General features: G+C 51.3%; 5 protein-coding genes across 30 annotated transcripts; 1 reads left to right on the top strand and 4 right to left on the bottom strand.

Annotated features, from left to right (window-relative positions):
- Positions 1-23,208: 23,208 nt before the first annotated feature.
- Positions 23,209-30,948, bottom strand: LPAR5 (lysophosphatidic acid receptor 5). Of its 2 annotated transcripts, XM_087758083.1 has the most exons (3): positions 30,492-30,948; positions 25,316-25,401; positions 23,209-24,791 (listed from the first exon to the last, which is right to left on the bottom strand). In XM_087758083.1, the coding sequence occupies exon 3, from the start codon at positions 24,462-24,464 to the stop codon at positions 23,349-23,351; it is 1,116 nt and encodes a 371-aa protein (XP_087614209.1). In that variant the 5' UTR covers positions 24,465-24,791; positions 25,316-25,401; positions 30,492-30,948; the 3' UTR covers positions 23,209-23,348. The 2 variants fall into 2 exon arrangements, with proteins under 2 accessions (XP_087614209.1, XP_009459666.1); XM_009461391.2 differs by lacking the exon at positions 25,316-25,401.
- A 1,619-nt stretch (positions 30,949-32,567) lies between these two features.
- On the top strand, positions 32,568-36,637 carry LOC104009660 (protein Wnt-4). The gene is made up of 5 exons (XM_009461677.2): positions 32,568-33,610; positions 33,948-34,186; positions 35,059-35,190; positions 35,337-35,479; positions 36,161-36,637. Exons 1-5 carry the CDS (start codon positions 33,546-33,548, stop codon positions 36,626-36,628), a joined length of 1,047 nt encoding a protein of 348 aa, XP_009459952.1. The 5' UTR covers positions 32,568-33,545; the 3' UTR covers positions 36,629-36,637.
- A 24-nt stretch (positions 36,638-36,661) lies between these two features.
- ACRBP (acrosin binding protein) lies at positions 36,662-51,711 on the bottom strand. Its single transcript, XM_087757441.1, has 10 exons — positions 51,687-51,711; positions 51,112-51,324; positions 47,711-47,805; positions 47,484-47,592; positions 46,939-47,344; positions 39,055-39,187; positions 38,659-38,838; positions 38,400-38,552; positions 38,241-38,327; positions 36,662-37,689 (listed from the first exon to the last, which is right to left on the bottom strand). Exons 1-10 carry the CDS (start codon positions 51,709-51,711, stop codon positions 37,576-37,578), a joined length of 1,515 nt encoding a protein of 504 aa, XP_087613567.1. The 3' UTR covers positions 36,662-37,575.
- Positions 51,712-61,766: 10,055 nt separating this feature from the next.
- Positions 61,767-76,858, bottom strand: ING4 (inhibitor of growth family member 4). 3 transcript variants are annotated; one of them, XR_015705187.1, is made up of 9 exons: positions 76,773-76,858; positions 64,840-64,911; positions 64,470-64,636; positions 64,166-64,280; positions 63,735-63,843; positions 63,255-63,402; positions 62,849-62,910; positions 62,455-62,628; positions 61,767-62,361 (listed from the first exon to the last, which is right to left on the bottom strand). XR_015705187.1 is itself a non-coding variant. In XM_087759486.1 (8 exons), exons 1-8 carry the CDS (start codon positions 76,807-76,809, stop codon positions 62,589-62,591), a joined length of 750 nt encoding a protein of 249 aa, XP_087615612.1. In that variant the 5' UTR covers positions 76,810-76,858; the 3' UTR covers positions 61,767-62,588. The 3 variants fall into 3 exon arrangements, 2 of the variants coding, with proteins under 2 accessions (XP_087615612.1, XP_087615614.1); XM_087759486.1 differs by having other exon boundaries at positions 61,767-62,628; XM_087759488.1 differs by lacking the exon at positions 76,773-76,858 and adding an exon at positions 76,194-76,737 and having other exon boundaries at positions 61,767-62,628.
- A 6,551-nt stretch (positions 76,859-83,409) lies between these two features.
- ZNF384 (zinc finger protein 384) lies at positions 83,410-107,731 on the bottom strand. Of its 23 annotated transcripts, XM_087759466.1 has the most exons (13): positions 107,362-107,636; positions 106,730-106,778; positions 105,900-106,055; positions 105,625-105,814; positions 102,868-102,934; positions 102,482-102,722; positions 101,808-102,138; positions 96,848-96,928; positions 89,453-89,677; positions 88,619-88,801; positions 87,707-87,785; positions 86,675-86,833; positions 83,410-86,518 (listed from the first exon to the last, which is right to left on the bottom strand). In XM_087759466.1, the coding sequence occupies exons 5-13, from the start codon at positions 102,931-102,933 to the stop codon at positions 86,243-86,245; spliced, it is 1,641 nt and encodes a 546-aa protein (XP_087615592.1). In that variant the 5' UTR covers position 102,934; positions 105,625-105,814; positions 105,900-106,055; positions 106,730-106,778; positions 107,362-107,636; the 3' UTR covers positions 83,410-86,242. The 23 variants fall into 23 exon arrangements, with proteins under 23 accessions (XP_087615592.1, XP_087615589.1, XP_087615593.1 ...); XM_087759463.1 differs by lacking the exons at positions 105,625-105,814; positions 105,900-106,055 and having other exon boundaries at positions 102,868-102,938; positions 107,362-107,497; positions 107,613-107,731; XM_087759467.1 differs by lacking the exon at positions 105,900-106,055 and having other exon boundaries at positions 102,868-102,938; positions 107,362-107,637.
- Between the last annotated feature and the right edge of the window lie 18,842 nt (positions 107,732-126,573).

Here is a 126,573-nt window from a genome sequence, read left to right as displayed (position 1 = left end):
CATCCCATAATAGGCACGGCCCCCCCCGGTTACTGTAGTAACCCCCCCCGGAACATCCCATAATAGTCCCACCCCGGGCGCACATCCCATAATAGCCACACACCCCACACACCCCCGCCCAGGCAGGCATCCCATAATAGTCGCCGGGAGCCACCGGCCGGCCATCCCATAATACCCCCCGCCGCCGCCGCCGCCGCCGCCCCCACCTGCCCGGGGCCCTGAAGCCCCCGGGCCCGGGCGGCCCGCGGCGGGCACCACCCTCCCCGGGCCGGCGGCACCGGGCCCCGCCGCCGCCGGCGGCCTCGGGGCTCCCCTTCCCCGCGCCCCGGTTCCCATCCCGCTGGGCCCCTCCGGGGCTATCAGTCGCCTCCCGGCTGCACGGCGCGAGGCCTCCTCCTCCTCCTCCTCCTCCTCCTCCTCTCCCGGTTGCCGGTACCTACGGAACCCATCCGTACCCCGGGGATACGCGGCCTTTCCGCGTGCTCCGTCCCTCTCGCCCCGCGCCGCTGCCTGCTGCGGCCCTCCGCTGGGAAACCCGTCGTCGCTTCGTACGGACGCGAACAGCCCACGGCTGTAAATACACCCCGATTTCACACGTGCCGCTGTCGTTAATTTCCCATTAAACACTACCACCGCCTGTCCCGCGTTCAGCACCTTCGCAACGCTTCATCTCAACATGGAGGCGCAGTCCTGTCCGTCTGTCCCGGTACGCACCTGGGTGTCGACGACTGCACTTGTTCCTCCTCAAACCAACACCTCCGCTGTCCCGCGCCCGGTGGTGCACGTGCACAGTTCCTCCCGCCGCGGTGAAATGCCCCGGAACACGAGGGGAGGATTTACTGTTCCGGACTGCAACAGGTCGTTACTGACCCCGTAACGCGATCCGCGCCTCCTCTTCCAAACCACACCAAAAATACATCCGTGCATACGCCAGGCAGGCGGGTATTCGGTAACGCCATCCCATCGCCTCTGCTGCGTGCCGGCGTATCCCGGACTAGCGGCAAACTCTGCCGTACCCGCACGTGTGGCCCCGGACCGCCCGCCTCCTCGCACCTCTCTGCTGAGATACCGTCAAGCTCCGCCATCTCGCCCGCACGCCCGTCACCACCGTGTGCTCCAGCGCGGCCCCCGCAACGCGGAATACCCGTACGTCCCGTGCGTTATTCACCTCCTCGCACATACGGGAATCCCGCTAACCCTCCAGCCAGCCGCTGTACGCGCACGTGTGCGATCCCTTCGCCTGAATGACGGTGACGCTATCATTTATCTCAGCTCCACGGAGGAAAAGCGGGAGGGAAGAGCCACGCTGCTGTTCCGCAGACGCCGGCCATCCTCCGCACGGATCAAACCAAACGGGATATCCCGCGCTACAGAAACGTACGGCGGGTAACGGCACCGCCAAACGCAGACGGACCCCCGCAGGACTTTTCATTCCCTCTTTTGTGCGCTGACAGCCGTAATCCTCTCTAATCGGAGCCAGGCGGACGGCCACGCCAAATTCCCGTGCTGTGCAGCCCGGCCCCAACCAGTGACCGCCGGACGCTGCCTGCGCCGCTTTCTTCCGGCGGTTTGGTGGAGTGGCGAGAGGTACAACGCGGGCGAAGACCCTGCAGAGGGGGGCAGTTACTGGGGCCGTCTCTCCAGGTGCTCCCCGACGCTCTTGCCGGCGGGGCCGTAATCGGGAGAGGGCTGCTGGCTACCGGTTAGGCGACCTCTATCCCGGAGCCTCGGTCACTCAAGCGCCAAGCTTCCCAAGGAGCCACCGCTTCCCCGAAATCTTTCTCTGTACGACACCTGAACGCATTTTTCTCATGACTGCCCCCAAGGTTCCCCAGCTCACCTCCAACTCGTTTTTCTTTGTAACTTGAAGTTTCTCGGGCAGCAGAAGTCTTAATTTTCACTCAAAAAAAATCCATGCAGGCTAGAAGCGATGATGGTTAAGGTGTTTTCAGTGTTTGTGAGGGCTGCACAGATTAAATGGATTTTAAAAAATGAGACTTCTAAGTGTTTTCCTTTGATGATATCACCGTGAGAGAGATTTCCAGCTGTGTGGCTGCTTTAAACCTGGAAGTTGCCCGCCTGACTGTGGTTTGATTACTTACCCGGTTTAACTGAATCTTCTGAGTTTATAGCGCTTGGCTTGGAAACAATTCCAGCAGGATCTCTGTAATATAACCTTCCCTACCTGCCGACGGGTGTCAGTGCCCCGAACAACCCCGCGGCGCGCTTGCCTTGGGGAAAATGCCTGCGACATCCCCTCGCTTCGGTGGTGCGCCCGTGTTGGGGAAATCCAAATTAACCGGAGGAGTGTCTGCACACCCCTGCCCAGCTCTGCTTCCGAGGACGACTGGGTGACGCGGGCTCCGTACCCCCACAGCAACGTGCCGGCGCGGCCTCTAAATTATTTCTGTAGTTTTGCACGTGGTCTGAGTCAGTCGGGGTTCAGGCCCCAGCCCTGCCCCACCTTCCTCCATGCCGCGGGCAGCCTCCCCTGCCCAGGCTTTTATCAGGCCCACGGCCCTTTCTCGCTTTCGCTTTCAGCAGAGACACGTTCCTCCAGGGTAACAAGAAGAGCAAAGCGTGACATTATTTCACCGTGGTCCTCGTTCGGTGTTTTCACTCCGGCGTGAAACCTCCAGGAGTGGAGAGGCCAGAAACCTCCGTCCAGGGTATCCCGGTGCTGCCCGGTGTGGGAGGCAGGAGTGGCGGGAAGGGACTCCAGAGCATTTTGGAAAGAAGGGAGACTCTCCAGGCTAGCCCAAACCGTTCGTGTGTAGGACGCAGATAACAGACTACAAGCACGACCTGCTGGTGCTGCAGACAATGCGACCTTAGAGGTCAGTTTATGGTCTCGCAGGTTGTTTTTTGTCGGCTCCTTTCGTGTCCAGTAACAAAGCAGAGGTGTTAATGGGTTTAGATGCTGGACGTTGTGATGCTGACTCTGTATTGGGTTCTGGGATACAGACGTAGTTCCATTCCGCTCCTCTTCGTTTTTGCTGCTCCTCTGACAGAGGGTTGCTCTAGCCTGCCTGTAATATCCGTTTTGTCAGGTTACGTACAACTAGTAACATGAAAACCATCTTTCGGTATCTGTGTAAAAGTGGTATCATCCGCTGTACCCATAAGCGGGATGCTGTTCCTCAAAGGCTGCAGGGACGTTTCACCTCCTCCTTTAACCTAGTTTTGACCATTTGTAGCTAACGTGAACAGGCTCCCCCCTTGTGTTTTGTAGTCAGCTCTCCTGATCACATTGATGCCCTGACTCTGAGTTGAGCCCTTACAGCTTCTGCCAAGTAACCTTGAAGATCTCGGGCTTTCTGTGAAGTCTTGCCTTCTGTTTTTCTTTGGTGAGGCAGAGAATTTTGCCCCAGACCATTTCGAGAGGGGAGGGGCATCAAACTCCCAGATAAGTAACTTGTATTTGGAGATTAATAAGAAATGGGTCCACACTTTCACTCAATATTCGGTTATTGTCCCAGGGTCTGTCTCTCTTCAACCCCCCTCCCCTTCATTTTACACTGTCTTGTGAGCATCCTGTGTCCCCAACACTTGCCAAAACAACTGTCCCGAATTCTGCAAGTCTACCCAACACTACACAGCTCTTTCCTCTGCCTGAGATACTCTTCTCCACTTCCAGATTTCTGCAAAGTCTCCATGGCAAGCTAAAGAAATCCAAATGATACGTTTTCACTGTTGCTTTTTTCATCGTGCCCCCCTCCCCATTCTATTTTGTTGTTCTTTGGTTTTTTTCACAGAGAAGCATGACCTTATTTGATTAGCGCACTGGGAGTACCTTTCCTTTGGTGTCAGACATGGAAGAAAATGACACAAAGAAATAGTCTCCTCGTCTTGTGGAGAAGAGACAAGAGCCCCTCCTGTCATGTCCAAGAAGCTGCTCCCGCAGCAAACAAACGCCACTGGAACAAGAGGCAGAGAGAGACTCGCACACAGAGAATTTGGGAGGATATGACCAGAATACATGCGATCACGATCCACTGAACAGACAACGCGCGCTTCTTTTTTGAGAGCAACATGCTCATGTCAATGGAGGATCCGGTCTCTCTCACAGCCACCTAGGTGAGGGCTGCCCATATGCCAGCATGACTCTGCATCTACTTCCCGCTAGAAGAACGGCAGTTCAGACTTTGCTCTGCACTCGTCATGAGCCTCGGCTCCTGTTCTGCCAGGAGAAGGAGGGGGCAGGGTGAACGGCGCGGCCGCGCAGCCAGAGCCGCACCACGTCAGCCAGACGCGCAGGGTGCATGAGGCAGGGCTAGCAGCAGAGAACTGAGGCGGGGGGAGAGAGAGAGAGAGAGAGAGAAGACTGGGGATCGCTCAGCCCCTGTAAATCTGAACTGTTGATCTCTATCTCTGCACGCTTTGCTAGTTTGCTTGCTTTAAGAGACATCACAGACACACTTGGTACCGACACCTATAGCTAAGGTTACTTGATATTTTCCATCACAAGTCTGTTTTCAGTTACTCAGAACTTTGCCAGACATCAGACGTTCAGATTCGAATTTTCCATGTTTATCTTCACCTTTTTTTTTCTGAAGATGGAGGCACTTAGTAAGATGTAAGAAACAAATCTTATTTTGCGATTGTAAAAATCTGACTTATAACATAGAATTTTGTATATAATGAATAATGAAAGCTGGAAGCGCTACCCAAAAGTTAAGGATGCTTATTAGTTACCATTTTTAGGCCTCCATTTCCCTAAAGTGCCTTAGATAGATGCCCTGCTCCCCTCTCCATGAAACAAACAGTTGGATCCTGTCAGAGAAGAAGCAAGCGTGGTCTCAAAGGGACTGCAAGAACGGCCTACTGGTTTGAGCTGCCTTGATTGCAATTCCGCGATACCTGTTTTTGCATCCTGTATTAAAGCTGGTGCGTGCTGGCAAAAATCACTAACACTGAAAGGCATCTCCTCTTGAGCTCACTTAGCAGAAATACTGAAAAAACAGGCTGGGACAGAATTCTCCTTCATCTCCCACCTCCAGCTGCATCTGGGAGAGGCGTTTCCAGCACTGCAGCCAGCAGCAACCGTGCTACAGGGAACGGTGCAAATAAGCCTAGAGGTTGTGTGCCCCATTCGACTGGGTGCGAACCCCACTGCTGCTGAGCAGAGCTGATGACTTGGGTTTGCTTGAGAGGAGGACACGCAAGACTCAAATCTCAGTGGTGATACCTACTAAGCCACCTTCAGCTCAAAACCAGCCAGAGCCAGGACGTTTTCTCTTGTCCCATAACAGGCAACAACCAGCCAGGTAACTTTGGGGCTGTGCCCTCAGCGCAGAAACCCATGATCACGTACCAGGTCCTGCTCTGAGATGCTCAGGGACCTGACAGGAGGCTGGAGCCGGGGGGGGGGGGGTCGTTCTCTTCTCCCAAGTAACAAGCAATAGGATGAGAGGAAACGGCCTCAAGCTGCACCAGGGCAGGTTTACGTTGGATATTAGGAAGAATTCCTTCACCGAAAGGGCTGTCAGGCCCTGGCACAGGCTGCCCAGGGCAGGGGCTGAGTCCCCATCCCTGGAGGTATTTAAAAGCCGGGGAGATGTGGTGCTGAGGGACATGGGTTAGTGGTGGCCTTAGCAGCACTGGGTTAATGGTTGGACTTGCTGATCTTGAAGGTCTTTTCCAAGCTAGACGATTCCATGATTCTATGACGGGTCGTCTTTGTGCCATGCACGTTTCTGGAAGTTGCCAGCTTCTACCTTTGTGACTTACACAGCAAGTTTTTTTCTTAAAAGATACATCGGGAGCAATATTGAAGCGCCTTTCTTATTGCGAGTCATCGAGATGCTCTGGAGCCCCAGTCTGAAGGGCTGGTTTTGTTCTTTCCCCCTTCCTCAGCTGGGAAGGCGACAGAGTTTGCTTTGAGAGCCAGCAGAAGCCCGCAGGCTCCTGAGGGCGGGAGCGCCCAACGGCGGCCTTGCCACCCCGGGGACCCGGCCCAGGATTTCTGTAAAACTCACCTCAAGCCACGGCCCCCGCCACCTTGCCGCCCTTCCCGCCCTGAGGGGCCGCGGCCCCCCCCGCCCCGCCCCGCCGGGCCGCATCCCATAATAGTTCACAACGGCAAGTCCATCCCATAATAGCCACCCACGGGAAACGCTCCATAGCAACCACCCCCACCCCTCCCATCCAACCCATCCCCACACGGTGGAGCAGCCATCCCATAATACCCCGCCGGCTTTATCGCTTGGGACTGCTGAGGGGGGTGTGGGGGGGTGTGTGTGTGGCTGTCCCAGCAGGCACGGACATCCCATAATAACCCATCCCATAATATCTCCCGGGGAGGCGGCCCGCCGTAGGTACAGCGGCATCCCATAATAGCCGCCCGGTCACACGGCGCTGGGAACGGTGCCATCCCATAATACGCCCTCCCCCCGCCGGCTGCGGCGGGCCCCGCCATCCCATAATAGCCCTCCCCCCCCATCCATCCCATAATACTCCCCCGGCGGCAGGAGGGCCCTGCCATCCCATAATACTCCCTGCCACCCACCTGCCCCCCTCCGGTGGCGGGAGGCCTCGCCATCCCATAATAGTCGCGGCTCGCCATCCCATAATACCCGCCGCTTGCCCTATCCGCCCCCCCCCGCCCCGGGCCTCGCCATCCCATAATAAGACGCGGCGGAGGCCTGACCCCGTGGGCCGGAGCCCGCTGGGCCCGATCGCTTCTGCTGGGCCCCCGCCCGCCGCTGCCACCGCTGCCACCGCCACCAGGCCGCCTCACCCCGGCCTGGCCTTGCCACCGGGCCGCCTCGCCTCGCCTCACCCCGGCCTGGCCTCCCCCTCACCACTGGGCCACCTTGCCTCACCCTGGCCTGGCCTTGCCACCGGGCCACCTTGCCTCGCCTCACCCTGGCCTGGTCTTGCCACCGGGCCTCCTCGCCTCACCTCACCCCGGTCTGGCCTCCCCCTCGCCACTGGACCACCTTGCCTCACCCTGGCCTGGCCTTGCCACCGGGCCACCTTGCCTCGCCTCACCCTGGCCTGGTCTTGCCACCGGGCCTCCTCGCCTCACCTCACCCCGGTCTGGCCTCCCCCTCGCCACCGGACCACCTTGCCTCACCCTGGCCTGGCCTTGCCACCGGGCCACCTTGCCTCGCCTCACCCTGGCCTGGTCTTGCCACCGGGCCTCCTCGCCTCACTTCACCCCGGCCTGGCCTCCCCCTCGCCACCGGACCACCTTGCCTCACCCTGGCCTGGCCTTGCCACCGGGCCACCTTGCCTCGCCTCACCCTGGCCTGGCCTTGCCACTGGGCCGCCTCGCCTCACTTCACCCCGGCCTGGCCTCCCCCTCGCCACTGGACCACCTTGCCTCACCCCGGCCTGGCCTTGCCACCGGGCCACCTCGCCTCGCCTCACCCCGGCCTGGCCTTGCCACCGGGCTACCTCGCCTCGCCTCACCCCGGCCTGGCCTTGCCACTGGGCTGCCTCGCCTCACCCCAGCCTGGCCTCCCCCCCCGTCACTGGGCCACCTCGCCTCACTCCGGCCTGGCCATGCCAGAGGGCCACCTCGCCTCACCCCGGCCTGGCCTGGCCTCCCCACCACCACCAGGCCGCCTCGCCTCACCCCGGCCTGGCCTTGCCACCGGGCCGCCTCGCCTCACCCCAGCCTGGCTTGGTGTCCCCCCCGCCACCGGGCCACCTCGCCTCACCCCGGCCTGGCCTTGCCACCAGGCCACCTCACCTCACCTCACTCCAGCCTGGCCTTGCCACCAGGCCGCCTCGCCTCACCCCGGCCTGGCCTCCCCCCTGCCACCGGGCCGCCTTGCCTCACCTCACCCCGGCCTGGCCTTGCCACCGGGCCACTGTACCTCATCCTGGCTCGGGCCGCCCGGAGCCCCGCCCCGCCGCCTTCCCCACTCAGCCCTCGCCGGCCACAGAAAAGCACAAAGCTGGAGCAAGCGCCGCATCGTGCCGCCCGATGGCAAGGCAGCCGGTTGCCCGCGTCTGGTCTGGACGGAGCCCGCGGCGCCCACAACCTGCGCTTGGCTCGGCCTTCGTGACCGCCAAGCCCTGACCTAGTTTGCCGGCTGCCGTGCCGCCACCCGGAAGGCCTCCGGCTCCTCGCCCGTGGCCACCGCGCACTGCGTTTGCGTCGGCTCGCAGAAAGCTTTGCCATCCGCTCGCATCTGTGTTACCGCGCGTCTGCTGTGGAAGATAACTCCCCATCTTGCCCTCCGCTCCCATGAGTGTATTTTACTTCCGAACATGGTTTTTACCGTTCTCTTCGGGTTTTGCTTTCAGCCCCATCCCCGCTTTTGCGCGCCTGTTGTATTTCATGCTTATTATGGGCTCGTGGTAGCGTTTCTGAGCTTCTCAGTGGTTTTAGTGGACATATTCGCTCCCCATCCTTACACGAACAGCTCAGCATCTGCCACATCTTGTTAAAGCCAGCAAAAGCGTCCCGATATCGAAGGGAGGAACAGAAAGTGACAAGCTGAAACAACACGTGTAAAAGGTTTGCGTGCAGAAAACAACCCAAAAACCCATGTAATTTCCCACACCCCGAACGGAGGCTCCACAATGATTGACTTTGTGGATTAAAAAGGCAGGTGGGGAAACAGTACCGCGCGGTGGCAGCGAAGCAGGGTGTTTCCGTGGTGGTACGTAGGGTGCGATGCGGTGAAGGCGCCCGCGCCCGTTCGGTCCGATCCCTGCGGAACATGAGGTTTTAGAGCAGCAGCAGCCAGTTTGGACACGGCTGCGAGGAAAGGCGGGAAGGATTCTGTTTTCCCAGCGAGAAACCCGCTGCTCTCCACCTGGCTTCATCCAGTGAAACCGGAGAAGGGGTCTGCCGGGATCGCGCCTGAGGCCGCGCGCCCACCGGCCGCCCCGGTCGCCCTCGCTGGCGCTGCTGGTGAGGTGTGGTCCCTTTGTCTGGTGGCTTTCTGGTGGCGGTGGCAGGAGCCCCCTTCACCAACTCCGCGTTTTACAGGGAGTCCCCCTGTGGCAGATCTGTTAACAGGGGAAGCGTCCGCGGGGGAGCGCGAGGCGGCGGAGGATGCAGCCTGCGAAGCGCCACGCGTTTTCTTCTGCCTGTCGCGCATTTTGTTTGCAGATCATCTTTTGGTTAGAAACAAGCGAGTGAACACAGGCAGCGCTCCACGGTCTTGGAGGAACTCTGGACTCGGAGCCTGGAAGCACCGAGTCCTTTTGGACAATCCTTTCCGCTCGCTGCTTTTCACATTTCCCTGCGCTTGGGCACCCACTGAGTAGGTCTCTAATCTGCGTCCTCGGGAAGATAGCTGTCTTTTGCTTCTTTTACGCAGAAGGTAACTGAAGGGCCAAATGAGGTCGTGTCGGGCTGAGCTAATGCAGAGCTTTAGTTTGCAACGTATGGTCTGTACTATACCATCTGCACGTGACATGTTCAGATCAATGTTACATCTGTTTAGTAAAACACTGAGAAAGCCTAATGCAGAGGAGGAACTTAAACTGCTCCAAGCCTGGATAGATCTGTGCTTCGGGCACACGCTCGCTTACTGGAAATCCATCACAGTTTGGGTGCTGCTTTCCCCCGGGTGTCCACTACTGACCTGCTGCAGTAGAAGTTGCTCCTCCGGGCTCTGGCCGGAGCGGAAGGTGTGCATGCTCGCTACCTGCTCCAGCACGACAGCTGCCGGAGGAGCTCCGAGCTAAGGAAGCTGTTCCGACCTCAGCGGCCGTGCTTGGACCCCACCAGGGCATCTTGCTTTTCAGGGCCTGCCTGCCCTGCCAGCAGCCGCTTCCTCCTCTCCCCTGCACGCCCTCCTTCCTCTCCTCCCGTCCTCCTCAGCCCCTGCAGCAGGTCCTGTGCCGTGCTGCCTTCCCCCTCTCGCACCTTTCACAGAGAAAGAGGGAAACTGCTGCAGCGGGGCTGCTGCCCCAGGGAGCGGGAGCCGCGTTTCTGCAGGGGCAATAGCTGCTGCTCAGCACCTGCGTGCTGTGAGCAGACACAGGAGGGGCATGAGCGTCCCGGGCAGCGAGCCACGCCAGCCCGCAGGCTCTCAATTTGATTGCACTAAGTGAACAGGTGCCTCAGCCTTTAAGTGCTCACCAAATTTAATTATACCACTTCAAAATGTTCCATCTCAGGTGAGGCTTGAACACGTCCACATTAGCGGTTTTTAGAGGTGTAACAAGACTGTTTTTAAACGGATTGATTTACACCGGTGACACCGCTAACAGACAAACCGTCTTACGAAAAACTCCAGGTTTCAGGTTCGCCCTTCTCTCTTTCCAAAGAAATATTGCAGGCTTTGTGTGCAAAGTGGCTGTTTCCAGCCGTCAGCCCTCATTTCTCCATCTGCCTTGCCATTCGGACAAAGCTGCTGAGAAGGCATGATCCACGGCAAAGCACGCGCCGGGTTCCTGCCTTATTCTGAGGTTGCTAGGGACAGCGATGTGGCTGATCCCAGAGTGGTGAGTTCAAACTGCAGAGGAACCGAGCAGAATGTTACCAGCAGAGCTGGCATTTGGGCATTCCCGCTGTAAACCATTCAGTTGCTTATAACTTTTATGATTGGAGTTGAAATTTTCCATTCTGGCTGTCTGCCTATATCTGATTTTTTAAAATTTGTTTTTCTTTTTAAATATGGTTTCAGCTTGAACATTTAATCTACTCAGGGGAAAAAACACAAGCAGAGAAAAACATTTTGGTTTAGACTGTTAAAGCGTACGTTAAACAGAACAGCCCTTTACTATGAACAACTCCAGCCCAGCTGCTTTGGAGGAGGAAGCTGAAGCCTGTGAAGGAGAGTTATCCTCGCATCAGAGCTACGCTCCTCACTATCCTCCGAAAAATCCCTGTGAAGTTTTGATAAATGATAAGCCTTTCAAAAAAAAAAAATCTGGTTCATGCAGGACACACTAGACTTTCACCATGCAGTTCTTTCAAGACCTTCCTTCGCTGACCACGGCCTCGCAAAGGTGGGGTAAGCGTACGTGCGTCTTCTAGGGCTGTGGGGGAAAGCCACCCATCGACTGCAACCACTGCGCTGCCTGAGCTGCCAGAGCAAGCACCCGGTCGGTGCCGACCGCTCTGGGTCCAGATGGGGTGAAGGAGGAGCAGGTGAGTGCAAGGAGGACAGCAAGTCCCTTGGGGAAGGGAAGCACGGAGAACAGATGAGGGCAAGGAGCCCAAGGATACTCGAACTGGTGTGGGGGTGAAGACAGAAGGAGTTATTGGAAAACGAAGGGGTGGAAAAGGGAGAAAAAAACCTTTGACTGGCTGAATAACACGACTAGATTGAAAGTCGGGGTTAAAAAAAGTCAAGACTGAGAGCTGTAGTGGAAGCAGGGCCCAGAGAGAGGGGAGACTAGGACAAGTGGAACAAGCAAGCTAGTCTTGGGAGCTGTGGAGAAAGCAGGAGTAAGGAGCCAGTGAAACGAGGAAAAAAGGGGAGCTGAAAGTGGTGGGAAGAGTGTAACGATGCTGGACCTGGAGATAGGAAAGAAGAAGCTGTGATAGACTCATTAAGGAGCCAAAGAGCAGGAAGAGCACTCAGATAACCGAGCAAAAAGATTTGAGGCGGAAGGGTGGGCATGGAGCCGGCCAAGCAAGCACCAGTGTCTGTCCTGTTCGCGGGGCATAAGCAAACCCTCAGGTTCCTGCATCTCATCATTCCTGAGTCATGATTCAGGAATGCTGAGGCTGGCAGCACTGCTACCCTGCAGTGCTAACGGAGAGAAGGAAAAAAGAAGAAAGAGTAAGATGGAGGGGATTCTGCAACAGCTTCTGAGCTTCCATTCTCCACATGAAAAAACACAAATGAGTTACTCCTAAAGAAGATCTGCCTCCTTCACCAGCTGACAAATGACCTCCTGAGACCATCTTATGGGCCAAAGAGCATCCCTCCTGCTCCCCACATCCTCATCCACGCCCTTTCCAGGCTCCTTGGTAATGTCACAGAGACTGAACCAAATGAATGAAGACTCATCTGTTTTAAAGTCTTTGGTTAACAAATCCTACACTTTTTCTTTGTTTTTTTAGGGGGAAGTTAGTAGACCAGATAGAAAGCTCTTTATGTAAAAAAGGGTAAGGTGCTCCAAGGTCTGTGCTGCACCTCTTCCTAATTCCTACGTGCTCTGCCCACTTGCCCTTACAGTTACCATACCTGCCCCCCACACCGGCTTACTGCCCCGGCTGTAAGGGGTTTCCCCAAAATAGCGATGGGGCAGGTAACTGGGATGACGGAGCTGGATGGGATCCATCCAAAATCTGTTGAAGGCTGTGATTCTTCTCCTTTCCTTTACCCACCCTCTTCAAAAGCTGTGATGCCATGGAGGATAAAGTGGGAAAGACTGAGAGTGACTGAGCCCTGCGAGGTGTGCCATTCCCAGACACATTTCTCTCTCTACACCACCACTTGGTATGTTTGCTGCCAGATGCAGTCACCCAGACTTGAAGTAGAAACAAGGATGGCATTAAGAAACCTCTCAGAGCTGCACACAGGAACAAAGTCAGGTGTTAAAGTTGGTCTTCAAGTCTTTGCGGTACCATCTTTAAAACAATTCTTTCTTCAACAGCCAGATAAACTCCACCAGCCAGCCAAAACAAGGACGTTGCACCGTACCAACAAAGTTTCCAGTTTACCCTGCAGTAGTTGCACGTAGAGCCAAGTGGAAGCTCCCTTTCTGTAATTTGCCCACTTTTATGGATGCTCAGGCTTTTCTTTTTTTTTAATTTCTTCCCTGCCCTGCCCCCTGTCCCGAGCAGCTGTGGGAGCAACAAAATGTAAGAAAGAGATGCTGACTTTTCTTGACCAGCTGTCTCTTCAAAATTATAGCCTGGGAATTACTCCCTAAGATACTTGGGGAAGGAACTTGAGATGGATTTGATGCAGGTTTGGTGCAGGACAAATAGTATCAACTGGGGCTCATGAGCTACGCAAGATCAGGAAGCTGTGAGCTCCAAGCGGCTGCAGGTTTAGACAGAAGCAAAGCTCCATCTCAGATTCCAAAAGCATCCATCACTGTGGCATGAGTCCAAAGAGCCAAGACAAAAGGCCGTTCTGGACATTTTCCCTGGCATCCAAGCACAGAGACACAGTGCTACGAAGATCCTGTGTTCTTGGTAGGGTCACTATGCTGTCAGCGTCTCAAAATGTTCCTCTGGCGAGGAGCACAAGCATCTTCTCCAGTAGGTCTCGGAGCTTTTCCTCTTTCTTTCAGGCTCTGTCGCAGCGCAGTGTCTGATGTCTCACAGGCAACCCTGGCAATTGGAAACATAAGGCAGGACAACTACCCTCCACAGCACTCAGCTGCTAACAGAAACGCTGCACGGGGAAGAGCTGTCAGACCCCGAGATCCCCACCCACCACCCTGCACAGCAGGAAAAGCGGTCCAAAGCTCAGCTGGATCAAACCATCAGCGCTGAGGAGGTTATTTCTCAGGACCACTAACACCATCTCCGTGCTAAGCCCAAGTCAGTAGGAAAAACTTTTTTTTTAAATTATTTTTTTTTATTTTTTGAATTGGTGAAGGCTACCCCCTATAGAGGGCTATGGAAGTCAACCCAAGGATGGAAATAGAAGTGGTGAAAAAGGCAGGTGCAGTCAGCTTCATCCCACGTTTTGGTGCCCCTGGGAAGTTGCTCTCCCAGCTGAATGACGGTTTTGGTGCAAAGTGCCTCAGGTTTTTGGAAAAGAATAGTTTTTCTTAGTACTTTCAGACTGCATGTCTAGAAAACGAGATGAGGAAGGACAGCATGGAGGGAAGAGAGTAGCACAGGGTCAGGTTTGAAGAAAGCAAACCGGAGAGTTGTGCATATGACAGGGCCCTCCCAGGCTTCAAAAATAGCTCAAGTGATGAGCCTGACCAATTCCCTTTGAAGCATCGATGTCACCCTGCCTGTGGCAATGATCTACTTATCAGATTGACAATATATTGCTACTGGCAGTTACTCTGAAACAGTCAATAAATACCATTTCTAAATTAAGTACCCAGAGACTTTTCCTTGTTGCTTCTCCTATATTTAATTCTTCCTTGTCCGGTAAGTCACGGTGTCTCACCCACTGGCTTTCCTTTCCCTCACCATTAGAAAGTACAAAGTGCAGAATGACCCACGTCACCTTTTTGTCTTTCTTACCCTTTTACTTTCTAAATTTCTCATTCCTATTACCTCTGAACTAAGATGGCATTTTCCCGTTGATTACAGCCGTGGGCTCTTTGGCTCGGGAATAAACCAACCGCCAGATCTCACCGGTATTTTTCTGTCACCGTGTTTCTTCCCAATTCCCCACCTCACTTCCCTCCTCTGGAGGCAGGTCCTTCTGGAGCACCAACCGTGCCTGTTAGTGGTTCAGGTTACGCTCCCGATGCGCAAATAAGGCAATCAGGTCACAAAGACAACCTCCCATTCCCAGGCCGACAACCAATGCCTCGCTACCCATCGCAACGCACCCCAAAACCAAGCCGGCCCGTGGCAGCGCCGAGCCTTTCCCTGCTTACTAATTGTCGCCAATAATTTCGGCAAGCGCTAACGACGCACGCTTACTACGGCTGCAGGAGTCTCCCGCACTTCTCCCGGATTCGGGTCTCCCACAGCACCCAGGTTCAGGTCTCCCGTAGCATCCCCCAGCCCCTACTGCCCCCGGGCTCCGCAGCCCGCCGGGCATGCTGCAACACTTTCAGCGGCTGTGCAGCAGCGACTGCTGTCCCTGAGCCACAGCAGCATGTTTCCCCAACACTTCTTTTTTTTTTTAACCTTCCCATCCCCTCTGCATAGGCCATAACTGGGGACTCGAGCACTGCAATCATGCAAATCGTCCCACCGGGTTTTTTGTAATGCTAATTACATCAAATGCATGCTCATCAATGAGAATGTCTAATTCACCTTGCTCATTATCTAGATGTCGCACGCTGATATAGAAGCATCTCAGAAATTCATCTCCTCGCAAGACAGTGTTTGTAAACCTCTTGCCACCGCCGCCGCATCCCCTGCCCCTGCCCCAGAGCCCCCGGGTGACGCTGGACATCAGCACATACACCACGTTGTCCCCAGAAGCCACCCATCCTTCGCCCCTCCTTGCAAAGGCTTGGGACTTTGGCGTTTGGTTCACAGAATCGCTTAGGTCTTGTATTGGTGACTGCAATCAGTAGGAGTGACGCAGAATGTATACGTGCTATATAGCGCTCCGAAAAGTCACATCCCAAATAATTCAGAACGTACAGTTCAGCTACTAAGTTTCCTGCCTATGAAATAGTAATAATACCATTTCGGCTTATGGGCCTCCTGTGAAAGAAGTTAATTCAAATTTATGAAGCCGTTGGATGCAGTAATGATAAATACTACAGAAAAGCATGAGAAGATCAGTAGCCCTGTTTGCAGAACGGAGTTCAGATACGTGCAGTAAATAACTGATGGATTTGTATACTGCCTGTGGAAAAAAAAAAAAAAGAAGAAAAATAGCAAATAGCTACTTTTTTTTTTCTCTTTCTGCGAGCGGTGTTCATCCTACGCGGGGAACAAAGAAGGGACTTGGTGGAGAGAGCAATCTGTCATTGGGTAACCAAGGACAACCGTGACACCTATGCACAAGGAGAAAACCCAGCCGGGCGTTTCTGAACCCAAAGCGCGGGGCTTCCAAACCTTCCCTTGGGGGGCTGCTTTCATTTCCCGCGGCGCCCCCGAAACCTCCGATCGGCTAAAACCCTCACGGCAGACACCGACCGGCGAGATAGATTACTTCCAAATGCTTTTATCGTTGTTGCTCCATCTCCTATTGGGGTGTTGCTGTCCTGACAGCAAAATTAACTCCCCTTCTCCCCCCCCCGCTCCCGGGGGAGAAGCACTCACCTTGACTCCTTTCTGTTTTACAGCTTCTTCCCTTCGTTACCATCAGGGTTTTTTTTAAATTAATGGCTTTTTCCCACGGACACGGGGTCCCCCCGGGGGAGCGGAGACCCCCCCGGCCCCGGGGCATCCCGGAGGGGGCCCTGCACCGGGACCCCCCCCGCCGCTTCGGCCCCGAGGAGCCGCCGCCGCCGCCGCCGGGGGCCGCTGTTGGCCGCGGAGAGCGCGAAGGGGGCCGGGCCGGGAGCGGCGGCGGGCGGCGGCCTCCTCCGCCCGGCCCGGCCCGGCGGACGGCGGGGCCGGTTCCCCCCGGTGTCTCTCTGCCGTGTGGCTGCGGTCGTATAGATGTTGTAGACTCCTAGGATCGTTAAGGTTGGAAAAGACCTCTGAGGTCATCGAGTCCAACCGTTAACCCAACTGCCAGGTCCACCTCTAAACCATGGCCCTCAGCACCACGTCTCCCTGGCTTTTAAATCCCTCCAGGGATGGGGACTCAGCCCCTGCCCTGGGCAGCCTGGGCCAGGGCCTGACAGCCCTTTCGGTGAAGAAGTTTTCCCTGATATCCAACCCAAACCTCCCCTGGCGCAGCTTGAGGCCGTTCCCTCTCGTCCCATCGCTTGTTCCTGGGGAGAAGAGACCGACCCCCCCCGGCTCCAGCCTCCTGTCAGGCAGTTGCAGAGAGCGATGAGGGCTCCCCTCAGCCTCCTCTTCTCCAGGCTGAGCACCCCCAGCTCCCCCAGCCGCTCCTCCCCAGCCTTGTGCTCCAGCCCCTGCCCCAGCCTCGCTGCCCTGCTCTGGCCACGCTCCAGCCCCTCCATGGCCGCCTTGGGGTGAGGGGCCCAGCGCTGAGCACAGCACTCGAGGGGCGGCCTCACCAGTGCCCAGCACAGGGGCACCATCACCTCCCTGGTCCTGCTGGCCACACTATTCCTGATACAAGCCAGGATGCCATTGGCCCTCTTGGCCACCTGAGCACACTGCTGGCTCATGTTCAGGCAGCTGTCGACCAGCACCCCCAGGCCCTTTCCCGCCGGGCAGCTCCCAGCCGCTCCTCCCCACGCCTGCAGCGGTGCCTGGGGTTGTTGTGACCCAAGGGCAGGACCCGGCCCTGAGCCTTGCTGACCCTCACCCCGTGGCCTGGGCCCATCGCCCCAGCCTGGCCAGGGCCCTCTGCAGGGCCTTCCTACCTTCAGGCAGATTAAATTATTTGGGATTCGGAAATTCTTTTGTTGTTTCAGATAAAAAAAAAAAATGGTAATGCTGGTCAAAATGAATTTTTTTGTCGCAAAACACTCATTTTGGCGAAAGCCCCCCCATTTCAGCTGGCCTCGGCTACGTCTGGGTTGCTGTGTTTTACCCACCGAGGCTCCCAGGAGGGCAGAGGATCGGAGACGGAAAGCCTGGAGGTATCCCTCTGAAGCTGGGACAGGCTGTTCAGGTGTCACGCCGTGCTGAGGATTTGGTCCTGTCATCTGCGTCCGTTCCTGATGCGGCGACATGTTGCTTTATAGCTCAGTGATGTCAGTGCTGCCTTTCTCCTTTTTTTCCTCTCTCTTTTTTTTGTCTTTCTTCTTTTTTCTCCCCCCAAAGTCAGGAAAGGTCTTTCATCATCACTTTACAGTGAAAAGTTTGATCCTTCCCCTCCACCCCTTGCCCTCTTGGAGAAAAGCACTTTCTTGTTCCCTTCTATTTCAGGGACCGGAGTGGAGAGCAACTGCCTCCGCTTCGCAGCGGGCAGCGTTCGCAGGGCAGGGAGGTTTTACAGCTTGCATGGAAGACTAGATCACCGCTCCCTCGTCACTGAGCGAAATAGGTTAAAGCAGGGATAGCTATGTCTGGCTTTAGCACATCCAGACTCTCAAATATCCTCAAACAAAATGAGCAGCACAGCAGCGATATCACGCTATTTCTTCTCATTTTCTTTGGGAGCCCTCAGAGACGGCCGTACCCGCTCTGCAAGGTGCTACGCAAGCCAAACAAAAAACGATCCACGCCCAAAAATCGCTTCGAGGGTAAGAGCAGAGACAGCAGATGACATGGAAACGTGGGAAACCAGAAGGAAACCCTGAGATGGTTTTGGTCAGCAGGATGTACGGCGGCATCAGCGCAGCGGCAGCCTGGCCTCTGCCGAGGTTCCGTTAGCATTGCAGGATGCAGGAGTTTGACAGAAAGGCTTCAGAGGGAACACGTGAAACGCAACGCTTGGACCGACCGCTCGCAGCCGCAGGGGCGAGGGCTCCGGCTGCAGCTGGAAGGCAGGCAGGGTCTGCAAAGTGTAATCCAAGCGAGAACAACTCTAGGAGGGAATGATAATGAAGCAGCTGAAAAATGCTTGAGACACCAGATCAGCATCTAAAACACAAGGTCAGAGAATCAGACAATTATTTAGGTTGGAAGGACCTCTGGAGGACATCTGTTTTAACTCCCAGCTGCTGGAGGGGGAGATAACCTCCCGAGCTCAGAGCAGGCACAGCTTAAGTTGCTCAGGGCGTTTGTAATACAAAATGCATGTTTGGTTGGAGGGATACATCCAGTGGTGGGAGGCACGCAGCCAGTACGCGGTGGAAGGAATACAAGCAGTAATAAAAACAATTTGGAGATTAAGTCTGGCTTGTTCTGGGGCATGTGAAACATCTTTTCAAGCTGGTTTACAGAACCCAGAGCGGCAGTGGGTTTCTGAAAGTATAAAATACAATTAAGATCATGATTAATAGTCGTAAAAATAGGTTTCTGTATCATCTAAACAAGGCACCGTTTCCAGAAGTGACTGGCGTGTCTGTTCTGGAAGGCAAAAGACTTGAAATCTTCTGCTGGTTTTGGCTGGGATAGAGTTAATTTTCTTCATAGTAGCTAGCAGGGGGCTAGGTTTTGGATTTGTCTTCCCGAGTCACCGTTACGCATGACGGAGCCCTGCTTTCCTGGAGATGGCTGAGCACCTGCCCGCCGATGGGAAACAGTGAATGAATTCCTTGCTTTGCTTGCGTGCACGGCTTTTGCTTTCCCTATTAAACTGTCTTTATCTCCACCCACGAGTTTTCTCACTTTTACTCTTCCGATTCTCTCTCCCATCCCACCGGGGGGGGGGAGCGAGCGAGCGGCTGGGTGGGGCTTAGTTGCCGACTGGGGTTAAACCACGACAAATCCTAATGTATTTATGCATTTTTGCAGGGAGCCTGTCTGATCCATATAGAACAAGCATTCTGTGCTCCTTTGCCATCTCTCTGACCTTTCACTTGTTTAGTCTTACTTGATAAGAAGACATTTGTTTAACGTTCACATCTGCGAATGACACGAAGTGCAGGGGAGCGATGAAAGGCATCTTTTACCCCTGACATACTTAGCAAGAATACTAATTCAAGAATTATCACAGTTGGATGTAGAGGGTCAATTATACAGGTTGAAAAGGCTTGGCTGAGCTTATATTCCCATTTAATTTCCCTTTCTTGAGTACCATCGCTTCACGTTGTTTGTTCCTGTTGTTTTAAACACATCCTTTAAAGCGGTTCCGTTTTGTAGCGCTTGGTATTGTTGGACACCTCATACCCTCGAACCTTCCGATTTGTTTGTTTGGCTTTTTTATACATGCCCATTAAACAGAAGCTATAAAGCAAGATAGGGTGAGTGACTCATTTCACTGAGAGACAGCACATGCATGTTCTCTTCTTTATCACCACGTGACGGACTAAAAAAAATCAGGGTGACAAAAGCAAAAACGCAGAAGCAGAAGACCTAGCTAACACTCATTCTCTCTGGCAGACATGAAAAATAACCAAAATCCTCTCCAGAATCCAAAGCGATTAAATTGGACTAGAATCCTCAAAAATGAAACAAAACCAATGCAAGCTGAAAATTATTTAAAACCCCAAGGACAAAACCCAACAGCCCACAGGATGCCTCCATATAACAATTAAGGAAAGCCTTCAGAAATCCAAAGTGAGGAACTTTGCTGCAGCCTGTAGCACGACCAGCAGCCCCCTTTATTGTTAAACTGGTTGATGAGATCCATTAAGAGATCAGCTTTTCAGTTATTTATAATTTTGTCAAAATATTTGAGCTAAAATTTCCTCTGCTGGAGGTGGAATATTTATAAAATGTTCCAGGTAAAAATAGTCCTGCTATTTTCAGGAATGACTATAAGAAAAGATGATATTTTCTCATGTTCTTTTGGAGAAGTTCTGTGTTGTGTTTTGGGGGGGATACTGTATCTTTGGCAGAGGAGCAGCCGCTTCCAAAGGAGTGGCGTCTGCCACCATTTCATTCATACTTGGCAAGCTTGCGGGCCTTTGAAAGACCGCTGTTCGCCCCGGCTCGGGGGAGTCGGGTGCCTCTCTGAGGATGCCAACTGCAGAAGCCTGCCCTGGGGACACCGGGACAAGGATGAATGGTGCACATGGTGGCCAGAAGTCTCCTCTCTTACCGGGTACGAGCGTCCAGGGAGCACCACCCTTGGTGCTTTTGCTGATGCTTCCCATGTCCTGGGCAGCCGGCAGGTGGAAAGATGTGATTACTGCTCTTTATTCAGCACCTGGGCCACGTTTGTTCCACAGGAGAGACATCAACAAACCGTGGATAGTCCCACTGAGACGGCTGGGGTGCCTGCCCTGTGAGGAGAGGCTGAGGGAGCCGAGTCTGTTGAGCCTGGGGAAGAAGAGGTTGAGGAGGACCTAACTGCTGTCTGCCACTGCCTGAAGGGAGGGTATGGAGGAGATGGAGCCAGACTCTGCTCACAGGGGTGCTGAGAAAGCACAAAAGGCAACAGCCATGACTTGCAACAAGGGAGATTCCTGCTGAGCGTTAGGAAAAGCCTCTCCCCAGGGCATGTTTCAGCACTGGCGTGGGTGCCCCGAGAAGCTGAGGAATCTCCGTCCTTGGAGGTGCTCAGAAGGCACCTGGCCCAGGCCCTGAGCAACCTGAACTGGCTCAGGGTCCCGAGTGCATCCTCCCTGCTCCTGGGGTGTTGGCTGTGTGAGCTTGGGGCCAGGTCAGAGACAGTGTGGCTGAGGGCTGCCCCTTCCCTCCGGTGACTTTGGGGAGAGTTTCCAGAAAGCTCTGCTGAAGCCCCAGCCAGGGCTGACTCCCTGCCCCAGGAGCTGCTTTTAAGCTGGTGCTCTTGCCCTTGGGTCCTGCCTGAGCAGTCTTGCCTGTTCTTGACCATGCACTGTGTTGATCTAGACCTATTGATAGGCTTCCTGGCTTGACCTGAAACCTACCTCGTCACGATGGAGTTGTCTGGCAATCGCTGGGCTGTGGCTCACCCTGGTTACTGCCTCCAGACCTGATCCTGGTGCTGACTTGACTTCTTACTTTGACCTTGGACCTGCCTCGTCACCACAGGCTTGTCTGACGATCTGAATTCTCAGCTGAACCCAGTTATCATCACCGTACCTGCCTTGCCTGTCTTGCTCAGGTGCTGTGGGATGGGGCCCTTGCTGGGGAAGGCCCTTCCTCTGCCTCCCTTGTTACCACACCTGGCTCTTGGCTGCCTTTCCTTTGGGGAGCAACCAGTCCTTGCTGCCCCCAACAGCCTGCTGCAAGCGGGGAGTTGGGATAGAGACCTCCGCAGGTCCCTTCCCACCCAAATCTTTCTGTGAATCTATGACAGTGCTCTAGCCAAGCTAAAAGGAAAGAAAAAATCAACTTCTCTGGGCAGGGAAGAAAACATGGCAGTGAAGACATTGCGTTGATGCTCGGGTGCATGGCGTATTAGATCTGGGGAAGGGAGAAAGGAAGGAGGAAGGCGGAGGAAGATGTGGAAATGGACAGCAGTGCAGTTGCCGCAATAGCGATCCACTACCTCGTAAATCCCAGAACACAAGGGTAACATCGGACCCCAGCAGAAGGCACGCACACCGCTCTGATTCCTCTCCAGCTGCACTGCCACAAATGATTCACGTTCACATGGCAGTCCTGAATTTTCAAAATAGGAATACCTACTGCCCTGCAAGCCCTCCTCCACCTCTCTCGCCGCATCTCGCAGGCACCGTTAAATGTCCTTCATCTGCAGTCATATCTCAAGGCTGGTCTGGTGGTGATGCACGGGCTGAGGAAGGGGACAGAGCTGGCCTGCCTAGGGCGTACGTCTCCCACGGCAGCCTGTGACACAAGGATCTCTCTGTGGAGAGGCTCATCATCTTCTACAGGTCTTCTTGAAGACCTGCTTCTACAGTCAGCTGTAGTAAAAGAGGTGGTCTTCAAGGGAGACTGGAAAGATGGATTTAAAACCCTGTGTCTCCTAAACTGTGCTGTAACAAAACCCATGATGCATTGCAATACACTAATAAATTTATTCCCGCAGCAGTCATGAGGTAGGGACTTGAAAAAAGATTAATTGCTAATTTAGAAGTCTAAGAACCAGGACTTTGAACAGCGTTTCTTGTCACTTTTCCTTACCGTTCCTTTAACATTTTCCAAAAAAATTAAAATATACTGTAACGGACCCTCTCTGGGTGAGCCCGAGTCCCGCTGGAAGCCACAGAGAGACTGCTTTGCAGTGCAAGTGGAAAGGCAACACTTGGTCCCTAGCAGGAGTGAATAACTGGGGTTTCTGGCACTGTCTGTGTACGGCTGGGTCTCTCGCTTTTGGGGAGATTTATAGGGTTTTTGCATATAGCGCAGGCTGAAAAAGTGTGTACAAACAGCGCAAGCAAATATATCTCGCCGCAGCCTCATTCTGTGACATCATTTCTTTTTAACAGTGAAAATCACTCAGACCTGAAATCAATCACCCTATGGCCGAGCGACAAGAAAGTGCAAAGCGCTAATGTCAGCGTGAGCTTCAGAAATGACAGCAGTGTTGGTATCCTCTTTTTTTTCTGGGCCCATTATGAATGCCGGGTGTATTTTTAAGTCTGCTAGTGTTTCCCAAGCCGTTTTGCTTTAGGTAGATGTATAGCCATTGTGCTGCGCGTGTGTGTGTACAGCTGCACAAGCACATACCTCCTAAAGATTGTTTTGCTAGGGTCTGCGACTGACTGTACAATTAGGAACCTATTTTCTGCCAGAGTACTGAACACCCAGCTGTTCTCCTTGACCCCAACAAGGATTGCTAAATGCTTCAACTCTTTTGGAACATTAAGACACTTATTATGGTGTCCCAAGCTGGATTTAAGACTCAAATGGAAGCATCTAGTTAAAGAAACAACCCCAAAGTTTCCCTCAGTCTTTCCCAGCAAATTCACTCTGGCAGCAGCAAGTACCACATCTGTGCTCTGATTAACCCCAGAACTGCTTCACCCTACAGCGCAGCCAGGAGGTGCTCAGGCAGGATGGACTTGCTACGGGAGTCGGTGCTGCCCAGACCTAGACACGCGAGGTTTGTTTCAAGTCCTTGTTCCCCACTATGTTTCCTGGACCAAATGAGTCAGGTGGGACCATGTCACCGAGACATCTCTGTTTATTCAAAACAACCTTTCATTCTTCAGCTTTGTATCATCACGTTCACCCACATACAGTCTGCTCTGCTCCCTCAAACAGTTTGCTAAGTTACCCTGAGCTCTTTCCCACCGTCTTGCTGTAATTATTGAACGGGTGACTCTGCAATGGTATGACCTTTCTGTAATTATATTTCCGAGTCCTCAATAGGGCCATTCAAAAATACTGCAGTAGGAAGTGATGGCAAAGATTCACGGGGACGGATCAAGTTTTCAGCTGGGAACGGTTTTACTTTTGAGACAGTATGGTCTCGGGTTGACTTATTCCCCACAACCTGATTCTTAAGCGTCCCTGTATCTGAGTCCCAGGCTTGTCCCCGCCGCAGTTTCTTAAAGGTGTTATGGAAACCCTCAGTACTAAAGTAGTAGATCAGGGGGTCCAGCGTGCAGTTCATGCTGGCCAACAGCATTGTCGTAATTAACACTTTGCGCACAGAGTCCCGTGTTTCTTCCTCAACCTTCATCACCTGGGCCTTTATCATCCCATAAACTGCCAGGGTAGTGTTGTAAGGCACAAAGCAGATGATGAAGATGACCAGATTGGCCACGAGGAGACGGATGGTCTTCTGCTGTCGCAGGGTCTTCATCTGGCTGTCCTGGCAGAGCTCCTGAAAGATCCGAATTGAGCAGTACATCACAGAGCTGAGAGGCAGGAGAAACCCCAAGATTTCAGCCAGGATGACTAGAGGGAAGAGGTTATACTGCCACATGTTGTCACTAAAGCTTTCAAAGCACAGATAAATGGTCTGGTTCTGTTCCTCACAGTGGTTTTGCTTGTGGACTATGGCAGTGGGGATGGAGCCCATGAAGATCACAACCCAGACAATCAGGCAAAGGAGCTTGGCCACCTTGGGGCGCCGCAGATGCCGCCAGCGAAGTGGGTGGACAATGGCAACGTAGCGATCCAGGTTGATGCACGTGAGGAAGAGGCAGCTACCGTACATGTTGATCTGGAAGACGGAGCCAGAGACTTGGCACAGGGTATTACCAAAGGGCCAGTGGTGGTTGGAATAATAGTAGAGTCGCAGCGGCAGAGGGAGTGTGAAGGTGAGGTCGCTCACGGCCAGGTTGAACATGTAGATCATCACTACAGACTTCAGGCGCAGGTAGCGGATGAATATCCATAGGGCCATCACGTTCAGCATCAAACCTGTAATGAATATCAGGACGTAGCCAGGCAGGAGGAGGTGGTGGTTGAAGCTGTAATAGTTGCATGTCTGATGAGACGCATTGAAAGCTGACATGCCCAGCAGAGATCAGGGCAGGGTCTTGCTGAGATGGCCGAGCCTGCTGGTGGGCTAAGGAGGCACAAAGAAAAGCACTGAAAGAAGTCATTCCCCTCTAAGAAGCTATGGGCAGGTCATTCCCCTCATCTGCAGCTGGGAGGTAGATGGGCACATCTCTCTCTTGAGGTACTGCTTTGGATTGCTGGTCAGTGGTCATCTGGCAGGGAAAGCAACGTAGTCAGCTAGAGTCAGCTTCTGCCTCTCGTTCCGCAGTTCTTTCCAGTGGTTATGGGGATGCTGATGTGATGGAGGGTCACCGCCAGTTGTTGAATATCAGCACAATTCCTGGTCGGAGTGGAAGACCAAGACAGAAGAGTTTAAGTGAGAGGGGAAAATCTCTTGAAAGGTCAAAATCCCACCATGATGGCTTCTGCTGCAAGAACTCACAAAGAAACCAAAAGACTAAGAAAAATAGACAGTAGAAAAGTGAGTAATTACATGGCGGAAGAAGCCAGAGCGCAGAGAGGGTAATTGTTGTACAGAATCATTTATCGCTCAGCCCCAGAAAATGCACGTTGCTTTGATCACTGCTGAGAGTGCATGTATACAAGAAAGGGACAGCACAAGAGCACACAGGCAGTCTCGTCAAGGCAGCTCCAGAAAAAAAAGAGAGAGAGAGAGAGAGAGGAGAGCAAGCATTTTGAGGGAAAAATGCTGACTGGATGGAACTTAAAATAAAAACTGCATAGTATTATTTTATATCAGACAAACAGGACTTTGTACACCCATTGCAGATAAAAAGAACTATACTACGGTTAGACTTGACTCCACCCTAGCTCCTTTTCCTAGGTGAAACTACCCACACAAACCTGAGCCCCAGCTGATCGAAGTTCCTTACGTTGCTGACATTCATGCCGTTCCTTTGGTGTTCTCTCTTGCATGGGACCAGTGGTGCCTGTTTGGATTGGATGTCCTCAGATCATTTTCCTGCTTACACCACCATAAAGCATGAAGCAGCCCATGTCCCACGAACACAGAGCAGGTAAAGGAGCACAGAGTAAAGCAGGAAGAGCCATGGGATTCTTTTGGCCAAACATAGCTGGGACTCTGAAGTGGTTTGAGACTGGTAACCACTCTAGGTACTAATGGGAACACCGTCCTGCCAAACCAGAGTGAGTCCAGTGGAAGGCCACCAAAAAGGTCTGGGGGCTGAAGCACTTGCCCCATGAGGAGCTGCTGAGGCAACTGGGCTTGTTCAGCTGGAGAAGAGCAGGTTCCAGGGGATATAATAGCAGCCTCCCCATACCTGCAAGGTGCTTACTGGAAGAGGACAGAGTTAGCTGTTCGCAGTGAGGCGTGGCAGTGGGACAAGAGGCAATGGGCATAAATTGAAGCAATAGATATTCAGACCGGACATAAGGAAAAATGTTTTCCCTGTGAGGACAGTCAGGCATTGCAACGGGTTTCCCCCAGAGGTCGTGGAGCCTCCATCCTTGGACATTTTCAAGACCAGACTCTATAAAGTCCAGAGCAAACTTATCTGATCTGATAGCTGACCCGCTTTGAGTAGGAGGTTGGGCTAGAGACTGCCTTAATTATTCTATGATCCTAAAACTACACATCCACTCTCAAAGCTGCACAAAGACCTTGGTAAGTATGCCTGATTTCCCCATAGCTGTTTGCAGGGGTTAGACAGGGACTCCCTCACAGAGCCCACGTAGAGCGTGATTTACCTCAAAAGGAAAGTAGAATTTTCAGTCTAGAGGAAATTTCTACCTAAGGTTGATATTACTGTAAGAGAAAGCTACTCAGCAACTTGACAGGCGTGATGATAACCATGTCAGACCTTCTGGATGGCGTTGTGGGGCAATGCGCGGATCTAGAGGGAGGGTCTGTTCAAGGCAGAAGCGTGTGCTGACCTCATAGGTAGGAAAAGATTAATTCTGGCAACAATATGTTAGCCAATGAAAGTGGAAGTCTAATATGAGAGAATAGACAGTTATCTGTTTTGCACATCTTTTTGTGTTGTTGGGCGGGTCCACCACCGAGACAGTTTTCTTAGAGGAACTTCTACTGGTTTGTCAAGCTACATCTGAGTGGCTTTCACCCTTCTTTGGCAGTGGTGGATGAAAACGCTGTGTGAAGACTTGCATAAGTTTAAAGTATAAGATACTCCCGCAAGACAAGGCAAATGTGCAAGAATGCTGTTGGCTTCAAGTGAAATGATTAGATGCTTCAAAAAAATCTCAAGGAGGATACGCCAACTTTTGCTAGAGCCAAAACCTTGCAATGACTGCAGACTGAACAGACTGGTGAGACCTTCGTCTTGACCAAGACAAAGTGAGTGAGACTGAGACTCTGAGAGACCATGACCTGCTCTAACATGTGTACCCAGACCAGCCAGGTGTCAGGTGAAGGTGACTTGTCTCCACAGACAAGCTATTTTTATCAAGAGGTATTCAATAAACACCTCTAGAGAATCTAATATGTAAGCACGGTCCATACTGTGCGAGATCAGTGGTCTATCTACAACTAGTATTCCGTCTCAAATCGTGGATGGTGAAGGGATAACGTAAGAACAGTGCAATCATGTGGTTATGCTCCCTCGAGTTCTCTTCCTGCTTCCAGCATATTGTAGCCCAGGGATTTCCTGAGCCGGAGGTGACCTATTTGTAGGGAACAGGGAAATAGCCCTCAGGGAATTTTTTTCTTTCATGATTTTTTTCCAGTTGCTTTTTGAGTCCATATAAAATTTACCATCTACAACATCCAGTGCCAGGAGTGCCAAAGAGTTCCACAGCTTAATCACATCTCCGATGAAGAACCACTTCCTTGCACTCATTTTTGAACCACTACTTGCTGGATTCAGTTCCTAGTTTTAGTACCGGAAGAGACGGTGGGGAAAAAACATCCCTAGTCACCTTCACCTTATCGCTGATGATTTTATAAACATCTCCCATGTTCACCCTCAGTAATTTTTTTTTTTTCTGAGGCTGAAGGGTCATTGTCTTCATAGTTGTTCCTCGCAGAGGAGCCGTTCTGTCCTTGTTGCCCTTCTCAGAACCTTCCCACTTCTGCTACAGCCTTCGTGAGCCCTGTGGTGGGGTGCTCAAAACGTACGCAATGTTGATGACGTGGATGCGCTGAGCTGAGTAGGCGTAGAGCTCATTTGCAAGGGGTAATGGTCAGTTCAGACTGGTTTTTCTCATCACGTAGCTAGATGAAATTTCAGCTGTTATTTTAAGGCCAGTCACTCACATGTCCCTTAATCTCTGCAGTTCTTTGCAGCCAACCCTCATCTTTTCTAACTTGAATAATTTTATGTCTCTGACAGATTTGTTATTTCATTATTCATCCCTCATGAATAAGTCAAACAGCCCAAGCCCCAGCATCGGTGTCTTAGAACTCCACTGAGAAAACCAACCATCTACCCGCAGTCTCTGTCCTATCTTTTAGGCACTTTTTGTCCAGGTAGGAACCTTTTCTCTAAATTTCTTTAAGCACCATTGGTGAGAGCCCTGCTGAACGCCTTTTGGAAATCCACACGGGCCACTGTTCACGTGCTTGTTGACTCCTTCAAAGGACTGTGAGGCACAGCATCCCTTTATAAAAGCCATGATGACTCTTCCCCAGTAATTAGATGTGACTGCATGCCAATTGATTTTTTCCTTTATTATAGCTTCTACTAATTTGTTCAACACAGACATCAAGCTCCCTGATCTGAAATCCCCCAAGACCCTTTTCTCAAATTGTGTCTGCTAGTGAGCCTTTAAAAGCAGTTTTAAACAAATGTTTCTACACCACAGTCAGTCAGGTCTTTCACCCTTCAGTTGTTTTCAGACCTCTGGGGTAGGAGCCGTGTGGTTTCAGGCACCGCTTAGTTCATATTGCTGCTCTATAACCCTTCCTACCACCGTTTGATCAGAGACAGTCCTGTGATGAATTTCCCTGTGAGGAGAGTTGCTGCCGTGGAAATCTCCCAGGCTTTCCTGCAACACCAGTGCAAGAAACCTGTTTAGTTTTTTGCCCGTGATCACCTTTTCTTTTTTTCTGAGTGGTCTCTCCTTACATACTAGCCCTTCAGCCTTCGAGACACCAAATAGCAGAGTTCTAAATGGGCAGAAAAGATCAGTGAGATTGGGGTTTTTTGAGGGGATTTTTTTTTTTGGTGGGTAGATGGAAACACAGACCAAGAATCCACTAACGCTGGTGTTACTGACGCTAAGCTGATAGTCTCAAATTTGATGTAACGGATACGGTAGTCAAGACCTCAGAGACCTGAAACGTACACATCTCTGAAATGACGAGATGCGTACATGCATGGTCTTCGGAAAGACGAAGCTGTGGGAACGGAGCGTTTCTCCGCAGAGCTCTGGAGCTGCTGTTTTGACTGTCCCTCGCTGAAGAGGAAAGCTATGGGTAAAGCAGGCTGGTAGAACGGAGACATAGGAGCTGAAACTAGTTGGATTATCCTTGTTGGTTAATGTGTGAGAGCCACAGGCCACGTGCTTTGTAGCTGCCTCTAAAAGAACCTCAAGTGCTCATGGCTCTACATGAAAGCTGCTGAGAGGTCTCAAGTCATGAACTGTGTAAGGAGGCAATGGTACCACAGCTGAATCATCCTCCTCCTCACGATGAGATGCTGTCTTGAAGTCCTGAAGGACCTTTCTGTTTGGTGACTGACCTTATGTGGCTCAGAAAGTGGAGGAAGCATCTTTTTACCTCTCAGCGAAGATCAATATGAGCCCCTGAAGGCTGTCTGCCCAGACCATGGCCTTTTCCCCAGCAGGGACAGAGAAGAGCAAGTCAAACTACAGATGCTACCTAGGCAGACACTTCTTTCTGTTTGCAGGTGGAAAATGAATTTGATGCTAGTATTCTTGCTCTGGGAGAGGGGACGGGGGAATGACATAGACGTGACACATGTGCATGTGTGCGTGTGCACACACACACTATGAGCAGCTGCTGCAGGGGAGGAGGAGCTGCAGAAACCAGACATGCAAAACCCATGGGGATTTTGAGGTTTTTTTCTTTTGCGGGGGTGTGAAACCCTAGCTGTACTTGCATACAGGGGCTGGAACAGGCAGGCGTGCCCTGAGATGTGTGCCTGGCATCTCGCTGTCTGGTCCTGCACATCTTCTCTCCTGACACTATCTCACCAATAGCCACTGCCTTCCTAGCACTGCAAAAACGACGGAGGAGGACAGCGTGGTGGGACAGAGGGTTACGCATGGGGCTGAAGATGAAGCGGAAAAAGACAGCTAGAAGAATCGTGCTGAGCATGCCGCAGGGTCAGTGTTTCCGTGAGTGACTTGCCATTTAAACCCTGGAGCGCTTTGGGGCTGCCCGGGTTGGGGCAGGCAGAGGATGCAGCATCGGGGTGTAGAGCAGCGCAGCTGAAAATGCAAATTATGCAAGCTCGTTCAGTAAATCTGAAACCAAGCGGAAGTAACGAAGAGCACACCAAACCTCGAAACCCCCTCCCCCCCAACTTTGGTTTAGAAATTGAAGGTGTATTTTTTCATAAACGTAGGTGCTTTTTACTTGCTGTAGATGATACTTAAGTCCCGCTTTTCACCTTTTCTCTAACCAAGAATTTAGATGATTGTGATTATTAGAACCGTGAAGACATTCAAGACTTCGGATGGCTTGTTTTTAGTGAGAGATACACGACATCAAAGCTGAGACCTCCTTATTTAACTCACAAGGTCTGGTCACACTGCTACTGCCTAATCCCTAGCGGTGTCACCCCCCCTTCATCTCCTGAGGGCCCCGTGGAAGAGGACTTCCATTGTGGGCACCTTGGCAAGCAAGCTCCGCAGGCTGTCCGTGCTTTTAGTATCACAGGATCCCAAAGAAAGCCTCCGCTTGAATAAACAGCGAGATTTGCCTTGCACCTCTAGGTTCTCTCGGCAACTGAAGAGGCGTAGAGGCTTCCCCAGTGCCCTATGGTCGGGTCTGGCAGCGAACACGCGGCAGCTGGCAAGGACCGGTGCCCAGCGCACCCAGACCATCCAGCTCTCCAGATGTTTCCGTCTCGCTTACCTCTCTGCTGGTGAAGAGCCAAGGGTGCACGCAGGCTTGCTGTCTAGCAATCACTGTCACTGCAGAGGTCTTGATCCAGGCACCAAAACTGCAAGCAGCTTGAACCAAAACAGAGCCCCGTGGGCTCTTTGGCTACTTGCTCACCCAAATCACAGCCGTCCCCTACTGCGCCACAGCTGGTTCTACATCTGTCATGCCGTAGTTCATCCCCCCTCCTTTCTCACTTCCTGATGCACTTCTGGCTGGCCACAAAATGTGAACTTTGCTATCCAAAGCTGATAAGCTAAAACACATCCTATGAAAGCAAACGTAATCATGCAAGAAGCAACACCCAGGTGTCCTTGCAACTGAGGAGACCTGCCCTGGGTCGTAGTGCCAAATAATTGCTCATCTTTGCTCCCATGCTAACTCAGCCACCCCCAGGACTGACCAGTGAAAATTAAAATATCCCCCTCCCCAAAATATGGCCAAACAGGAGGTAGAAGTAAAATACGGGAAGTGAGAGCAAAGTTGATTTAATCACTAGCTAGCGCAAAGGCTCCGAGTCCTGTCAGTCGCACAGGCTTGGGTGCTCTGGGGACACGCTCCTGCCCGGGGGCCCAGCTCTGCGCCACCGGCACGTGTCAGGGACCCGAAGAGAACCGAGCTCTGAAGAGGTGTCAGTGCCTGTGGCAGGCAAAGGCATGTTTGCCACAGACGTCAGTCCCTGTCGTTCAAGGCTACAGGAGGCACAGTGCTAAGAAAGCGCAATGGCTGATTTAGCACGACATCTGCAACCCAGCACCGCCAGGCGTAGCTGGGAAGGGATCTGCCCTTCTGCAGAGCCCATCTGGCGCTCTGGTGCTTCAAGTCCTATTTCTGCTTTGCCAGTCGCAGCACACCTGGAAGAAGAGACAGGTCATGGGGACACTCCTAATCCTCCTGTCATCCTTCCCCAGGAGCAGCTGCCCTGAGAAGAAAGTGCCATTGCCTGCGGGCTCCCTCTTGCTCCGCAGCCCCTGCCCGGCTCCTCCGCCTGCGGGCTGTCGCTGCTGGTGTTTGACTTTCTCATCCCTGCCTCCCCATTCAGGGAGTGACAAGCCAAGGGATATATGTTCCTGCTGCTCATAAATCCTTGGAGGGTACAATAGCACCCGAACCACCGATCTCACCCTGCTCCTTTTTAGTGCCTCTCTTTTTTTAACCCGACCCCCTTTCTCACTTCCTAGCCACTGGGATCTTTGTTCTCATGGCTTTTTGTGTCTCTTCAGTTCCTGTCAAGGCTCTGGTACTGATAAAGGCCTGCAGATATACCGGGGGGGTGGTTTCCTTCTCCTTTTGCAAAAAGAGTCTCTGATGCCCTCGGTGGGAACTTTCCGCCCCGCCGCGGCCCTTGCCTCCCCCCCCCCCCGCCATGTGCGCACACCTGGCTGAGCCTGGCAGTCCTGGCTTTACCGTGTGTGGTGGAAGAGGAGGACACGGCGGTACTTAGCCCAGCCCACCCTGCCCCACAGCATCTCTCCCCCAGCCAGGTTCACTCACCTCACCGGGTCTCGGTGCATCGGTGCGCGGACTCCATCTCCCCTCGCCCAGGCGGGCTCACGCCTTTGCCCCTCGCTGTCTCTTGGAGGCTCAGCTCGTGGGGAAGAGCGGCGCAACCCCCGGCATTTCCTCACCGCTGAGTCGACAGCAGGTAAGACCAGATTACTGGGGTGTGTGTCGGAGGCTACACCCTGATGCTGCAGATCCCAACACGCCTGCCGCCCCAGAGCGCTGGCTCCAGAAACCAGGAGCAAGGACCCAACAGAATGAGGGATGCAGGGAGCTGGGAAGGCAAGGAGAGAGGTGGAAAGCGTGCTATACCGGAGGGGCTGCTCAGGTTTAAAAAGGATGACTGATCAGCCCCAGTGCTCTTCAGACCTCTTTGTGCAGGGAAGCATGGAAGAACACAGTGAGGGGGTTAACCCACATCTGGGGCCATGGTGGAAGAGCCACAGCAGACACAGAGGAGCCGCGTTTTACTTTCTGAATGATTCAGACAGGAAAAGCAGCAGCCTCTGGGCTGCATGAGGGGTTTCACCTTCCAGGGCATTCGGGACAGTCGGCACTTCCCAGGCCTGCTGGAGAAATGGCGGGCTTTTCTCCCAGGACGTTTCAGCTCCCCGGTCACACAACTCACGTTTTCCTGGACTCCCAGGGGCTCTTAGGAAAGGGCTACCCACTGAGAAGAGGGGCAGCCACTCCGTTATGCCTGCTTTGGAGAAGGGCAAGGACTGTCCCTCTGGCCATAGGGAAGAAAATGAGGGGGGGGTGACGGGAGAGCTGCCAGGGAAAGAGTTAAGAGAGCCGGGGAGCAGCCGGGCTGTGTCTGTTTGCCGTCGCTATGTGGGCTGCAGGGTAGAAAAGAAGAATCTCCAGCCTGGAGGAGGCAGATGAAGGAGGGTCCTCAAGGACGGTGGCTGGGGATGAGGGAGGCAGCAGGTCTTCCCCCCTCTGCTCCCCTCAGTTGTCACTGCGAGGAAACTCTCCGGCTCCCCAAAGGGCTTGGTGACAAAGCGATGACGAGCTGGAGGGTCTAGCGACAGCCGCTCCGTGCTGCCAGGTTTTTCTTGCGTGGAAGGCTCTGTCGGCTGCTGACTCTGGCCTGCTTCCTGCTGATGAAGTGACTTGACTGTGGAAGAAGACAACCAGATCGTCTGCTGACGGGATGGCAGAGACCCGGGGTCTGACACCGATGCTGTCCCCGGCCATGTGAGCTCCCTCCAATGGATGCCCACCCCAGAGCCTTAGTTCAGAGCTCTCCTGCGATGCTGCCCGAGCTGTAGGCAAGGAACAGCACCAGTGTGGAAGCCCTCACAGGGCCAACCTGCCAGGTTTCTGCGGGCCACTGGGTCTCCGATGCTGGCGGGCACACCGGGGCAGCCCACGGTCATCGCCCAGGGCAGGGGCTATCCGTGCTTTGCAGTGCTGGGCCGGAGCTGCTGTGAGAGCAACCGTCGGGCAGAGGGAGGTCACAGGAGGGGATCCAGGCAGCTGCTGCACCGTGGCTGAAGGTGGAGTTTTGCTGGGGACGGGATGGAGATGGTGTGGCTGTACATGGTGCTGATCCCCGCGCAGCACATCCTTGCCGTCACCTGGCTGTAAGTATGCTTTGCCCTTGTACTGTCTGGATTGGAAAGTCACCTGGGGAGGTGCTGTCTCCCAAGAAAACAGGCAGATCTGTGAGAAAAGGGTGGAAGAAAGAACCTGGGCAACCCAAAGGCAGCACGTTAGGAGGGGCATCTCTGGGAGCATGAAGGGAGAGGGACGGCGAAGCTGGAGAGCTGCAGGAATGTCCAATTCAACACAGACAAGAGGCGGCACGTCCCCTTCGCTGCCCCATTTCTGCTCTAAAATAAGGTTATAGAGGGCTAGTCCCCCGCAGACATGGCCCTGGCTCCAGCCCATCTGCGACTGAATCTCTCCCCTGCCCCACAGGTACCTGGCCAAGCAGCCTTCTCTGCGGGCGGTCCTCCGGGACCCCGGTGGCTGCGAGGGTCTGATGGGGCTGGTAGAAGAGCAGGTCCGCGTTTGCCGGCGGCAGGTGGAAGCCATGGATGCGGTGAAGCGAGGCGCAGAGCTGGCTGTCGAGGAGTGCCAGCACCAGTTTCACTCTCGCCGGTGGAACTGCTCTACCCTGCAGGGGCTGCAGGTCTTCGGCAAGGTCGCCATCCAAGGTCAGCGAGGGGGAGGCGGCGCAGGCAGAGCTGGCGTGTGGTCCCTTCAGTGTGCCCGCGGGGTCCCCTTGACACATCAGCCTTTCCTGAGCTGGGTTACAAGTGTCACCCTGGGCCCAGCCCCAGAGTGGCCAGCGCCTTCCTCCACACACTAACAAAGATGTCAACAGGGAGCAAACTGAACCAAATGCACGTGCTGTTACAAAGATTAATATTCTGGCTACACTTTTCCCCTGTTCAGCCAGGCTTGGCTTTTCAGTCCCATCTGGACCATTCTGGGTACCAGCTCTGCAGACTGGTGGGTCTTCTCCCCCACCCTGCCACCAGCCCAGCCCTTTGGAGTAGCAGCTCAAATCAAACCTGTTTCTTTGGAGCTGCAGTCCCTTTTTGTTGCAGGCCAGGGAAAAAGAATCTGCCTGTGCCCCCAAAACAGCACGGAACAGATTTTGCATGTGTTTGCACGGGAGGAGCCGTACAGGGAGCGATGAGCAGGGTCCCTCTGGCTCCTAAAGACAAGGTGGCAGGGTCCTCCCTGACAAACCCCTCTGCGTGGGAGGCTCAGTCCCTGGTGTCCCCCACCACGGCTCCCCTTTCACCTCCCCTGGGGGCTGCTGGCTTCTCTCCCTCCATGGGACACCCAGCCCAAGAACTGAGGGTGCCGAGCCGGCAGAACCCCACAGAGCCATCTCTCTTACTGGCTCCAGGCCTCAGGAACAGCAGCACTGGTTGAATGTCCTGACGGCAATTGCTCCCGAGCAGTCTCCATCCGAACGCATCCATCCCGCATGCAGCCACAGCCTCTTTCCCCACCCCCGCGTCCCATCAGCGCCTTCCCTCTCCGTACACCGGTGCCGTTTCTTGCCCTGCTGCAGGCACACGGGAGTCTGCTTTCATCCACGCCATCTCTGCCGCTGGCGTTGCCTTTGCTGTGACTCGCGCCTGCAGCCGTGGGGAGCTGAAGAAGTGTGGCTGTGACCGCAAGATCCGAGGAGTCAGCCCCGAAGGTGAAGGAGGAGGCTGGTGGCAGAGGAGAAGACCCATGGGGGAAACCCTCAACCAGGGGAGGAGACACCTGCCTTCTCCATGGCCCTCAGCCCTTTGGGAGCTCCTCCCAGGGCTTCTCCTTCTTCATCTCACTTTCCCTCCGCAGGTTTCCAATGGTCAGGCTGCTCTGATAACCTGTCTTATGGGATTGCCTTTTCTCAAGCCTTCGTAGACAACCCCGAGAGGAGCCGCGGCATCTCCTCCAGCCGAGCGCTCATGAACCTGCACAATAACGAGGCTGGGAGGAAGGTAAGGGCAGGAACGAGGGCAGGGAAGCAAGGCAGCTTTGGGGGCTTCTCCCTGGCAAGGCGGAGCTGGATGCAGCCCCCTTACCCCGAGGAGCAGCTCAGGGCAGCTATGAACTCCCAGAGGGGGTCTGCGTCCTGCTGCCTTGCCTCAGCCCAGCACTGCACCGCTTACACCTCGCCTGCACAGAGCAGGGTCCCTGCCTCCCCTACTCGCCTCTGTGCAGAGTCCTTTTCCTCGGGGACCCCAGCTGTGATTTACCTTCCTTGGCCTTTTCTGCAAAGGGAACGAGTTTCACTGCTCTGCTCTGAAAGGCTTCCCTGCCCCTCCAGTCCCTCCTGAGCAAAGACACCATCCTCTGTAGGGGCTGCTGTCAGATCTGGTCCCTTGAGCATCCTCTGGCTCTGGGTGGATCTGTTCCCCTTCCCACAGCCCTGGGGGTCAGAGCAGGTCCCTGTTTCTTCCCCTGCCTCAGGGCTTTCTCTTACAGACCCAAGCCAACCTGCTTCCCACTGAATTTTCCTTCTGTTTCATATTGGCTTAGCTTAAAAAGACTTTTACTCCCTTTCCTTCAGCCCCATGGGAGGTGTGCAGGGGAACAGTGGCTGCTGGGGGCCTCACAGGCACGGGAGGCGTAGGGCAGGGTGTCCCAGGTCTGGCTGGCAGCTGCCTCCCGCTCCCCAGGCTGTCCTGGCCCACATGAAGGTGGAGTGCAAGTGCCACGGTGTGTCGGGCTCCTGCGAGGTGCGCACGTGCTGGAAGGTCATGCCGCCCTTCCGCAAGGTGGGCGATGTCCTCAAGGAAAAGTTCGAGGGGGCGACAGAGGTTCACCCCAAGCGGGTCGGTTCCCGCAAGCTCCTGGTGCCCAAGAGCTCTCGCTTCAAGCCCTACACAGCTCACGATCTGGTCTACCTGTTGGCCAGCCCAGACTTCTGCGACCGGGACCCCCGGCGCGGGGTCTTCGGCACCTCCGGCCGCCAGTGCAACCGAACATCCCCGGCCATGGATGGCTGCGAGCTCCTGTGCTGCGGCAGAGGCTTCCACACGGCCCAGGCGGAGGTGGTGGAGCGATGCAGCTGCAAGTTTCACTGGTGCTGCTCCGTCAAGTGCAAGCAGTGCCGGCACCTGGTGGAGGTGCACAGCTGCCGCTGAGGGGGAGCGCACCAGGAGGCTGCCGAGGGACTGCAAGGCAGCCGGGGAGAGACACGGGGAAGCAGTGGGGGAGACACAGCCTGAGAGGGAGCAGAGGAGACATGGGGTTTTGCTGCCCAGCCAGAGAGCAGCCCCCAGTGCTGGGGGTGCCATCGGCTCCTGCATGTTCCCCACCCAGCACCCTCTCACCAGCCTCATTGGGCTTTTTGTGGTTTGAATTATTTTTCCAGGCGGAGGGTTGGAGTACACAGGCCCAATAAACCCTTAAACTTTAGAAATAAACCAGCTGCAATGGAAAGCAAAGTGCATACATCAGCTCCGTCCTCATGCGCTGCATTTGGGACGTGGAGGGTACTGGGCTCTGCTCCCTCCCATGGGTTGGGAGGGAATGAGGCCACGCTGGAGTCCTCAAGCTCAGCAGCCACCGGGGCTGCAGTGAGCGAGAAATACCAGGGAGCGGAGCAGGGACCCACCTCGGCCGTGCGAGGGTTTATCAAGGGGTGTAATAGAGCAGCAGCAGAGAGAAAGGGGAAAATTAGGTTTGTGGGTCAAGTGGGCTCTTTATACAATAAGACTCATCCTTGGGAGAACTACGGACTGGTATAGGGCTGCAGGGGGAGGGAGGCAAGAGATGGCTGGGGACTGCAGACAAGGACACTTGGGCCAGTGGATCTAAATCCAGGTTCCCAGGGCTGATGCCTTCTCTGATGCTCAGCTGCTCCTTTGGCTGGAGAAAGTGTTTTCAGGAGAGGTCCCAGCAGGAGTTCCACTGCCGACAGTGCAGAGCAGGTGCTCGGAGGGGGAAGATCTGGCCATGATGAGCTGGCTGGCCAGCAAGGGGTCTGGGAAGAGCTGTCCAAGTCTCTCCAGGCTCTCTGCCCCACCACAGCCCCAGAGAGCCTGCTCTGGAGCCCTGTGCTTCCCACGCATCCCTCTGCTACCGTGCGTCACCCCTTGGTGAGGCTGAGGAACCGCTGGTGCCACAGCCGCACCTCCTCCTCTCCCTCCTCCTCACTCAACACCCGGTACGTCTCGTTTCTGCGGCAGCCGCGGTGAGACACCTGCGAGGAGAGCCTGGGTTCATAAGACTGATACTACTGCCCATTTCTCCCCAGGGAAAGAGGACCCCCAGGATGGACAGCATCTGGAGGCTGGGATGATAGGGGCACCAGAGGGAAGAGGGGAGAACCAGCTGGGAAGCAGGAGGGAGGGGATGATAGTTCAACTGTGTGTTTCCTAAGATACGGGCTAGTCCTCTGTCCTGCTCCGGTGTTTCTGGGTTTTGTTATCGCCTGGGAAGCGCCCAGTAGATGGTGGACACCCTCCTCTGCAGGGATATACAGGGATACACCGATGGGTGGGAGGCTCCCCACAGCTCCTGTCTCAACATTAGCGACTGCCTCCACTGCCATCTCTTACAGCGTCTGTGCAAATCCCACCGCCTCAGTTACACGCCAGCTATGCTTGGGTCACTATTCGTCACCCCCCGCCAGTGCACCCACGTGTGTCCTACTGGAGGGCCAAGCAGTGGGCCAGTGAATCCTGCAGGGACTCGGGGATGGCTGTGGAGGGACCAGCCATGGAGGAGAAGGCTGTGCAGGCTGCTTCTCACCTTCTGGTTGTAGAGGCTCTGCTGCAGACACTGGTGGCTCTTGAACGCGCAGTAGCTGGGGTGCTGAATGCCATCCGAGTCACAGATCTGGGGAGATGGGAATGAAGGCCAGAGAAAGAAGAGGAGAAGGATGGGTGGGAGCACCCACTGGGCACCCACCTGGCTCGGGGCATCTCTGACTTGGAGGGCCGTGTACTCTGCCTTCAGCCAGAGGGTCACACGAGGGTCCTCACAGCCACGGGTGGCCATCCGGCTGCACCAGTACTCCACCCTCAGCCCTCTGAAAACCTCCATGCTGTAGTACTCCGAGGTCTGCAAAGGGGTGGGATAAAAAGAGCCGTGCTTCTTCCTCCCCTTCCCCACCACCCAGTCCAGGCTCCTCCTCAGAGGCCGGCTGGAGATGCAGCATGCTCAGTACCTTGTTGCCTGCAGCCTGGTACTGGGCTGAGATCTGAGGGTTGATGTAGGTGATGAAGCTGCCTGTCTCGCAGTGAACGCGGTTCAGGTTTTTGATGTTCTGACACTGCTCCTTCTTCAGCGAGCAGAAAGCGCAGTGAGGGCACAGGTCCATGTGACGCCGCCCGAGGTTGTCACACACCTGGGGTGGATGCAGCGAGGAGATCAGGGGAGAAAAAGGCGACTGAGGTGCTCCCTGGCTTGGAGCTTGCCTCCCTGGTCACCCAGGTCAGCTTCTCCCAGGAGGTGGCACCTGAAAGGACAGTGCTGAGGAGCTCTGGCCACAGGAGCATTGTGGTCAGCACTGCGGGGAGCCCTGCACACAGTGGGGATCAAAGGTGGACATCAGCGTCTTTACCAAATCTCCAAACCCAAGGACTCTTTCTTCCATCTCCTTCCAGGCCTCGGTGACCACCGACGAGAGACAGTTTCCCTCCAGCACTGCATAGCACAGGATCGTCACTGCCTCATCCTTCTTCAGGGCTAAAAGGCTGACAGAGAAAGGGATGGAGAAAGTCAAGTCTCGTCTCTTGTCACAAGCTGACGAGACAGACCTTCAGTTAAAAACTGAAAGAGGGGAAAACAACCCCAAAGCATAGCAAAAAACTTTTCCCAAAGAAAAACTTGGACTCTTGGCCAAACCGCATGGAGGAATGGGGGTGTCTGCAGAGTCCGTACGCGCCTGTGTAATGCGGAGGCTGCAGGGCAGGGTGTGCAGGCGTGCATTCGGGAGCACGCAGGAGGAACAAGCACAGCTTGAGGAACTTCCCCAGGGACCCTGCAGCAGCTGCTGCCTACTTTCGTCCATCCAAGCGCACAGCGAGGAGGTGTTGGTTAGAGGTCTGCTGAGTGTTGACCATGGGGCAGCCCCATTTAGTTCTAGGGTATAGAACTTATTAAGCCTCCCTCCTGCTTGAGCCAATGTATTTGACGGAAAGGGGAAAAAATTGGTAACGATGAATTAACTGTTTGTCCAAACCAACGTGGGAAGCTAGAGGCAGAAAATTTAAGGACAGTGGGACAAGGACAACGGGAATATTTTACATCCCTTAGGAACAGAAGAAATTGTACGCATGGTACAGAACTGTTATTAGACAGGGATGGTATGAATTATCAGCAATGACACAGAAGAGGTAAAAATGCTTATTAAATATTTGTCTTCTGTGTCTGGCAACAAAATCAATGACAAATAAACAAACTTTGATCAGGCAGAAAGTAAGAAAAGATTAAAGCAGCAATTGCTTATGTTAAAATGCTCTTAAAATCCATGCATGGGCTAACCTGGATGGAGAAGTTTTCCCAAGCACAGCTGAAACTTCTTGGAGACTGTCAGATTAGCCTTAAAAAATAAAAAAAGAGGCAGAGAACCTGGAGGAAGATCATGAAGATGAGATTTCCTAAGGCCTGGAAAACTTTCGCCTGGAGCAAAAAACTGAAGACCCTTTACTCAGCTGAGCAGAAACACTAATGGGTGGCCACTCACTCAATTTATACTTTTACCAAGATGGGGATCAGCTGGAAGGCTCTCTTCAGCAGCAGATGGCAGAGTAATGGCTTTTGGTGATTGGAATTTGGGGTGAGATCCATTCAAACCAGAAATGAGCCACATGTTCCTGATACGAAGGGTATTCAGCACAGGAGCAGCTGATGGGGCGGTTTCTCCACAGCTCGGAGACTTCAAAAAGATATCCCCAACTTTTCTTGAGAGAAGGGTCTGTAGCTCAGCCACACGACGCTGTTTTTCCTTCAGGGCTCGCTCGGCACGGCTCCACGTCCCGTACTGAGCAGAAAGGCCAGGGTGAGCGATCAGAGCCATGGCCAGGCCTGAAGGCTAAAAGAGATCGATCTCCCCGCCATTAAGCTCTTGCAATTACGCGGTGTGCGAAGAAATCAAGCTGTAAGGAGTGACCAGTGTTCACAGATCCGTGGATGTGTGAGAGGCATACACTGTATGCACAAAAACATGCGGATGCTTGGCATTCCCACTGGGTTTGCGTGTGCGCCCCCATAGGAGAAGGTGGGTGAGCGTTAGGGCTACTAATAGGAGGAAGTTTTGTGCACCTCCTTAGTAGATCCCCGGGCCCTGCTGCACACCACAGAGGAAGGAGCTTGCAGCACGAGCTCTGCACCTGCAGCGGGTCAGGAGCAAGTGATCCTGGACCCAAACAGTTCACACTAACAGCTGAAAATGAGCACGTCAGCATCTCCGAAGGCATCTCTCTCACTAAGATACTACAAGAGAACCTGGAAAATCTTAGTCACAGAAAACATAATGAGTGCTAGATTTTTTTTTTAAAGACATTACAGTCAAACTTGTTTTATCACAGTGCAGCAGATGGTGCTTTAGCCCGCATCGAGGCAAGCAAAGATGTTCCTTCAACACACTGCCCCGTACCGCGCTGTGGACAGGCTGCAAATGGTACTCTCTGGATACAGACGTGAACAAATTACTGTGGTGCCGACCCACAGCACATCAACCACATCCACTGAAAAACCGAGGGCAGCTGAAAACCTGGAAATCTCCGTATTGCAAGCCTGTGCATTTCTCTCTGCACTGCACCACAGCCCGGGCAGAGGTTTGTGGAAGGAAGGTCTGAGTTCAGAGAGGACAAAAGAATGGAAACTGGGGACAGCAGTGACAGATCCCAACCCTTTCCGGCAAAGCTGGAAAGAAGTAAAATGTGCCAGTAAAAAAGAGAACCAAAGCCCACCTATCCTGCAGAGAGCACTTCCAGAGCCTGTAAGATCCTTTATGTCCGCTCCTCCATCCCATGGCTCCACACGATCCTTTTTATTTTTGGGTTTTTGTTTCCTCTGTAAACGTTCAGACCATTTAGGAAGCCAAGAAGAACAGGAAATTTTAAATTTAGAGCTCATCCCATGTGCTCATCCCACTTGAAAATCTTGTCGGAGGTTGTTCAGTTCAACCCTCTCAGCATTTTGCTGTGACTGGGAGCTGGACGTCGCTGAGAGAAGAACCAGTGATGGCCCCCAAGGCACACCTAGCATTTCTCTTCCGTAAAGGATAGCTCTTTGTGGGGGGATCACCTAACACTGACAATTCCTCTCTTAAGCAGTTGTAGCCCAGGAGAACAAGTGTTTGGTCCGCTTTGCTGATAAATCTGTGACAGCCGAAGGGAGTCCCTGCCACCACTGGGATGCTTGACTGCTTAGGATCTTCGCCTTCACGATTTGGTAAACTGGCTGGGTCATCTTGATGGGACTCATAAATTTCAATTAACGACCCCAATATTATTCTCCAAAGTTATCTGAAAGAATTTATCCACAAATATGTCATTATTGGCTATTGTTCCACTACTCACTTGTTTTTCCAGTGGCACTTTGTGATTTGATTGCTTCTTCGTCACACCAGGATGATCAAGCCAGTAAAGTGAGAGGCACATTAACGGTCATTAAAAATGATATGAATAGCTCTGGTGTTTTCATCACCGAGGTAGAAAAAAGAAGAAAACTGTCCAGCTTGCTGTACTTTTTTAAAAATAGCAAATAAATAACAACCTGAGGCTTAGAAAGCAACTGCTAATTAATGGGTTTAACAGCCTTTGCTGTTAAACACACGTACTGGTCCAATGAGTGCAGCCCGAACAAGACGCAAATAGAGGATTACAGGCAAAAGGGGCAGTAAAAGGGCTCCAGTCTTTTCTAAAAAGAGTGCTTCCATAAGTAGTTCATAAGTAGCGATAAAACATCTGCTGAGTGGTGATGACCTACTTGTTCAGAACAGGCGCAAAGTCAGACGTGGGTAGGAGCCTCTGCTGTGCTGCAAACTTTAGATTTATAGACCGTCTTCGATGTGATCGGCTCACGCCGATCTGAAAGCCTCGCATCCCTACGCACCACCTAACCAACCCTTTGCTGTTGCCCATGTATGCAGACGCACGTGAGCCATGCCCATAACCTCCACTGACCCACGCAGGAAACCAAGTTGTGCCATCAGCCTGAGGTTACCAAGAAATTCTGCTGCTCTCTCTGTCACATCCATTTCCTCCTCTATCTCTGGTCTCCATCTCTGCTGCGAGGCTTTCTGGCCCCACGGTTGCAAATTTATGATTTGGTTTACCACCTCTGGGTGAGTGAGAGACATCTACATCATCCCCAAGTGACAGCTAGTGCCTGAAAGGAGCTGGGAAGGGGAATGGGTCAGGGGAACGGGTCCCACCACGCATCACCAGACCCAGGGACAGGTCCTGGCCTCCTCCCTCCCTTGCAGGCACCTGCAATCCACGATGCCATGGCTTTCGGTGCACCGGGGGCTGTCCCTGGTTCCTCTCCCCGTGATTCCCAGGGTCCTGGCACTGCTCTTTGGCCACTCTCCCACTGCTGCTGCCTTACGGCGGCGCTGGGGCTTTGTGTCCCATGACAGAGGCGCTACGGGCGAAGGGTACAGACGCGGCGCGGCACTGCTGCTGGTCCCCTGCACTCAATGACACACTGCTGAGCTGTTTGCCGACGTGCAGAAGTTTCCCCACGCATCAGGGAAACTGATAGGTCTGTCTAAAGCGATTTCCTAATGCAAATCCCTCCCCAGCTTAGTACCTCTGCACGTTAATGCCCTAACTGCTTACCTGAAAAAAGCCCAGCGGGTGCTGGGAGGCAATGTTTCAAAGGGAATGGGAAAAAATATAATTAAGAAGAACGTGTGGGCCAAAATCAGTAATTGCTCAAAGGCAAAAGGAGACAACTTCAGATAAAAGCCTATCTCGCTTTAGCATCTCAGGACTTGGAGCGACGCACCTAGAGCCTACTTCAGTGGTATCTCCGAAGGTGGCTGGTTAAGAGCATCCACCTCTCCCTCGACGTAATGACAGGGATTTGGGCCATTAACTTTCAGTTGCTGAACCTCCCCGATATGGCCTGGCTGCGTGAGGTGCAGTGAGTACCCTAGGCAAGCAGAAAAGAAGATAAGGAGCAAACAGCAGCTTTCCAGCACTTTGTAACTTCTGATTTAGGTGGGTTGCTGCAGGAAACTAAAACCACTAAGGAAAAAGCCATTCTTAACAGCTTCAGAAAGAAAAAGAGCTCTTGGTCTGCAGGCCAAGAAGGCAGGCAGGCTGGATAGGTACCTGGCAGAGCAAGCCCAGCAGGTAACCCAACGCAGGAACCACTGGGCGAACGGGAACGTAAGACCTGCCCGAGGGTTGGGGGGGACAAAGCATGGGAAAATTGCTATTTTGTAAATACATCTCTCCTGCTGACCCCCACAATATTGCAGCCTCTTGCCCACCTGGGACACTGAAAGCCCCCTGCTCTGAGATTCGCAAAAGCCTGGGAGCACTTGAACTTCTTCTGGCCCGGTGGTGAGAAGACAACCTGCCTTGTTGCGACTCCCCTTTCACAGCTAGCCACGCACAGTTGCAATATGGAGATGCTAAATTGCGCCCTGGCCTTAATGAATGGCGAAAAGAAACCTCTACATCATCCCCTAAGTCATCAGCTAGATCCTGAAAGCAGCTGAGAAGTGTCAGGGGAACGGGTCCCATCCCGCACTACCAGACCCAGGGTAAAAAAGAAAAAGTAATTGTGAACGGGTGATGATAATTCAAAGAGAGTGTTTTTCCAGGGACGGGATTTTTAATGATGGGTCTGGTCTTAAAATTAAAGCCTCTGGGGATGAAGTATGTAAGCACAAGGACTATTTGGAGGGGTAAAGCAGGAGTAGGAGGGTGCAGCTGCCGGGAGGGCTGGGCTCAGCCTTGCTGGGGAAGCTGGGCTCACGCGAAGCACCAGCGCCCGTGTGCGAATACCAACAGGACGGGGTCTGTATCCGGGACAGCCGTGATGCTGAAAGGGGTGTAAAGGTTGTAGCGGACAAACAACGCCCCAGCGGGAAGCCGTGGAAAAAAGGGCAAGTGCGGTGCTTGTGTGCAAACAGAAGAGCGGGGAAGGGATGTTGTCCTCCTTCTGCATACCCGACTGCTGAAACCCATCGCTGAATGGTGCACGCAGAGCTGGAGCGTGTGGATGTTTCAAAGGGACACTGAAAATTGCCACAGAAAATGAGTTGCGTAGGCGTTACAAGGTGAGAGCTGTGGAGCTCTGGTCAGCTTACTGCAAGCCTGAATCATGGCGCATAGGTAACTTTGAGGGGAGGAAACACTGGGAAATAAATAGCTCTTTAACCAAGGGGGCAGAAAGAACAATAAGGACTAAAAATTGAAAAGAAATGCAATGAGACACTTTTTTTCCCCTATAATGATTCTGTTAGCAGAAACACCACAAACATGTGCTGCCAATTCTTGTTATTTTGCTACCATCACCATGTCTCTTGCTAAAGGTCACAGCTACCTTCATCAGGTACCACGAAAGCTGGTAGAGCTACCAAAGCAGCTGGTAGAGCTACCGGAGCAGCTGCCAGAAGCAAGGGTGAGTGAGAAGGGATGGATATCCCACTGGACATAAGACCCTAGGGAAGACATGCAGCCCTGGGTTCAGTGCCCGTCACAACCGTGCGCACCTTGTGTTAAACCAGACGTTGAACGGCACCTGCGCGCACCGACCAGCCCCAGCCAGCACCGCTCCTCTCGCCAGAATGGAAATGCCTCGAAGCGTTTTGCCCCTTTTTTTAGGTCATGCTTTGAAGTCCCTTTGAGAGGAGGCGGGATGTGGCAAGCAGCAAAGCCGACAGGCGTGGTCTATCTCGCCTTTTTATCCTCATTTGAGTTTAAGCTTTGCTTAGCGTGATGGATGGGGCTCGGCTGCCAGGTAACAGACACACAGTCAGCATTAGCGTCTTTGAGAAGCTCTGCGGCAGAATAGCGCGTGTCATCTGCAATCACAGCAGTCCCTCAATAATCCCAATATAACTAAATCAAAGCAAGGCTCAACTCCAGAGGCAGGGAAAACGAACATATCCTCAACGAAACATAATTTTGCCTTAGAGTACATAACACCGGGAAAAATTTGCTGGGCAGTAAAAGCCTCCTACAATATTAGGAAGGAGGATGACATAAGTTACAGCCTTGCAAGAGAACATTTACAGCTTTAACAACACGGTGCAATTCATTTTTACATGCAGAAGTGGGATCTCTGGCTCAACTGTAGTAGTATGCAGTGTTTTTAATAGAAACCACAGATGTGTAACCATGCACAAAACCTGTGTGTTTACAGGAACATCACTAGCCAGCAGCAGAGCAAAACCAAAATGCCTTCTCTATGAAAACCACATCTAGACAGCGTTGTTTGTTTTTTTTTTTTTTCTCTTGGCAAGCAAAATAATCTTTGCATCTCAGTCAAAGCAAGTCGTCCTCAGCCACAAAGTACTAAAGGATCAAAAAGTAAATTTGAGTGAAAACGTATGATCTTTTTGCAGGTCTTTTCTGTTTGGGCTCACCAGCCCCAGCTGCCTGACCACAGAGGTGTCCGGATCCTGGCAGATCAGCTGAGAAGAGCTCAAGATGCTCGACAAGCTCCTAAAGCATCCCTAGGCCAGGGGAACCAAGAAGGGTACGTAAAAGGATTGCGGTAAGCTGGACTGTCGCAGAGCCTTGTGCTGAACCGGCATGCAGCTGCTTTCAAAGCCGGAATGGGGAACCAGAAATCCCCTAGGAAGAGCAATGAACGGCTCCAGAGCTCAGCAAGGTGCACGTGCTGGAGGAGAAGTAGCGGTCCTGCACGGCCAGGAGCAAGGCTCTGTGTTCCCGGCTCTGTTTCCCAGCCCAGGGCTGCTTTTGCTCTGCCTGGGTGAGGATGGATGTTTTAAGAAACATCTGCTTCATATTGCACGCAGAGAGGCGAGGAGCACAGTGAGACACACATTCACTCCAGCCACCCAAGGACCTGTGTTCGCAAGGAAGCTGTTTCTGCAGGCCATCCAGACTCCTGGGAGACGTGAGTTGGGAGGAGGATGACTGCAGAGGTGATTGCGCGCTGCAAACGGCCACTGTGTGGGGATACACGTGCATGGGATAAAGCCCTGCCTGCAGCTTAGGCCCAGCCTAAATGCACTTTGCTCCGGACACAAGGATGGTAACATTGCCAGGCGCTAGCAGTGCCGGGTCACCCTCTCCCTGCTCACTCTGTGCTGGAGTGGGGGGTGTCTGAGGGGCTCCCCGGGTACGTTCCTGCTCTGTACGGGATGGCTTGCTCCAGAAAGCCTGCCTGCGCTCGCCAGCTGCTCAAGGCAGGGGCATGAGCGCCGTGGGGCTAGCAGCCAGCGTGCGTGAGGACAGCCCTGCACGGTGTGCGGGACCCTGCCGGGCGGGGAGAGGGGTCTTCACCTCACCTGCCAGGGGGATCTGTTTCTTGCACCCCCTCCTTGGCGTTGCCTGACGTGCTCTCTGGGTCTGACTTGGTGCCGGAGGCCGGAGAAGAGCCCTCGGTGCCTAGGGATGTCTCCAAGGAGAGGGCCAAGTGGATCAGCTGCCAGACGCTGTCCTGCAGGCGTCGCTCCCAGGTTTGCGCCGCCCGGGCAGGGGGTCCCAGCCTGGGAGGCGAGGGGGCAGGCGGGACCGGCAGGGTTGGTGGGAGCACAGGCGGCCTCCTGTCCTCCGGCTGTCTCGGCACCCCTGCTGTGGCCGGGGGGAGCTTCTTCGGCAGCGGCTTCTGACTCGACAGTGCATAGGAGTACTTCAGGAGAGCGTCCACGTTGGTGCGCAGCAGGGCATCAGCGGGCGAGAGAGAAGCCCGCCCTGGAGCCGGGGATAGAGCAGGGCAGGGGGGCTGAGGGACCTTTCCGAGGCCAGCCAGAAAGCTCCCGGGGGAGGAAGAGTAGCTACGGGAGAACAGCAGGAGAGCAGGGGTGCCCAGCGCAGCTCGGTGCAGCCGTACCTTCTTCCATAGGAGAGCTTTCGCCCCTTGCCCAGGAGCCCGCAGCATGAGGTTGCTCCATTGGGAGGAGAAGGTTTTTTGGAGGAGACAAACTCAGACATGAGATTCGCTGAGTGGAGGAGAGAGGGAGAAACACAAGTCCCGCTGTGGTATCTTCCCTTCCTCCTCACCTCTTCCACCTCCCAAGTGATGCTCCCCCCCTCCCCGGTCTGAATCCTGCTCCCCACCTTGGCGTAGAACTGGTGTTTGAAGCATCGGTACTGGGCGAACTGGCAGAAGGTCTGAAACCACGGTGCCTCTGGGAATTCAGAGCAGACCGGCCCTGGAGAGGGGTGAGAGGGAGATGTGGGATGGGGGCACGCCGCAGGTTTAGGCATCTGCCCCCTTGGCAGATGGGGACCTCTGGGATGGCTGCTTTCAGAGCGGCTTGTGGTTGAAGGGAAAGTCAAAGCTCCCCAAGTGGAGCTCCCAGCCTTGTGCTGTTATAGCTCCCGATCCCAGGTGCCACATGCACTTTCCCTCCAAACCACCCAGGGTTTCAGTTCGTCCTGCTGACCTTTTTCACGCTGTTATCTTCCCTTTTACAGAGACCCAAACCTCCTGTTTCCACGATCTGATAAGGACTCTGTTATTAGTTCTTGAAGGGTTTAAAAAAAAAAAAAAAAAGGCAAGTAGTGATGTGATGGGTTAAAAAGATGACCAGACTGGGCCTGGGAACACCAGAGGAAACAACCTCTTTGGAGCAAAATACTTTGACAGTGATTTCAGCCGTGCAGGGGACGGAGGAAAGTCCGTAGGGCTGAGATCCCCTGCACACGCGTGCACCATAGTCTTGACCAGCGCTGCCGACCCTGCTGGCCCGAAAGCTGCAGCTCTTCCTGCAGTGACTGCAGGACAGCCGAGGCCACGCAGGAGAGCCAAAAATCCCTGGGAGGTTTAGGGAGAGGGGTGATCTTCTGCTCTGCGGGTGCATGGCCCAGCTAGCACAGCCAGCCCTCTGCAGAGAGCAAACGGGTCAAGTGCTGGCTGAGACGGAGGAGGTTAGCAGTGGAATTGCACTGCTCTCCTGTTAGTTGCTTGTACACCATCTTTTACACTGTACATGCTGCTTTTTTTGTGCTGAGCATACAGATTTACCAGCAAAAGCAGAATTTCAGGTATCCACCCAGCCCAGAAGAATGCCCAACTTGTAAGGAAGAAGCCAGACCACCGCTCTGTCCTTTGGTGATGCCCTGTGAAATCCCTCCAGGACGTGGGGGATCGGGGCTCGGCCAGTGCAAGGGAGCGGGAGCTGCAGCATTTTATTCCACCGCTACCCGTTGGGCAGGGGAGAAGCCCAACCATTTGCCAATCCCAGTGTTACCCTGGCTCTCCCAGGCCAGGACTGCAGCCCCAGCAGCACATACCGGGCAGTATTACAGCTTGCTGTGTCCTGTCACAAACATTCCTATGATGCTACAGAAACTTTCCATTTTTTGGGGGGGGGGCGGGGGAGAAAAAAAAAGTGCATTTTCATTCCAGCACCTGGGAAGTGAAGGAAAACTTGACACAGATAAAGTTTCCTGCAGGCTCTCTTTGCTGGTCTCTTGATTTTCACCATGGCTCTGCTTTCTGAAGCACGATGGCATGGCCTGAGGAGCAGCTTGCCGCCTTTAGCACTGATCCCCATCTCCTCTTTTCTCTCAACTCATCTCCCCTATGGAAATACTCTCTTTCAGTCCTCTGACCTTCCTGCCAAGGGGAGCCCTTCCAGCTCCAGCTGCTTAGTTTAATCACTATGAGCTTTTGCCTCTTCCCTCTGCTCCTCCTGCCCACGTGCTGGCTGCAAGCGGCTACGGCTTCTGCTGGGTGTCAGGAAGCCACCCCCTTGGGCTTTGTGGCCAACTTCACCCACAGGAGCTCCCAGCACGGGGAGGGGGTGTGTGTGTGGAGGCAATTAATTAACAATTGCATCGTCACTAAAAGATGGAACCAGTCAAGATATTTGCATGCGTTCATCATGAAACACTCTCCCGACTCTCATCTTCCACAACAAAGAGTGTTGAAAGGCTACATGTAGGCTTCCCGTGTTTAAAACACAAGGTGACCGCTTTCCTCGGCACCACACCTAAGAGGCACAATTAACGGTCATGAATATTTGGATGTAGACAGCACTGCCATTTATCTGTAAGGACAGTAGAGACAAAACATGTGAGGGCACGTGCTCTGCCGCATCCACTCGGCCTCTCAGCCCAGCTGCGACACGTGCCAAAATAGCCCCAAAACTGGAAGAAAGGGAACGCAAGGGGGAATAAAGTCTGCCGGATGGGTCTGTTGGGTCGAGAGATGGAGGAAAAGAAGGCAAAGAGGGCATCCTGCAAAATTGTCCCATCTCCTGGCATTCCCAGATGCTCCTGCTCTTGGCGGCTGAGCCTCCGAAGGCAGCCGCAGTGGGAGAGTGGCTGGTTAGGCCAAAGAGCAGTGCCAGGGCGCTGGGCATCGCCAGGAGAGGAACCAGGGACAGCCCCCGGGTGCACCCAGAGCCGCGGCATCATGGATTGCAGGTGCCCGCAAGCAAGGACCCGTCCCTGGGTCTGGTGGTGTGGGGTGGGACCCGTTCCCCCGACACAGCTGCAGAAACAAGCAAGAAATAGTTGCCCTCAAGCTGCAGTCCAAATAAGCACAGTTGGCTGATCACTCAGTTCATTGACGTTCATAGCTAAATATAAAGCCACATTTTTTTATGAGAAAATTGTTCCTATTTTTTTTCCTCTGAAGAAAAATACAACAGAAGTAGTCCCAAGTTTTTCAGCTGCACAGATATAATTATGCCACTTAAATTCACTGATGCAGGGGTGCAGGGAAAGTAAGACGGCAGAGATTTAAAGGGTGCTGTTGCTATGGCGCTTCCTGAACTGGGATGTTTCTTGGCTCCTGAAATGTTAAACACTTAAAAAAGCAGCTTATCAGCTCAAGCTTTCTTAAAGGCCCATGAGAGCCCATGAGACAAGCTTCTACGTTAAACCCCAGATCAAGCTGGAAGGAGCCAGCCAGGTTGTAAGATGAACTGTTGGGAAGAGATGATGAGCTTCAGCGAGCTTTAGAAAACGGTGGCCAGTTTTTTTCCCCTGCCATCCCACCAATGGAGATGTGGAGAAACGGAAGAGCTGGTGGCCGTGGCTTTCAGCCCGTGACCTGTGAAGAGAGGCTGGGGCAGCTGGGCTTATTTAGCTGCGTGAAGAGGAGACAGGGAGGTGAGTTAATGGCAGCCCACAAGGACCTGAAGGAAAGCTAGAAGATGACAAAGGCAACCTCTTCGTGGTGGTTCCAGACAACACAAGAGGGAAAAAACTGCACATTCCTGTTGGGAGGTTAGGACTGGCCATTAGGAAAAGCTTTTTTCTCAAGGAAAGCAGTGCAGCACTGGAAGGGGTGCCCAGAGAAGCCAGAAAACCAAACTCCCTTGCACAAAGCCACGGTGCTCTAGTGCTGGGACCGTCCTGCTCCAAGCCGGGCTAGAGACTCCAAAACAACCCATCCCACCACCATTCCCATAATCCTGTGGCATTTCAGGGTAGAGAAACAGCTGGCACTGCTCCAGCTGGGGCGATGATCCCCTCTGCCCCTGGAGGTGGGGTGACGTCCCTACCTTTGGGGACACGGCCATGGTTCTCCTCCTGGTCCAGCTGCAGGACGGCGGGGCTGAGGCAGCCGTGTGCCTGGCGCAGCTGGCAGGACACCTCCGCCTTCCAGGGGGGCTGCAGTCTGGCAAAGAAGAGCTGGTACTCGCTGTCTGACAGGGGGCTGCCCGGAGCGGGAGGCACCGGTGGAGCAACAGAGGACATCAGCAAGGTCAGCAGCCCTGGGGGAGAAGGCAGGCTGCGCTTGGCCCTCCTTAACGGGAGCAAGCGGTGGTGGAAACAAAAGAGCAGCTGGCAGGGCGGCCTGCTCCCATCTGCTGGTGCTGAGCGGGGCGCTGGGATGAGCTGGCCTGAGGTCTCCCTCCATCACCCCTGCTTGCAGGGCCCCAGGGGAACCAGGAGCCCTGGGGCAAAAGGGGGAAAAAGAATGAAAAAGAAGGGAAAAAAGGGGGGAAAAAGAGAGGAAAAAGAAAAAAAGAAAAGACAAAGAAAAGAAAAAAGAGGGGAAAAAAAAGAAGAAAGAAAAAGAAGAGCTCTGAGGTGGCCCCAGGAGGGTGGGCAGGGGCTGGCGGGGGCCACTCACCCACCAGGCAGGGCAGCCCCAACATGTCTGCCCCAGCACCCCGTCCCGCTTGGTGGCCCCGGTGACGGCGGAATGAGAAGGGGACAGTGAAACGGGCGGGCCGGGGAGGGGCCGAGGAGGGGAGCCGAAGCACAGGCTCGTGCCTGGGGGGCTGTGAGGGGAGATGGGCACCCCACGAGGAAGGAAGAAGCTGGGGCCACGGGGACAAGGCAAGCAGGAGGAGGCAAGATGGGAGCTTCCCCCTCTACTCGGGGACATGGCGGTGGCTGGCAACAACCTGCAACAGCATCTGAGGCCTGGCCAGGCTACCCCCGAGCTGAGGGTACCCCAAAAGCAGGATCTTTAAGGTACTTGCACCCCAAAGCATTTTGTGCTCTTAAGGAGAAAGGGGACAAAATCTGTTCCCGTTCCACCTGCGGGGATTGAGATGCACCCCGTGCCTCCCCGGGGAGCATCCCAGCACTGGCTTGCTTCAGGACGCGGTGAGAAGCTGGCTCGATCCCTCCTGGGCCGCTGTGCCGCTTTCTGAACCCCGAGTGACGGGAGCACCAACTGGTCTTCCTCTGCCTCCAGTGCCGCCCTCTGCATGTCAAAACCTTCCCAGGCAAAAGGGGGAACGGTGCCAGCGAAAGAGGCTTTGGGACCACCAGCGCAGAAGTGCCCGGAGCTGCACAGGCTCATTTTGAGGGAGACCTGCGCCCACGTGCCCGGCTCTTACTACAGAGACCGAAGCGAGGAGCACAGGCGCAGCGACCCACGGAGAAGCAGCCGACGCAGCGCTTCCCATGGCTGGGCACTTTCTGACAGGGAAAGACACAACCATAACCATCATGGGCAAGCAGCTGTCAGGGTGGTTGGAAGGAAAATGCTTGGCACAGCAGCTCCTAGAACTGCATCCGTAAGCAAAATGCAGGGTGGCACGGTGGCTTTGCGTACCCGCTGCATCTCCCCCCAGCCTCAGCTCGGCTGAGAAACGACACCTTTGCAGAACCGAAGAGGAGCTGCGGGCAAAGCGAACAAAGTTTTCGACAGCGTAGCAGGATGCTGCTGAAGAAGCCACCTCTGTCGCAAAGCCTGGGAGATTCGAGCAGCTCTGCTGGATGCAGCGGCTGCAGAGTGCTGCGGATGTGCTGGCTGCGCTTGCGAGGCTGACACATTGCCTGCCAGTACCCTGCGTGGCCATACGGGCTATCAAGGTGAAAACTCCTATCACCGCAACCATGCAGCCTGTTAAAAAAGTGTCTGGCAACAGCACGTAGCTCTGTGGTTCCTTGCAGGAGACAAGCTGTAGTTTGCTCTAAGATGTCTTGTTGGAAGGTAACGTTTCTGAGAAGCTTGAAGCCCGACCATTTAACAGCAGCATTGAATTTTAGGATGCTTTTGCAGATTCTTAGAAACACAGGAGATGTTTTCCAGCTAGCTCTTGCCGCTCACATTAAAACAGGCAACACTGCTAGGGCTTGCAAATTTTAGACAGTTCCTAGTCTTCTGTTGCTTAGCTTGAGATATATTGCTTATTAACTGATTTTAGACAACTCCAGGGCCTTCAGCTCCCCAGCTTGGTTAATCCCCTCTGCTCCCCACTGACAGCAGAGCCCAGGCTGAGTTGTGTCATCCTGACTTGAGCAGCTTCCCAGGGGAACTCAACGCCGACCTCAGCGGCTGATGGAAATGCGTGACCTAGGAAAGCACACCAACGTGGCACGTCGCGCAGCGTTATTAATGGCTGGCAGGTGCTGGCTACACAGCCTGCGTCTACATGTGCCAGCAAGAGATTTATGGCGTATGAAAACAGGAAACAAGAATGAACGGGCCAGAGTCCCCGGACGTACACTGAGAACTCAAACATGAGGCAGAAGATGAAGGAGCTGTCAAAGAAGGCCTCCTTGGCTGATGCTCTAGTAGCAATGCCTGTGGGGAGCTACTGTGTGTTTGGAAAGAAGGCGGCTAGTGGTGTGAGGACAGGCTGGCTACTTAGCACTTCTCATGCATTGTGGCATACACTGGATTTGGTTCAGGTTGTCAAAAATCCTTCAGGGAAGTCTTACAGTCCACAAGTGCGTTCAGAAGTCTGCGGCGTGCGCTCAGCAGGGTCGGGAGACTGCGAGGGCAGGAGACACCACTGTGCTGTTCAGCTTTGTGCCAGCTGGCTACGGGGCACTTAAGTGCCCGCAAAAAAGAAGTCATCTTTGGGGAAGGGATGAGGCCAGCAGGAACAGTAGTTTGGACAGCGGGCATCAACGTGGCAAGCTGGCGGGCAGTCTACTCCCTACCGCAGTGCCAAGCCATTATAGTGGTCAGTAACGCGCAGTACAGGGGTGATGTTCATTCCAATAGCCTCTCATTTCTGAGGGTTGACTTGGCACCCATAAGGTCCCGCCGATGACACGTTACAAGCTGTATAATTCACGCACTGAAGCAGATTTGCCACCTTGTTTTCAGAGCTACCACAAAATGGTGTTTCCTGCAGACGGTGTTCTTGCGCTTGCAGCTCGGCAGGCTGATGTACGCAGCTGTAACCCCCAGGCCTACAGCGTGCCTGACACCAGTAGCGGGTACGTGTGACAGCAGGATAACAACTCACTGCTGTTACAAGGAAAGGAGCTGCATTTTCCATGTTGCTATCCGATTGCCATGTCGATTCTGAGCTTCAGAAGAGCCTGTCTGGTTTGTGAGGGACCACCCTTCGGCAGAAAAGCTCCTCTTCCAAGTTAGTCTTCTTGTTGTCTTCAATACCTAAGTTATTTCTCAGTATTTTCTGCTCTGCGTGTTCCGCCACAAACACCACCACCAAGCAGCAATGTCTGAAAACCTCTTGAAAATCCCAGGACCGTGGCTCACAGACCCTTCTTCCTCTGCTGCGAGGGTTATAGTCCCCCTTCCTTCATCAGGCTGATAGAAAACATCACAAGATCAAGGTGAGCACCCAAAAATATCACCATCTTGGATGCGATGTGCTGAACCAATCCCCCATCCCTTTGTTTCTCTTTGACCTTGCGCAGATGGAGGGTGTACGGTGCACAACCCTCAGCCTGGGATAGCTAAGGGCCACGACGAGGTGGCAAATACAGCCAGAAGAGGCTAACCTCGCCGTAGCAGCACGATGCCAAGCTGGGCCCTGGCTCTACTGAGCAACGGACCAACGGGGAAAGGGTGACTGCAGAGCCCGGTCACGGCGATGCATAGGATCCTCAACGTGCCCACTAGCCTAACTTGGCAAGAAAAAAGCACACTTGGGCACACAGAGCGCTTAACCGAAGAAGAAGGAACGATGGCTGGTGTTTGTTAGGTTGTGTCAGCTCTGTGAGTTAAACTGGGGGGGAGCAAGGCGGGGAGAAGATGTCTGATCAGCTCAAGAAACTCATGGAGGCTACAAAGATTAGGTGGGAATTCCAGCCTCAGTGCCTTGTCAGACAGCGTCCCCAGAAAGCGTGTGTCTTAATTTAAAACATAAGCAGAGATGATAGAAAAATGCTTCCAAAACCACCTATTATGGGGGGGGAGAGGGGGAAAGTGATTTCAGAAAGGAAAGTCTGGTAAAAATACCTAAATCTGTTTTCTCACGTTAGCTGGAGTGAAAAATCAGAGTACTGGTGCAGCCATAACGGTGCTGTTAACTGCAATATGTTTGTATATCAATATGTTGCTAGAAAAGAAGCAGGAGGCTCTTTGCTTATGGAGGAGGCTGCGAGCAATTCTGCTTGTGTAGCTGTTAGGACGGACTAAGGAAGGGACCAGCAGAGCCCCTGAGACGCGGTGTTGCTTCCAGAGCATCAAAGGAAAGGGAAAACCATGCTACCTTCATTTATTAAAACACACACCTAAGAGAACAGCAACACTCTGAATGGGTAGAGAAGGGGGTCCAAAGCCCATCACAGTCCTACCCTCTCCCCTCCACTGATGACAACATTTCACAGCAACGGCTCCGGCTCTCCTTGGGGTCCTCTCCTTGCCCACTGGGCTTGCTTTCTTGTTAGGTCCCAGTTCCCAGGGCATAGGGTTTTGCTCCGGTCTCAGCAACCAGCCACCATTTGGCAGCTGCCAGGGACTCAGGCTTGCAGAGGTGCCCTTGCTCCGCGCCGGCTGCGGCTCTGTTGGTGACACTGCTGGGTCTCACTTGAGGGTGCAGCAGCTTCAAGCAAGAGCACCTTTGCTCCGTTCACACGAGGCGTTGGAGAGTACGGAGGAACCTCCCTGATAAAACAACGCTGGCACCTACAACCCTCTGCCCATCGTACGTCTGATCTGCTGCTGGTGTGCACAGCACCGGCCCCACCAGTGACCATAACATCGCAAGCAAAATGAGCTTCAGAGCCAGAGTGCAGCCGTCTGCCCGCAAATCAAACAACCCGGGGGTGGATCTCAAGGAGAGGCAGAAGATGGGAATGCTGTTCATCTGCGATGTGGGATAACGAAGCTGCTGGCCAAGACAGCGGTCCCCAGCAGGAGATGGGGATGCAGGACAGGGATTTAGGTGTCCTCTAGTGCTGCATCTGGAGGATGTGGAGCTGCAGCTCAGGAGCGGGCCTGGGCTGCTAAGATCAGCTGCCACCTGGTGCTAATGGAAGAGCGGACAGCCCAGCCAAGAAGCCATCAGAGCCATTGCACAGCAGCCAAGTCAAGGTCCTCTTTCCAGTTCAGCTCTAGGTCTTCCATGAAGCAGAACCTACTTCAACAGAAGAGCCTGATGCTGAACACCTTCATCCTGGTAGCCACGGCCCTGTGGGAAGGGATGTGGGTAGCAGCCCACTCGGAGAAGGGCTGAGGTGTCCATCTCCACAGACAAAAGCGTTAGAGAGCGTGCTGATTTACACCAAAATGATACGAATTGCTGACTTTAATCACAGATTAAATAATCTTCATTCCGCGGTTGTACTTTAGTTCTGCAGGTTTACTGTCACTGGCTGCGAGCTATGCGAATATGCTGATAAATATAGACTTTACATTAAAATTGGCACTCATTTTAACCTGGTGGATATGTTAATCTATTCACATTTATACAAACACTGTACAGTTATAACATGCATTAATTCAGATGATACTTAATTTACATTTTATTTTGTTAGGAAATAGTGAATGAAGGATTTTTTTACTTGTCATTTAGAAAATGGAATATTTAATTGATTGCAAACCCAGCATTTAAAAATGGTTTCTTGAATTAATAATGGAGCGGATTCATAAAAGCATGCTTGCGTGAGCTGCTCTAGTCTTTTTAGGCAGGCTGGTTTAGTGCAAGAACAACCCGATCTAACCCCAAAGTTAGTCCTAGTGCGAGCAGGCGCTTGGACTACAGAGCTCCAGAGAGGTTTCTTCCCACCTGGATCTTTCGGCAGTAACTCAGTGGGTTCTTCCAACGACCGGACCCTTCACGCTTTCAGAACGAGGAATCTCACGGTCTCACACTTTTTTTTTCCTTGCTTGTTGTTGATGTATAAATAAATAATTCCGGCCTTTTCTCCTCCCAGCCTGGTTTTCAGCTTTGAATGAGTTACTCCTTCAATGGCAGCGACCCAAACCGCTGAAATTAAATTGTCCGTCTGCAAAATCAGACCGAAGCGGGCAACTTGCTGAGCATTTTTTCCACAGTAGGCTTTAGGAGCTTAGTGTTTTTCACAGGTTTGCCTGGCCTTAAGACGTGGGCAAAAATGTCTTTTTTAAACGAAGACTTAAATTTCTTTTATGTATTCAGAAGAATAAACATAAATTAGCATAAATTAATCAAGATGTTTGACTGTTTTAATAAATGAAATGCATTATATTTGATAAAAACAGCTATGTTTCTTCTGCTACCGTAACTACTAGGCAACGGAGCTGGAGAAACTTCCTTCAGTTGTCTTTGGAAAGACTGATAGGACATTTTCCTTCCTTCTATTAGTCTTTAACTCTTTAAATGCTGCAGTCTTCCTTCCTCACTGCCGCTGCTTTAGAGCAGCCAGGATCACGCGCTCCCCAAGTGTTGCCACTCAGCTTGTCAACCTCTCCGCGGTTTGTCCTCCTGGTTCACGTGGCAGGGAAGAAGTAGAGCCACGGTTGGTTATACAAAGGACAACGGCTCAGAAGCGGTCAAACCAGCCGGGTCTGCATCGCGCAGGTCCTCCAATCTAAGCTGGCTCAGAAGTTAGGGGAATCACGCTACGTTAAACGATCGAGCGCTTGGTACGTGACCGGTGTGCCTTGCCCCGCTCCGGGAGAAACGAAATGTCGGCGCTCCTGTTGCCAGTTCACACAAGACTTTCACCGTGGTCTGGGCTCGGTCACCTCAACGTCCTGCTGTGCTTTGGCTGAAGCTTCGCTTAGCCAAGAGACTGCCGAGGTCCCCTCCGTACGCCTCCTTTCTGGGGCTTGAAGTGCCACCTGTTTCTCTGGAGACATCAGAGGGGAGCAATCCTGCCGTCGTCTGTAACTACCACCTCTCGACAACGTATATCTGCAACGAGAAACGTCCTGGGAGGACCCGGTCTTATTTTCAGCCAGTATAAACAAGTTACCTCTTGGGAATGCTTTTCTTCTCCGCTGCCACCTTGAGATCTCTCGCCTGATTTGGTCAGCATTTGAATCGAGCCTTAAGAGCGCCAGCAACATCACCTTCCACCCGCAGCCACACAACTGCTGCTTCTTATCTGAGCTTGCTCTGCTACAGAGCGTCTTGCTACCCAGCATATATCTGACCTGATCTAGGACCGACAGCAGCCCTGCTTTGAAGGGGAAGCTGGACCAGGTGTCCTCCAGGGGTACCTTCCAATCAGTGGTTCCAAGTCTAAGATATATGTATTTATACGCACTAATTGTCTCGTAAAAATTCATCCCCGGTAAATCCAAGCGAGTATCACTGAAACACAATCTACAGTCGAGCCTCGAATGGTCTGCTTAAGCAGAGAAGCCTTACACAACCTACTAAACAGACAGTAAGAGCCTGCCTACCACGTGGCTCTGAACGGATAGTTAGGTAAGCGATACCTTAAGAGCACTTAAGTACAGGCTGGACGTTGCTGAGCTACGGGGCTAGTTTCATCGCTTGCTGTGTTTGTAAGAGATGAAGGTCCCACAGCTGGAAGGCGACGGCGGTGGCTGGGACGGTTTCTGTGCACGTCACGCAGCGGACGTGGCGGTGGCAGAGCCTGGGGGCCGGGAGCTTGCTGAGAGGGGAATACTTTGCTGAACAGCCTCATCGACCACGCTTGCCCAGCTACCCAGGAATGATGCCCATGACTGGGGCAATCACAGCTGGACAAGGCAAACCGGTCACTTGTGTGCGTGACCAATTATTGTTAATAAACGGGCTTAAAGAGGTTGGCAAAGGTCTTCCCCTCTTGTCGTGCGGTACAACTCCAGCTTCCCGAAACTCAGGCTTGCCTTTACTCACCAGCTGGGCTCCTTCCAGTCCCTCTAAAAGGGCGATTTCTCCAGCTCCGTTTTAGAAAGCGTTTATGTCGCACCGACAGCTCTTCCAGGAAATCCGCAAGCTGGCCAGTTCTTTAAAGGAGTCCAGGAGTACTTTAACTTGGCGTATCCCATTTTTAAGCACTTCAGTTCTAGGTGAAGTAAACTTTTCAGATCCCATTAGCACTACAGTGATACAGGTAACTATTAACAGCAATCTTTTTAAAAAGAATCAAACTCAAATCAAATAATTTTTGACTGACCTTTTTTTGCTGCTTCCAGTCGAACTGATTTGATTTTGTTGACCTGGATTTCTTGCTTGTTTTCAGGAGAAGCCATTGCCTTAGCTGCTGTTCCCGTATTGCACATCTGGACCGCCACGGCAGCCGCCTTGCCCGCGTTACGGGCCGGCACGGAGCCGGCTCTTTTCCAGCCCTTTAGGCTTTCCCTGGCAGCCCAGAGACTGACGGAGAGCAGACCACAGGCATCTTCGGGTGGCTTTCACAGGACGACAAACGCCATTTACCCAAGACTGCTGATCAAAAATGCGTTCGCCCCAATAGCTGCTATTTAAAATCCTCCTTACTGTTTGCCTAGGAAGTACATCATCCCCATATGACACCAGCACCAACACAGAATAAATATTTACAGAACACTTCCCCCTCCTCTCATTACAAACAATTCTGCTATCGGCAGTTGGTAATGGACATGTGCCATCTTCAATTATATCAAAAACAAAAGGCATTCTAAAAAAAAGCCGCTTATGCTGCCAGCCTTGTCGCTTACAGGCTTTGTTCCCACCGGCTTCATTTTTGTACTTCGTAATTTCTAGCTTCTATTGATGTGATTATTTCCCCCCCTCGGTGATTAAATATTGCACCGTTACTGCCCTTATTCCCTTTCTTCCAAGGTTAGTTTTTAATGTCCCCTCGTTTGCATTTATACTCGTCAGCCATTTAAAAATCCGCAGTTTTCATCCATATTTTTGTATGAAATCCCTCTTCCCGTGAGTCTTCCCCCGAGCATTCCCTCAGCTGCCACCAACGGCCCCTGGATGCTCCCCGCTGCTGGCCGAAGCACCCCTCCATGGGGCAGGAGCAGGACGGGGGGTACGCGGAGCTCCCCGCCTTGCGCTCCCCGCCGTTTTCTGGCACCGCATCAGAACCTGGTGTTTCGCACGTGTTTGGTGTTAAATCATCAGGGTGTTCCAGTTCTCAGTGTCCCAAGAAGCACAACGGTAACCCTGGGCCCAAGCTTTAGCCCGAAAACGGGAGTCTCCTGGTCTGCCTCCCCCCTCCGCATCCGACGCCGACCGCAGAAGACCCGACGCGTGCGTTTCCTAAACCAGACCTACCCCGCGCAGCTCCTCCTGCACAGTAAGCTGCGCCTAAGCAGCGGGCTGTCTTCTTTCCCGCTTTGCTGTGCGACACCCCCCCGCCCGCTCACGCTCCTTTCAGGTTACACCACGTGCATTCATCAACTACTTCTTATCCTTCAGCAGCAGCGGCTCCCTTACAGGGCCGCCGCTTCCAACCCCTCGCTAGCCCACAGTTCCTAGGAAGCTTGCTGCTAACGGCGGCCGTTACGGTCCAGTGTCCTGCCCCACCACAACCAAACCACCCAGAGGAGCGTCCGCGTCCTTCGCCGCCCTCGCGCTTTGCGCAAAGCCTGTTTTCAAGCTCGGACTGCATCCTCCCTTTGTTCTGTTAGTCGAGCAGCAGCTGAGCTCTGGATAAACCCCAGCTGAAGACATTTGTTCTCCTGCCACAGCCTTCTCACCCACCGGATGACGGCCCAGCATCTCCCGTTACGAAGACGGTACCACACACACAACCGACATCTTCCAGGATTTATTTCCTCTCTGTCTGAGGAGGGAAGCCGCAGGAAAATGGTTTAAGACGATCTGGGGATTGAGATCCAGGCCGTGGCAGTGGTACCGCAAACCGTAGGAGCCATAGTCCGGACAAGAACTTACCTCTCTTTTTTTCCGTGCAAAACGGGAAGCTGAGCACCCCTTCTTGAAGCAAAAGCAAAGACTGACTCAGTGCTAACTTGCGTGAGCAGAAGACTTAACACCAGCTTGTGAGCCGACGGCTTCCACAGGGTCCCTGTACAACTACAAGGCGAGTAGCGTTGCTCTCCACCTACACGGTCCTCCCGATGGTTTTAATAATGAACCCCTCGAAGAGCTTTGGCTTCGCGACTACGAGAACAAAAACGCCCCATCGATCCTCATGCAAGTTATCTACGCGAGGAAAACATTTCATGTTTCAGGCGAGACGCTTAAACCCTCCTGCATAGCAGGGAACAAGGGGAAGAGGAGACTCAAACTCATCCATCTCCAGGCCACGGCAAACCTCCACCTCTCCTCATTTCAGAGAAGAGCACCGATGAAGTAAACAATCCAACAAAAATGTGAATAAATGCCCACCCTCTTGTGGGGGCACGACTGAAGGGGCAGATATTTTTTTTATGGCCACTAGAAAGCTTAGTAACCTTTTAAAAGTATATTAGGTGTATTTTCAAGCATGACTTCGGCAGAATGTCACTTATTAACACCTGTCAGGATTTTTACATGAAAAAGCCGTACCACATTCATCATTTAGAATAAAAGCAGAGCTGAGAGAGAAAGAATAACTAAAGAGACCAATTGCCACGCTTTACTTTGGAGGTGACGGCAAGGCAAACAGAGTATTTGTTTCAATGAACTTTATTTAATTCCGTATTATACAAGTGGGATCTGAATCCCCAAACTTCCCATCATCGACATAATGGAGAAGCCCCACTGCACAAAAGGAAGGGAGAATTTTGGAGCCAGAAGACAGGCTAGATCAAGCCATTTCTCCCCGTGTGGTCAGAAATTCTTCCTCCTTCACACAATGTGCTTCCCAGGCCAGCAGGTTTACCCCAGGAATAAGAGAGACAAAGCTAGCTCTAAACACTCCTCCCTCCTCCTCCTCTCCCCAGCAAAAGAGGCTGCTCAATGCCAGCAGTGGAATGGTTAAAGACAGGGAGTACATCGGGTTTTCAGTCTCTCAACCAGCCCACTAGATTAAGAAGTGGCCTGGTTACTCCCTCTCTCCTGAGAAAGATCCAGGAAAATCAAAGACCTAAAATGCTGAAGACTTACCTCCTTTCCTTCCCCCATCCCATAGCCTCGTTCTCTAAGCAGAGAGTAGGCAATGAACTCTGAGGAGGCTGAAGGAAAGCCAAGGAAAATCAGGGGCTACCTGAATCCCTGGGAATCTGGTGGCTACCCTGGTGCCCTCATTCATTCCCTTTGAGGTTCAGAGACCTGTTTGGAATAGCACACAGAGAGGGCCTCCCTTAGGGATTCGGAAGCAACCAGGGATACAGAACACACAGGAACCGCCGTGAGGGTACACACCATTCCAGGGATGGCCCAAACCACAAACAGGGCAAGACTCCCCCCAGCCAAGGCCCCAAGGGCTGGGGGAGCTGGGACGAGGCCCTGGCAGGGGGAAGAGAGCTCCTGCAGCAGTACTGAGGGCTCACAGGATTTTACTTCTTCTTCCTCTCCTGGGAACAGCGAGGGCAGAACCTGGTAGAAAGGGAAGTAAAAAGCCAGAGTTTAGGGCATGACATCAACCTCCAACACACAGTCCCAAGGGGCCTTTTCCAAGGTCCCAGACAAAGCCTTACTTCCAATTTTCCTTTTTAAGAGGTCTCCTAAGTGTGTACAGACAGTACTCTCCCTTCTGCCACCCAGGACCTCCCCTCTCCAAAGACCGGCGGGCCTTCCAGGTTGCTTGTTCACTCACCATTTTCCTCTTGGTTTTGTTGTCAGACCCACACAGGCAAAATGGAACCATTCAATGGAGCACTGTTGGGATGGAGAGCAGTCAGTTCAAGAGCAGTTTTCTTTTGACATCATTGCTTTTGGGCTACCGAAGCTTCCCAAAATTGGATCGCAAACTCCTAAATCCCTAGCAGCGATCAGGGAATGAAGACTCACACCCAACCGGCACGTTGTTAGCAAGGAGAACTCCCCTGCTCCCTTGCCAAGTGTGGGGGCAAGAAAACAACCTGTCATTTTAAGGAAAACCCTGAAGAAAGATGCACTTACAAGGCCCTAGCAAGCCACCCCTCTGCCCTTCCAAACCACCTTCCCGTGCAAGACTCTCCCTGCTCCCTTCTCCCCCATTTCCATCAAGCGCAGGCTCTTACATCTGGGTTGTCGCAGCCAATCATCTCCCCATAGGAGACCTGGTGGCAGAGGCAGTAAGTGGGCTCATTGGGGTCCACGGGCATATCCAATACATCCGAAGGGTGGACGTTTCCAAAGGTGACCGAAGGCATGCCATACTCTGTGCTACTGCAGGACGGGAATAAAGTAGGTCAGCAAAATAATCGGCTTCGAGTCCCCTCACATCTCCCAAGACAATGCCCTCGTTGGCCAGAGACAGCCGCTTCTCTTTTTTTAAGCGCATACACCCAACTCCACCGAAGCGACTTGCTTTCCCCTTCACGCCACACTCCCCTGAAAGAATTAAAAGGTCTCCGTCCTCTTGCTTCCCAAGAGGGGAGAGGGGACACAGCGTCTGGTCTGGGTGGGGAGCAGATCCTTCACAGGGCAGTCTGGCTAGGCCTCCCTTGCTCTGATTCGCAGTGATGCTCCTCATTCCCGCAAATCTCTTAAACACTTACGTGCGGACAAGCTTCAATTTCTTTTGGGCAGTTTTTGGCGCCTCCTCATCAGAGTTCTTCCCTTTAGAGCGAGCACGGGCAGCTTTCTTCTCTTTTTGGGCTCGGCCCTCTGGTAAGAAGAGAGAAAGGTGTTGCATCTGCCACCCCATCAAAACAGACACCTGATAGTAACGACCTCTCCAGCACTAACATACACTCCTACTTCAGAGCGTACATTGGCTTTGGGCCATGCACCCCATCGCAATTTTATCTAGCGGCCTTGAATGTGCTCGCACAAGAAGAGCCCAGGTCACCATCTTTTTACCTGTCCTTCAGATTCCAGCGTAACAGTCTTTGATCTGTACCACTCCAGTGCCTGCCTTCATCCCCACCACTTCCATAGTCACTTGGCTGCCTCCTGTATCAATCTGCAGCCCAGTGGTGGTACTCACTCTTCTTGCCCTTGCTGGAAGAACTGTCATAGTCACTCGACTCTATCTGCTTCTCCTTCAGGTCTGCTTCAAAGCGAGCGAGGTCTGTGTCCAGCCGCCGGATGTGTTTATCAACCTGCAAAGACGAGAGTGACCAGGAGTTACCACAGAAGGGAGCCCAAGAGGGCAGGGAGGGCACGGGGCTTGAACTAAGAGCTGAGAAGCAAGAGTGGGTAGGGCCTAAAAAGAGAGATCGGGGCCTTCCAGGCTTGGGGGCTTTAGTACACTCTTTCATACGCTAAGCACTAGACACTTCCCTTCATACCATCTCGTAGGTCTGCATAGCCAGCTGAACCTTGTCGTCCCCAAACTCCTTGCATTTCCCATAGGCCTCCTGGATTTGCTTGAGAAGCCCCAGTTTTTCCTCGGAAGACAAAGTCCGTGCATTGCTGATATACTCCGTGGCCAACTTATCGATCTCTGACTTGAGGTCTGAAACAAGTTCACCATTAAATACATAAATACACGTACGTACACGCACACTACAGTGCCCTCCATTAAGAGAGACTGAAGGATGAGAGCAGCTGCAGGTTTCTTCCCCAGCCCCGAGATCCCCGTGATAAAGGCAAAGGAAAGAAAAGCTGCTCAAGCTGCACGCTTCCCGTCTCGTCAACGAAACCATCTCTAATCCTCACCTTCCGTCCTCTGATCCAGATCTCGCATGAGCTGGAAGTTTCTCTGCAATTCAAACGGCAGGTTCTCGATACCTGCAGGGAAAAGAGGATACGTGGAGAAGTCAGGTTCCTGCCCGCGACGCCAAGGCAGGAACAAAGCTAGCTAACTCAACCGGTAACGACACATACACCAGTCCAGCAATTCCCAACACCCTTTCCTGGTGCACATTCGTATGCCTCCATTTGTTGTCAACTCCAAAGGAGACAGACTATAAAAACGTGATATATTTAATCCAGGAGCATAGTTCTATAATACATACTAGTTAACAGAAAACTGCTGCCATGCAGCAAGGCCTACATTAAGAAAGCAGAGAACCAAAATTTGTAATGAAGTCAGTCGTTATAATACAACATATCCATCCAAGAACTCCGTTCAGCAATGAAAAAAATAGTACAACAGCTGGTAAATAACGCCATTTAGCTCTTTCTAGACAAGGATGCCAAAATTAAAGTTGATCAAATGCTAATTCACTAAAAAGTGAGTCCGTTTTAGAGCATCAATTTCAGATATAAGAGACAGGCGACAGTTTGTGCAGAGCCAAAGAGCAAGTTTGAGACGGGACGGGGAGCTGCGAACAGCAGCCTTAACCCTCTGTCACGTGTTCCTTGCTCTGCCTTCTGCACCGTAACCTCAGTGCGGTCTGTCCAACACCTGGGACGATGCTATACATTGTGAATAATAAATGTTTGCAGGGCTCTGAACGAGCAATGTGAAGTTGATAGTCAATTAATTTTCAACGCACTATGCTACTCACCCCCTAGGCATCACCAGATGCTCAACTGACAAAGCTGATAAAAACAATCTCATTTTTCCATGCCTGTCTAATCAAACTGAGATCTAGCGTCACTGCATTAACCTGAAGTCCAAGCTTGATTGTTGTCACCTTTATACCTAATAAAAAAAAAAAAAAAATCTCTCACAGGTTTAAAAAAAAAAAAAAGGTGGGGGGGAAAAGCTCTTCAGAAACACAACATCAGCATGTCTCCTTCCTGAACCCGCTCTCCAACACGGGGAGAGTGGAGATAAAGGTGGGTCTACCCATCGTCAAAACTGTCTAACACACCAGCCCCAGCAGCTGTCTCTATTTTCACTGCCACACGTTTCTACAGCCGAGACGTTTCCCTGAAAAGCAATCAGCCGGCAGGGAAGGGCTGTATGCAAGAGGCAGGTTTTAACAAGTACTGCGCACGGGCCACGAAACGAATTCCTGTAAGAGGTAAAAACAACCGTGGGCCTCGCTGCGCTCAGACGCTGTTCCTTATTTTTTTGCACAAACAGAATATAGTAAGTTACACACAGAATCCTTATAAGCAATCAACCTATTGCTTCAATAGATTCCTGTTGCCATTTCTAATTTCAGTATCTGGGAGATGCCCAGACAGTAGGTGTCCTTAAGCACCCAGGTACATAATCACAGCACATACACGTCGTCCCCCTGCGTTCAAGGCCAGTTAACAGTGCAAAATGAAATTCCCCAAAAATTAGTAAGCAGCAAAACTAAGGCTGTCTGCACATTCCTAAATTTGATACTTCCATGTTTGTCCGGCATGACGGACTTCATACAAAGGCCAAGTAGGCGACTACCAGATTACATCCCTACGGCTCAAAAAAGCATCTCGGAAGCCAACGGGGACACCATGCTGAAAATTACCATTGCTTACAAAGGGAACTTATGGCAGGGATGAAATCCAGCTTGGGAATCCCAAGACCATGCCTTTTCCCTTCCTGCAATCCCCAGCCTCGTCAACTCCAAAACTTTCAATTTGTACGGCAAATGAAACACGGGTCGTACTGCAGCATGCTACTTTTCATTCCTCTCCAAAGCATCCCCTGCCGAAGACAAGACAGGTATCCTCTAAGGAAAACAGTATCTGTTCTTGCACCGCACACAGTATGTCAAATTTACACCGAGTTTATTAATCCTGGAAGATCATGACTTCTAAATTCTTGACTTTGTAGTTTTAAAAAAAGATTAATGTCATTTCTTGTTCTCTTCTAAAAAGGAAAGTCGGTAAAAGCACAAATTCCACCAGGTACAGTCCGTTTCCCCTCAGCGGGGCTAGAAACCTTTTAGATAGAGCCCCTGAGCGAGCACAAAACCCAGCAGGATGCTATTCTCTGGGGAGAACAACCCCGCCGAGGTTACGGCCACGTTTCACAGCGATGTTCTAGCAGCAGGAGAAACTTCTGCTTCTGCTACAGAACCTGAAAGGGACTGCGCTCTAGTTTTTACAGCCGTTACCGTAAAAATCGGCCACCACCTCTCGTTACCGCCAGCACATGCCCTCCTCTGGAAAGCCTCTGTCCTCCCTTTGCCTCTCCGTGCCTTGGTCTCATCTTTTCAGCCCAGAGCCATCTGTCCTTCGGAGACTCCCTCTCCCCAGGGCCTCTCCCGCTCGCTGCCAGCCCCGCGGCTCCCCTGCCGCGTTACCTGCCTCCGCGGGCAGAGCTCTCCGCTCCCGGCGGCTCTCGGCAGCGCAGAGCATTTACCAGTCAAGCACGTAGGAGCAATGATGTTCCAGAGGCTCATTAGCTGGGCAGGTTTCCACGGGGACTGATGAGACAAACCCCTGTCATTTGAATTCCTTCCCTGCTAAAACCAGCGAAATAGTTTCCTAAAAACCCAGCAAATCGATTATTGGGCCAAGGTTCGGTAATTGCTTTGTCAAAAAACTGGGAGAAAAACGAAACAATTGAGAGTACAGTGACTTTATAATCAGAAGTGTTATAACGGCACTTAATCTAGCCAACTGAAAGGGGAAAGAAGCTGAGTACAACATTAAAAATTATGATCCAGAGAGACTTTGGCAAGAACAAAAAGCGTAACAAGATAAAGCTGCAGGTAAGCAGGTTTTAACCGAGCAACAAACTATTTGTATGGTATATAGTTCAGGGAGGTGTATGGTATTGTGGAACGCCAGTACGGAGTTGTGTGGTATGGGGAAGTTTTCTACTATCTGCAGCTTAACTCAAAAGCTCTTGTCTACCCTTAATTAAAAGAAAAAAAAAAAAAAAAAGTGATGGTCTGCATCACAGAATTTATCACAGCGGTTCACAACGCTTGCTGAAATTGCGTGGCCTGCGCTGGGCGGGCTGTCAGACATCACCACCCTAACAGTCCCATTAAAAACCCAAATATTTAAGTTTCCATTTCCTCATTCCTACTAACACACCACACTTTCCCCCAGTCTTTCTAAAAACACTTATGTTATTTATGTTTCCTCCTGAATTTCTCCTTCTGCTGTTACAATACATTTGCTCTTTCTTCTTATTTTAAGAGGCACCTAAACTTTTCATGACTAAATACTATATATTGTAAAGTACCCAAATAATTATCAGATTCTGAAAGGGATCATCGTAAAGAAAAAACACCCTACAGGCATCCTTGATCACTGGAGGACAGTGAAGGGCTGTCAGTCTGTCCCAGAGAGGCAACAATCTGACAGAAAAATAAAACCGAGGGCCTCTTTCAACCCAAACGGCACAGCAGCAAGAGAGGAAGAGGAGGATGGGGAAGAGGTAAAGAGAAGAAAGCGCTCACAAGGCCAGCAGCTCGGCCCAAAGTGTGGGCTGCCGTTCATGCAACCGTGTCCGTCTGCAGATCCGCAGGGAACCCGGCTCGTTCCTGCCGCAGTACCACTACCCTGAGAATCATCAGCGCACATCTCATTGAGCTTTTCCTACCCCTTCCTTTTCTTACCTTGTTTTCATTTCCTACCACGAGTCTCTCTACCTACCTTCATCTTTCCTCTCCTCAATTCTGATCGCTACCCCCATTCTTCTTCCCTCTTCTTTATTCTCCTCTTTCCTCGTCATTCCTTCTCCCATTCCTTCTCCTGCAGCCATCCATAACCACGCCGTCTTGTCCCTCAAGAACCACGCACTCTCACTCCCCACAAGTCAGAATCCATCACCACCCTCCTTCCCCTCCAATTATTACTATTTTATTTATTTCTTTGCAGAAACACATGTGGGCTGTCAAGCGTAGGCAACCGATATTGAAACTTCAGCTATTTAACGGAGATGTTAACTCTGACATAGGCACAGAGAGAGCCTGAAAACTTTCGCTCCGCTCCGTTCTCCCACAGCACGTCTTTTAACGCTGCCGAACAACGGGTTTGTGCTACGGCAACGGCCAAATTCCTGACAAGAGATCCGTTGCACCAAGCGCTACGCAAATACGCAGTGCCTTTCCCGAGACATCTGTTCACCCACCGTGTTCAGGTGCGGGTTTAAATTTATTAAGAAATGTGAAAGTACAGTTTGAAACGTAACCACGGTTGCTTTATTGAACAGTACAGGTTTCGGCAAACACTTTAAACACCACATTGCTGAAGGTAATTAAAAAAAAAAATCCTGCTTGTGCCAGGGACTGCCACAGTGAGAGGGTAAGTGCTTTGCCCCCCGAGATAGGAAATTGGCTGGGATCTTGCAGGGAAAGCACACAGGACTTTTTGATGCTCTGTGATTCCCGTAATTTCGTAGCATTTGAAGGATACGGCAGGACAACTGGCTTACAGCAATCTTCAGGAGCTTGCTTGCTTCCTCGTTATGGGGAAAGATGTCTTTTATATCCCTCAATCCCTCCTTTTAGAGGGTATAGCCCTTTTAAACTGCTGCTTCTACCCTGTCCTGTGTTCTCAGCTAATTATTTATCCTCCTACGCAGTTTATTGAAATTGGTGCATGAGCATAATACGTACCTTGCTCTCCATTTACGGCTCAGCCCTGCTGCAATATAGGCATCCTAACCTGCAATATTATCCTCACAACAGCTCTGTAAGGGATAACACTACCTGCATTTTTGCAAACGGGGTACACCACTCCAGGCCCTTCCAGCCTGTCCCAGACCTCCAACGGCAGGGACCACCACCAAAGAGATCACAGGGCTGTTTGCCAAAATGATCACATCGGATTTGCTGCTGGGTAAGCGAAGAAATGCAGAGAAAATGCAGGATGCTTTGTCTTGTAAAGCCATCTTCTATCACCTCTGATAAAAATACCACTCAACAACAAAATCAATTCTCAATAAACTTGGTCATTAGCAATAATAAATGTATTAGCTTAGCGTGGGCTGTGCCAGTAGCTTTCACACAGAAACAAATGATGCTTATGAATCACCAAATCCTCTCCCCTGCATGAGATCTTTTGTAATTTTCCATAGATCGCATGTGCTGCATCGGAGATGCAACTAAACCAATGTCTCAGTAAGGTGAAAGGCATCTTTCACTACACTAAACCGGTGTTGAATATAGAAACAATTTATTAAGAGATTTGCATATCTGAAGCATGATGTGAGAAACTTTAGCGGCAATAACGGGAGGGTACGGCTACGCGCTACGTTAGGGAGGGGATAAGAGTAATGACGGTAGGTAAAGTGAGAGAGAAAAGAACTGCTGGGGAATTTGGAATGCAGCGAGGACTGGGAAAGAATCAAGGGTTTGCCTACAGCAAGTTCTGACATCACACCCATGTCCTCTAAGCGTATTAAGATGACAATACGCATCATACTCTCATTTGATGAGGCTATACAGAGGGAAATCCAGACAGACGTAGCTATTATGAAAGACTAATCCTACTTTACTGGGTTAGCTAATGTTATCAAGGAACGAAAGGACATTCTCACGTCAGTTGTAGGAGAAAGCAGATGACTTTCAAGAGGGTGTACGCTGCTCCTGTTGCTCTGTGCTTATGCTGGCATCAGCCTTCCAGTATTGACAAGCCCTGAACTGGTGCAACTCTATGTGCCTATTGACAGATGCGAACGGAAGGAGCAAAGGAAACTTGATGCCTCCCTAATCAGTATAAAAAAGGGGAAAAACCCAGTTAGAAAATGACTACACAACTTACCAGCCGAGGACTCCTCATCTAAGTCTGTTGTCCCCATCCTCCTCTTCACTGAGGCAGATACGTCCTAGTGTCTGCTCCTGGAAGAGGTCCTGACTGGTGGCCTCCAAGAACATGAATATCAAGCAGCCATCTGAGTAGACAGGCCAGCGACATCCTTCTGCCTCTCAAGCTCACCAAGGTTACTAGCCCTCTGCTGATAACTCTCCCAAGCGTTTAGGTCTAATTTAGACCAAATGTTGGCAGAATCTAGTTCCTCAGAGGTTTGGGAGGGGAGGGAAGACGGAAACATTTTTTATTGTTTTGTTACCATTCCTTACCAACATTTTATGCTGACATTTATTCAGTAACAGACCAGTTCAACCATACGGAACTTTGAACTTCCTTCCAGTCTGGCACACGCTTCCCAACAGGAACAACGTGTGCTCCCCATTCAGCAAGGCAAATAAAGCAACAGCCTCATCAGTCCCAGCAGGAATATACGTGGCAGACAGCAATGGCTGGGACCAGCAGGGAAGGCGCTGTTTGATTGCCTCAGAAAGCGCACCCACAAACAGGACCCTTCCATTCACCCCAGCTACCCGAGCAACGGGGCAGACACGTCCTCAGCAGCAGAGCGTAGCTAGGTGAGCAGAGAGGTCATTTCACAATAAATTCAGGCACCAGACAGTCAAGGAGAGGTACGTGCCTTGGTTCTGTTGCCATAAAAGATAAACTTGTGTGTTGTCACTAAGTATACTCACTTTATTCTGACACCCGCTAGGCGGGTAAACAGGGAAGCACTGATGGTAGAAAATACATGTGGTTGCACAGCAGTTCTCTCTACTATAATGATAATCCCCGCACTCATGGCACATTGACAGAGACTTGTAGAAAACTATTTGGGACTGTTTTCTGAATATGCGCACTTCAAGGATGCCTGTTACACAGTAGCTCTGCGATCCTCTTGATAATTCCAAACAAGAAGAAAACTCAGTGTTTGCATCTCATCTTCTGGAAAATCTGTATGAGTCACCCTTCCTTTCTCCCCCTCAAAGCCTCCACTCCAGTATTTCTAACCCAATACAAGAGCAAATACCGAGCCAAGTACTGTAACTCAAGTTTGAGCAAGCACAACCTCCTCTAATGAGTCTTCACGCACATTCAATCTTCTCATCGCAAAACACGAGGTTTTCTCCCTTCTTATTCTTCCTCCATTCCTTTCTACATCTCCGACTCCTATACACCCATAGTTTTTTCCTACTGCAGTCGCACTGCTTTCTTGGCGTGAGGGAAAGCACGTCAGAATCTTGCTTTCTTCCCTCAGAAGCAGGCATAAAATGGTTTAGACACCAGGAGGACAATATTTGAAGAAATGGAAATCTTTTCATGCTTAACTTCAGCCACTGAAGAGAACTGAGGAAAGAGCTGTGCTCAAAGAAAAACACTCGGGAAGAAGAGAACTGGAACAAGAAACATTCCTCTTCTTCCCCTTTCCTGAATCCTTTGGCTCAGTACGGTCATTGAAGGGGCAGCTTCAGCAGGATGAAGGAAGGACGGGGATCAGAGTAGACAAGATACGGAGTTCCTCTGTCAGGATGTTCAGCACAGAAGGAATGTGCCTATTTTTCTGCTGCAAAAACATCTGCTAGGAGCATACCACATTTCAGACAGATACGCTTTGCAATTAACAGCTCAGAGCAAAGGCAAGGGCATGTCTAACCCCAGGTCTAAACCCAGTTTCAAATTACAGCAAGGACTTGAAAGCTACTGAAATACCAGACCTAAGAAACTGCCAGACAGCTTTTACTAGGAGAAGTGTTGTTAACTTGGCTATTCCACAAAAATCTCCTGGAAAAGAACTTCAGATGTCCAAAGTAGCAGACTAAAAATTTATTAATTGAAACAACTGAGGCTGTACGCACAGCTTTGTCAGACTGCTCGTGCATTTTAACGTATCATTTTTAATTACCTAACTGCCTGAGATTTCCATACAAGGCATTTCTCATTCCCAGTGACTGAGCAGCGATTCAAAGTTTTATTTTATTCTCTTTGCTCAATACAGAGTCACACATACACAACCCAAACCTCAATCTGAAAATCGCCTTGGTAATCAGCTTTTCAAGGTGCTCATTCTTGTGACATTAGAGTGCTTCTTCACAACGCTGCTGTGGTGTAGCCCACGTCCCTTACCAATAAAATGAAGGTCAAGAGCTTTACTGAGGCAAAGAGATTAAGGCCAAGAAGGCCAGCAAATCACAAACACACCTCTTGAAACGTCTAAAAATGCTACACAGCCTGACTTTTCAGAATTATCTGTTCAAAGCGGACTTCAGTTGCAGCTGTGAGCACTCTGCACATCCGCTCTTCTGACTACAAGCCTTCACTCATCATTTGAGGGAACCACAGTCTATGCAAGGAGAACCTGTAAAAAGCGTGACCCCCAAAATAAACACAAACATCAAACTCACTTTGTCAGAGTGGTATTCAACTGCCTCAAGCATGAGGCCACCTTTTTTCATCCTACAATCTTCACTTGATTCATTATACACCTTCCTTTCTTCAAGGATTTGAAGAGGTCCTACAAACAACCGCCCGCTTTCATCACACACTCCTCATTCATTCCCTGAGCAGATCCAGCCAGCAAACCATATGAAAGAGAAACTGTGGGAGGAAAAAAAAAAAAATTCATCTGAAAACTGTGTCTGCATTAGCAGTGTAATACTAAAAGAATTCCATTCCAAGAAGGAAATGTAAATATTAGACATTTTTAAAAGAGCTGACCAAAGGTTCTGGACTATTTATTTGTCTCAATTTTCAGGAAGTTTTGGAACAATAGTGAACTATTTTAAAATTGAACTGAATGTTTTTAAAATGCTGAAATAATGTAAAAAAAAAAAAAGGGGGGGGGAGAAAGAGCAAGGGGGAAACTGAATGCTGTCAGGCAGGCATGAAAAGAAATGGAATAGCTGACCTGAGATCATCTCAAAGAATTAAACGAGGGTGAAAAATGTAGATTAAATGTGACAATAAACTTGCCTGACTGGACCTTTTTTAGTAAGAATATACATTTGATTAGTGAAAATAATTTTTTAAAGTGATTAAACTACAACTTGCACCAAATCCTCGATGCAGTATCAGAAAGTACCTCACATAACAAGCTAGAATAAGAAAAAACCCAAACATAAGATATTAAAAGTACTTTAAATGGCTACACAAGGCTTTAGAATCCATGACAGAGAACTATCAGCAGTGGCTGCACCACTCATGCAAATCACACACGAAGCAGTTCTTGAGCCAAGAAAAGTTAAGTCACTTGGAAGCGAGATACAGACTGGAAGAACAAGAATGGAAGGAACATATGACTGGGACAGCAAGAGATAGCCCAGCTGCAGATCCCTTCCATCGAGGCTTACGGAGGGTAATTTAGGAATGAGCAATATTTAGGAATGAGCACTATAACTGATGGATAAAGGATGCTGGACCGTATTTCTAAGAAACAGAAAGACCGTATCATATCGATGTCACGGTAGATAGTTACCTGAGTACGAGCCCCCAGCTGAAACGCAACGGCGAAGAGCGATAAGGGCGTACCCGAGAGAAGAACGATAACCTGACTTCTTCAACTAGTACCATGACGAAGACTGGTTACTAAAGGACTGTACGCAATTTCAGAGAGTCAGAAGTTCAAGTAGGATGTCAAAAGACTAGGGCAGGCTTGAAGAAGAACAAGATGGCTCATTAGAAAACTGAAAAATATGTTATCGCAGGCAATTTTTTTTTCCTAAGTTACCAGAAAAAAGGTTAAGATTTAATCAATTACAAACTACCCAGGGGGGGAACTTTTAATAAGGGGACACCTGAACACGGCAGGTAAAAGGCTTTATAGGTGCAATGACTAAATATTGGAACTGTGAAAATTAACTACAGACAAAAGTCACAAAACCACGACAGGAAAGCCTATCAGCAAACTAACTTAGTGAAGGCTGAGATGGAGGCTCTCGGTCTCGAAGTATTACAATTCATATGATGCGCTTTTCTGGAAGAAACTCTAGATTAAGCCCAGAAACTGTCTTGCAATTATTAGCTAACAAAGGGAAGTAATGCTGCATATACTATACAGGACACCTTAAAAATTGAAAAAGGCCTTGAGAATTCCCAGAGCATGCAAAAAAGACTAAACCATCGCAGCGAAGATTATTTTGCTCTTCCTAACATCTCTGTAGCCAGATTTTTTTTAAGTACTTTTAGATTGTGCGCGTTACTTTCTTTTTTTAAGCAAGACACCTTAAAAATGACAGTCTACACCACCATATTAATATCCACCTTCAACAGGACGCGAATCTCTAATTCAATTGCAGGACCACGCATCTCAGCCGAGAGAGAGAAAATAAAGAGTTTGTAATTGTCTCTGCACACTTGTACTAGAGGGGAACAGAGGAGTTTCCAGTGGGTTCGTCGATTTTAGCTGACGGTGACGACAAGATCCAGTAGTGTTGGACTTTGGTGGGAGCGCTCTCTAGCCACCGAGCTCACCTACAGCTCCCTTCTCTCCGCTTTAGTGTCTACCACGCCTCTCCGCGCTCAGTGCTGCCTCTTTCTCATCCCTGCCTAACATCTGCAAATCCCAGTCTTTCACTCCTTTACCTTCACACTGCAGCTCTTACTCAAAATTCACTCGCGGTCTCCCAGTAGGAAAACCCTGCATCCCCACGCGCTTACTCCTTGTCCGTCCGCTTCTTTCCCCTCCTGTCGAGCCCCTGTTCTCCCAACTCCTGGCCATCTTTGCTGAGGAGCCTCAGTCAACTGCAGTCTTCCACACCAGGATGAGAAGAGCAGGAGAACATACATCTTTGCTCAGCAATCCTTGCTCCTCTCTAACAATCTGCCTCCTCACCCAACTCTTCTTCCTGGCTTTTGCACCCTCCTTCCTCACAGCTCCCAGATCCTTGCCTGTTCACTTCCAGCTTCTTTTCAGCTTTCCCTGAAATTTATTATGGCTCTTGAACTTTCTTAAGTTAATTCACAAGAGGTTTCCTTTCCTAACGACAAAAGGAGCACTGCGGACGCGAGGAACGAGAACCTTTGTCTCCATATCAACACCGCCTCAGCTCTGAGCTGGAGGAAACCTAGCGTAGGGAAATTTCTGAAGAACCAAGCTCCAACGTTTCCAAGCATACGGAGATGGCAAGAGATTTAACTCGGCCAGGTATAGCAAAGTAACAGACGCATTGCCAGTACCACCACGCTTTAAACACACCAGCCCATCACCGTGCTCCCCCGTTTCTAGTCTTGACACCAGATCAGAAAGAAAACGTGACAACAGCATTCATCAAAGAACAGGTTACTAAATCTTAACTCATTAGTACAATCCTTCAGAAAAACTCCTCTGATTAGTCTACTGACTGTTTTAAGAACACAGGGGAAAAAAAATCACACGTTCAAGGTCTTATGCCCCAAAGAGCTGAGTTTGACAAAGTTATAAGCACCTTAAGGCAGGATGATATCATAGGAGGGCTCAGATAACGTCAGCAACTCCATTAGCATTTACAGAGCACTTCTTCGACCAGCAGAACAGGGCTGCGCTTTGAGAACGACAGCAAAGGAATCTACCGAAGCCGCCTCCCTACAGACACGAGAGTGACCTCGGCTTTATTTCACCCGCCCCGCGGTTTATCCCGGGAAAGCCACCGACGGCCAAGCTGCCGCTCCCGAGGGGCGGCTGGAGCAGCGCCGGGCTCCTTCCTCCGGGGACAGACCCGGCGCTCCGGGAGCCCCAGCCGAGCCCTGCCGCCGTTTTAAGCGGCCCCGAGACGCCCCTACGCGGCGGGCAGCGGACGGGGCCTCTCAGCCCGGCCCCAGGAGCGGCGGTGGCGGCGGGGCCCTCACGGCCGGGCCGGGGACAGCCGGGGCGAGGCTGCCGGCCGAGAGGCTCGGAGCAGGCCGCGGGCGGCGCCCCGGGGACCGGTCAACCCCCGGCCCCGAGCCGCGGTCCGTCCGTGCCCGCACGGCCTCCCGCCAGGGCGGCCCCAGCCGCGGCCCTCAGCCCCGCCCCCGGCGGCTCTTACTATCCAGGTAGTGCTCCAGGTACATCCCCGCCGCCATCTTGGGCCCCGCACACACGGGCGCTTCCGGCGGGAACCGGAAGCCGGCGGCCCCCCACCCGGAAGCAGCGCTGCCCGGCTGCGGAAGCCGCTTCCGCCCGCCTTCCCGCCCGCTTCCGCTCCGCTCCTGCCGCCATTTTGGGCTCTGCGGGGCCGCCTCTAGGCCCGGCCGGGTGGCTCCCGCCCGCCGCCTCAGGGCCCCGCAGGATGCGCCGGGGCCCCTCCGCTGCTGGGTGCGGGGAGGAGGAGGCGGGCCCTGCCGCAGGCCCGGGGCTGCCTTCACCCGGCTCCCCCGAGCTGCGGGAGGGTCAATACCTGCTGCCTTCATCTCCGCCCTGAAACAAACAGGCTGCGGCTTTTGGGGGCTACGGAGGTCTCCCCTGGTTTTAGATCATTTTCAGCAGCCTGGCTGGGCGCTCCCGCTGGGTGATCAGGGTGAGGAAGGGCTGTTGGCTTGTTACGGCACCGTATCTTCCCATTCACCATATAATTCGCCAGCGATAAGTAGCTGCTGCTATGTTATAAACAGAGACTGCCTTTGCCATAAAATAACATACTTACCTACCAAACCAAAAAAGCAAGGAAATGAAGTTAAACATGTGATCAGGCTCTTTTCTCCATCTTGCCAGACCCGCTTTCATGACCACGTACCGCAAGTCACTTCCAGGCGAAGGATCCTCTTGCTGCAGAGCTCAGGAGCCCTTACCCAGACGGTCCTTCGCTAGCGACTGCACGTGATGTCATATGGTCATGCGCTAGGTCGAGAGGGTGAGGTCACACATACGATTCCGAAAGAACTGAGACAAAATTACCTCATTTCTTCTGGTCTTTAGAGTCTGTAATATTCAGGATTGTCGGTTCAAGAGGTCAGCGTTAATTTAGCATCCTATACTGTTTAGGAGGCACTGGGTTGGTTCGGCAAACGTTACGTTTCATCTGCCTTTCTCCCGCCTGCTCACCTACATCCTTCTGTTTTTTCCTGATCGACTGTGTAATAACAGTCATTGCTCAGGACTGCTTGCTGCTAGAGCCTGGCCGCGAGGAGAAAGGACCGGACTTGCCGCTTCTCCTTCCTCCCACAGATCTTCCAAGGCACCGTGCCTTTATTTCTATGCCTATACCAGGATTAAGTCTCCCAGCAGCCTGCAATGCAAGACCGTTATAAAAATGAATTGTAGCTGTTTGAACTATCAACCGTCTTGCTGTTAACACTGTTTGGTTAATTCAGAGATCCGCTGCGTTCTGAAGATACGGTCTTTTCCAGTACTATTCCTATAGTCATTTAAGTTATTTATGACATTTTTAATTATTCAAAACACATTTCTTATTCGTTTCAGTTCCTGTGTGAAGCAGCTGGCTTCAGTTAGCTGGACGTTATTGTTAAGCCTCACTTTGTTTTTAAAGTACTCCAAAATTCTTGCATAAATTGCCTTACGCTCTTAATTAAGGAGAAGGATGTGGCTGTTACATTAAAAATATCTGCTCCCTATACCCTGTCACAGTACTAAACCAGAATCCCCCAAACGCATCCTGCTCGGAGCTACCAGGCTGAATGGAGCTGATGTTAAGAAACAGGCATCTTCTTAAGACATCGCCAATTTGGTTAAGAGACCACCGGGGAATCCCGTCTTATCCTCCAAGCCAAGGCTAGGAAGATGTCAAAATACCAGACCACTGAAATGGAAAGACGAGCTCCTTCTGGGCTCGTTGCCACTGCTGGTACAAAAGACAGGGAAAAGAGGAGACGCTTGCCTAAAATGTAAATGGTTAACCTTAGTAAAGTGTACAAATGTACACCTAACATCATTAACTGCCACTGTGAAGTTGGAAAACAAAGGGGAGAGGCAGTTTTGTGCACCTGTGTGGTCTCAGGGCAGTCGAAACTCTCCCGATCCAGCAAAAACTAGCTCCTGAGCTCTGAATCTAGAAGTTTGCTGTCTCTCTCTTTTTGCTTTCTTTAGAAAGCCGAGGCACTGAGGTTCACGGAGAAGTGCATCTCTCAGGGTTCCAGAAGCATCCTCACCCGCAGGTGGAGTGTTACCACAGTAGTTATTTGGTGAGAGGTGTGATATTTTTTGGAGTAAACACTTCTGGAAGCAGAAGTCCTAGCCTGGGCACAGATGATTTCACAGGAAGACGCTTCCCCAGCTGGAATACGCTCTAGAGGTACGCGACTATTTACATCTACCCCCCACCCAGCCTCATATATTGATACTCTGGTAACTACTGCAGTAACAAAGCCACATACGCTAAGCCCCCCGCCCCGGAGTTTGCTACTTCCATTACATCCTATTGTTCAACTGGTCAATGCCTCCTAGCGAGAGGAAGGACCTGACCGATGAGGGGGTGTACTGCCCAGAAGGCCTACACATCTCACAAAGGGAAGCCTACTGAAGTAGTCTATAGAGTAGTGGTTCTCAACCTTTATTGATCTACAGATGCCTGTGTATTTTCCCTTGGAAATGTAAACATCTGCACACCAAATTTAAGCCTCCAGCTTTGCAGTTACCTTACAGACCTCTTAAATGTTGTCCAAGGACCACAAGGTGAAGGCCAGCACTTGAGAGGAATCCTTATGCATACCCCAGCAGGAAGCCTACGACTTCAGAGTCTCATTTGGTTCCCTTTTCGCTGTAGAGGTACACATTCAGCTCTTCGCACTCTTTAACACTCTCAGTTCAGAGCTCCCTGCTCTCCATTTCCTTCTCTTCAGGAAAGACTGGATGTACCATCATCAAACAATTGATCTGCAGCACTTGCCCCCAACGTGGTTAATCAGCTTTACAAATGAAAGAGGATGCCAAAGGCCCCAGATTATATAGCTGTGTCCGTGTTCCAAAACCATATCCTAATTCAGTAGCAAAACTAGGCATAGACTCTAGTTCTTTGGTGTCATGATTTCTTTTCTTGCAGTTTTTTTTTTTTTTTTTTCCATTCATTACATAGACACTACATGAAATCGAAATGTTTCTCGGACCAAGTTACTACATCTCTCTAGTACTTTGGTGTTCTACTATACAGAAACAAGAAACCATGCACACAAATTTAATCTGTTGTACCTGAAATGGCGATCGAACAGGTACCTATCTCGTAGGTAAGGAAATGTACAGAGCAATTTCATTCTATGTTCTGAAACTGCACTAGTATACTCGGGCAGCTTTCGGGTACATTACCTGCAAAATATTAGAAGAAAATCCTAAACATGATATATATCCTTTAGTCGATATAAAGATGATAAAATAATCAATAAAAATATAGAAGACAGGCAGAATCTCATAATTATATTCTATATTAGGAAGAAAGTTGGATGATGTAGACGTCGGTGAAGTAATGAAATAGGAAGATGTTTAGTTCTACCCATTAAATAAAACCTCCTAGAAGTTGCATAGCTAGAAACTCACAATCAATAATTGTAAAAGAATTATCTGGCAAGCAGATGGAAGCAACAGGCTTTCTTTTCCAAACAGCTTTGGAGCTCTGAATGTGTTCCAGAAGACCAGGAAATACTTTTAATTAAAAAGTATTTGAAAAGTAAATGGGATCATCCAGGTTGCAGTAAGCCAGTTAACCTAACACTGATTTGGCAAAATCACAGTGTAATTGATACAGGTCGCGCTCAGCTAAGAAACGAAACATAACGCTATTTGGTTTAATTTAAAGAAAAAGATCTCATTAAAAGAACTCCGTATCCTTTTATGGTGGCTCAAGATAACCGTCTAGGCCTAACGTAGCAAGACTCGTAACTGAACGCTACGCAGCCCGGTCGTTCACAAAGGACAAAGAAAGGCAATAGATCAGTACTACAGGATGGAGCCAAGCCTTAGTGCGAGACACCTAAACCAGCTCGATTTAATTTAGCTGTTTGGAAAGATGAATACAGTGACTCGATCGTGGTCTGTAATTCATTACAAAAGAAGAAAGACTTCTTACAGCAGAAGACTTTAATGTACTGAACAAAGGCATAACAAGAACCTATGGATTAAAAAAAAAAAAGTAGTAAAACAGAATGGCAGTTTTAATGGCAGTGATAACCAACAAAAAAACTCTAATAAGGGACATGGTTGATTAACTGTAAGGCTTTAAATTATGAAAGCCTTAAATCTTCAAGAAAGATTTAAGTGAATTACAGACCAGCAATATTATCATTAGTCACGGCTGAGATTCAGTTACTGTTTGTGGGTGACTTTCCTAAATGATTTCCAGCCTACATGGTGTTTCCTTTTAAAGCAACGATAATTTGCAAAATCCAGCTACGAACAGACAACCAATTCAGTAAAGGACAAGAAGAAAAAGTGCTTCCAGCAAAGATACGAGATGCAACCTAACAGAGAGCTCCAGAGTCATTGTCAAGTCTTGAGTACAGACGTACAGAAACAAATGGACTGGCATCACACAGAAAACGCAGGGTCAAATAATTCAGGGAGCGGAAGAGGAAGGACCACGGGATCTTGTCAGAGAATCTTCCACTCTTGGGAGTGGGAGTTAAAGAATTGAACCGTTGTTGACTTGAGTGCACGAAGCTGAAAAGCTGCAGACTGTAGAACCCGAGGCTTCATCTCAAGAGGGGAGAATTTTGTATAAATGTTACATTTTGCACCCCACAGGTAGCAACTATGTTTTTTAAACCACCTTGAATATGTTAAGCAGCCTCAGGAATCCAAAGAGGAAGACCTAATCCAAACTCAAGTAAGTGACAAAGATAACGAGAATAAGATATCTTCACTTATTTCTACACCAGCAACAGGACTCAAGGTAAACAGAGAAATAAGAAATTCTCCTTGATGAGGAAAAAAAAGAGACCCGGAATAAAGTGGCATTTCTGAAACTTGATGGGAAACTCCCTTAGTAAAAAATCATTAGTTTTCCTCCTGGGTGACAGTAAAAGCTGTAGGAGCAGTGGCAAACTGCACAAAGACAAGCAACGATACCCTTGAAATAACTGAGAACGCAGGAATTGCACAGCCTTAAATACACATGGATCCCCACGCTAGGTAACAGGTTCCACGAAGGGGAAGGAAAGCAGACATTAGAAAACAACACATCAAACCAGGGACCAGGAAAAGCGATTTCAAGCACCGTTAACATACAAAATGAAAAACCACTGCAAGGACATTTAACCTGGGAGATATTCCCCAGGGAATTCAGCCAGTTGGCAAAACATCTTTCCAACTTTTAAAACCGTAGCTTTCTTAATACAAGACACGGCACCCAAAACAAGTCAATTTTTCAGACTTCAGGGTGATGCGTACAAGATACTAACTTGAGCAGGTCTCTGAGCAACCTGATCTCATTGAAGATGGCCCTGCTCATCGCAGGGGGGCTGGACTAGGTGGCCTTGACAGGTCCCTTCCAACCCAAACCGGTCTATGATTCTATGAAACTGGCAATTTTGTCCTGTTCATATGGAATATGAGAGCCACAAGCAGTAATAAACCTGTGCTGAACCTGTGCTAATTTCCAAAGCGAGCAAAACTAGGAACTCGGTTGTCCATGAGAAAAAAGAAATAAGGCAGAAAAATGTGAATGAAACTCTCCTGTAAGAAAAAATTATTATGTGGCCAAAAAAGCCCTAATTCCACAATCAAGAAAGAGGAAAACTTTTGGTAAAAGCTCATCCTGGGTTCAGTGACAAAGTCTGTGAGCAAGAAGAAACAATTTAAAAACAAAAACCAAAACTGAAACATAACACAAGGAAAGGGAGAAGGCCAGACAGCAACCGACATAAATTAGACATTATAAAATAGAGAAAACTGGTAAGGAAAGCTTTGTGGCTAGCAAAGCTACTGGTAATAGGAAAAGGATGTTGGATCTTTCATTCCTTTCTTTAAATGAAAAATAAAGAAGAAATCTTACTAATAGTACTGATCCATGCTAGATAAAAATGGTGAAAAGTCTAGTGACATGGAACAGGGGAAATCGGTCAACAAATACTTCCAATTCCATGTTCAGAAAGAGAAAGGATGTGGCCGTCGTACGAAAATAGCAACTTCTCTCCAGTACCTCGGTATCAGAGTAGGAAATCAGACAACATCTAGTAGGGATGTATATTTTTAAGTCAGCAAAGAAACAGGAGTCCTAAAAGAGTTCCCTAACAAGCTCTCTAGCCCATCGATTCCAATTTTAATTAAACTTGGGATATTAGAGAAATACCTTAAGACATTCGTGCCAGTATTCCCAAAAGGCAAACGAAATGACTCGGTGTCAAAATTACGGAAAAGCTGTTGAGATGAAGAATGAATGAATGAATGAATGAATGAATGAAAAAGAAAACCTATAATCCAAAGGTTCTATGAAATATAGATCTTGTAGAAAAAAAAGAAAAAAACCCAAACCTTAATTTCACTCTTAGATGACATCATTATACATTTGGTTTAACAAAGGGGACTGCATAGGTGCAACATACTTCAATTTTCGTAAGGCATTGACCTAGCACCATAAGTCAAAAAGATTTACTGTACATAATCACATACCAAGAAGATTAAGAAATGCCTAGCCTGCAAGTCTCAAAAAGCAGCTAATAAAAAGTCGCACTGAACGATGCTTTTCAAGTTAGTGTAGGTCAGATGCAATATAGCATTTTCAACCTGGATCCAAAAGTAAAAAAAATAACAACTGATACAGTTTGTGGGTGACAAAACCGGGAAAGCGTCGAGCGACCCGGACCGTCAGCAAGCCAGGTCCAGTCGCACAAACTGGCCTTCGATACAGCCGCGCGTTATGCAGCCGGGAAATCGGAACTCGGACCATACCTGCAGGAAGGGGGAAACGCTATCAGGGAAAGCCGAGGCTTCAGATGATCGACGGGTCACACCAGACAAGCAGCTCATGTGAGCTCCCGTAGAACGCTGCGAGAAAAGGGCAAACGCAATCCTCTGCAGACTTAAGGCAAAGGGCAGGGGGACCTTGTCCACGGCACCGGGGCTTCAACACTCAATTCTGAAAGGAACGTTTTTACTAGATAGTGAAAAATTTGACAAGATGTAGAAAGAAAAGACAAGAAAAATTCATGGGCTGGAGGAAATCCCTTACAGTGGACGATTTAAGGAGTTCCATCTATTTAGCTTGTCAAAAAGTGGATTGAGAAGGGATATTACAGCCTTTAAATACCAGTCCAGGGGAAAAAGCCCCACTGTGCTCTAAGGCTCTCTCAATCAGCGGGATGGACGTATCCAGAACTAGTAACCAGAAGCCAAAGCCAAACAGATCCAAAGGAGAAAATCGGGCTGAAATATTTAAACAGTGAGAACACGAAGCCCTTGCAGCAGGCCGCCAATGGAAGGGATTCTGTGTCCCAGTGCCTCAAAATCAAGCCAATGCACTTTGTCAACGCATACTTCAAATACACATTAGTTCTTGGGGCTCGATACAGGATAAATGGGTTGAAATGTCACCTGTGAAATGCAGGAGTCAAGTCAGACAGCTTCTTCTAGCCTAACCTATGGATCCACAAAACACTCGCGGCCAACCCTGGTGACTAAACGCAGAGATAAAGGTTTCTGCCACGGGCTCCACGGGCGCAGAGCTCCTCGCTTTCCTCGCGCGAACCGCAAGGCTGCCCAAAGGCAGGGATGCGCTACCCTCGCGCCCGCCCGCACAGCCGCTCGGGACTCCCGGCGGCAAGGTGCTGGTGCAGTGGTCTGGGGGAAGGAACACACGTCACAGGGGCAGGGCGCTCGCAGCACCACCTTCAAGGAGCCTTTTACACCAATTTATTTCTATACAAGGTGGTTAAAAAAAAAAAAAAAAGAAGCCCCTATTGGTTGTTCATACAGAAGTCTGGGATTCTATAGGCTTTGGGTGGGTGATTGATTTTAAATCCCAACAATGCATGTTTTTTCCCTTGCCTTCTCATTCTCTTCCGAGTCAGCCTCCATGATCCAAAGAAACTAACGAGTGACACACAAGACTAGTAGTCATGTGGACCAATAAAAAAAAGGGGGGGGGGGGGAGGAGAATTGAAGACGAAGAGAAAGGGAAAAACAAACGAAGATTGAAAATAAAAATTCGCCAGGATAATGCGTTTTATAAACACAGAGATAGAAACAGTTACAGCAAGGACAGAGCGGGCCGGGGTGGGGAATAGATATTTATATATATATATATATATATATAAATTCAAGGGGCCTTCAGTTTATTCTTGTTGGCTCCCCCTTCTCATTAGATTGGTCTCTCTGTGGGGATCTCCATCCCCTTCTCTCCACTGTCCACCTTTTGGGGATTCTCTCCCATGACCAGGGTCCAGAAGAGGCCACCACTGCCATGTGAGTCCAGCCCGTCTTGGCAAGAGGGAGCCCGGGAGAGCGCTCTGGCGGGAGGCGAGCAGGAGAAGCTAGCCTTTCCCTGCCTCCTGCCGGCTCCTTGAAAAGACTGGTCTATTCCTCCTCCTCCTTCCCTTTGGGAAACTGGGGCAGGACAGGCGCGTGAGAGTCAGAACTGCTGTCATTCCGCCTTTCGGGAAAGGGAGTAGAGAGAAGGGTGATGATTATTTTGGCAGTCTCTTACCCTCCCTCCAGTTGCTTTTTGGTTTGTTGTTGATGCCTGCAGGCTTTTCTGAGGAGGTGGGGGGGAAGCAGGAGGGAGAGGAGGAGGAGTACAAGCTGCTAGGACATCATCCACAACGGGCAGGAAGAGCAATGAGCAGGAACCCACATTCCTACGGGGCCTCGGCCATCGCGCTGCTCAGACAGCTGGGAGAAAGAGGCGGCAGCCGGTTCAGACAGACTCCTCTCTATTGCTCTCCACCAGGGGAGGAGAAAGAGCGCAACGCTCCACAGCCCTCGGGCAGCGTAGGCACCTGTCCGGCCCAGTGAACATGCCTCACCTCTCCCCCCGCACTGGTCTCACCTTCCACTGGGGAGAAGGTTTCTCCCATCCAGTCCTCGGGGCAGGACGAGCGACCCCTCCTCCCTTTCACAAGCAGGAGGGACAGGAATGGATATTTCTCTCTTAGACACTCAAGGAAATCCTCAAAGAACCCCATCCAGCTGTGAACCCTGCCACATTCTTCTGTGGCCTGCTGAAAACGTGTGTCCGAGCCCCTGCGCGTACAAGGACCGTCTCTCCATCCCATCCACCACGCATGTCTCAACACGCACCCCCCCTTCACACGCATCCTACAGTGAGAGAGAAGGCAAAACGGGGGCCTTTCTTTGGGTTTGAAAGGAGGGGCTCTTGCACGAGGAAGTGATCCCAGCACAGGAAAGGGGCTCTTGCACAAGGAAGCATCCTCCTACCAGGCAGGCTGTTGCACAGAAGGAGCACCCCCTTGAGACAGGCTGTTGTTCAAGGGGCTGCCGTGAACAGGGTTACACGGCCAGAAGAGGCTGTTGCAGGAGGAGAGGCCGGAGACTGTTGCACGAGGGCCGCTGCACAAGCGGTGCCCCTGGGCGCAGGCTATGCACAAGAGGCTTTCTGCTCCCTGGGTTGAGGTCTCTCTAGGAGCTGGAGAGGTGCTCCACTTGGATGGCGCTGGTGCTGACAGTGAGGCAGATGTCCTTGTGATGCTCTGAAGTCTTGTAAGGAGTCAGGTCAAAGGAGCACTGGGGGGGAGGGTTGGGTTGGTTAGTGTCTCCAGAAGGGCCCCCTGCTGCCCCTCCACCCTGCGGCTGGAAGTGCTGCTGCTGCTGCGAGGCCTGGGCTTGTGCCTGAACCACCTGCTGCTGCGGGTCAGGGATGTTGTGTTTCCGCATGTGCTTCATCAGGTACGTCTCCTGCGAGGGGAAGAACGGCGTGAGAGGAGGGGGACGACGTTCGAGAAAGCCAACGGGAAGGGGACACGACAGCGCGGGGGGCTGCTCCCGGAGGAGCCGCTCCCTGGGAAGTGTGTCCGCTTCTGCTACCACCGCCCAGGGGCAGCAAACACTCACCGAGGTGTAGGCCCGGCTGCAGATGGAGCAGGTGTAGACCTTGGCGTGTTTCACCGTGTGCGTAGCCAGGTGTACCTCCAACGAGGCGGCATCCGTGTACGCACGGTGGCAGTTGTGGCACTTGAAAGGTTTGTCTTTGTTGTGCTGCCGTCTGTGGGACTGGGGGGCGGCAGCAGGGTGGAGGAAAGAGAAAGCAAGCGCAGGGAAGGAAGCGAGCGTTAGTGCCGGAGAAGGCTTTTACCTCTGACACCCCCTTCCAGCCAGGCCCCAAGTCCCCTAGGCCCCCGCCTGGCTCCTCGCGCAGGGGGACAGAGCTTCTCCCTCCAGCCCACCACATCTTCCCCACAAACGCCCTTTTTTCTCAGGCATACTAGGCGTTTGAAGGCTCCTAACTCTCCACAACCCCCATCTCCTCAGCCTCCACGCAACTCTTCCTCAGTCTTTTCCCTTTCTCTCCTCTTCTGCCTCACTGCGGGTTTGCTCCCCGCATCTGGCACTGCCCTTCAGGGCAGGATCCGCTTTAGCTGCTCGCAGGCATTGGCAGCTCTCTGCCATTTGGCACGCCCGACAGTTCCCCGCCTCCAGGATACCGCACTAGGACACGCGACCTCTGCTTCCCGAAATCCCTACTCTTACGCTCTCCATTTCATTGTAAAACAAACAAAAAAAACCCCCCAATCAGATACCCAGATTTTATTCTCTGTGACATTTAGCAAAAGTCTCGCCCCAGCTGAGTTAGAAAACTCTGCAGAACAGATGGGAGGAACTTTACCAAGGTCTCACCGCTTTCAAGTCAAGTTTACCATCTTACAGGACATGACTGTTTACGTGACTTCTTTGGGTCGCTGGTGCCACAAAAGCCAGGAATCTCTTCCCGGCCCAGGGCTTCCACAGCTTTTCTGTGTTCTTTCGCTCTCCTCCCGGCTGCCCCAACTTCTCCATCTCCTCCACCACAGGCAAGCAGCCTCCCCTCCCACTTGACGGCCGCCCTTGCCACCCCCACTGGTGAGCAGGACGAGCCCGGCCCCTTACCTGCAGGTTGGAAAGCTGGGTGAAAGCCTTTTCACACCCAGGGTGAGCGCATTTGTAGGGTCGGTCCCCGGTGTGGATGCTGTTGAGGAGGAAGAGCACAAACGGGAGGTAGTGAGCAGGCAGGCAGGGCAGACTGCCGGGGCCTGGTGCTGCGATCAAATCTCACAGCCCCTCAGGAGACCAGGGAAGGGGATGATGTTGCCTCCAGATGCTGTTCTATCTGGACAATGAGAGCTCTGCCCAGCTCCTGTGTCCAGCTAGAAGTTAGAGAAGATAGGCAGTCAAGCAGATTTCAGAGAGTGACTAGGGCTGAGGAGCAAGAGCTTATTGAATGCCTGGCCAGCTCGGCACGTGGGCCTCCTGAAAATGGGTTGGGAAGGGGTCTGGAGGTCCAGGCTCCCTGCTCCAAGCTCAGGAGTCCCATATGACCGAGAGGAGTCTGTTCTCTTGCTTCTGCAGTGCCAAGAAAGCAGCTCTGTTCCTTCTCAGGACAGACACTCCAACACTCTTCCCTTTGCACGATCAGGCTGAGATCACCTACAGCGTTCACCTGTCCCTGTCCCCCTGCAATGCCAGGAGAAGCTTCCACACACTCAGTCCAACCCCCGTGGTGCCAGGCTGGAATCCCCTACGGCCAATGCCTCTCTCTCTATCGCTCTCTCTCTCTGTGCCCCCCGCGGTGCAAGACCAAGGGTCCCCAGGGACAGCACGTGCCCACCTCAGCCCTGACGCGGTCAGTGTCTCCTGCGCAGCCTCCACTCCGTCCACTCTGGTGGGTCACCTCCTTCCGAGGGTGCAGCCGGCCGCATTCCCCGCCCGCCCCCCGCATGCTTGGCGCGCGTGCTCCACGGAGGTGCATGCCGGCAGCGCGGGGGGGCCAGGGCCAGGCCCCCAGCCTCCTCTGGCCCTTACCGTGTGTGCTGCTGCAGGTGGGAGAGCTGGCGGAAGGCCTTCTGGCAGTAGCGGCAGGTGTAGGGCTTGGCCCCCGAGTGGATGCGGAGGTGCTGGGCCAGGTAGGATGTGTTGGCGAAGCTCTTGGAGCAGTGAGGACACTTGTGCGGCTTGACAATCGCCGTGTGGAGCTTGGAGTGGATCCTGCCGAAGAGGAGGAGGAGCAGCAGCAGTTGGACACGACCGCCATCTGGCTAGTGCTGATGGAATGAGGGCACAAAGGGGGTGGGACAGCACCACGCTATCTGCTACACGGAGGAACTCCAAACACGGCATGAGCTCGCTCGGTCTCAAACCGTGCTCCCCTTGGATTCAAGAGACCATGGTCTGTCCGCACCGGGGGAGGATCCAGAGAGAGGAACTATAGAGTTTGGACTGAGGGGCATTGGCAGAGCTGTGTGTGGGAAGCCTACGGCTGAAATAGCAGGGGGGCTGCAAGCCTGGACTGAGACGTTTGGCACAACTGCGCTGGGCTGACAGGGAACAGTCCTCCTACACCCACTCTGCTCTCACTCTGACACAACCAGCCCTACCTTCTGTCAGAAAGCGTCACTCCATTGCAGACGCCCTTTAGAGCGAGCAGCGCTAACCTCTGCGCACACCCAGCCCCTCACAGCAAGTGACAAGTCTCACGTGTCGGATACCACTACTGCCGGTTTGTCGTGTACGAGACCTGACCGGCCTGCGGAAAACAGCAAGGTCTCCCCAGGCAGTCGCCCGCTGAGGGTGCTCACAGCATGCTGGGATGACGGCAACATGCAATGCGGAGGGCCCCCAGCCTCCTCTGGCCCTTACCGTGTGTGCTGCTGCAGGTGGGAGAGCTGGCGGAAGGCCTTCTGGCAGTAGCTGCACGTGTAGGGCTTGGCCCCTGAGTGGATGCGAATGTGCTGGGCCAGGTAGGAGCTGTTGGCGAAGCTCTTGGAGCAGTGAGGACACTTGTGTGGCTTTGTCTCCGTGTGGGACTTGGAGTGGATCTGCATCTCCGACTTGGAGTAGAAGGTCAGCGAACACATCCGGCACCTGGGACCGGGGCGAGGGGAAGAGACAGTGTCACACGGGGGGGGACAAGCCCCAATATCTACCAACTCTAACTGGTCGGGGTCTTCAACACCGAGTGAAGAAGGGAGGTTTTCTCGCTACGTGGCTCTGGGGAGGTCTCACCCAGGACACTGTGCTCGGCTGCGAGTACTCCAGTCCCAGGGGGACAAACTTAAGCTAGGAACTGGCAGAAGAGACCAACCGAGACCTTGCAGCCAGACAAGTAAAGGTCTTGGAAGAATCCAAGAGGTTAATTTATTAGGCTGACAAGGGAGACAGGGCAGCACTTTGGAAATTTTCCAACGGCAATCTGAAGGGGACAGGGATAATAATTCCCAGACAAAAAAACCACTTTGTTCATCTATGATTTATTTCAGTCAAAAAAAAGGTTGGAAAACTTGGAAATCCCAGGTTAAGGTTCATCTTCATAATAAAAGTTAATTCCATGTACTGCAAAGTCTGCAAAAGCAGTTATGACCAAACCCACTTAACTCTGCTCCCATTTTTGGAGAAGACACTCGAGCATTTAGAATGCAAAACGCTGAGAATAACAGCAGCGCTGCTCTCCTAGTGAGTCTCACAAAGATAGTCTGGATATCAAATGTGGGATTTCACTGGTCTAATGGGTTTTCATCATTTCTACCTTACTGATGTGATGCAAAATGTTTTGTCTAGGAGTTTGGCCCCATCTGTTCCCATAATGATCAGAAACGTATTTGGTAACACACAGACTCTGTGAAGAGGAAGAAGCAGTTGGCATCTATCTGCTATGGATGCTGCTGTTAAAAACTGTTCCTCCGTCACGACACCAGGCTGTTAAGACAAGCTTGCACTGTTACACAATTCAAGATGGTAAAAGCTTTTGTGGTTGATAATTTGACACAGAGAGAGAAGCTGCATCCAAGTTATGGACTTTCCCCCCCCCCCCCCCCCCCAAATGTGTGCCCACCAAGGGGCAGAGTTAAGGTTTCTCTGAACTTAATTTTTCCATTTGCAGACTTTTTAATTGAACGAGACAAAATTGAACCTGCACTTGGAACTTCCAGGGTCACATTTGTGAGAAAAAAGGCCACCCAGAAGAAGTCTGGCTAACACGAATTCAACCTTCACAGCAGGTTGACTTACGTTTTTGTCTGGGAATTTCCTCAAGTTTTACAAGTGTTTACAAAACTGCTCAGTGACAAAAGTCTCTGCAGGTATTACGAGCCACAGAGAGGTGATCCTGCTCTTCCCCATATCCAGCTCGTCCCAGGAGGATACTTCATTACATCTACTACTGTGACTACTGACGTTGGAGCCTGAAGCTTTATGAAGTGTGCGGTCTGGTTAGCGTATGTCATGTAGGCAATATTTATCCTGCACCCACCTTCGCTTCCACAGGCCCTTCCAAGCCACGGCTTGATTTTAAGCCCTTGAACTGGAAGCCGTGCCTCCCTACCCGCGCCTGCCCGCTCTGCCACACACCTGCCGTAACATTTTTTTTCCTCTCCATCGCTCTTTTACATTCATTACCATCTCTAACAGTTGTTCCCACGTTTCCTACTGTCAGCTTTCTCTTCATCCGCTTTAATTGCAAACCCTAACCGAACACGCGAGCTAAATACATCCTTACATAAATCCCCCCTCGCGCACACACACACACACCAGTCCCTTCTGGAATCAACACGCAGAAGCAATTTGGCTGTTTATCCCTAGATCTATTAGAGATACAAGGAGTAAAAAGGAACATCAGAATCATCTTTTTTAAAAGGTAGCTCTTGGTTTATAAACCCAGCTACCTCCAACCATTTACGCAGCTTGTTGCAGACTTTCCGAAAACGTTTAAAGCTAGACTTGAATACAGCGTATGCATTTTGCAGTTCTCAAGTCATACTTACAGGATAAGGATTGTATCCTTGAAAGCAGCAATGCTAGAAAGAGGTGAATACTGAACTGAAAAATGCCTCTCAGTCGCCAGGTTCCCTGCTAATGCAAGCAGTTATGGCATAATCCCATGCCGTGAGTTCTACCAAGCAGACGCTGACTTCCATTACTCTCCGTTAAACCCTGTTCCGCAATACCAGTCCTCTGATTAAGGAACCATTCCCTTGAGAACAAGCTCCCCGTGCGATGCTGCGCTAACACGGCTAACCAAAACGAAGGGGTCCTTTTTGTAACGAGGAACGGCGCGACTGTTCTTGTAACAGCGCGTCTAATGCTGAAGTCTGTGGAGCGAACGCTTATTGAAAAACTCGGACAAGTTCAGCGAACTTATAGAATGATGGCACGTGGAAAATCGGCTTCGCAGTAAAGATTCGCCGAGTCCAGCCTATCTAGGTTTGGAGAAAAGCTTAAAAGATAGATTGATATGGGTATTGACCAAGCTATGTAGGGAGAAAAATATCAGTCACTAGGGGCTTGCTTTATGAGCAAAGGAAGGTATAATGGGAAACAATAACTGACAGTAGAAGTTAAAAAATCCAAGAGGAAACAGGATCTTTCCAACCATGAGAATAATGCCTCTTTGGAACAACGCTCGGAGGCTATGGTATGGCCTCAATCACTTGGCCTCTACAATCAGTATTTTGAGAATCCAGCTCCCTTTTTGAGAGAAATACCTTTCTCGGAGTTTTGCTCTGGTTTAGATACAATGCTGGGCACTAACCTCTTCTGGGTTGTACCCATGACTATGTATTTTAAACAGTCTATTCTGTTCTGAAAAATTCATGAACTCTACTATGTCATCAAGTCTAAGTAGTCCCAGGCATTTAATCTGCAGTGCCATAAAGCCATCTACTTTATTTGCCATAACTTCTGTGCATCCTTCCCTTTACTTATTTGCTTTGTCAGGAATCTGCCTTCAGGTCAGAAATTCCCTAGAATAAACTTTAATGAAGAGAAACAGACTGAACGGCCTTTTCCATTTGCAAAATAAAATTACACAGAAGGTATTTCAAAACCTCTCCAGCACTTGCGTAAAAATGGAAGATAAATCTGACTGTTAGCAAAAACACCCCCCTCTCCCCAAAAACAACCCCCTCTTGCCTGAATTTAGCAGCGACAGACATTCCAGTATTGTTCTTCAAACAACATTTAAAAAGAAAGTCTTGCAAGGACTCATTTTCCAATCATCTAATTAGCATCAGCCCTGAGAGGGCAAGAATGTTATGTAGCATTAACAAATTCATGAGCCTTGTGAGTTAGAAAAAGCCCTGGAATATAGCAGAAAGCTGCATTTCAGAGACTTTTGTATTGTGTGGTATCAGGCATTTTCAAGGGAACAAATGATCCATTTAATTAAGGGCTTCGCATTCTGCCTCAGACAACATCAAATATTAAAGGGGAAGATGCAATCAGCCCTCTAGTGGGCAAATATGGATTAAAAAAAAATGTTAAATCTATATGGATAATGAGAACATCACATCTGACGCTGGCAGCATTTCAGTAGTCTACTTCAGGGAAATTCTCCTGGCTAGGGAGAGGAAAAGTTGGGAGCGCTCCTTGCTAAGCATGAACAAAACGCTGTATGAAAGAATTGATCCCCCCCCCCCCTTCTGTTTAGTATTCATTTTTAATCTTTTCACCGTCTAAACTTCTAAACTACCACTTCTTCCATTGTATTCTTCCCGAGAGCAAGCAACAGAAATGACTGCAGCAATCCCACTGACGGCGTGACACAACATCCCCGCAGCTGCTCGGTACGGCTCTGCAAATTTAGACAGCCTAGGAGAACATACTCTTCATAACACAGAGGTGCATCTCTTCACAGAAGTCGTTAATTTAGTACCCAGCCATATGCCAGAGATCAAAAGTAACCCCTTTCAAGGTTTATAATCATTTCTTTTTATAGAGAATCTGCAGGGAAATAAAGTGAGGCATTCGGAGAACGTTCACGTTAGACACAAACACCCTTAAAAATCATGAAATGGCAGTAAAAGGTGGATGTACAATTCTAATTCTGCTCCTATAAGAAAGTCATCACGATGAGTCATAAACAAAATGATGCTTATAGCAACTAGACTACAACTCTGGGGCGCGCCGTGCCATATTTTTTTCCACTTTTCGCGGAATGTGCCGCCTCATTCATCAGATGCTGTTATGAGATAAAATACCATCCGAAATACCAGCTCATAGTAAAATTTCCCTAGCGTGGATTAACAGCATTTTTCAATCGAGTGCTTAATTAATCAGTAGCACAGTTGTGAAAACTATGTAAGCTCTTACACGGCTTTGAGAAGTCAAATTCCTAGTATCTACTGAGATTAGTCTTAGGAGTTAATTGAGCCCTTGTTCCTTCTGTTAGGCTACAAATACAAGTTAGACCACAAGTTTAAAAATAAAAAAAAAATCAAAATCGGGAAGGTCTGAAGTTAAACTAGACGACAAGAGTAAGTTTAGGCTGTCAGAGTCAGCAGTTCATTTAGCAAGGAAAGAAATGTACTGCCTTTGCAAGGCAGAGTTAATGAAGTAACTAATGCAAGCGTAGCATAATAATGGATGCACGGTTCATGATAAATGCCAATTTAACCCTCCTATTCCCCCATTTTTTTTTAAAGCTGAAGTTAAACATTTCCTTGCTAATATTTCGTAAGAGGCAGGAGAAAGGAGACAGGCCTAACATCCAAGATACACAGCTAGAAAACTCGGGTAAGACCTAAGTAAAGCCAGCGACGACGAAGATGCCAAATGAAAGCATACGAATTGTATCTCTGCTTCCACACTTCTACACCCAGCATCAACTCCTATTCAAAAGGCAACATTGGGGTTCCATTTACCTATTTACGCCACTGGCACGCATACTGTCCAATCTATCAGCTACGCTTGGAGACCTCAGTCAACTTATTTCCACAGTCCTTCAGGCACTTGGTGGCTTGAAAATCGTACTCTCCTGGCAAGGCAGCGAGTGTTTTTAAATGCTCTCACCATACAGCACTTTTCCAGTTCTCAGATTTAAGGGCATTCCTGCATTTTGCCTGTTTTTCCAAACGACCTTTTAAAAATACCAGACACAGAATTTTGCGGTATTTCAGCATGCTTCACAAGTTACCTGTCTCCTTTTAATGACTTCGGCGTTCATGCTTTCAACAATTGCATTCACCCTCTTCTGTCACAGCCTCGCACTGGGAGCTCGCGTGATGTCACTTAATTCCTAAAAGTCTTTTTTCACAGCCATTGCTTTCCAGGATACTGTTTCCCCGTATTCCTTATCTTTAGAGCAAAAGACATTCAATAGTATCCGACAGGACGCTGCTGTCTGATATCGTTTCCCACTGTGTCCAAACGCCCAGGCCTCAATCCCCGACTGCTGGAGAAGTCGCACAGTATGACCCTAAAGGCCAAGTCTTCCATTGGGCTGCATGAAAATATATTTTGCTTGAATAGTTCCAGTTTAACAACCACATAAAGCTTCCCTATTTTTTTTTTTTTAGCTATCCACCAGCTTCGCTTCTATCTGTAAATTATCAGCCGTGACTTTCTGTTGACCTCCAAATCATTGAACAACATCAGGCCTAAGACCTTGTCTACCAATTTTTGAAACCGGTCACTGTTAGCAAAAAGACCAGCAAAACGATAACGCCTAACAAGGGCTTTCCTAGTACAGCGATAACGTGCAAAAGCTAAAATTACACGAATGCAAAAGGCCCATGAGAAAGCACTAGCAAATCGGGAAACGCCAGGATTAAGGTCATCTATGTCACCATCATTTGGCTCCGCAATGCAGGTGCGTTCCGATCCAGCCTTATTGACTCTTCCCACGGAACTGCATCCTTATTATGTCGCACAGACAGATACTTAACAAGCGAGCGCCCGGGTTTTTTCATCACCGCTCGGCGCACAGCCTCAAGCCTCATCGACCACATGCAATTCCAGCCTCGTGAAGCAGAATCACTCGTCTGTTGTACCCACCACGGAAGTCATCGGTGCTCCAGAAGCGCTCATCTATCCCCACAATGCCCCCCTCTTATTTTTTCTAAGGGAAGGGAGTGAAACGCAGCAAGACAGATAGACCACTAGTTCCGAGTGGCCAAACTGATACCTGTGACCGCTTTTTTTCCTTTAAAGGAAAATTCATATTATATACATTCAAATCACAGCTCCTATAGATTTCTATGCTACGGCTATGAGATGCAATGCTTCTGCAAAGCAAAACAGGGTCTGACACGTAACAGAGGACTATACAATGATGCTTGAGATTATGGTTTGGGAACACCGAATGTTAATTATTTCGGGATAACTGCCTGTGGTCATTTTTAGCCTGCAGCAAATGCAAATCCACTGAAGTCTAGACCTAGCTCATATTTGTGCACGCTTCGAGGCAAGATTATCTGCAGGATAATGCAGGCTGCAGGATATCATAGCAAATCTGTGGCAGAGGCAAGCACAACCTACTATTCTTCAGACTAAAATGCCTTCCCCAAATCATCCTTCTCAATTCTGCAACCCCATGTCAATATCTATATGTATAATTTTTTTAAAACATTCCTTTCAGGTTCTGTACATAAACATGCAGGACTCTGACAGGCCATCACATACACAATGACTATCATCACATAATCAAGGATGGTATCAAAGTGCATTGACTCAACAGGGCCAAATTAAGGTGCGATCAGATAAGACGTGCGACAGAATAGTTTCTAAGTTCTCTCTCCACCGTCGAAACTCTACCTGCCCCTCTCACTCCCTTGCACACGCTCATTCCATTGACACGCAAGTAACACGCGCTAAAATTAAAGCTCAGGGCTGCAGAACCTTTACTGTTAATTCCTTCTGCTTGGCACTATGATGAACTGAGAGCACACACACGCACATACACACACACACACAGCTACAGCATCTCAGCAGAAGGGAGAGAACTTACCATAAGGCAAGTTTTTACCTTCTTACATCCTAAGGCATGCGGTCAGTCTTAATCCTGACATTTTCTAACCTCCAGGCACAGCGTTCATATACAAAGCAAAGCTTATGTGTACAAACTGCGTGTGGATGTGTGGATGTGTGGATGTGTGTGTGCACCTGTCCTCCTTAGAGTTTGGAGATCATAAGCCAATTTCAACCAAATCTGGAAAAGGGGTAAGGATCTTAAAGCCACCACAAGTCTCAAAAATATGCAGCTGAGGAAAGAAGAGAGACCCTCTTGGAGCCCCCTGCTGAGGGAAAGGCTAGGAAGCTCACCCTTGGTTAGACATCAGAGAATCCACACAGGAGAGAGCCGCTGGGAACCAGGCTTCATTAGTTCCGCTGCTCACGGAACTACTTGTTAAAAAAAGCAAACAGAAATTCCAACATGTGGCATCACGCCGACACCCACGTTGGTCATCAGCAATCTTAAGATCCACTGCACAGCCCTCTGCCACTGCAGCTGGGGTGATAAATGACAGCACTGGCCGTTTGTCACCTTTTTCTGGCCTTCGAGGGGGACGAGGTTCTTTGCCAGAGGAGGTCGCATTCTCGTGCTGAGAAGACGCGGCAAAATTTAGGAACATTGGGTTGAGTATTTCTAGGCTTTGGAGGGAATGTGGTCAAACTGTCTGCCTGACACTTCAGACTTAATTCCCGCTTTGCCCTTAGCCTTCTGGCCTGTTGCAATCCCTTCCCTCCTGCACCAAGACCCAGGCCCAAGCTCTTTACCCACACGCCACAGCCTCCTCACCCTCTACTGCAGTGGCTCCTCCCTATCCCCATTCTCCCAGTTACCTCACATCTCTCCCCTCTCCCCCACGCTTCTATTTCTCTGTCCACATCCCACGCTCTCGTACCCATCAGTTCTGCTCATTCTAGGTATCTCCTCACTTTCCAGCCCCTAGCAGACCTGCCTCTTTCTTCCTCCCCTCAGTCTTGGTCCTTCAGAGCTGATCTCTGTGCCATCTCTCCCTTGCAAACACTCTCCATCGCATCCTCAGCTGCACTCCCTAGTTTGTAGGCTCTAGTCTTTTCCCTCTCCTCCTTTTCAATTCCCATCTCTGCTCTACCAAGTTTCCAGACTTCTTGGACAAAATCAGCTCCAGGCCCTGCCTGTATCTCATTCTTGTGACATCTGAACCAAGCGGTGTCTCCTCGCACCTTGCCCTCGTGCCCATCAGAGGTTACCGGCAACGCTGGGCACAAAAGACTCCCTTCTGAAGCAGAAGGAGCAGTTGTGACTGAAGGAAAAGCATGCTTGGCCCTTCAGCGCTAGTCTAGAAGATGCTTCTTGCTGCAGAGAGCATACACACGTAGCCCAGCCTCATACAGAAACTGAGAGAGGTTAGAGTGTATTTATCTCTTCTGTGGAGACGGACAGTCTGGTCGGTGCCTGGAGTCATGCAAGCCTCAAGAAACGTCAAAGAGGACGTAATCTTCGCATATATCAACTCCCAAACTATAAAGCATCTCAGAGCACACTTGACAGATTTTTTTCCAAGCTTACAACTTGGCCAAACTTGACCATATTTTCACAGATAGATATGGCTGACAAAAGCCACAGCCAGCAGATTTCAAATCTACTCAAAACCATGGGAAGTCCACCAAACAGCAATGCTAAATCCAGCATAGGGCCGAAAAGAAGGCTTAAAATGAGACATGTCTGAAAACATACCCACCCGCCGTATTCAAACCGCTGTCTCCCCCCCGTGCCCCTAACTTCCTCACTGAAGAGAGCCTCCATCCAGCTGCTTCGCTCTCTACAGCTCAACTCCGCTTCTTGCTAAGCCTTCTAAGGCTTCTCCGCGCTTTTTCACCCTGGAGGTACCTCAGAAGCTTCCTACGTCTCGCAGCTGCTTGTTGTCTTCCAAACCCCCTGCTGTTCCCACAACCTAGCGAAAGGAGGGAAACGCAGAACCGGCGGTGGGGAACAGGGAGCTGCTTGGTTACCGCCTGATGGCAAGGCCCTTCTCAAGCCTTTTCTGTTGGGGTCCTCCAACGCACAGCTTGCAAAACCATTCCAGACTATAAACTGGTATCCGTCCTAGCCTTTACAAACTTAATACTGGAACCAAGCAACGCCTATAAAGAGCTCTCTTCCTCTTGCGAAGAAGAAACTATTTAGAGAACTGTTTGTCAGAGAGATTGAACTGATGACCTGGCCCAGATAGGCTGAACCACTTCATCAAGTCTTGTCCACTGATCACATCACACCACAAACTTCTAAAAGTCCACAGGTACATGCACCGAAAGAGTACTAAGAAACAACACTACCGTCTCCAGGACCTACGCTTGCTCTCTCTTCCTCAGCACCTTTTGAAGTACTGAGAAGAAGCCACGTGCTTCACGCTGCCAGCATCTTACTAGAAAGACTCTTGATGCCGGTCTCGTTTTCCACAGAAAAAAGTAAATGCTACAAAGATGTCAGGGAAGATTAACAAAGAGCTGACAATGAATCCAGACAAGACTGAAGCGACATTACTCATGAAGGAAAATGCTTCACAGGACTAGGTTAGATGCTGTCCCCTGCAGGTGCAAGCGTTCTTCTAATAGCACAAAGCAAAGCACCGGGGACTCTGCCAGACAAATCCTAAGGCTAGATATCCAAGATCTGCAATGAGCACCATCATTAGCAAAAGCCTCACACCTTTTCTTACAAAGAAAAAAACCTCGTCGTGAAGATTCTTGCACCACTTTCACAGCAGACTACCAATTCACTTCTAGAGAGGACACAGCAGCAGAAGGGCTGCCATTCGCTGGAGCAGGAATCTCTACATTCAGTAGAGAATGGGATGAGCTGTGAGACGAACATCACCTTTGTGCTCCGATTCCTTCCACGGCTGCCTTGCTGTGTCACCCATTCAAGGCCTTACTCTGTCTTTGCCAATACACCGGGGGTCAGGAATTAGGGAATCAGCCACCTGCCCAGGCGCCCAGGACAAGAGAGCTCGCAGAGCTCCAAAAGAAACTTAGAAACCAAAAAAATAATTCAATTTGCTAAAATAACGCCAGGCTTTAGGAATTAGGTATTAAAAAAAGAAAAAGTCATATTGATCAATATAGTACAACTCCTTTCAGGCATCTGACTAGATTGTCCTCAGCGTATCATCGTAAGAATCAGTGAAATCATACAAACATAGACGTATGAATACCACAAGCAGCTCCTCCTCCAGCCTCAGAAGGGAGCAGGAGTAGATGAACCTCTCCCACGGTCTTAATTTAGCTAGGATATGCCTGCATGCTGTAGTAACGGGAACTACCCGAATCGTCCTCTAGAATGCAGAAGGAACCCAGGAGTCCTCAAAGTTTTAACTTGCAAGTCTATTCATATGTATATTATGGAGAAATGATTTTACTGTATTTCACAAAGGTTTTCTCTCCCACAGCTCCAAGAGAAGATACCATTTCCCTTTATTTTTTTCAACAATATTTTTTCGTTCCAAACTTGCACATGGAAGGCATCAGCCAAAGAGGAGATGCCAAGGAGGGCAGAAACGCTCCTTGGCAGTCTTCAAAAAAATCTCAATTTAGCTATCTTGCACCTTAGCTCTGCTCAGAGGAAGGCCTGCTTGCGATGGAGGCTGGAGGAAGAGGCAGAGATATCATGCTCGGATGTTTAACATGAAGACAGAAAATCTTCCCGATTACATGTTCCTACATATAAACTCATTTGTTTTTTTCCCAGCAAAGTCTTTTTTCATGAACTGTTACACAGACTGTGCGTGTTCATAAAGTTTCTGCTGAGTCACTCCACCTGGTCTTGGGCATTTTTTTCCAAACTTACAAGTAAACAAGGAGCTATAATTAAAGCCTTGGTTCAGCTTTAATTCTAGTGCTCACTGCCAATTGTGTCCCCTGTAAATACATATTTAACAACCTAATTAGCAACCCAGACTGTAAGCAGGTTGAGTCGTGTGGAATTGTGGCTAAGGCCCAAAATAAATGGTGGGATTACAAATAGCGAGCCACCTAACACTCCCACCCCTCTTCACCATACGCTGATTATATTTTCAAAGTGGAAGAACTGGGACATTGGGTAAGAGAATAAAAAGGCTGATCCAAGCTCTGGTTTTGTACCCATTTAACTGTATTGATTTAAAAATGTAAACATTTTTTAAACGCTATCGTTAAAAACGAAGCGGTGCCTGGAGCGGATGAACTGACTCTGTGTAGATGCCTTCATGTTGTTATGACTTAATTCCAGAAACATAACTACATCTGTGCAAAAAGAAAAAAAAAAAAGAGGGGGAAATTGTTCAAGACAGGATCACGGGCACATAGGAGGGAAGCGAGAAGAGCTAGGGACCATCTCCTGTTTCTGTTTCCATCTGGCTACTCCTTTGCCTCTTATCAGTCTTAATCATCCCTGAGACACACCTATCACCAAATCACCCGAGCTCCTGCTTCCCAACTAAGACAGACCATCACATTTCCTCCCTAGCACGGGCCTGCTCTGTCCGATTCCCACCTTTCCTAAAACATCCACATTCCTCATCCTCTGCTTTAAGTATACCCTCCTAGTTAATCTCTCCCTTTCCCACCACTCGCTTGTAAACTCAAGCCACATCCCTCCAAGCTCAGAAACCCAACCTCAGGGCTCAGAACTCTCCCCCTCTTATCTGATACCTTTAGGGCTCAGAAACACCCTTATACCTAATTCAGAAATATATTTTTTTTCCCCTATTTTGTTGGGAATGCTGAAATAGGAGATCACAAGGGGCAACGCACACAGGAGCGGAGGCTATCACCACAGTTCACTTCCCGTAAAGCGTGTGCCTCCGGTTTGTAGTCTTTACACTGGACAGACTGGAGTCCTAATTTGGGGCACCTGGGTACACCAGAAGCGCTCCAGTTGCACCAGAAGCGCTCCAGTTGCACCAGACCGCACTGCATTCTGCGGTACACCAGCCATGCTACCCAGCTGTGGCATCAAGGATACGGCTCAGGCTCCGTAACACCCTGGTCATTAACTAACGTAGTAGCGTGAACAGCTGTATATTCAGGAAATCAAGGCTGTCCCCCAAGAACGAGATCCTTAGTTTTGGGTCAACCCATCAGCTTGCAAACATTCCTGATTAGAGAGAAAACTCTTTCTGCAGCAGAAAGATTCTCTACTCAGGGACTCTACAGGGAAAAGGCAGAGATCTCTTCTTCCCCGTGTAACCCTCTGAAGGGTTAAATACGCCCCCAGCCCCGCGCAACGTTACAGTTGAGATTTAATGCCGCTCCCCACCTGTATGTCTTGCCATCCTTGTGCTGGTCCTCATCATCCTCGTTTGACAGCACAAAGGGGTCGCTCATCTCTGGCAGCCCCGACTCCTGCAATCGTTTCTTCTTCCGGCCCCGGGGTGGTTTGGGGGCAACTCCCCCACCCCCGCCACCCCCGCCACCTTCAGAGAGGGTGGTTGTCCCTTTCTTGGACAGGTCAGGAACCACCTGGAGGGCTGCCTGCGAGCCAGGGGGTAGCGCAGAGACAATCATGGGAGCTGAGATGGGAAAGGTTTGGGCAGAGGAGGCTGTGGTCACCAGGGAACCTGATGGGGAAGTTATCACCAGACCAGGACCTGCAAAGACAGACAGACAGACGGAGGAAGTCAGTTATGAGATCTCTAATTATGTCCGACCTCCTTATCCCACAGAAGCGAGCCTTATACACCTCCTTTCGACTACAACCCCAACAGAAGAGTAGCCTACACGTTCCCAGTCTCCACTGCTGGAAGTCAAACTTCCAGAAAGAGGCTGGATGCATGGAGCACCTAGAGATTCACAGGGAAACCATGCCAAGGCAGTCCACACCATCGGTAAGGCTAGGAGTAATCTACAGCCCGAAAAGGATTCCCCAGGACCCTCCGCACCCGTATCCCGGAGTCTCCTTCATACGTTGCCGAAGTCTTTGGAGTCCCCTACCTGCTGTCATGAGCCCAGCAGACTGCACTGGTACCACGGTGATGTTTTGAGTCACGGGGGCTTGGCTGTGTGGTGTCAGCTGCTCCGGCTTGGTGTCCGAGTCCATGGAGATACCAGTGGGTAGGGCCACAGAGGTGGGCACTGTCAGCAAGGCGGGATAGTGGGGAGGAGCCAGGCTGCAGCCCTTCTCTGTGGGCAAGAGCTGCTCCTTCATCTTGTTAATAAACATGGTGTTCTCAATCTAAACGGGTGGGAAGAAGAGCTTTTAGGATACCCTGGCAGAGCTTCTCCCAGTAGTTGGCTGAGCAAGAAACGCAACAGAAACGTTTATCACGCGTGAACTTCTAACGGGAAGCGAGACCAGCGTTGGAAGGCAAAGATCTTACCTGTCCCGAGACGGTGGGCACCGCTGGCCAGAAGTACGGGGAGGAGTTGAAATGAGATTCTTCCATCCTAGCTGGGCACAGGGGGGAAGAGGAAGGGGGAAGGGAAGAGGAATGGAGGAGAAGGAAGACAGACGGACAGACACACACAAAAAGAACATTAAACCCAAAGAGACTCCAACATGGAACTGACTCAGTCCAACGCTGTGACAGTTCCTTCATCTCCCCTTTCTTATTTGAGCAACTTCTCCCCACTTTTGAGCTATCTGCCCAAATCCAAAAATTATTTTCAGGGGAAAAAGGTGTCTGCTATTCCCACAGGCTTGGGCCCAACTCAAACGCCTCTTGCCCAATAGTCCTCCATGCAAAAGAAAAAAAAAAAAAAAAAAAAGGACCGACTACAAACCCAGAACACCTCCAAAATTCCCCAATTATCATCCACCCAAGTACATAGCATAAATGAGGAAGTCTGTGCATCTGCAAGCAAGCAAATACAGCTGAAAACCATTTTCCACTGTGACAGACAGCAGTGAAAATTTTGGACCCTGCCTGTCCCTCCACCCCAGCTCAACACTAAGGACCCAGATGCAGCAAGGGGACATTAGCGTTATGTTACGCAGGAAGAAAAGACAGGCAGAAAGGGGAAAATAGACTGGCCCGAGATAACAGACAGCCACAGCAGACCAAGAAGTCAAACTTCGGGCTCCTAACTTCCTGCTGCCCACTGCTCTGACCACCCCACTCTCGGAAGAAACCCGCAAATATCACTCGATATTCCTGACAGACAAGATCCTCCTCTCTCATCCAACGGGACTAAGCAGCGGGAAAAACAACCTGAGTACCCTGCTCCTGAGATACCCTGTTTCCAAGTGAGATGGTGTCACGGCTCTCCGTTGCCCGTTTCATTCCCATCTTTGGGACAAGATTCTGTAGGACTCTGTCCCCAGTCGAGTGCCCACTGCGCCATCTCAACTCTCCGCACAGTTGGAGGACCAGTTAGACACCAGTTAGCCCTCTGGAGAGGGAGGCGTAATCTCTTTAGGAGCACCCGGCTGAAGAAGCCCTTTCCGTTCTAATCCTTACATTCCTCTGTGTAACAGCATTAGCGGACAAAGTTTGTTACAGTCGTGAAAACACTGTTCAAAAACTAAAGAAATTCACAAAAGAATATTTGGTGAAGCGGAAGATGCACCCGTTCCTGAACAAATTATGGCAAAACCGGTACGTAAAATAAATGTGGTAAAAACGATGCTCAGAGAACGTCTGGCAGAGCGAGCTGCTTAGAGAAAGCGAGCACAGTAGGTTTCTCATGCAGCTACCTGCAAATTGTCCCACTCCCACTTCTGTTATGATGTGGCAGTAGTCTAATTAACGAGTAAATATTGTTTCTGAAGGGCCTGTCTCAATCATCAGATAAGCTGAGGAGCATGCCCTGAGTCGCATGAAACACTTACTTTCCAGAAGTATATTAGGGCAGAATAAATACACGTGGAATTGCTGCGTGTGAGCTAAAATGCGAAGATCATTTTCCTCTATGTAGAGAAGCAGTATTTAAACGAACCCAATTACCTGATAATTTTGTTTTTATGAATTGCTCACGCAACAGCAAAGCCAAGTATTCCTGCCTCACTCACTCACTCCAAATCAACCAATAAACACACTTAAGGATGAATTATTTACCTTGCATCGGTGGCATGCAGTCAGACTGCCAGCTGCCTGACTGAATTACTCGGGATTTGCATTGCTGTGATTCAATCAGAATCTGATGGGGCAAGACTCTTACCTTCCTTCCTCTGCTTTCTTTTCTGAGCCAAATTAATTACCAAGTACACTGCCCACAGCAAGGCCCTGTGTAGGTAACGCTTAATTACATGACTTTTTTTTCCTCCCACAGGATGGACACACATGAAGAGATAACGCATTCTTGGCAATGGAGCACCACCTGAATCAAGAAGGGGTTTCTGTTCGGAATGTCAAGTTTGGGTTTTGGGGTTTTTCTTTGTTTGTTTGTTTTTAAAATAAGTAGGCCCTTATTTGCTCAGCTTCCACATCAAAAACATCAAAGCAAACCTGATTCCGTAAAAACATTAAGTCTCGTGTAATAATCAGATGCATTCTTCCAAATGAACTTTGTAATTGTCCAAGACTCCCCTGGATTCAACTGCGAACTTCAGGAGTTAAACAGAAAGATGCCAATTTAAACAAAAATCTCACAACAGCTTGCTTATTTAAAGAGTACAAGGTATGAAAGGCAACTCCATTTCCAGATTCTAAAAGCCAGCCTAGCACAGGCGAGGGCACTCAGCGGCTGCCTCCCTCCACCCTGCCAGAACTTCACAGAGCACCTAACTTTTGTTTGCTTAGTTTACAAAGCCTGCAAGTCAAAATAAGGCTCTTATTGATTCTCAAAAGATGACTACGCGGGTTTCGTTAAACTCTCTTAGAATCCACCTCCCCATCCAAAAAGCCTCACGCTTGAGCAGCTATCAGGCCTCAACACTTTTGGCTTGAAAGGCTGAAGTGTGATGAAGTTATAAGAATGTGGAGGAAAAGGAGAAACAGTGTAAGAGTTGAAGCTTTCATGCAATCTCACTAGCAAGCCAGTCTTCCAAAGGGAGAAAACAAAGGTGAGGTTCCTCCACCAACCTACTGCCCTGACACCCCCGGCTGTCCCTCCCCTACCCCGCTTTTAGGCTAAAGGGTATTTTGAAAACATGCACCCCTATTCGCAGCCCCCACTTTAACGCTGCTCACACTTACGTTACCAGAACTCTGCACGTAACCCTTCCAATTGCTCTATAACTACCAGACAGGGGCTGGAGCTTCAACCCTGTACCACAGCACGTTCCCACTGCAGTGCCTTCATCATCCCAGCTTCCACAAACAGGCCAGAGATGGGACCTTCTTCCTATTCACCAGTCTAGTATCAGACAGATGTCAACGTACCCTCCTGATATAAACCAAAAACACCTTCTATGTACAGACCACAAAGGTACATACACCAAATAAACAACCCGGTGAACCAGGGAACTCACAGGGGACAAGGAATCTGGAGTTTAGATCTCAGAGTACTTCACAGAATCACATATACTTAACGTGCTGGACTTATACTTCTTTGCAGGTCATCACTTTAATCATAAACACACAGATAAAAGCACGTGCAAGTACACGGTGAGGTAGAGGCTGTGTTTCTGGAAGGCATAATCAAGGTTGGACAGGCAGGTATTTAGAGGCTGACTTTTAATACGGTTTTCATTATTCTCCAGACACCTCGCTTTTATTTTCTATTCGGTGTAGAGTTTTCAGTTGACAAAAGGCCCTGAGTATGACACTCGGGAAGGAGTTACCATGTCGTTTTACGTCTGCCCGAGATCTTTGTTCAATAACAAGGAGCTTTTAGGCGTAATTGCTGCAAAATACTAAGGATGCTGAAGGCCACGCAGGCTATTAGGTGAAATGCAAAAAATGCCTCCACGAAGCTCATGAGCACTAAAAAGTTGAAGCGCCGCTATATCTTTAGAACGAGCACATCTGGATGCACATCAGGAACACCCCAAACATGCCGGACCGAGGCCTGCACCCCAAACCCGCGCACCAGAGCGAGAACAACTTTGGTGCCGCTCCCCGACACGCGCGCCGCCTCCGCCCCAACCACCCGAGCCTCTGCGGGAGCGGGCGCCTGGCAGGGGACGTACCCCGCTCCTCGCCTCCCTCCAGGCAGCCGGTCCCCTCTCCCGCACCCCGCGGCTCGGCTGGGACCCGCGGCCCGGCCCGTTCCCCCCCGCGCTGCGGCCGCCGGGAGCCCGCGGGACGTGGGGGGGGGGGGGGGGGGGGTGTCACTCACGCAGCTCCGGGAGCTCCTTACCCCTCTCACTCTCCCTCCTCTTGCATTTCTCCTCCTTCCAGGGCCGTCTCTGCAAACAAACCGCCAGGGTTACGGGGGCGCCCGGGGCCCCGCATGACAGCGGGCGGCGCAACGCGGGGCCCCCGGCCCCACCGGCCACGTCCAGCCCCCGGGGCAGCGGCCATGGGCGGGGGAGGGCGCTCCCCGCGGGGAGCGGCCGGGATGGGGGGCGGGGGGGCCCGGACCCACCTCCCCCCGCGGGGCCCCGGGCGCACACGGCGGCGGCGGCGGCCGAGGACGGGACGCGCCGCCCGCTCGCTCCCCCCGCGGACGCGGAACGGGCGAGGCCCGGAGCGCGGACTCCCCCCGCGGCGGAGCCCCCGGGCTGGCGCTGCACCCGACACCGGGACGGAGGGACGGGCGGGCGGGCGGGCGAGCAGACAGACCGACCGACCGACCGACCGACCGACGGACGGACGGACGGACAGACAGCCCTCCTCCGTTTCCGCTTCCGGATCGCTTCGGCCCCGGAAGCCCCGCGGCCCCGGCCCCCCCCGCCCCCACAGCCGCCAGCCGGCCGATTACCGGGCACCACCCCCCCGCGGCCACCGCGACCCCGACCCCGACTCCAGCGGCAGCAGCGGCCTCCTCACCGGAAAGAGGAGCGGCGAGTCGCTTCCGGGTCAGGGGGCGGAGCCCGCCTCAGCTCTTCCGGGGCGCCGACCGGAGCGGAACGGCGTCATCGGCGGCTTCGCTTGAAAAAGAGGCGGAGCGGCGGCGGCCGCCGGCCTGGGGCAGGTTTTCCCCTCAGCGGAGCCGTCGCTGGGGCGACCGGACCGGACCGGAGCGGGCCGGACGCGGGGACCGGACGGCGGCGGGAAGGCAGAGGCGGGCGCGCGCTTACCGGAAGTGCGGGGAGCCCGGGCTGGAGGAAGGGCGGAAGTGGCTGTGCCGGCGGGCGGGCGGGCGCGCGGCGTCCCCGAGCCCGGCCGCGAGCCCGCTTCCGGCCGAGGCGGCCTTTCCCGCCGTGACGTGCGCGGTGCGGGGCGGTCGCCCTGATGAATATTCATGAGCCCTCATGAATAATTCAGCGCCCCCCTCCTCCTCGCCTCACGGCCTGCGGCCCGGTGTCCTTGGCCCCGCTCCGGCTGCGGCAGGCGTGAGGGCGTGCCCGCCTCAGCGACCGCCCGGCCTGCGCCTCCTGCCCGGCGGCCCATGGCTGCCCACGGCTGCCCACCGCCTTCCCGCCCCGGCTCACCGCCAGCCTGCTGGCACCGTCTCCGGTGGGAGCCGCTGGGTGGGCTCGGGTGGCCGTGCCAGCCCCGGCGCCACGGGGCAGGTCGGTTGGTCCGGAGGAGCTGACCCAAAGGCTGGCCGCCACCGCCCCGGCCCGGTCCTTCGCTGGCTCTAGCGCTTCCCTGGCCGAGCGCCTTCCGAGCGCCAACCCAATGGAAAGGGCTTTTAGCAAGCTGGTTTGCTGCCGGGGCGGCAAGCGGGGCCGTCTGAGTCCCGTAAGTGCTGCAGGGAACAGGAGAGCAAGGCCAGGCGTGGAGGGGAGAGGGGCAACCCTCTTCCCATAGTCACAAGCCAGTGGCTCGTGTAACCACACCCAAATACTGATTTTTTTTTTTTTTTTTTTTTATTGTAACCATTCACAACTTCACCCCAGAGGGGGCTGCAACTCGCGCTCGTTCTCACCGAGAAGTTTCACGGATTCAACCCACCTGAGTTTTGGCTGGCAGTTCCCCGCTGCCTCCCGCGTGCTGGCGCTACCAGGCGCCTTGCCGTGCAGCGTGAGCTACCGCGCTCGAAGCGGCGGTCGGTCCCTTGAGCCTCGGTGATGGCTCAGGAGAAGGCATGAGGTTGTTCCTAGAGAGGACGACACAGAGGCGCTCCACGAGATCGCTAAGCCGGGCTGGCTGATTGCCCCCACGCCGAGTTGGAGACACCCCGTGCAATCACCAAGCCAAGCTGGCTGTTGTAGCTCTGCTCTGTCTTAGACTTTTAAAATTTTGGTGGGAAGAGGCTTTTAGATATCATCTGCTTCATTCCACTGCTCGTAGCCCTGCTGACTTTGGCACTGGGGCCACCTCCCAAGCCAGGTTGGGTTCCCTTCCTCACCTGTGGTGTGGCTCACGGGGCACTTGGCTGAGCCATTGCAGCGCTCTGACTCGGGAGAAATATTTTTTTTTTTTAATTGTTGCATGAGTTTTCTGCCAGCTTGGCATGCTGGAACAGCTTTTTCGGAGCCAGCATGAGTAAGAGGGTGGGACCAGGGAGAGCACGACTATAGCAGCCAGCGGTTAGATTGGCTCGGGCGATCATGAAACCGCAACATCCGGAGCAGTGGGCAAAGGGAAATCTCCTGGCGGCTGAGAGGCAGGCGGCTGGAGCCGCAGCGCCCGCCTGTCCCCAGAAGGTGCTGGGGTATTGGTCATCCCAGGCAGCGCAAAACTTCCTCCTGGGAGGAGCCAGGATTAGCTCTGCGCTCTTCAGCAGGAGTCACATGAAGGCAATTGTTGATTTATTTAAATAAAAGGAGTTGGCAGCCTAATCAGTTTGGAAATTAATTTCCTTGTTAATTTGGGGGTTTTGACTTGCTCATGAATATTCACAAACGCTCATCTCTTTTTTTTTTTTTTTTTTTCTTCTCTATGTAATTTATTTTCGTGATTGTCAGATCACCTCTGAAGGTGACATTTCTCTCCTCGTTCTGCAACGCGGCAACTGTATCTAATCTTACGCCTTGGAAGAGGAACGCTGGCCTGGCGCTGACATCTCTTTCGCCTCTTCTTTGCCCCTGGAGCCCCTCGGCTCTCCTCTCTGCATGCTGCCTAGAAAGAAAGAAGACCGAGAGTATCCTCCAAGAAGAGAGCTGGCCCAGGCTTGGTAACTGGGAGAGCTTGTCAAAACGCCCTATACCGGACAAGGAAAAGTCGTAACTGCCCGCTGAGGAGCGGGACAAAGTGGTTAATTTTTTCTTACCGTGCCTAGAGTTCCCCGCTCCCCCTCCTGCCCCGCGCTGCCGAGCACCCTTCAGTAGCACGTGAGGCAGCGTGACTAACATCTGTCACAGACACTTGATTTGTCTTATCTCCTTTCCTTAGGAGGAGGCAAAATCAGAGAAACACAGGCGTGCATCTCTGGAGAGCACAGCTGATCTCTTTGCTCTCTGTTGTCCCCTTTTACTTATCCTGCCTGCCCTTGCTCCTTCTCTGCGCCAAGGAGGAGCATCCTGGCCACTGCCGCGGGTTTCTCCCCGGCGAGGTGTGCCCGTATCCCACACGTACGCGCTTACGGCTTCTGGCGTTTCACAACGTTTGCCAGCTGGGCTCGGCTGAGGACTGCGGCGGTTAAAAGCCCGTGTATAATCACTGATGCTGGGGGCGGGAGGAGCGGTGTGGGCAGCGGAGGGGTGAAGAGGTGCACAGGGGCGAGCTTGGCCGAGAGCCGGCCCCTGGACAAGTAGTATGATGCGTGTAACTGGGACCCCCAGGCCCAGTGGCTGCTTCCAAACCGACTCATTTCTTTAGAAAACTCGGCTTTGGTAGAGTTTCCATCTATACAACTCGTTCAGAGCGTGCCATCTCAGGGCTCGGAGCTGTGCGGGGAGGGGCGGCCAACCTGCACCAGCCGTGGGGTTCGCCCGGCGGCACTGCCAGCCCGGGCTGGTTGCTGGAAAGGGGGTGACTGAGAGAGGTTTACAATTGTGCGGCAAGAAAAGAAGCCAGCAGCGTCGTCAAGGCGGTTGCAGGAGGTAACTGAGCCCTGGAGGGGGTGGTGGGTGGAGGTTGGTGGGGCCTCCCTCCTGGGAGCAGGAACGTGCAAGTAGCACAGCCGGGTGCCCACCTCCCGCTGAGGGCACCAGCTCCCGACAAGCTCAGAAAAGAAAATGTGTGAAGAAAGCCAGCTGAGCCCAAAGTTACCGCAGCAGTTGCTCTCTCACAACCTTTGCAACAAGCTCTCCTACACAGCTTTGACCCAAGAGGGTGGCAAACACACACCTCCGTGCTGGCTGCCTGCTCCATCCTCCTCTGCCATCCTCGTTACCTCCTCCACAGTCACATCTGACTGTCACGTTCCCACCTCAGCTCTTCCCTTCTTTTTCAGCTCGCCTGATTTCTTTCTCTGTCTCCTTCCTCGCCACCCAAACACAAAGCACCCACCCCTGGCTCTTCAATAACGACTACAGCCCCTCTGCTTGTGTTGCCACCGTATGCTCTGTGCTCGAACACCTTTTGTCTGCTGTCTGTGTGTAAACCACGCTGTTCACGGTGGCCGTCCCACTAATATAGGTGGTACTTTGTGTCACGGGATCCTGCTTGCCTGGCTTCTAGGGCTGGTAGACCTGGCCTGACGTGTTCAGTAAGTTGCCTCCGGTGGTACCTGAATTAGTTGGGGGTAGCTGAGTGGTGGACAGAGATGGACAAATGGACTTGGAAGGTGTGACGATGTAGTGACACACATTTTAAGGATGGAGGCTGTTCATTCTTGCCCAAATTTTCATCTGCTTGTGGGCCAGTATTAGGTTTATCCTGGAGCTGGTATTTTAATCTTGTGAGTACATTTCTCAGCAAGGCGTGTTGTCCTCACTTTTTCAGGGAACTGACATCTCTTTGGCAATCGGCTGATTAAATCCCCTGGCAGCACACAGCAGAGAGCATTTCAGCACGTCATTTCCAGCTTTTTTTTTCCGCTGCATGGAAATAAATTGCATCTTCCCCTGCTCGGTAACTTGTCTGGTTAGTGTTGCTTACGGTTTGAGAAAAACACAGTAACTGAGAGTTATAGGGTGTGTTATCCTGCACATGCTTGCTTGCCTGAATCATTGCATTTTAGTGGCATCTGCTCTCTTACGGGCAAGGAGCAGAAACCACACACTCGGGATACGCTTCGGAATTAGGAGCACATGCAACAACGACCCACTGCTTTTTCACTGAAAGAAGTAGGTTGCTCTGGAACTGGGGGTGTTAAGGTCCCTGTTGGGCAGGAACATGGTCACTTGGGATTGATCAACCTTAGCTACAGACCGAGTTCCTTTGGCTGCTGTAGCGAGGGCCATTAGTTACCGAACCTTCTGGCCAATGTGCCACGAATACAAATCCCATAATTTGGAAGAAGGGAAAAGTATCACTGAATGTGTCAAGACAGCCAGAGGGGCTGTGCCTGAGGACCTTCAGCACGGAGCAAAAATCACAGTCGCATCAGAAGTGCCTGAGGGGGATCTCTCTTGCACGGTCCCAGCCAAAGCACACGCACGGGCAAAACCTGTTCCAGTGGGGTGAAAACTTCTCTGTGGTGCTAACCTCAACAGCCTTAAACAAAAATGGATTTTATTAGATCGCCACAAAAAGTCTCAAGAAGCATTTTGAACGTGATTCAGCAGTGAGCCCTTCAAGCAATGAAGGATCCCTGCAGCTTAGGCTGCATTAGCGAAGTGTAGCCGGCAGATCAAGGGAAATTATTATTCCCATCCACTTGAGAGTTGTGAGACCCCACCTGGAAGATTATGCCCAGGGCTGGCTCCTCAGCAGAAGAGAGATGTTGACAAACTGCAGCATGGCCAACAAAAGGGCCCCAGAGCGGAGAGCTGGAGCACGCGATGCGGAAGGAGAAGGCTGAGGGAGCTGGGTTTGTTGAAGAGAGAACGCCAAGGGGGCATCTGATCACCGTCTGCTCCTGCCTAAAGGGAAGTTGTAGAGAAGATGGAGCCAGACTCTGAGAAGGGGGCACAGTGAAAGGACAAGAAACGACGGACACAAGTTGCAAAAAGGGATATTCTGAACGTATATAAGGGAAAATTTCTTCCCCTTGAGAGCAGTTTAGCAGTGGAACAGTTGCCTAGAAAGACTGGGGAATCTCCACCCTTGGAGATACAATCATAGAATCATGGAATGGTTTGGCTTGGAAGGGACCTTAAAGATCATCTGGTCCAAACCCCCAAGCAGGGAAAGCCTTGAGCTGGTGTCATCCCTACTGAGAGCCTCATTGCAAGCATTCAGCTCAGGACCTGGCCACTGAAAGAGGTGTTTGGACCCAAAAAGGGCTGTGAATTTGGCTTGCCCCCTTCCCAGAGAAGCTGTGTTATGCTCTGCTCCCAGCTGACCGCAACGAGGGAGTGGGCTGCAACTCCTCCCTTGCTCCAGATATTCAGAAGCAAGGCCCTGAGCAACCTGGTCTAGCTTTGGAGTTACCCTGCTGATTGGACTAGAGACTTCTGGATTGGACTAGAGACTTCTGGAGGTCCCTTCCCACCTGATTTTTTCTGTGGATCAGTGATTTTGTGCTGCTGATCTGCCGTGAGCCAACGTTCAGTGCCTTCATAATGTTGGAAGCCAGAAGGGTAGTATGCTTGCTTGGCCCTGTGGAAATGTGTCTTTGTTGACAGCAGCATTAGCATCTGTAAAGCCCTTCCGCATGAACATCTCTTCTCCAGCTGCCTTGCCACCCTCTGTAGCCCTACTCCACCCATCTTACTTCTGTTCCAAGCAGAAGTGAAGCTCCTAACAGCAGGGCGTGTTTGGTTTGGGGGTGACGCCTAAGCTGGGACATCCACGTTCTTCTCAACAGCAGCAGTCACCAAAATGTCATTGAAAACTATATTGCAGCATCTAGGAGTATTTTCCCCCACCGCTACCTTCACCTCTGCAGAAGCAGAGAAACTTTAACACCTCCTTTCTGTTCTTGGCTGAGGGGTCTGTGTGTTTCTGTACAGTCAGAGAACCTGTAATGAGTTTCAGGGGATCTCCGTTCTCGTTCAGAAGTTATACGGTCACTTTGCAAGTGCCCTCTTTTTGAGAAATGCATGCGTCCACTCGCCTGAACTGCAGCATTTAATGCACCAGGCGAGCACAGCGGTGGGTGCTTGGCTGATGCGCTCCTCACGTCACCTTCCGTGCTCACCACAGTGCTGCTAAAGCACCTCTGGGGCTTTGCAGCTGCCTCACATCATTTCTCAATAAAAAGGAAGATGCTGCAAAAGGTGGGAGAAGAGGATAGAAGACAAGGTGGAGAGGAGTAAATGATTGTATTAAGGCAGAAGCAAAACTCGAGGAGCTCTGTCGCAGCAAGACCAGAGCTCACCAGCTCACCTCCATATTTGTGTTTTTTCAAAACTGGCTGAGGAAACTGCAGTTTTGGGAGCAAAGATTTGCAGCGTATCCATCAAATTCAGGGTAAGCATGCCAGGGCTGGAAAAAGGGAGCTATATTTCAAGAAGAGAGAAAACAAAGTACTCCGGGCAGCTGCAAACCCATTAGTCTAGTCTCAGTAGAGCATAAGGTTAAGAACAAATTACAGAAGGAAAACAAAATTAAAGCTACAGCAGTAAGTGGAAAATGGAATCACATACAGAATGGGTTTATCAACAAAAGCACTGCGTGCCCTTAACTTGATCCTTTTCTTTACCTCCTTTCCTTTACCTGGATGAAAAAAAAAAAAAAAGAAATCGGTAAATCGAATCTAGCTGGATTTCAGTGGGGCATTTGATAGAGTAAAGGCTGGAAGGAAGTTAGATAAGCTGAAGGGAAAGGAATCAGTAGGAGAATTTTAGGTGGGTAAAATGCTGGGGAAAGGCAGACGACACGTGGAGTCAAAAGGGAACTGCCACCATGGAGGAATGTTACTGGCCTTGGGAATAATTCTGCTTGCAGTAATGGCTCTAGCTCAGCAAAAAAAAACAGCACGAAAAGGAAGTTTGCTGATTAAATGCATTTAGAAGAATTACTCACAGTCTGGAGTGGAGAAGTGTGAGGTCCTGTTCTTCGCTTCTGCTAACAGGAATGTCTTTTACACACAGAGATTCACTGGTTAGAAATGACAGAAGAAAAGACAGATCTGGGTGCATTCATCATTCACGAGATGATTATGAAGCTCCGATGTGACGTGATCACAAAGACAACAGCCTTAAAGAGATCATTACGTTAATCTTATTTAGGATGCTGTCTACAACTTGTCACCCGTGTTCGGAAGTGGGCTCGGGGCTGGCGGCAGCGTGGGGGAACGGGAATAACGGAGTCTGTCTCTGTGCCTCCCCCCGCTCGCCGTGTGAGCAGCCGTGGAGAGGGCTCGGCTTCTTTAGCTTAGCGAAAGGCGATGGGTGAACTTCTCTCTAGAAACCCATTTTATATACGGGGATGTGCCCAGGGAAATGAGCCATTATAGAAGGAGAGGAGCTCGGCCGTGATTGAGTCAGGCAGACCTTTTCTCTTCCGAGTTTGGCTCTTTTTAAGGCTGCACAGATTTACCTCTCCCTGCAATTTGCCGTGCTTCCTTGGCAGGCAGAGCAGGTTAGCACGACAAGCACAGCATTATAAGAAAAGAGGTGCTGAACACAGGCCTGCAAGCCCACATTTTCCTGCTCCATCCCCCAAAGAGTTTTCCCTTAAAGCATAAGAGATCAGTCCAAAGCCTTGTGCTCTCTATGCAGCCGACTGCTTGGTGTTTCTCCCACCTAACGCCCGCTCCCGTAAGCCCTCTGAGGAAGGAAATTTAAAACCCAACGTCTCGGAAAAGGCTCGGTTCTTTGGAGAAATACACAAAAGCCCATCTGAACTAAATGCGCTCCACATGCCTGCGCGGACAGCAGAGCCACGAGGGTTTCATCATGCCGGTTTTCAGCATCAGGGGGATGAGTGATAGGTTCCAGACCTGGTTTAAGCCTGGACAGGGTTAGTGCTGGTCTAACACCTGACTCGGGGGGATGCAGTGAGTACAGCTTGCTGCGGCTTGCTTCTGCCAATGATTTCTGAGGTTTATTTAATTTAATTGGGGGAAATGAATTTGGGACGAGACCTCGGGCAATCATCTAATTCATCCTCCTGACCCAGCGACAAGATTAAGTAAGCACAACTCATCCCTGACAGATATTTGTTGAACCTGTTCTCAACAGCCTCTAGTGACAAGGCTCCCTTGGCCTATCTAGTCCAGCGCTTTATTGCTCGATACGTAAAAAGCTTTTTCTACCACACAGCTTAAGCTTTCACTGATGAAAATGAATCTGCCGATTTCCATGGCCCCGTTGGAAAGTGCCTCTCCACTCGGACACCGCAGTCTCCCCAAACCAGCTGCATACACTTTTTTGGCAATTGCGTGCACCTTTTGGCGATTCTGACTGTAGTTTTTTTCCCATAGTTTGTTTATGAGAGCTTCACGCCTTTCGCCGTATCAAAAGCCTTGAAGTCAAGACGTATCACATCTCCTACATCCCCCCCCAGTCCGCTAGGCCAGTTCGCCTGTCAGAGAGCGAGGGTAGATGGGCTTGACGTAATCTGCCTGATGAATTGACGTTGGAGGGGGTTTTCAGGTTTGAAGCACGCATTGGAAGGGCAGCTAGCTCATACGTGCAGCGGCTGCCTGACAGGGATGAGAAAGGAGCTGGGGGAGAGGCACGTGGGGTTGTGGCACGCTGAAGGGGCAAAACCAGCCAGGATAAAATACAGTGCCGGACAAGTGGTCTGCTGTTGGGGTTCTGGGGATAATGAGGTCTGCCAGGAGCCCCTTGGGTAAGTGCCAAGAGCCTGGAAGGATGGTCTCTCACAAGTGCTTCTCACTACAAGAAGGACATTGAGGTGCTGGAGCGTGGCCAGAGGAGGGCAACGAAGTTGGTGAAGGGTCTGGAGCACAAGTCTTATGAGGAGCGGCTGGGGGAGCTGGGGTTGTTTAGCCTGGAGAAGAGGAGGCTGAGGGGAGACCTTATTGCTCTCTACAACTGCCTGAAAGGAGGCTGTAGCGAGGTGGGGGTCGGTCTCTTCTCCCCAGTAACAAATGATAGGATGAGAGGAAACGGCCTCAAGCTGCGCCAGGGGAGGTTTAGGTTGGATATTAGGGAAAACTTCTTCACCGAAAGGGTGGTCAAGCATTGGCACAGGCTGCCCAGGGAAGGGGTTGAGTCTCCATCCCTGGAGATATTTAAAGGACAGATAGATGTGGTGCTCGAGGACATGGTATAGTGATGGACTTGGCAGTGATAGGTTAACGATGATCTTAAGGGTCTTTTCCAACCTTAACGATTCTATGATTCTAAGTGTTTTAACAGTCTGTAACATCAGGGATGCATCGAGCCTGTGCACCACGAACCCCTCTGGAATTCATTATGGACTCAGACACGCGGAGAGGTTTTCAGAGTAACAGGCTTGGGCTGCGTCCCTCTGGGCGGCTTTTCAGGTTTCAGTAGCTCTTGCCCCTTTTTTGTATCCCAGAGCTTTCCCAGCATCTGGAGCAGATCCCTTTGAGCAGGGCTCCCACGTTTCAGGTAAACATAATGTTCAGGGAAGTAATTTTTCAGATGTGTTTACAACACTGTCAGGGAAAACTCACCAGCTGTCTTGCTTCCTCTGACGGTACCACGGACAGCCTATCTCCCAGGATTACTTCATCGTCCTCCTCATGCTGCAGTTCCCAAACAGCTAAGCTCGGCAGCAGTAGTGTTACCTAGTCACAGCACATCTTGCAAGCTTTCCACTGTTTCTCAACCTGTATCGCATACCTGGACACTTCTTTTTCCCCAGCAGGCAAGGTGTGTAGCCATGTGGTCGCGGGGGACAGATCCTGATAAGAAGCAGAGCAAGTTACAGACAGTTTCCCTGCCATCATGTCCTTCTTCCCCCTACCAACTCCATCCTTCCTTCATTCCACCTCTGTCTGGGATGGGGAAGTCACCCTGTCCTTCTTGCAAGAAGGCACAACTGCAGACAGCCTCAGCCCGCCATCTCCTGAGGTGGTCTCCCAGAAGCCGTGACTGTATTTGTGCTACAGCGTACAGGACACAGGGCTGAGCGGGGACCTCCAACCACCCATTTTCTCACACCACTGCTGCAGTTTTGGCCCAATCCAGCTGCTACTGCTGCTGCCTGAGACAAAGCCCAGGCACAGCTGGGGGGTGGCACACTCCAGGGACCATTCCCAGTAAGTGGTTTCACAGAATCACAGAGTGGTTGAGGTTGGAAGGGGCCTCTGGAGGTCATCTGGTCCAACCTCCCCCTGCTCAAGCAGGGCCACCTAGACCCAGTTGCCCGGGACCATGTCCATATGGCTTTTGAGTATCTCCAAGGAGGGAGACTGCACAGCCTCACTGGGCAACCTGTGCCAGTGCTCGGTCACGCTCACAGTAAAAAAGAGTCTCCTGGTGTTTAGAGGGAACCTCCTGTGGTTCAGTTTATGCCCATGGCCTCTGGGCCTCTCACTGGGCACCAGTGAGAAGAGCCTGGCTCCGTCGTCTTTGCACCCTCTCTCCAGGTGTTTATGTACACTGATAAGATCCCCCTGAGCCTTCTCTTCTCCGGCCTGAACAGTCCCAGCTCTCAGCCTTTCCTCCTAGGAGAGATGCTCCAGTACCGTAATCATCTTAGCAGCTCTTCATTGGACTCTCTCCAGTATGTCCATATCTCTCTTCTACTGCGGAACCCAGAATTGGACACAGGACTCCAGATGTGGCCTCACCAGAGCTGAGTAGAGGGGAAGAATCCCCACCCTTGACCTGCTGGCAATACTTTGTCTAATTCATCCCAGGATACCGTTTGCCGCCTTTGTGGCAAGGGCACATTGCTGGCTCCTGTTCAACTTGGTGTCCACCAGGACTCCCAGGTCCTTTTCTGCAAAGCTGCTTCCCAGTTGGTGGCCCCCAGCATATACTGGTGCACGGGGCTGTTCCTCCCCAGGTGCAGGACTCTGCACTTCTCCTTGTTGAACTTCATGAGGTTCCTCTCAGCTCGTTTCTCCAGCTTGTTGAGGTCCCTCTGGATGGCAGCATGACCCTCTAGTGTATCTGCTACTCCTCCCCGTTTGGTGTCATCAGCAAACTCGTTGAGGGTACACTCTGACCCATCATCACATCATTAATGAAGATGCTGAACAGGACTAGACCCAGTATTGACCCCTGGGTTACAGCAGGTCAGTGCTAGGTACTGGCCTCCACCTAGACTTCGCACCGCTGATCACCACCCTCTGGGCCCAGCCATTCAGCCAGGTTTCAACCCACCTCACTGTCTGCTTATCCAGCCCATACATCAACAGCTTGTCTGGGAGGATTTTATGGGAGACAGTGTCAAAGGCCCGCTGAAGTTGAGGTAAGCAACATCCACAGCTCTCCCCTTGTCTACTGGGCCAGTAATTTCATCCTAGAAGGTTATCAAGTTGGTCAAGCCTGACTTCCCCTTGGTGAATCCATGCTGACTATTCCTGGTGATTTTGTTGTCATTCATGTGCCTGCAAATGGTTTCCAGGATGAGCTGCTCCATCACCTTCCCAGGGATCAAGATGAGGCTGACTGGCCTGTAGTTCCCTGGGTCCTTCTTCTTGCCCTTCTCGAAGATAGGAGTGATGTTTGCTTTCCTCCAGTCTTCAGGTACTTCTCCCAGTCACTATGATCAATCCAAGATTATTGAGAGTGGCCTCGCCATGACACCTGCCAGCTCCCACGGTACCTGTGGGTGCATCCCATCAGGATTTGATGTGGTTCTTCTGTTTTGGAGGCAAGCAGGTCCGGCTGCCTGTATCTATGAGCACGTTCTGTCTGTTTGACAGAGCACTGTCCTTTCTCATTTTGTCCACTCAATCTTTATGTTCCTCCACAGCGCAGTCTGGTTTCTGGGTAGTTTTCCACTATTCAAGCTGAGCGCGCGATAGTTGCGAACTTGTTCCTAGGGCCTCTTGATAGACCCAAAAGCTGAGCTCCTGGATTATTTACTGCTTCTCCAGATGGAAGCACCTCTAACTTTAAATACAGCTTAGGGAACCCAGAAGTTGCCAGGTTTTCCACCTGGAGGGATGTGGGACCCTGGGGCACGCGTTTCTTGCCCAATCCCTCATCTGAAGCAGCGCGTCCCTGGGTCAGAGCAGGCGAGTCCCGAGCTGCAGCAGGCAGCACTCTGCAGGTTCAAGTGCCTCCTTCCCACTCGGCTGGCGGAGCTCCTCCGCCCAGGCGGGCTGGCATGATGATCTCCACATCCTCAGGGCAGTTCTCAGTCTCACCTAGATGCTCAAGAGTTCCTAGAAAATCTTTTGCATCATTGCCGGGCTCCATTTTAGCAAGGATGCTTGTGGTTTCCAGGGGCTCCCTCAGCACCGCCGGCACCTGGGGCTTTGTTTCCTCCAGCCTCACAGGCAAGAGCGAGCATCTGTCACAGGAGCCTTTGGCTCTGTCTGGGGAGCAGCTGCCACCTAAGAGATTGCTCTGTGCTCATTCCCTCTCTCCGTTTTCTGGAGCCTGCCAGCTGACAGCCCCAGCTTCCCCCACCTCAGCTCCCATCACCTGCATCTGCTTGCCGTGGCAGGCATGGCCAGCTGCCCTTCTGGGTCAGCAAGGGGGCCATTCCAGGCAGAGGGCAGGTCCTGCACACAACCCACATGTAAAAAAACTATGGAAAGTAGGCGATAAATTTAAGAAATGCTGCTTGACACCCCAAAACTGCTGGAGATCAGGAGCCCAGCACAAAGCCTGGCTGAAGAGAAGGATGCTGAGCAGCCTGTCTAGGGCAGGACCTGATTTGTGGCTGCATTTTGTACTGAGCCTCCTGTAAGGCACTGCTTAGGAAATACGTACCCAGTAGCAAAGACTGTAAGAGACTTTTTTAAACATTAGGAGTTTCTAAGGCACTGATGGTTTAATGCAGTAAGGAAGGTGGGCTGGAAATGGCAGCAGCATGGATAATCAGGGAGGGGTGTAGAGAGGGAGTCTCTCTGGCCATGCTTTGCTTCTGTGCTTGAAGCTCCTGCAATCACCATGTGTTAAAACTGCCAAAATTTTCGCCCCTGGCTCTTTGTGCGCTGCGCATCTCTGTGGCCCTGCTGGCAATCCTGGCTTGGATTCCCTGCTCTTAATATGGAGAGCCCAGGATGGGGCTGAAGCTCGTGGCAACCTCCTAGCATCCTTCACCTCAGACACAGCAGCCTCCGTGGCAAAGCAGCATGACTGCAACCGCACGAAAGGGCAAGCAGCTTGCCGCTGCCAGGAATCGCGCCAGTCCTCCCCAGCTGTGGTAGAGCCGAATCTGCTGGGCTAGGTAAACTTGCCGCTGGAGATGGCTCTCCCCCGCGCCAGTGACTTTGCGGTGCGGTGGGTCGGGGCGTCCTCTCAGTGAATGCTGGTGGTGTCCTTCCCAGAGGACCGATGCCACACGACTGCGTTTTTATGAGCTCACCCCTGCCAGAAAGTTTTTCCTTTCTGTGTTGTTGCAGAGTGGAGAGTGCCTGGTGAAACCTTCACCCCAGGACGTCCTAATTACGTATCTTCTCCTTCTGTCCTTGAAAAGTGCTGCACTGAAAGGGCCTGGGTATCCCAGGGACGGAAACACTTTGCCTTTCGTCACAGAGATGGGAGGCAGGCCTGCCCCCCTGCCTGCCCCCAAAGGACTGGCTCGCCCCTCCTTGCTCACCCCCTCCGGTGCTCACGGTCCTGCAGCGGGTCCCAGGTAATGCTCCTTCTGCTCATCGCAGAACGCTTTACGCTTGACGCAGTGAATGCAGACGGAGAGCTGGCAGTCCCTCTGGCAGCTGCCAGCTCCGAAAGAGTAGAAGTAAGGTTGCCTGGGCATGTACTTTAACTCTAAATGTCCTGTTTTTCCACAAGTTTGCATTTTGATGAACATAATGTTCTGGGAAGGAATGAGCTATCACCAAGCAACATTAACTCTGTGTTAACAAAGGGTTTTGACATTGAATTCGAGCCTGAGGACAGCGCTGGCACAAGAATGATTTATCACAGGCTGGGCCATGGGTACACTGAGGTTGGAAATTAGAAGGAGCTTCCTACCTGCCAGTGCAAGGATCTGGAACAGCCTTTCAACAGCGGCAGTGAGGCCAGAGACTGAACTTGCTTTGGGACTGGAAGTCTCTGAGCAAGAGTACGCAACGGGGCTGCCTGCCACAGGCCGGGAGCTCTCTGCCAGCCCTCTCTTCTTACGCAATTGCAGGACATTTTCATAACACCTTTGCTTTTAAGGCAGCACAAGCCAAGCCGGGTGCCCGAGGCTCACCTGGAAATGATGCTGGCTGTTTGGGGCTGCGGGGACGGTGTGCTGGGGATGCTGCAGACGGTGCTGTGGGGCTGTAATTACCCAGGGAGCGCGGGGTGCACATCCCGGCTGCCTCCAGCGCGTAGAGAGCTAGCGCGGAAATTGGAGGGGACAGCATGTGACAGGCAGGCCCAGGACCGATTGCCTCAGGTGACGGCTGGGTGTCTTGCAGATCTGAGGCGATTTCAGATGAGCAGAAGAGGGCTCCTCCACACCGCAGCCCAGGGGAGCGTGTGCCCTCATGAGCTGGGCACTTAGGGGCTTTGAGACCAGCTCCTCCACTGTCTTTGCTCATCTTCGTTAACCGAGGCTTAGTACCCAGCCTGGGCCAGGGCCCGTCGTTGGGGCAGTCACTTGGATGAGACCAGCTTGGCCCAGGGCGGCAAAAGGGGATGAGAAAAAGGGGTGCCCCAGGAGCTGCTGTCAAGGGGAAAGATGACAGCAGCTCTCCCAGGGCAGCCGATGGCTGGGTGCTCCAGCAAACCAGCGGCATCTGCCTGGGAGCACCTCCTGCCTCGCTCCCTCCCGCCGCCAGCCCCCATCACCAGCAGCCCCGGACACCAGCAGCCCCGGGACGCAGCACACGGCTCCCGGCCACCCCTGCCTCCAGGCACCCGTCTGCACGCAACCGCCCAAAGCAGAAATCCTGACATGAAATACTTCACTGCCAGGTCGCAGTGGATTATATGAGCTGGGGAGAAAACGGGAGTTACAGCAGACTCGGTGGTTGACTGTCTCTTTTCTGTTTTTTAATAGAAGATTAAGCATTGCCGGAGTGACGTCTACATCTGCCTGAGTGATGAAGGTTAGGGGTTTCAAGCCTAGCTGCTGACTCATAACCAGGCAGAAGAGAAAAGGGAAAATTAGCATGAAGAATGTTGCTGAAATGGTTTGTATGTGTTCAGAGATTAGTGTAGATATTGTATTGCTGCCTGTGTTACGGCTGGTGTGTTTAGTAGATGTTTTTAATGGGATCTGATCTTTTTAAGAACACGGGGCACCTGTACGTAGAGCATTTGCCTCTATCTGCAGATCCACTGCCATAAAGGACAGATCTTTAAGAAACAAGCTCTTCCAGAAAGCAACTTTAATTCCTGACAGTGTAACACCACTGCCTTTTTCTAAGCCTAGATGCCTTTGGACATTTTAGTGAGCTATTGAACCGCTGGATGGCATGTTACTGTCCAGAGTCTAGCCGGGCTCTGCAGGGATTAAAAATCGCTCCCCGTGAGTGCGTGTCTGCGGACCCTTCTGGGACACGAGTGGTGTTCCAGCTTCCCTGTTAAATACCCGCTCTCTGACTGCGCTAACCGGCAAACTCAGCAGAGGCTTGGAACGTGACCTTCATCTAAGCCGCGTCACCTCCAGCCCGCGTTGCCTCTGGATCAAGGCTGAGGCAGGCGGGGGAGGCTCAGGCTGCTGCTCCTGAGATAATTGGCAGGATCAGGGGAGCTGGGTGAGTGCTCAGTCTAAACAATGGCTTCAGAGTCAGAGTTGGGATCATACTCCGAGTAATTTCAAATATGCACAGTAACGCAAGAAGCAATTTGCATAAGACGTCACATGGAGTTGCATACATTTTTGCATATTTAAACAACATACAATAAAGCACAGCTCGGGAGGGTATGTGAAATCATTTGTGCAGCGAACCGTGCAGAGAAACAACGTACAATTATCACAGAAGAAGAAAACAAATGGCAGCAACCACCCAGGATGCAAAGTCAGCTCAGAAGCTGTGAAGCACCAGCCTCTTCCTTCATCCACCGTCCCAACAGACACTTGGATTCACGTTATCATTACATGAGCACGCGCTACTTTTCCACCAGACCCTTCTGCTGCAGAGGATGGTGCTCGCTGCATCATGCCGCTACTCACTCCTTCACATTTGCATCCTTGGCTTCATCTTTGCAAAACACTTTTCTCATGCGTCATTCTTTCTGGGCTTTCTAGAGCATTCATCTCTGAATCTGAGGGGCTCCTCTCTCGCCAGGCACCACTCCAGGTGCTTCTGTTCTTGCCCTTTAGGTGGGAAAGGCCAGCGGGCGAAATCCTGGCTCTGGAAGCCCAAGGGCAGGCACCGACAGACTCATTTTTGGTGGGCTCAGTGCTGTGCATGTTCAGAGCGCAATCCCTATGGCTTAATTCTTAGTGCCCCTGTAGATCAGACGATGCGGCCTCCATTTCAGCTATTGGAAAATGACGGCTGAAGAATTCACATTAGAAAAGGAAGCTGGCAAGAAAAGGGAACAACATCCCTTAAGTGGGAACGCATCATCCTTCGGAGGGAACGTCAGGAGGGCTGAGACCTTGAAACATGCAAAAGGGACTTTCACCCCCTGACCTATATTTTATGGCAATCCTGCATCTCTGATATGTGGGCTGGGTCCGCACTGCAGCAGCGAGGCTGAGCTCCGAGGGCTGAGCCGTGAGCGCGTACAATCACCTCTGCTTCCCCGTCCTTCCCCGGGAGGCAAGCGGGGGGGATCCGGGTGCTGCTCCTGAGACAGCTGGAAGGATCAGGGGAGCTGGGACACAGGCATCAGGCTAAACAAAGGCTTCAGCATCAGCACCCTGATACCCGTGAGCTTCCAGACACCTGCTTCACCCATCTTGTCGTGATTTACCCAGCTCTTTTAAAGCCCCCTAGCTTTAAATTTCCATCCTGATCCCTTCCTCTGACCCTGCTTCCCCTTCCTGCCCCATCTTTTAATCCCAGCCACAATTTCTGGTTCTGCCCACTCTCTCCTCACCCTGCCTTTTCCTGTCCTCCCTTTTCCTCCTTCCTTATAACTCTCTTCTTTAAGGCCTGTGCTCGCCAGCTTCAGCTCCTTGTATTTTAGTTAGGCAATTTGTTTCTCTCCACAGGACTGCCTGAGCATCAGCAAAGAACTGTCACCAAAACCCTGGAAGAGGCAGTGTTATGCTTAGTCACCATTTCATCCCAGCCCTCCTCTAACTCGCAGGTACCAGGGGAAAAATCTGTCTCTTCCTCATTTGCTGCATGGAGAATTACTGTACCATCTCGTTCGCTCCAAGTAAGCTGGCCAATGTGAGTAGCTACAAGGAACTCCCAGTTAGCCAGGACTTTTTTGGTCTTCAGTTTTGCCACAGAGGCCCTGACGCTTGGAATAGGGGAAATCTCTGCCACCTCTTACAGCTCCTGCTGTGTATCCAGCCAACGCAGGGTGACGCTGAGCGGAGCCTCGGACCTCATTCGCGTGACGTTCGCTCACATGCAATATGTCACGCGAGAAAGGAATTGGCAAAGCGGAAAAGGGCATCGGAGAGAAACCATTTCAGGCTTAAATAACTCATCCTGGTGTCGCCAAATGGGTCTGAATCAATGTAATGAGACTGGCACAAGCCTCCGCTGTAGGTGTGTTTGACCGTTGCACTCATGTTTCGGTTGATGAACACGTTCAAGCTGTGTGCATTCACGGTGCACTAGCACTGGATTGATTCTCCTGACACCGACTGCCCCTTGGCTTAGGAAGGGTTCAGAAAGCTCCTACTTTCTGGGTTGCTTTCCCAAGGCTCAGATGGTACCTGAGGGAATCACGATGCCAGTCCAAGCATCCTTCCTTAGGCAAACTAACTGGGAAACCGACCATCTCTTCAGCCGGGCCAGGCTGTAATGCAAATTTGACCAGTGCATACTGTAGACATCACACTATGTTCCTTTGACATTCAGAAAATGAGTCCCCCCAGGCTTGTTTGCTTGCTTATTTGTTGAACCCTCGCGGTATGTCCAGCCGTCGACCAAGTCTGGACTTCAAACTAGACTGGCTGCCCTAGAGCATCTGCTCTCCTGCCACTGGAGCCCTAACTGGGAGCCACAGAGATGCAGGACAGGTCCCTGGAGCAGAGACTGGCATTTGTTTCCCTGCCAGATCCCTTGTGGGGATTGATCTGAAGTTGAAGATGGTTTTGCTTGTATTCTGGTCACTCCCAGAGAAAGCTGGGCTTTGGATCAATGTGGAATGCGTCACTGAATGGTCTATTATTCACTGAGTGCAGTGTGCACTCGGAGACACAGCGGCCCTCAATAAAGATTCAGTTCTGCCTCTGAGGATCAAAGCAGAAATGAACCAAGGGGACTACTCAACTCCTTTACATGACACTGAAATGAGTGGTTGCGTGTTTCAGGGTGATGCTTCATGGCAGTTTCAAGTTGTGCGTTGCTTCTAATTAAATGGCTATCTACACAGTCACACCCCGTTAGCGGCATGCAGAGATACCTCTAACTTAAGTTGTCCGTCCCCTCCGCGCCGAGGCTTACCCTTGAGTTGGCACAGCTCGTCCACGCTGCCGTGCCCAGGCCATGCCGCGGCCCCGAGGACCCCAGGGATGCCCACAGCTCCCCAGGTGCTTTCCCATCCCTATGCCCACAGCGTCGGGCCGGCTCTCTCGCAGGGCGCGCTGCGAAGGCACACAAAGTGGGGACAACCAACAGGACAGGCCTGGGGAGGAGAGCAGAGCCAGAGCACATGGAGTCCTAACTTCCAGCCCCCCCACCTCTGGAGAAGCTCCTTAAGCAGGGGCGGCAAGCGAGCGCTCTAGCTCGCTGCCAAATCCCTGCATTGACAGGCGCTTCCAGCTGACAGTTGCCTGGTTGTGTTTTTTTTTTTTTTTCATAATGGGATAATTTATTGCAGGTTATAGAAGGCACTCAGCTGGAGGGAATCCCAGCTCTGGGAAATGTTTTCATAATGTTTTTCTGAAGTACTCTCTTTCCCAGGCAATCACAGTGGTCAGCAATACCTCATGCTTGTTTCTGACCACTTGTTGGGGTGATTTTCATGTGTCTTGATGTGGTCATAGAGTTTTTAGGTGTTCTTCTATGATTTAAATGAT

This window comes from Nipponia nippon, unplaced genomic scaffold, assembly GCF_047370975.1.
Source record: "Nipponia nippon isolate SJK-2023a ecotype South Korea unplaced genomic scaffold, ASM4737097v1 scaffold_2, whole genome shotgun sequence".
Lineage (NCBI taxonomy): Eukaryota > Metazoa > Chordata > Aves > Pelecaniformes > Threskiornithidae > Nipponia > Nipponia nippon.
Note: the sequence above shows the minus strand (reverse complement) of the source record. Positions and strands in the feature narration are given on the sequence as shown.

What these genes read in the sequence shown, in the direction of transcription:
- LPAR5 (XM_087758083.1), bottom strand. Translation starts at nt 24,464, where the DNA reads ATGTCAGCTTTCAATGCGTCTCATCAGACATGCAACTATTACAGCTTC.
- LOC104009660 (XM_009461677.2), top strand. Translation starts at nt 33,546, where the DNA reads ATGGAGATGGTGTGGCTGTACATGGTGCTGATCCCCGCGCAGCACATC. An exon ending in CGGCAAGGTCGCCATCCAAG is followed by an intron (nt 34,187 to 35,058) that starts GTCAGCGAGGGG and finishes GCCCTGCTGCAG; the next exon opens with GCACACGGGAGTCTGCTTTC. An exon ending in ATAACGAGGCTGGGAGGAAG is followed by an intron (nt 35,480 to 36,160) that starts GTAAGGGCAGGA and finishes CCCGCTCCCCAG; the next exon opens with GCTGTCCTGGCCCACATGAA.
- ACRBP (XM_087757441.1), bottom strand. Translation starts at nt 51,711, where the DNA reads ATGTTGGGGCTGCCCTGCCTGGTGG. An exon ending in CCATGGCCGTGTCCCCAAAG is followed by an intron (nt 47,806 to 51,111) that starts GTAGGGACGTCA and finishes ACCCCTCTCCAG; the next exon opens with GGCCGGTCTGCTCTGAATTC. An exon ending in TCCTTGGGTTTGGAGATTTG is followed by an intron (nt 38,839 to 39,054) that starts GTAAAGACGCTG and finishes CATCCACCCCAG; the next exon opens with GTGTGTGACAACCTCGGGCG.
- ING4 (XM_087759486.1), bottom strand. Translation starts at nt 76,809, where the DNA reads ATGGCGGCGGGGATGTACCTGGAGCACTACCTGGATA. An exon ending in TCTGGATCAGAGGACGGAAG is followed by an intron (nt 64,637 to 64,839) that starts GTGAGGATTAGA and finishes AACTTGTTTCAG; the next exon opens with ACCTCAAGTCAGAGATCGAT. An exon ending in ACAAAACCAAGAGGAAAATG is followed by an intron (nt 62,629 to 62,848) that starts GTGAGTGAACAA and finishes CCTTTCTACCAG; the next exon opens with GTTCTGCCCTCGCTGTTCCC.
- ZNF384 (XM_087759463.1), bottom strand. Translation starts at nt 102,933, where the DNA reads ATGGAAGAATCTCATTTCAACTCCTCCCCGTACTTCTGGCCAGCGGTG. An exon ending in TCTCTGATGTCTAACCAAGG is followed by an intron (nt 89,678 to 96,847) that starts GTGAGCTTCCTA and finishes CCCCGGTCCCAG; the next exon opens with GTGCCGGATGTGTTCGCTGA. An exon ending in CACCTGCAGCAGCACACACG is followed by an intron (nt 88,802 to 89,452) that starts GTAAGGGCCAGA and finishes CCTCTTCGGCAG; the next exon opens with GATCCACTCCAAGCTCCACA.